General features: G+C 40.6%; 3 protein-coding genes, 1 long non-coding RNA gene and 1 pseudogene across 5 annotated transcripts; 3 read left to right on the top strand and 2 right to left on the bottom strand.

Moving 5' to 3' along the window:
* Nucleotides 1–48,175: 48,175 nt before the first annotated feature.
* On the bottom strand, nucleotides 48,176–49,231 carry LOC143892250 (putative ubiquitin-like-specific protease 1B). The gene is made up of 5 exons (XM_077396731.1): nucleotides 49,143–49,231; nucleotides 48,963–49,061; nucleotides 48,638–48,864; nucleotides 48,449–48,543; nucleotides 48,176–48,369 (listed from the first exon to the last, which is right to left on the bottom strand). The coding sequence occupies exons 3-5, from the start codon at nucleotides 48,761–48,763 to the stop codon at nucleotides 48,204–48,206; spliced, it is 387 nt and encodes a 128-aa protein (XP_077252846.1). The 5' UTR covers nucleotides 48,764–48,864; nucleotides 48,963–49,061; nucleotides 49,143–49,231; the 3' UTR covers nucleotides 48,176–48,203.
* Nucleotides 49,232–64,036: 14,805 nt separating this feature from the next.
* LOC143846526 (uncharacterized) lies at nucleotides 64,037–69,994 on the top strand. Its single transcript, XM_077354978.1, has 2 exons — nucleotides 64,037–64,474; nucleotides 69,953–69,994. Exons 1-2 carry the CDS (start codon nucleotides 64,037–64,039, stop codon nucleotides 69,992–69,994), a joined length of 480 nt encoding a protein of 159 aa, XP_077211093.1.
* An 8,704-nt stretch (nucleotides 69,995–78,698) lies between these two features.
* LOC143846673 (uncharacterized) lies at nucleotides 78,699–84,723 on the top strand. The gene is made up of 2 exons (XR_013234810.1): nucleotides 78,699–78,916; nucleotides 84,248–84,723. It is a non-coding gene; the product is annotated as an uncharacterized LOC143846673 (long non-coding RNA).
* A 3,969-nt stretch (nucleotides 84,724–88,692) lies between these two features.
* LOC143846517 (sulfite exporter TauE/SafE family protein 3-like) lies at nucleotides 88,693–122,781 on the top strand (annotated as a pseudogene).
* LOC143847123 (uncharacterized) lies at nucleotides 116,415–134,208 on the bottom strand. 2 transcript variants are annotated; one of them, XM_077355813.1, is made up of 4 exons: nucleotides 133,970–134,208; nucleotides 117,219–122,522; nucleotides 116,924–117,128; nucleotides 116,415–116,824 (listed from the first exon to the last, which is right to left on the bottom strand). In XM_077355813.1, exon 2 carries the CDS (start codon nucleotides 119,023–119,025, stop codon nucleotides 117,424–117,426), a length of 1,602 nt encoding a protein of 533 aa, XP_077211928.1. In that variant the 5' UTR covers nucleotides 119,026–122,522; nucleotides 133,970–134,208; the 3' UTR covers nucleotides 116,415–116,824; nucleotides 116,924–117,128; nucleotides 117,219–117,423. The 2 variants fall into 2 exon arrangements, 1 of the variants encoding a protein (XP_077211928.1); XR_013234945.1 differs by lacking the exons at nucleotides 116,415–116,824; nucleotides 116,924–117,128; nucleotides 117,219–122,522 and adding an exon at nucleotides 131,387–131,756.
* Between the last annotated feature and the right edge of the window lie 9,971 nt (nucleotides 134,209–144,179).

The raw sequence follows: 144,179 nt of genomic DNA, 5'->3' as shown, positions 1-144,179 counted from the left end.
TCCATCACCGGCAAGCCCGAATTGATGGAAGCAAAGGCTTTTTCAACCGGTGCATTGCTCCCTAAACCTTCTACACCACCAATTAAACGGCTTACCCAAGCTGAGATAAAAGATCGACGTGATCGGGGACTTTGCTATAATTGTGATGAGAAATACTCATCGGGACATCGATGTAAAACTCAAAAACTTTTTCTACTTGATGGTGCTGATTCCGAGGAACCTTTAGTAGAGGAACTGGAAGGAGATGCCAATCTGGAAGCCATTGATGCGGATGTTGAAGGAGATCCCACCCCCGAAATTTCAGTACATGCCATTGTGGGTGCACCAACGCCTCAAACTATGAGACTGAAGGGTGATATGGGTCAACATCAAATGGTGGCTTTGATTGACTCTGGCAGTACACATAACTTTCTAGATCCGAGTATTGCTCGTAAGGTGGGACTACCAATTAGTTCAAGTGGCAAATTCAGGGTGATCGTGGCGAATGGAGAAAAGCTTGCAAGTGAAGGCCGTTGTATAGGAGTTACTATAATCATACAAGGTTTTCCCATAACCACTGATTTTTATTTATTACAATTAGGAGGTTGTGATGTGGTTCTTGGAGCCCATTGGTTGAGGACCCTTGGCCCAATCTTGTGGGATTTTACTAATCTCTCTATGCAATTTACAATTGATGGGAAGACTCACCAATTTAAGGGTGAGGTGGCGAAAGAGGTAACTATCACTAGTGAGGATGGCATCAAGAAGGCATCTAAAACTAAAAGAAGAGGAGTACTTCTCCAATTATTTAGCTTGGAAGGGAGTCAGCCACAAGTAAATCCCAACTCACATCTCAAGACACTGCTAGCTGAATTTGAAGATGTCTTTGGTGAACCAGAAGGACTGCCTCCTCAACGTCCAAATGACCACGGAATTCCTTTGCTTAATGGAACTCAGCCGATCAGTGTTAGGCCATATCCTCATTATCAGAAATCAGAAATTGAGACGTTAGTAAAAGAGATGATACAGAATGGTATAGTTCGACCAACCCAAAGCCCCTTTTCCTCACCCGTCTTGCTAGTGAGAAAGAGTGATGGTATTTGGGGCACCCCTTGTTTTGTTAGCTCTCCTAATTTTATGTAGTAGGATTATAAGGCGTAGAAGCATCATTTTAGGACCTATTGCCTATGACGGAAGTGTGCCTCTTTCTTTCTTTTCTTTTCTTAAAAGATTTGCTCTCCTCTATATGGAAGTGATATTTCCACCCTCTTTTGTTTCTCTTTTTCTCAAAATGGCCTTATTGTCGATCCATTTTAAGGTGACGATCAATTTTAAGGTTCCACATGGGCATGTATGTCCAATCACGACCACTAATCTAGTAAAAATCATGAGATGACTCACATATTCTTGAACAGACATTCCATAGGTAAGATAATTGAACTACAAAAATCGACAGTTTAGATTTTCTTAGCGGAACCCTAAAAGAGGCTTGATAGACCAAGAACCTAAATCAATAGTTTAGCTTTTATTAGGGGAACCCTAAAAGAAGGGTGAATGATTAATTAAGAACCTAGGAAGGTATTCCCAATGACATTTGGCCGGAATTGTGGTCCCCAGTCCGACCAACAAATTCTATCACATAAATGCACTTTTTACACTAGAAGTGGGTGGCCTGAAGAAGAAAATGGGTATATCACATCCCTTTCAAGAAATGACAACCAAAAAGCGAGTGGAAATGCTAAGGAATGTGGTGTAAATATCATTTCTTGTCTCAATATAGAAGAGGACGACCGTTTTCCATTTCCATGTTCTTGTGGCCCCACCATGAATGTGCCATTGATCACATGTACATCGAAAGAAATGATGGTGGGCCCGTCCTTGATACGTAGGCTATTTATGAATGGTCCTATTCCAATAAGTACCCAGCAGTACATAGTATAGCATATTGAAATGAGCCTTTGTGGGCCTGGTTAAGATTGGCATTTCTCACAAATTCAAACCTGTCCAAACCATAATAACTAGAAGATTGTGAGTTGTGACCATGGTTTAAAATTTCGGTTTCGATACCGGTTTTGGACCCCACCGAAATCCAGCAAAACAAGGAAAACAATATTTTATTGGATAAAAAATTTCGGTCGATATTTCTGTAAAATATTAAATTAATTAAAAAAACAGTTTTATGGGTGAAATTTCAGAAAAAAAATGAAATTTCGAATGAAATAAAATACCGTTTCAGGTATATGTGATTTCGGTGTCAGTCTCCACCGAAATTTTGAATTTCGGTCGAAATTTAAAACCATTGTTATGACTAAATACAAATGAAACATTTCCTTTCCATTTTTTTAAAGTAATTTTTCCTTGATTGGATGAAGAAACCACAAACATATTATTGGAGCCCACCAAGCATAACCTAGTGACGCCAAATTTAAAGCACAATTAAACAACACCAGATTTAATATCGAAAGCTCTTCAAGATAAAGGAAAAACTATGAGACAATTCTAAGAGAAATCCACTAAAAAGATATGAGGGTTACAATGTCTTTCTTCTCAAGTTCTGCCCAAAACTCAGGTTTACATCAATAATGAAAGAAACAACGATACCTTAGAGGAAATACAGAATTTCAATACAAAACCCTTACCTCTAAAAGCCTTGCAAACCTCATCATCTCTTCTTCTCTTCTTTTTATTTAACCCGGAATTTATCTAGAAATTCAAGGCAGCACCTTAAATGTTGGTAATAAGAAATATGAAGTACAAGTGTGACAACCCAAGAGGGGGTGAATTGGCAAATTAAAAATTATTTGGCTTAATTAGGTGGATTATTAAAATTAATTTACTAATTAAGCACTAATTAATCTAACCCTTGTCCAAATAAGCAAGACATTGAAAGCTAGGCTTTAGATATTACTTTATCCTTTATATGCTCTAACCCTAGTTTAATAAAACATAAACATAAGAAAGGTTAGAGATTACCAATCGCCAAGTGAGAAGAAGAAGAAAGGAGAATCACACCACAAGGAACACACAATTTTATAGAGGTTTGGTCTATCAACAAGACCTACTCCACTCTTCCAAATTTTCCTCCTTGGGTACTCCACTAAAAATGAGATCTCACAATCTCCAAGATGTACAAACACCTTCTTCAACTCCAAGGGAACAAACCCTTTTTCTGCATGAAGCCTTGACGAGGTCACACCCTCTTACGCCAGATTCACCTTTGTTACCGGGCCGAATCGGAGACCCTCAAGAACAAATGAAGAACTACAAAGAACTCTCTTAGCCTCTTGATTAGACTTGATACAAAAGTTAAAGCTCACAAACTCTCCAAAGAAAAGATAAAATGCAGAAGCCCTATGGAGATCCTCTTGATATAATGTAAAATACAAGTTCAAGGCATAGAAGAGGAGAAACCTTTTGATATGAAAGTTTAGGTTCAAGTAGATGTGAAAAATATTGCAAAAACGTTGCTTAGAAAGGTTTGGATAGTGTATATATAGCCCATCTTAAAATATGACCGTTTTGGGGTAAAACATAAAAAATTGGGTTGAAAACGTTAAGCCCCGCAAGCCCCAACGACTAGTTTTTCAGGCCGCGGCGGTCGACCGAGGTACGGCGGTCGCCCGCCCTTATTGGGCTCTTTTTTATTTTTAAATTTTAAGCCGCCGCGGTCGACCAAGCCATGGCAGTCGCCTGGGGAGGGCTATCTGTTTGATTGGAAATTTACGCTCAAAACTATCCGCGGTCGACAGGCCTATGGCGGTCGCCCGCCCAAACCATGCTGGATTTGTTTCTATGAAACAAAAACATATCCGCGGTCGCTCTGGACCTCTTGGTCGACCGGCCCGCGTTGTTCTTGCAACTGCTGGATTTCTAGCTACCTTGCCGAGGTCGCCCGGGACACTTCGGTCGACCGGCCCTATATAAAATATGTTTTTAACAATTAAAAATTCAGGGTTTTGGGCCATGGTCTTTAGGCTTTAGTCCAAAGTTTTCAAACACATTTTTCGGTGTGTTGATGGTTTCCAAAGAAATAAAAATTAATTATGAAAACCATTTGAAAAACCTTTTGAAAGTGCAATTTACATAAAATCAAGAGGACTCCAAATACAATATAAAAGTGAGAAACCTTGAGTCTTCTTGGATTGTCTTGGCTCCTTGGCACTTTCTTGGACTTCTTCAACTTGCGAGTGAACTCTTGAACTTGATTTGGTTCTTGTGACTTCCTCCAATCTTCAAAACATGTTGAGAGGTACATGAGGTGTCACCAAGGCTGGTTCAACTCCAAGCTTCTACTTGACACTTGCTAGGCCAACCTGTGGGATCTTCATCTTGAGCTTCTTGACTTGAACATCTTCAAATGACGATGTCTTCACAGTGTGTTCAAGCTCTTTGATCATTGTGTGTGGATCTGCAAGCCATGTGTTGAGAAGAGTTGTGCCATGGCAATATGACATGTGAAATTTCTGTATAAGGCACAACACTTCAAAGCAACACATTAATCTATAAATACTAATCAATTTGGGTTTGCTAGCATCAAAACAACAAGGAAAAGGTGAATGATTGAACACATGGGAACCCTTAGGCTTACAAAATAAAAGACACAAGAGGAGGACATTTAACCTTACCTCTAACCCACAATACAAGAGAGATATAAAATCCCTTTTCTCCAAAAAAAAGAAAAAACAAAACATTATTTCTTTCATATATAAGGACTACACAATTGGTCATATCCAGCGGCTCCTCTGGTATCCTTAGGTAGGTAATAACTTTGGTTACGTAAAAGACTTCTTTTCATTTATGAAAGAGAGTTACAGTACAGGTATTTATAGACGTCAGGGAGTAGTCTCCTTGGATGGTTGGGACTCTAACCCTATTGGTTTAGATACAAATAATATCTTCTAATGTATGTATGTTCAGTTACAACAATAAAATTAAATCAAATTTGAATGTGAGATAAGGTGATACGCTGGAAACCGAGATAAGGGGTATGATAATCTGCAAACGTCGTCTTTTCTGCAAACATCATCTCTAACACTCCCCCTCAAGTTGGTGTGTGAATATCTCGAACACCCAACTTGCCGATTAGGAATTTGAAGGAGTCTTTGCCAAGAGCTTTGGTGAACACGTCAGCAACTTGATGCTTGGTGGCAACATACGATGTCTGAAGAACACGTTGTTGTATTTTCTCGCGAACAAGATGGCAATAAGTCTCAATATGCTTCATTCGTTCATGGAAGACATGATTTGCTGCTAGGTGAAGAGCAGCCTGACTGTCACAGAATAACTTGGCTGGTTGAGGGTGAGGAATATGTAAGTCTTGTAATAAATATCGTAACCATGTCAATTCACAAGTTGTATTAGCCATGGACTGATATTCAGCCTCCGCTGAAGAAAGAGAAACAATATTTTACTTCTTGGATTTCCAAGAAATGGGACTGCTCCTGAGGTAGATGCAGTAACCAGAAAGAGATCATCTAGTATCAGGGCAAGAGCCCCAATCAGAATCACAGTAAGCCTTGAGTTGAAGGTCACTGGTGGAAGGTGTTGACCCCGATCCTGAGGGAGGTGAGGGAACATGCCCCTTAGCAGCCTCTAAGATCTCCACATGTGAATGAGAGCTCTAACAAGGAACTCTCGAAAGAGTGCCCCCCACAGCATGAGTGGAGATGTAAAATGAGATACCTCTTGATCCGAAGACAGAAGCCTCAAAACCAAGACATACCTAAAATAACTCAGAGTCACCATCCAAGGAAGGAGGCCCTGGAACCCAAAAGATACTCTGTGCAATGGATAAATCTAGAGATACATATAGGGTTCGTGCCTGTTGACGAATGAGGAAGGTCCGAAGAGCACCCCATCCACCCGAGTGCAAGCACTCGGTCTCTTATGCCATTTATTATTAAGCTTGAAGAGTTTTGGGCGAAAATCATGTGAAATGGGAATAGATATCCCCGAGTAAACGTCTACCTTAGCATGCATGTCCCAAGGATGAATAAAAGAAAATAAACATCCTGGTCCTAACTCATCACATCTAATCCTAACTCATAACATCTAGGAAAGCGATAAACAATCACATGCACAGCTACAGCTAAGCAGGCAATAGCAGTGATAATGATCAGATATGATAAACTAGAATAAGAAAGAAAGCAGTATAATAGCTACGGCTAAGCAGTATAATCAAAAGATAATAAATTGGAAAGCAGTAAAGTACTACAGCTAAGCATATGATCAGGAGATAAGTAGATAAGTGTTATGGCTAAGCATGCGAGTAAGCTAATAAGATAATAAAGAAATGGAAATGCTACAGCTTAAACATGTAAAAGTTGCAGCTAATCATATGAGTGAACAGGTAAAGAAATGATCACTGCCTGAAAGAAAACATACTATCATGATCCTATGTAAGAAACAATGATAACCCCAAATATAAACCCTAAAACACTAGCAACAAACCCTAAGATGTGAAGTTTGACTCGGACCAGGATGGCTATCCCGGCTGCTCTAGGTATCCCGGCCTCGGGAAGAATCAGAGTCAACATAGTTCGGTGGCCTATTCTAAACTACAATGCCTAAATGTGCCTAAACTACACTAGACTCGACACGACACGACTCGATTCATGTTTAAATTATTTAAGTGTTTTAGATACGCCTATATGCCCTAAATTAATGCAAATCAACCTAGTCTAATGCAGGTGGGTCCTACATCCTATGTGCAACTAGGCTGAGACCCTAGAAAATGGGCTAACTAAGTGCATCATAATCTAGCTATCGGCTTGACTAAGTGTCTAACCGACCATGACTCGAGGCCTCTTAACTCTAGGGACACTCACACGACAAGACACAGCAAACAAAATCAAACAAGACTCTAGACAATCTAAACCCCCTCTCACACTATCCTAAAATCTAAGGGGAAGAGCTTTTCGAAAACATTTGGTTTTTTTAAGAGTTTTTCACTTTTTTGAAAGGATTTAAATGATTTGTTTTTGAAGGTTTGACTGGACTTGGGATAAAGATCACAAACTGCCTACGTATCTCGTGGAAGAGGATCAAGCCAACGTAGTTCGAAAACAGCTTTCTTACTACTTTCTTAATGACTCAAGACTTTCCAAATGTTTTTTATGTTTAAAGTTTTTCAAGTGTTTTTAGATTTTTAAAGTGTTTTCGTATTTTTAAAGTTTTTTCACCCTTTCAGCTAAAGGGAACTTATATGACCACACCCCGTGATCCACAGCATGGCGGAGTGTCAACACTAATGATAGAATCCCTATAGCTAAAAGGTATACTCCTATTTATAGTACAGACTCCTAAAAAGGAAATGACAGACTCATAAATATTTATAAGGGCAGGACAGACTCCTAAGATTTGCAAATGTTGGACAGAATCCCATGACTTGGTGAAAGGTAGGATAAAATCCTAACTCCTTCTGATAATAGGACAGACTCTTAAAAGACAGACTCTCTAACTAAGGACAGTCTCTTATGCTGATGAACTGACTCCTAATGTAAAACCCTAAGGGGAGTGCTAATTAGACTAAAGTAAGTCTCTTGGAAGAAGGGGAGATAAACAGGGATGTTTATGAGACTGGACAAGTCTCCTAAAAGAGAGGACAACTATGACCAATGAGACAAAGCATGTCTTCTATAGGGGGAAACAACTAACTCTAATGAGACACTGAATGTCTCCTATGGAGAGCTCCAAGTAACATTATCATTGCCTTTGCAATTATAGAAAAAGGAGGGTAACTATAAGACTAAATTAGTCTTTAACTTAGTAGGGGGGATATTCTGGCATGAGACTTGGATAGTCTTCTATGTGTGACTCACTAATGAAACAAAGCTTGTCTCTAAAAGGTTTGACTTTCTGCTGAGACATAGCTTGTCTCCCTAAAAGGGGCTCTAGATTATTCTTTCATATCCCTTACAATGATAAGGGTTCTAATGTCTATAAGTATGCATATATAAAAGACTAGGCAAGTCTTATAAATGAGGGGAGTGCTACTCGGACTAAAAAAGTTCCCTAAGGATGGGCTTGGGCTATCGCCTTCATCGCCCTTTTATTGAACTAACAAAACAAGACTAAAATCCCAACTAAATCAGATTCGAATACGAAGCTCCAACACTGTATTGATCAAATATATGCACCCAGAGTTGGAAATCTTGAAAGAAACACAACCGAAGGACCAAACCTTAAGCTCACATTATTCAAATACCTACACTAAAGACTACAGAAATCTGGATGACAACCTCAGCTAGGCATCAAGGACCAACTATATGTCATTCAAATTCAAACACCAAAGTCCAATGCTATGAAATAAATGAGATCAAGAAGAATCAGACTCTACTCTTATACAACTCAAATGCACAATACGATCTCCAAGGTCAAAAGAAATTCAAGCCTGAAAATGTGAGCTCAACCTTATCTATTCCTTTACTTTTCACACCAAAGCTATGAACTGTATAAGAATTAAATCCATGGCACTCTTCTATACCTAACAGAAGTTTAAAAGGGATATCCCAAGAAGCAAAAGAAGATTGTATTCATCAGTAACAATTTCAAAAGGAACATCTAAGAGATTAGGAGAAGAAAGTTAAATTCAAGCTAATTGTATTCACAGCTAGGAATCAATGGGAAATCAAAATTCTTGACTAGTAACCACGAGTTTAAAGTGCCAAAATGGAGAAGAACTCAAGATGAAATAGACTATGCTCATATAAAGTATTCAAGCCTTAACCATTTGAACAAAAGAGTGTAACAGCCATGAAAATAGAGAATGAAATTACACAGGGCATGAAAGATAAATCTCCAAGTTATATATAGAAGGAGGTAACCACAATCTCTTTGCAAATGACCCACTAGCTCGAACCCAAATATACCATAAAAGAAATGATCTTTGGGACATTACCCGAACACATCGAAAAGAAAGTCTTAGTTAGTTTTGCAATTACCCCAATGACTTGAATTCATGTAATAGGTTAAACTTTCCCTACTTCCTTTTTATCATAGCTCTATGTGAAACTCCCAGGAACAAATTTCCATAAACAAATATTTAACTAGTATATAATATAAAATATGCAAGGGGCATACTCATACAAATCTCAAGAAAGTGCAGCTAATATCAGAGTTAAAAGAGAGACATAAACATCAAAGAAGAAATGGCTGCAAATATCAAAATGAAGTGGTAGCTACAAAAATCAAAGTGAAATAAAAGGGCTGCAAATATCAAAAGAGTGTAGGCTGCCATTATCAAATGGGTGAGGGCTGTCATTATCAAATGAGTGGGGGCTTTCATTATCAAGTGGGTGAGGGCTGCCATTATCAAGGGTATAAAATATAAGTAAAGTTAAGACCAATGGCTGAAACGATTTTAAATACTATTTTCCTTAAACAACCCTACCCAGTTAAGAGATTAAGGGTACTCTAACCATTTCCAAAGGATGATGTCATTATTTGACAATCACAATTCAACAAGACCACATTATTTAACCATCCAGGTTATTCATCCTTTAGTTATACCTAAACATAAACCTGAAAAACACTCCCTATAAAATGATCTTAACTATTCATCTTATAATCACTCCATCATAGTCATAATCATGAGATTTGTGAGCACTTCTTTATATGGTTGTACAATTTTAGACTCCAGAAAATCATAATGACAAAATTATCTTTAGAGAAAACTTATCTGAGCATATTCTTTCTTGCCCTGTGGCTAGGAAATGAACGGCTTAGATCACTCAGACAACATATGCCCTATTAGATGTTAGAGTGAATTTATGCAATAACATTCTACACTAATTCTTGAATGACCTCAACTCAGTGAGCTGATTGTAAACTTACTCGAGACAATCTTAGCATATTAAATTAAAGTAGCAAGCCTCTAGCTTATAATATGGGAAACCACAGCATCATTTTACTAAAAAAAAGATTATAAGAAATACTTACCTGGAAAAAGTGGTTGCATCTTTGTGAGCCAGCTTTTCAGTAAAAACCACCAGATTCTTCTCTAATTAAGAAATGTGAAGACCGCAGCTTGGAAACGATCTGTCATCTTCACTTATCTAAGTAACTGAATTTAATCAAAGATGCTAAACGCCTTGCTCCTGATGATTCTAACGTACTCTGAAGAATTCCATTTCGCCTCAAATTGTTTCAAACAAGCAACAGGTTCATGTTCAAAAATCAAAATCGAAGATTTTCTTTTCAAAAGAACTTCAACAAACCGAATGCTTTAGAGAATTTTGGATCCTGATCACAAGGCTCTGTGGATTTCTTCTTCTCATTTTTTCTTAGTTTCCTTTAGATATCTCTGCTCTTAGCTCTCTTTGTTCTCAACTTCATAGAGATCTGTCTCTCTCTCACTTTTACTTGAGACTTAAGGATCGAGACAAAGGGGATTTGAGTGAATAACAGGTAAGAAGATGAAATCGTGATAATTGATGACGAAGTCATGGAGCAATCGACCGGAAATAATGGAGATCCATCAGATTTCATGGATAATCGCCGGATTCCGGCGAGGTAACCGGAAAAGATGAAAAGTTCGGGTTTTGGATTTAAGGTTTAAGATGTAGATCAAGGATCCTAGGGCATAGATCTATGGTTTTGATGTGTATAGGAGTGAAGAGGATATAATGGTGGAGGTTTTGGAAGAACTCCGGCGGTCAAACCTCCGGCGGAATGGCCGGATTCCGGCGAGATCTCGCAGGAGAAGATGAAGTTAGGGTTTGCAATTGGGGAGAATCCTCTCCAAAATGGCTCCGCTAGGGTTTTCTAGAAAACCTTAGATTAGCTTCCAAATGAAGCTAAGATCCTCTTTTATAGATTTTTGCATTAATTTTCTTCCCCCTAAAGTTTCCAATGGACACCTCCTTTAGTATATTTTCATTTGGTTTTGGATGGGTTGGGTGGTTCCCAAGAAAAATACTTAATGAAAAATTAGGGAATAAATTCGTGCCCCTTTCCATTGTCCAGGGACACCCCTCACTGCAAATTACACACATTTTATTTCTCCCAGGTAACCCCCTGGCTGGGATAATACACTCCCCTGCTGCTACACTATGTATACACTGTACTACAAACTACACTCGTTTATTGGACAAACCTCAACGGATTTTGACGAAAATTTGCAGAGACCTACAAGGGACCCTAAACTACGTTATGACCAAATTTGGGGCTTTAAAACACTGGCTTGAAAGAGTTTTGCTCAAACAAGGCTATCTAGGGTTCGGTCAAAATGGGGTGTCTACAGAAGGTAAAAAAAATCCCTTGTCCGGGTGATTTTTTGAGATACCGAAGAACTCTAAAAGCGGCATCAAGATGAGGTTTTCTTGGTGAACTCATGAATCGACTTAAAATATGAACTGGATATACTATATCTGGCCTGGCAATAGTTAAATAAATAAGCCGACCAATGAGGCAACAATATACTGTGGGATCAGGTAATAATTCCCTATCAGTAGAATTGAGCTTAAGATTTTGTTCCATAGGAAAATCGGATGTACGACCTCCTAAAATACTAGAATCTTGTAAAATGTCTAGCATATATTTACGCAGAGGTAAAGAGATCCCAGTATTATTGCGAGCAACTTCAATTCCTAAAACATATTTAAGGGTACCAAGATCCTTAATATGAAATTTATTATTGAGAAAATTTTTGAAGCCATGATGGCATGTTCATCATGACCGGTGACAATAATAGCATCCACGTAAACTAAGACGGCTGTGAATGACATAGAAGATTTTTTGGTAAAAAGAGAATAATCTGCCCGAGATTGAACAAAACCATGTGAAAGAGGGCACTTGATAATTTACCAAACTATTGATGGGATGCTTGTTTTAAACCATAAAGGGATTTGTTAAGTACGCAAACTCTCGTCTCCCCCTTACTAGAAAATCCGGGAGGAATGGCCATGTACACTTCTTCATGAAGATCGCCATACAGAAATGCATTGTTTACATCAAGTTGGTGGAGTGGCCATTTCTTGATGGAAGCAATTGCAAGCAAACAACGTACTGTAACAAGTTTAGATACAGGGGCAAAGGTTTCATGATAATCAAGGCCTTCTCTTTGGGTAAAGCCTTTAGCTACCAAACGAGCCTTGTATCTTTCTATAGAGCCATCCGAGTTGTATTTTATTTTATAAACCCACTAACATCCTATTGCTTTAGCATGAGGAGGTAAAGGAGTTAATGTCCATGTATTATTTTGCTCTAAAGCGACAATTTCTTTAGCCATTGCTTCACGCCATGGGGCATGTGGCATGGCTTCTTTGAAGGTAGATGGTTTAATATTTGAAGAAATAGAAGTAAGAAAAGCTTTGTGAGCAGTGGATAATTTATCATATGAGACATAGTTTGACATAGGATATTTACCATTATTGTAGTTTGCCGATGAGCAAATGTAATCTTGCATTTTCGAAGGGGGTTGTCTAACTCGAGAGGACCTTCGAAGAGGTAAATCAATGGAGTGAAGGTTAGGAACGAGGATTGGAGATCCATTAGGAATAACATCATCAGATGCTTGGGATTCAAGATTCTCGATAGAACGAAGAGGTAAATCAATGGAGTGAAGGTTAGGAACGAGGATTGGAGATCCATTAGGAATAACATCATCAGATGCTTGGGATTCAAGATTCTCGATAGAAATTGGTATAATGTCCTGGAATGAGGATTGTGGTTGGGAAAATTCGGAATGGAAAGTGGTAATACAACATGTTGTGTATTGCCAGTAGAATTCATATTTTGAAATGGAAATATATTTTCATGGAAAATAACATCACGTGAAATTTGAAATTTATTAGTTTCAAGATTATATAGTTTATAACCTTTTTGCCCATATGGGTATCCGACGAAAACACATTTGTGTGCCCGTGGATCAAACTTGTTTTTATGGGATGCTAGATTAGTAGCATAACATAAACATCCAAAAACCTTTAAATGACTATAATTAGGGGTTTTGGAAAATAGCATTTCAAAAGGAGATTTATTGTTGAGTAATGATGTGGGTTGTTTATTGATCAAGTAAACATCAGTTAAAACACATTCAGGCCAAAACTCTATGGGTAAATTAGATTGATATTTCAATGATCTTGCAACTTCAAGAATATGGCGGTGCTTTCGATCTACAACTCCATTTTGTTGTGGAGTTGAGACACAACTAAATTGTTATATCACACCATTTTCTTGAAGGAACAACTTAAGATCATAATTGATAAATTCATATCCATTATCCGACCGCATGCATCTAATATTTCAATTGAATTGATTTTTAACTAAAGCAAAAAAATATCGAATGAATGAAGAAGTGTCGGCCTTTGACTGCATAAGAAAAACCCAAGTACATCTAGTATAATCATCTGCAATAGTAAGGAAAAATTTAGCATGCAAAGAAGAAGATGTGGACAGGGTTCCCAAACATCAACATGAATTAATTCAAAAGGATAAACTAAAGAAATACTTCTACTAGAGAAAGGCAAACAAGTCTGTTTAGCTTTAGGACATATATCACAAGAATATGAACTTAAATAAGAAATCTTTGGAATAGACATAGCAAAAAAATTGGATGTCACTTTCAACAGCTGTTGAGAATTAAAAAAAAATCAAGTGCAAGATCTGTAGCAAGGAAGTATTGCTGGTATCAAGTCTAAAATAGGCTGTAGCAATGATGTATTGCTATAAAAAAAATCAACAATTGTTGTAGCTAAATGCTAGAATAAGATACGTTAATAGGTTAATGTAGCAAAACTGAATATTACAGGATGTACTGACTAAAGAACTGAATATTACATGATGTACTGACTAAAGGACTGAATATTGCAGGGATTAGAAATGAGGAAAAATGAGAGACTACACAATAAACATAGATGTAACCTGAAGCTCTGATACCATAATAACTTTGGTTACGTAAAAGACTTCTTTTCATATATGAAAGAGAGTTACAGTACATGTATTTATAGACATTAGGGAGTAATCTCCTTGGATGGTTGGGACTCTAACCCTATTGGTTTAGATACAAATAATATCTTCTAATGTATATATGTTCAGTTACAACAATAAAATTAAATCAAATTTGAATGTGAGATAAGGGATATGCTGGAAACCAAGATAACGGGTATGATAATCTGCAAACGTCATCTTTTCTGCAAACATCATCTCTAACAGTAGGTTAGTCCAATCCTAGAAAATTGAGTTTATGCTGGTGTTACAAGCATAATTCGCCGCCAAGTTGTCTTCTTCAATAATAACCTCAAAAGCCCTCATTCTTAGCTTCCCTTCAACTCCTTTTTTTCTCTTTCCTGCCTTGCAACATATGCGTCTTAGGCTACCCGACTAAGAACATCATTTTTTACGTAAAACTTTCGTTTCCTTTTTTCTGTTCATTTCCCCTTTTCTCCTCTTTTCATTCCCTCTTACATTTTTCGGCACTAACCTTTATGCGTTAATCTTCCTGTCTCCATTGCCTCTTGCACACATTGATCCTCTTGTAAATGCATCCAAGTTTAGTGAAATCTCTAGAATTTATCATTCACGCTTTGCACATTTTTTATTTTTGACGCAAAGGGAGATATTCACTCATGGGGGCTAGACCCCATGGAACTCCCAACAATTTGCAAGCCATAATCAAATGACAAGGTGTAGAAAGATTCTTATCATTTTGAACCAAGCCCATAAACCTAGAGGCCCACAAAATTAGATGCCTCCAATCACCGTACATGTTGTGTTACCCGTATATTGGGACTTAGGTTCAAGAATCTCTAAAGTCTTATCTATGGGGCCGTTTGACATCGGGAATCGGAAACACCATCCTTTTCCGATTCCCCTGTAAATGAAATTGAAAAAATCTAACTACTATATATAAAGGCAAAATCTTGGGTTATTTCCTTCCACCCTTTGCCAAAAATTACATCTATATACCATTTGTATTCTGCCTATCCTGTTTAATAAGACTTTATGATATTACCTACTTCCTTTAGGGTAATTTTGCCATTTTCCATGGCACTCTCTCTCCTCTTTATCAAATACTGCATCTCTTCAATCTCCTATAAATCTCCTCCAATTCCTTCGCTCTAATGCTTCCACTTCCTATAATTAAGGGATTTACCACTTCGTATAAATCTTCTTCCATTCCTTTATGTAACGTTTCCACTTTGAAATACTCGTAGGCCCTAGATGGCAACCCAAAGTGGGGGGTGTATAGGGTTTTAAAAACTTTTGCCAAATACCAAATGCAGAAGCTTAAAAAAAATCTTAATGGCAACTAAAACTTAAGCGCAACGGAAGATAAAAATCACAAGTGCAATGAAATGTAAAGGAGACAAGAAAGGAGTGCACCAGAGATTTTTTAAGTGCTTCGGTCCAATCCAAGGACCTACTCCACTCCACCAAGAACTCTTTATGGCTTCACTAGTCTGATTCCCTTAATGGAGGGGAATCAACCCAAATACAACAAAGGATAAGTTTGCGTCATCGGCACTCGCTCTGTGGAGATGGCTACGCGTTTCCACCAACACTCGCCCTGGAGAGAAAGCTCTGTGTCTCTACAACCATTCGTTGTTTACAAAGATTGAAAGAAAATAAGAAAATACAACTTCCCTCTTCAAGGGTAGATAGCTCTCAAGCTCACACAAATTTCACTCTTTGAAATGATGTACAAATTTTAAGCCTGGGTCTAATCCCTTTAGATATTCCCAAATTGAGGCACAAGGGTATATTCCACTCTCTAATATGTTTAGAACATGTTTTGGAATAAGAGATGTGAGTTTAAAGGCATAGGGAACTCATATATATATAGAGAAAACCCAAATATGACCTTTACAGGGGCATAGTCGTAATTCTGCGAAATTCCCAACGGCTATTTTTTTTTTTTGCATTAATACCATTCTCGGAGTTCCGAGAGAATTTCTCGGAGTTCCAGAATTTCAAGCAGAGAATGATTTTTTAATCTCTGGACCATTTCTCGGAGCTCCGAGGACTCTCTCGGAGCTCCGAGAATATTCTCAGAGTTCCGAGAAGCCTATTTCAACAGATTTTTCATATTTTTATGCTAATAATTTTTGGGCTTTTTGGACTTCCAAATTATCACATAGATGGGATTGTTATTACCAATTAGGGTCAGTTGTTTAGTGACTCCATTATGCCTCAAGGTGAGGTACCTAAGTGGGATTAGATGTACAATCTAACACAAGACTTAAGCCTTCAAAACTTCAACTTCGAAGCACATCTTCAAGTCTTGAACTTTTGCATGGATCAACTCCATTTCTTTGTCTCTTCAAGCTCTCTCCTTGAATGCTCCAAGCAATCAACATCTTTTGGCTTCCAATGATGTTAAAGGATGCACAAGCCTCAATCAATGCCATTTTTCTTGACCTAAGTGTTTGAAATACTTGAATCTCCAATACATGCACTCAAACATCAAACACGTTTGAAGTACAACACAAATCAACTTGTGTTTGGAATCATCAAAACATAGAAGATTGCCAAGGTGGGTACCATTGGGCTTACAATCTCCCCCTTTTTTATGATGACAACACACAAGGTGATTGTCACATTTAAGCGCAATAAACATAAAACTTATCCCCCTCTGTCATCACAAAAAGAAGGGATGAAAGACATAAATATAAGGGAACAAACATATGCAAGGATTAGCAAATCAAAACTCCCCCTTAATAAAAGCAAAATTCAAAACAAGGAGGGATTTGAAAACTCATATGGGGTTTTGAAAGATAACTCATTTTCAAGCTCCCCCTAAATCAAATGTCCCCTTAAATGAAATACAACATCAATAAATGGGGATCATCCAAAACAAATTCCCAAGATAAAGATATAACAATCTAAGTAATAGTCTTAGGCACAAACAACCAAAAATCATAGAGATATTCAAATTAAGCACATGCCCCTAATATAATGCAAATGCATAGAAACTAAATTGGGGCCTTTGGAACCCAAACTAATTTGGTTCCATTGGGTTTGGTCTTGCCTAAAAGACTCTTTTTAATCCAAATCAACTTAGTTTTAGGCAAAGTCTTAAACACACATTCATCTTTAAAATGTCCAATCCTACCACAAAAAATGACATTTATAACAACATGGGGATGGACACACAAACTTACAAGAAGACTTAGAATTTTCAAAAATTTTCTTCACTTCTTGCAAAATTTGGTTTTCTAAAACCAAATTTTCATTTTCTTCATCCAAAAATTGGCACTTTTGAATCAAGACATCATTTCTTTTAATCAAATTAACATTTACCTGATTCAAAGACGAGTGACTCTCAACTTCAAACTTTAAAGATTCAATTTGATTTTTCATTTTTGAAATTGAGAGATTGAGCTTCGTATTTTTCTTTAAAAGTTTTGTACAAGCACTTCTTAGTTCATTATAAGACAACTCATCATCAACATGTGAATGAGATAAATCTTTATTTTCTAACAATGCAAAGTTACAAATATGATTTAAAAAAAAACTATCAAGTTTAAACCAAATCTCATGTGTACTTTTGTACTTGGAAACTTTCTCAAACACATGTGGAGGCAAAGCACAACAAATTGCAATCAGAGCTCTAACATTTAACTCATGCAATTTGAGATCATATTTCCCCTTATAAGATAATGGAAAGCCATTGCGAATAGCATCCCACATCTCCTTATCCATGGATCCAAGAAAGAGTCTCATATGGGACTTCCATTCCCCATACTTGATCCCATCAAAGGATGGTGGAGAAGAATATGAAACATAAAAATCCATGGGATGCCAAAAAAAATCTTTAAAACTCAAACCGGTTAAGGCTATAAAAATCAAGAGCCCTAGGCTCTGATACCAATTGAAATACTCGATGGCAACCCAAAGTGGGGGGTGTATAGGGTTTTAAAAACTTTTTCCAAATACAAAATGGGGAAGCTTAAAAAAAATAATGGCAACTAAAACTCAAGCACAACGGAAGATAAAAATCACAAGTACAATGAAATATAAAGGAGACAAGAAATGAGTGCACTGGAGGTTTTTTAAGTGGTTCGGTCCAATCCAAGGACCTACTCCACTCCAACAAGAACTCTTGATGACTTCACTAGTCCGATTCCCTTAACGGAGGGGAATCAACCCAAATACAACAAATGATACCTCTGCATCCTTGGCACTCGCTCTGTGCAGATGGCTACGCGTCTCCACCAACACTCGCCTTGGAGAGAAAGCTCTGCGTCTCTACCACAACTCGCCGTTTATAAAGATTGAAAGAAAATAAGAAAATACAACTTCCCTCTTCAAGGGTAGATAGCTCTCAAGCTCACACAAATTTCACTCTTTGAAATGATTTACAAATTTCAAGCCTAGGTCTAATCCCTTTAGCTATTCCCAAATTAAGGCACGAGGGTGTATTCCACTCTTTAATATGCTTAGAACGTGTTTTAGAATAAGAGAGGTGAGTTCAAAAGCATAGGGAACTCATATATATATATATATAGAGAGAGAAAACCCAAATATGACCGTTACAGGGGCATAGTCGTAATTTTGCGAAATTCCCAACTGCTTTTTTTTTTGCATTAATACCATTCTCAAAGTTCTGAAAAATTTCTCGGAGTTCCGAGAGCATTCTCAGAGTTCCGAGAGAATTTCTCAGAGTTCTGAGATTTCAAGCAGAGAATGATTTTTTGATCCCTGGACCATTTCTCAGAGCTCCGAGGACTCTCTCGGAGTTCAGAGCTCAGAGCTCCGAGAATATTCTCAGAGTTCCGAGAAGCCTATTTCAGCAGATTTTTCAGATTTTTATACTGATAATTTTTGGGCTTTTTGGACTTCCAAATTAACACATAGATGGGATTGTTATTACCAATTAGGGTCAGTTGTTTAGTGACTCCGTTATGCCTCAAGGCGGGGTATCTAAGTGGGATTAGATGTATAATCTAACACAAGACTTAAGCCTTCAAATCTTCAACTTTGAAGCACATCTTCAAGTCTTGAACTCTTGCATGGATCAACTCCATTTCTTTGGCTCTTCAAGCTCTCTCCTTGAATGCTCCAAGCAGTCAATATGTTTTGGCTTCCAATGATGTTCAAGGATGCACAAGCCTCGATCCATGCCATTTTCCTTGACCTAAGTGTTTGAAATGCTTGAATCTCCAATCCATGCACTAAAACATCAAACACATTTGAAGTACAACACAAATCAACTTGTGTTTGGAATCATCAAAACATAGAAGATTGCCAAGGTGGGAACCATTGGGCTTACACACTTCCTATATTTAAGGGATTTACCCCTTCTTTTACTGTTAGCGTAACGTGGTTTATTTTTGTTCGTATTTATCCTTTCCAAAAAGGCAACCAAAATCGTTTTGATTCCCATAATTGATAAAGATTTCCCTTCTAAAAACCAACAGTAACAAAACATTTCCACAGTAAATCAATGCCAATAGGCTGAAATAAGCAATAAATCTGTAGTATTCCGTTTTAATTACAAGAAATGTGCTGCGTTAATTCCTATTCTATTCCAATCGAGAGAGAATTGATAGACTTTTTCGTGTAGTCGGGTAGCATACGGAGATACAAAATCTCGCTAGATTGAGAGAAATTCGAATAAAAATAATTTTCTAGGGAAGAGAAGATGTTCTGCCTCTATCTTCCTTTCTCTGTTTTCATTTTTTCGTACTTTGCATACTGCATCTCATGGCCTTTGGGCTTCTCTTCATCTATTTATTGAAGGTTACACGAGACTGACTTCGAGTTAAGCAGTGACAACCATTTTGAAGCTTTTTTGGTGGCTTGTGTAAATTAGATTTATATCACTTATTTATTTTTATTTTTTGTATTGTTTTAATGCATTTTTGTTGTTCATTTAAATTTCCTATAATTTCATCATTTACTCTTGACGAGGACTACTGTTTTCTAAACAAGTTTCATGGCCTGTCTTCTCTACATTTCTTTTTTCATTCTTTAACCATGTTTCGCAATCTTGGGTTATTTCTAGAGAAGTGATATATCCCCCCTTTTGATACCAGAACACCCCCTGTCAGTGTATCAATGACTATAGAGCGTTGTTGTACTTGATGTCAGAAAAACTCAATGCCCGTGATTGCCATGTACACTGATAGAGGGTATTCCTGGTAATCAAAAGGGGCGGATATATCACTTCCCTATTTCTATTGCTAAAACTCTATCCTCTACAACGGGGCTGTTGTGGTGTTCTCGAAAGTCAGGGTCCATCTTCTCCTAAGAGAAGCTCATAGAAATCGCCACCGCCGGAACTCATATAGAGCCTCTGTCTCTCTCCCTCCTCCCCCCTCCCCCCTCTCTCTCCATGTGATGAAAAGGGGGGCATTTATCATTTCCCAATGTCAAAACATGTCATAGTTAGCTACTAAAAAGTACCAACAATGCTTCCATATGTCATTGGATCAGGATAAGCCACAATAGTTGTCCAGATTGGTTTACAACTTTCCATTTGGGATTTGATAAGAACTTCATGAGCATATTTTGATCAATTGTCTGAGAAATATTTCATGAAATGTTTTGCGAATCTCAATTCCAAGAAATAAAATAGATAAAGGCTATGAGCTACTTGCAAAAAATTGTGGCATTGTGGGGACAATTTGGTTTTAATGAGGGAAGTGATACATTTGCCCCTTTTCTAAATACGTATGATTGAATAAATTTCCCCTCAAATGAGTGAAGTAGTGTTCCAAAATCAACCCTAGGGTAGTTTAGTGTCCCAAGTAGGTCTCATTAAAATTTAGAAAAAATCCAATGAAAATTGCCTAATAGGACTAGTGTAGTCTGTAGTGTAGTGTAGTGTAGTGTAGTATAGAAGAGGGGTGTGCTTTATCAAGGTAGGGTGTGCCAATACCAACTCACATTGCATCAAAGAAGAGAATAAAACACATATGTCATGGTCTATCCAGGCCACCCCCTGAAGGGTAAAAATAGTGGTTATAATGCATTAAAGAGAGGTTGTCTAAGGTGCTAGGGGGGTGAACCAATTGTATAAGGGTGTCCCGAGTTAGCAAAGAAAGGCCATATATATCATTTTTTTTTTTTGAAAATTTGACAGAGGGGGGGCAAATAAAAGAAATAATATCAGAGGGGTCAAGTGTATGCTGAAAATGACAGAAGGGGGTCAAAATTTGGTTTTCAAAATTTTCAATGACGAGAATGCCCTTGTGGCAGAAATAGGTGATATGACTTTTAAGAATTAAAAAGCATTTCAGTTTCCCTCTCTTTCTCTTCCCTCTTCTCTCTTCCCTCTTCTCTCCTCCCGTCTGTGTTTTTTTTTTTTCCGTCCTCTTCTCCGGCGATCTCTACGGGTCTGTTTGGTTCGTGAATCTCGGCAGGAAGGGGAAGTGAAAGGGGATTTGTGCAGAATGGCAATGAAAGGACCTTATGGGGGTGAGGTTTTGAAGTAACGTTTGGTTGTAGGGATGCTTACTAGGATTTTGTTGGAACTAAATTCCCAAATGCCATTTGGTTACAAGAATTTAACGGAAGATATGCGACGAAGCAGTGCGTGGAGCCTCATCCGTCGTTTGAGAAGGCCATTCCTGTTGAAATTCTAATACAGAAACTCGGTTTTGGGGGTTTGCCATTCGGTTCTCATTGGAGAGCCACGTAGGCCGACCGTATCCCGACATTGTTGTGGGTGTTTTGACCATCGGGTTTGAAAAACACAACCAAACGACGTGCCGGCATCTAAAATTCCCACGAAATTCTAATGAGATGCCTGATTTTTGACAACCAAACAGAGCCGTAGGCAATCTCTCCGGCGATCTCGACGAAGGTGAAGCACGTATGAAACCTGGAAAACAGTAAACCCTACCTGGTCTCAGTTTATTTTTCATGATTTGTCTTCGGTGTGAGTACGAAGTAGAGATGTAGTTTGTAGTCAGTTGACAAATTTGTATTCTCACCTGTCATAGTAGAGATGTAGATGTAGTTTGTAATCTCACCTCTCATACTAAAAGCTTTTGAACTACATTTATGCTTTTGAACTTTCCATGAATAAAAGCTTTCTTAACATCCATTTATTTTGAGCAACAAATTCTTGAAACTAACAAATAAAGATTAACATTAAAGAAATTGATGCTTTAACAATAGGAGTTGAGTGTATATTTAGAGAAAAAATAAACCATTTGTGGCAAACACACCGTTCTTACAGTTGGGGTACATGTTTCCAGATGGCATTCTTATACAATCACATATCTTTCTCCGTTGCCTTCACCCCCTTGTTATCTTTCATATTATTTTCTTTACTATCTGAAAGAAATAATTTGCAAAGATTTTATTTAAGAGAAATGTGGCAGTGTGATATGATAATGCGCAAAGGGTGGTTGTGCTCCATAAGATATTGCTATTATTAGTATTTCAAAACTCATGCTATCCCATTTAGCTTTGGTGTTAAAGGTGAAAGTGCTTGCGAAAAGAAGACAGACATGAGTTTGAAGAGTGTAGGGATTGAATTTTTGAGGGCCCATAATCCCTTCTCTAATACCATGCATAGGTCCCCTCGGTTGCCCTTGAGAAGCCCCCCTTAGGTACTAATAACCCCTTTTTTGTAGCTGAAAACCCATGACTTTCAACTTCACGACCATCTTCTGGATTTGATGAACCCTCCAAGGGTACTTCTTCTACCCCATTTGAGGGCCCATAATCCCTTCTCTAATACCACGCATAGCTCCCCTCTATTGCCCTTGAGAAGCCCCCCTTAGGTACTAATAACCCCTTTTTTGTAGCTGAAAACCCATGACTTTCAACTTCAGGACTTTCTTCTAGATTTGATGGACCCTCCAAGGGTACTTCTTTTACCCCATTTGAGTGCCCATAATCCCTTCTCTAATACCATGCATAGCTCCCCTCGGTTGCCCTTGAGAAGCCCCCCTTAGGTACTAATAACCCTTTCTTTGTAGGTGAAAACCCATGCCTTTGAACTTGAGAACCTTCTTCTGGATTTGATGGACCCTCCGAGGGTACTTCTTCTACCCCATTTGAGGGCCCATAATCCCTTCTCTAATACCATCCATAGGTCCCCTCTATTGCCCTTAAGAAGCCCCCCTTACGTACTAATAACCCTTTTTTTGTAGCTGAAAACACATGCCTTTGAACTTCAGGACCTTCTTCTGGATTTGATGGACCCTCCGAGGGTACTTCTTCTACCCCATTTGAGGGCCCATAATCCCTTCTCTAATACCATGCATAGGTCCCCTCTATTGCCCTTGAGAAGCCTCCCTTATGTACTAATAACCCCTTTTTTGTAGCTGAAAACCCATGCCTTTGAACTTCAGGACCTTCTTCTGTGTTTGATGGACCCTCCAAGGGTACTTCTCCTACCCCATTTGAGGGCCCATAATCCCTTCTCTAATACCTGTAGACACCCCATTTTGACCTGACCCAATTTTCGAAATCGAATAAATTTCCGAAAGCTGAGTCCAGAAATTTTTGAAGAACCGAGCCCTGAATGCGAAGAAACCCCAAAATTTTACTGACCCACAGTGTTCACTAATTGATACAAATTTTCCCAAGATGGTTAACCTCTCCGAGAGCGTCCCTACAAATTTTAGAAGAATTGGACGAGCAATGGACATAGGCCATAAGATCAAAAGGAGAATGGATGGCTGAGATTAGGAGGAGGGTTTTAACCCTGACTATAAAATAAATAAATAAATAAAAACAGAGGGGGGCGGGGCAGCCAAAACGCTCTTCCTTGTCTGGTACCACCACGATCCTCAACCTTCTCCACCAACACCAACAGCAACCACAATCTCCTCCACCCCACCTCCAACTTCTTCTTCTGCATTCATTTTTAAAAGAAAGGAAAAGAGACAGAACAAAAAAAAATCCAGAGAGAGAGAGAGAGAGAGGGAGAGGGAGGTTTGGGGTCGTCTTCTCCGACCTCGTTCTTGCCGACCATTTGCTCTGGCCACCGCCCCTACCACCATTTTCTGTTACCCATCCAACCCATTTGGGTTTTCTTCTATTTGTAGCCATTCCTCCCTTCATCTACCAAAACCCAAAACCCATCCCCATTTATAACACTACTGATTCCGGCAATCTTGCAGGAATCCGGCTGTGTCGCGCCACCGTTTCAGGCCATCACCTCTATCCCACTAATTCCCCTCTTCAATTCCAATTTCTTAATCCCAATTGGTCCCATTTTGGCCTCGTTAATACACACGTCAAATACCCCATCAAAACCCATTTCAATTCCTATTATTTCAGCTTTCATCTCCGGCCTCTTAATTCAAGCTTCACCATCAGCTTCTATTCCGGCATTTCCGGTACCGGCACCGATACTCCAATGAGCGTTTGGTGACACCGATACTCCAATGGGCCTTTGGTGACTGCGATTTCGTCCAGCACAGGTATGTAGAATTGCTATGTGTTAAGGGGTTTCATGGTTAGGGATACCCTTTATTATTTTCCATCATTCTCTTGAGAATATTGTCAATATAACTATGTTGGGTTAGTGTATAATCTCAGCTGGTCTTCAATATTTAGTTGCATGTCTTGGGCTTGCAAATCTGCAACCTCTTTGTTTCCTTGGGATACTCTTTGTGCTTCGGGATCCCCCTCGATTTTGGGAACGCTTTGTCGGGTTTAGGCGATGACGGACGGCAACCTCTTGAGCCAAAACCCCCTTTCGATCAAAAGGGATAAAAATACATAAAAATCAAATAACAAAAATCCAAAAAACATCAAAAAATATTCAAAACACTCGAAGCGTATTTCGAAAAGCATTCGAACTACGTTGGCTTGATCCCTTTCTACAGGGTACGTAGGCAGCTTGGGATCGTCATCCCAAGTTCAGTCAAAACTTTTCAATAAAATCATTCAAACCCTTCAAAAAAAAACAAAAATCATTTCAGCATCAAAAAATATCTTTCAAGCTTTTTCCAAAAACACAAAAACCAAAATGGGCAAGGATGGTGATTGCTAGGTCACTCGGAGCCTTCATTTCATTTCATTTCCGATTTCGATCGTGGTTTTCCGGTTTTATCGGTTTTCCGAAGTTTTATCAGGTTTTGGGATGGGCGACGACGTAGCGTGGCCCCTTTACAGGGATTGTCCTCGCTGAGCCCAACGATAGGCTATGACGATCGCGAGACTTGTCCGATCTTTAGCGGATCAGGATTGTAGACACCCCATTTTGACAAGGCCCTAAAGTCCCCAAAATTGAATATCCAATAGAATTCCCGAATTTCGAGTCCCCAGATGTCCCGAAATTAATCTCGAAATTCCTGAGGGGTGGCCCCAAAATGAGAAGAAGGCTCGTGCTCTGGGCATCGGGTTGTGCACATTTATTGCTACAAATCCCCCAAGAGGTTGTTAGTATTCTCGAGAATCCCCCTGCAAAATTTCAGGGCAATCGGGCGAAAAATGGAGAACAAGACGGGCGAGTGTGTGCCATCATCAAAACTGGCTGTGCTCATATCATTCCCCTCGTTCGCTGCAAAATGAGGGTGCGCCCATGTCGGCCCATTGGTCAATCGGTGTAAAAATTCGGAACAGGTTAGCGCAGCTATCGAAGCAGGGTAGTATTGGTGCTATCTCTCTTTATTACGAAAGAGGGGGTTGAAAACAACCAAGTGAGGGTGCTCATTGATGGAAATAAAAGCAAGTAGGGCATAATGGCAATAGGGTAAAATCACCTTGTCCTAGGGGTATTTTAATAAAATGAGTGTTGCTTCCTTTACAAGCCACAAGCATAGCCATTGGATCAAGGAGATGAGGTGTAGGGTCTAGATTAGTTAGAACACTTTAGGGTTTTAGGGTTTCTAAAAAGGAATGCTTGTGGATGAAGTAGATCAAGGGTGGAGATCACCCAAGGGAAGGAAGATGCCACATAGATGGTTAGGATTAGAGCTAAGGATTCAACCCTAAGTATAAAACAAAGGAATTTCTTGCATGAAGGAGGAGGGAGATTCCAAAAAAAAAAGAAAAAAAAAGGAGAGAGGGAGAAGAACCCACAGCCACCATCTTCTTCTCCGGCAAGCCCGCCGGAATCCGGCAAGCCTACAACCCCTCCATCTTCCTCCTCCATTCCTTTCTACCACCACCTCCACAGCCACAACCTCCACCTCTGTGAACCCGAACCCTAGCCTCCATCAGCAAAACCCATTTAAAAACAAAAAAAAACAAAAACAAAAACAACACAGAGAGATAGAGGGAGGAAGAGCCGCCGGCCACCACCATCCCTCCGGCCAGCCTCTCCTCCCCCCACCTTCCTCTTCTTCCCCCATTTTCTCCACCACCTCCCCCATCTTCACCCTCTTCACCACCGCGGCCAGCCGGAATCCGGCGAGGCCAAACCCATCTCCGGCCGGCAACCCACCGGAATTCAAGCCACCATCTCCCTCGTTCTACCCCCTCCATCTTCCACCTTCAAACCCCTCTCCACACCTCCCAAACCCAAAACCCATTCCCGTCGAAAAACCCCTTTTTTTCTGCAACCACAGCCATCATTCTCTTCCCACCGAAACCACCCTCCTCCTCCATAGCCGCAACCTCCACCCTCGGCCACCACCTACCAAACCCACCTCCCCCGACACAGCCGCCCTCTTCTTCTTCTTCTTCTACCCTCCTCCACCATCCTAACATCCAAACCCATCTCTACCCAAAACCCATTCGGTTTCCACCAAACCCTCACCACAACCCACCTCATTAAACCCTCCACCAAAACCCCATCAAAAACCTATCCCTTCACCCATCATTTTCTCCGGCCGAACCACCGGAATCCGGCAAAAAAAGATAAAAACACCATCGTCGGCCACCCTCTGCCATCCCCCCAAACTCGTTTTCAACCTCCACCACCATCTTCCCCTTTTACCCACAATCCCCACCTCCATTTCCCTTCCTACAGAACCCTCTGCCAAAACCCATTTCATTCCACTATTTTTATTTTTTTATTTTTCTCCACCAGCCACCACCACCTCCTTCACAGCCGCCCACCTCCAAGCCGCGACCGCACCCAAACCCCTCTCCACTGCCAGCCACCACCACCTCCTCCGATCACCTCTCCAAACCCTTTTATTTTTCTCCATCAGCCACCACCACCTCCTTCACAGCCGCCCACCTCCAAGCCGCGACCGCACCCAAACCTCTCTCCACTGCCGGCCACCACCACCTCCTCCGATCACCTCTCCCAAACCCTTTTATTTTCTCCACCAGCCACCGCACCTCCCTCTCTGTCTTTTTTGCGATATTTGTCGCAAAAGAAAAAGAAAAAAGAGAGGGAGAAAGAGAGAGAAAGAGAGAGAGAGAGAGAGAGAGAGAGAGAGAGTGAGGAGGGGGAGCTCGACCCCCAACTTCGTCTCCTCCAGCCGGCCTCTGCCCGTCCGCCAATCGCACCCATTTCCACCGATCATCCCGTTTTGGCATCCCGCCATCAGACCTGGGTTCGTAGCGATCTTCAGGTATGTCATTCCTCCTCCTCTAACAGCTCGGGTAACATTTCCATTTATTGCTAATATTGATCGCACTAGATGTTTATCCTTGCTTCGTTTCTTTCGATTGAATGGTGTCTATTGCATCTATTTTGGCCCTGAGCATCGGGTAATGATTGTGATCGTCGGTCCTCTTTAGTTGTGGCTTTGATATATGTATTTGAATGCCCTGAAATTGCAGATGGAATGGGCTATGATTGGGGTTTGCAAATAAACTTCAGTTGTATTATACTTTGATTACAAACTAATTTGGGACTGCTCGGTCCTCGCAAGTTGGTCTTGGTTTTTTAATGCACTCTGCAATTCTAACTTGTTTTTTTTGGATACCTCTGTGCTTACAAATCGAATTTAGTTGTATTACTCTTTGATTATCCTTGCCACCTGTTAATGATAATCAGGCTTGTGATTCCCAATAGATTCGGCCATCCAGTTGGCCTATGGGGTATTCTTCCCTTCAGATGCTCTTGGCCAATATTGATATATTCACTCAGGGCATCGGTAATTCTTGGTCATTTTGTCTGACTAGCCGGTTGTGTGGTGAGGCCCTAAGACCATTTTTCTTCTCCCTGCTAATTGGGCTTTCTTTGTGTACTTCTAATTGAATCGTAGGAATCTCAGAGCCTGCCCTTCCCTTTTCACTCATTCTTTTGGGGTTTGTGTTGATGCTTGGGTTTCGTCTTCTAGAGTTTCCTTTCGTTTTTAGAGTCTTCGCAGGTTAAGGGATTCCTTTCTCTATAGAGTCAGTCGTAGAGAGTTTAGGGGTCTGTCCTACCGTCCTAGGGTTTGGGAGCCTGTCCTACCCTTGTAGAGTTTAGGATTCTGTCCTATCCCTTCATAAAGTTTGGGATCCCGTCCTTTCATCTTTCAGAGTCAGTCTTCAGCATAGGAGTCAGTCCTTCAGTCTTTCAGGAGTCTGTCCTATCATCGTTGGGGTTAGGATTCTGTCCATCCCCTCATCAAGTCATGTGATTTTTTATCCGCTCTTGCAAGGTATAGGATGCTGTCCAACCCTTGCAGAGTCGTGATTCTGTTCATTCCTCCCGCAAAGCATAGGATGCTGTCCAACCTTTGCGGGACATCAGGAGTCTATCCTACCCTTATGATGATAGGATTCTGTCCTGTTGAGTCAAAAAAAAACATCAAAAACATCTGAAAAATCAAAAATCTCAAAAATCTCGAGTCATTAGAGTGTAGTTAGGAAAATCTAGTCCGAACTACGGATGGCTTGATCCCTAGCTGAGGGGTACGTAGGCAGATCAGGCGTGCTGCTGGCATCCTGAGTCCAGTCACCCTTTCTTTTTACACCTTTTTTACACCATTTTTACATCACCTTCTTTTTATCACCATTTTACAAATATTTCTCACCTTTTCGTCCGAACTACGGATGGCTTGATCCCTAGCTGAGGGGTACGTAGGCAGCTCAGGCGTGCTGCTGGCATCCTGAGTGCAGTCACCATCTTTGTAAATATTTCTCACAACTTTCACAATTTTCGCAACTTCAAAACCTTCCAAAACTACAAAATTTCTTTAAAATGACCTTGCAAATCGGTTTCAAAAGATCTTCCCATAGAGTTAGGAGTCAGTCCTAGACTTTTGGGGTGTCTTAGAGTTAGGAGTCTGTCCTGATCTTGTGGATTTGTCATGTCTGGTCGTGTGAGTGTCCCTAGAGTTAGGAGGCCTCAGGTCGTGGTCGGTTAGACACTTAGTTGAGCCGATGGCTAGACTAGAACGCGCTTAGAGAGCCCATGGTTTTCCTTAGGACGCACAACCTAGTCACACATAGGGTGTAGGGTCCACTTGCATTAGTTAGGGCATATAGGGAGTCCTAAAAATTACCATTCACTCGAACTTAAGTAATGGCGCAAGAAGCTTTAAAAACTAGTCAGGTCTAGTTGATCGAGTCTAGGATAGCAGTCCTAGAAGGTTAGGCATTGTAGTTTAGCATAGGTCGCCGAACTACGTTGGCTCTTATTCTTCCCGAGGCCGGGATATGTAGTGCAGCTAAGATGGATGGCCATCTTGGTCCGAGTCAATTATCGCATTAGAGTTTAGAGTTTGTCGTGTGGAGTCGTGTTGTGTTGTGTGTTTTGCTGTGTTTTCTTACTTTCATGTGCAGATCCTATACTCTTAGCTGTAGCATGCATGTGTTTGTCCACCAGAACTTAGACACCAATCAGGCATGACACTCATAACCTAGCTATTCTTAGGTGGCATGCCATTCATCTTTTTTTTTTGTGCTTCTTATTCATCTCCGAGACATGCATGATTAGCTAGACGTTATCTCGGGGATATTCGTTCCCATTTCACATGATTTTTACCCAAAACTCTTCAAAGTTAATAATAAATGGCATAAGAGACCAGGTGCTCGCACTTGGGCGAATCGGGGGCGCCTAATCCCTTCCCCATTCGTCATCAGGCACGGACCCTTTGTATCTCTGGTTATCTGTTGCGACAGAGCACAGCATGGGATCCAGGGCCCACTTCCTTGGATGGCGACTCTTTCTTTGTTTAAGGTGCGTCTCGAATCCGGGCTGGTCCCCGAATCGAGAGGTATCTCACTTCACATCGCCGCTCATGCTGTGAGGGGCACTCTTTCGAGAGTTCCTTGGTGGAGCTCTCCTTCACGTGGATGATCCTGAGACTTGCGTGGGGGCACGTCCCCCCGCCTCTCTCGGATCGGGGTCCACAAGGATCATTGAGCTCGATTCCTTTAGAATCGCTTCCTAAGTCTATCGTATGTCCCATTTTATTTTCCCTGGCATTTTGGGTTTGCGCACACCGCCTATTTTTTGATCCCTTTCTTTCCTTGCATCTTTTAGTTTATCGTGTGTTTGTATTTGGTTCCTTGTGTGTTTATTTTCAGCTTGCTTATTCCTTGTGCGTTTAGTTTCACATGCTTAGCCGTAGATATTTACTGCGTTTCTGCTTATGATATCTGCCATTACTTGCTTAGCTGTAGCTGTGCATGCGAATGTTATTGCTTTCCTAGATGTGATGGGTTAGGAGTAGATGCAGTGAGTTAGGATTTGGATGTTTATTTTCTTTTGCCCATCCCCGGGTCATGTATGCTTAGATAGACGTTTCTTCGGGGATACTCGTTCCCATTTCACATGATTTTAGCCCAAAACTCTTCAAAATTAATTAAAAATGGCATAAGAGACCAGGTGCTTGCACTTGGGCGAATTGGGGGCGCTTAACACCTTCCCCATTCGTCATCAGGCACGAACTCTTGTATCTCTGGTTATCCGTTGCAACAGAGTATTTCATGGGATCCAGGGCCTACTTCCTTAGATGGCGACTCTTCTTTGTTATAGGTACATCTTGGTTCCGGGCTGATCCTTGAATCGAGAGGTATCTCATTCATATCGCCACCCATGCTGTGAGTGGCACCATTTCGAGAGTTCCTTGGTAGAGCTCTCCTTCACATTGTGGAGATCTTAGAGGACCGACGGGGGACCTCGTGTCCCTCGCCCAGCCGTCCTCGGGATCGGGGTCTACAGGCTGGCGACTCTGCTGGGGAAATCTTGGACATTGCCTAACTCTGTAAAAATGCGATTTTTACTAATTTTGAAGAAATTTGGACTAAAATCATTTTAAATGGGAACATTTTCCGTTAGAATGCCAGGGGCACCAAATAGATACAAAATAAAACAAGGGCTCACACACTCACTTTCATCCCTTGCATATATTATCTGTTTTGTGGTTACTTTTCTGCTGTGGATATACTATCAGGTTACTCTCGGAGAGATACTGTAAGTAGGAGCCGTGAGGGCTATACCCGCCTTCTAGTGCCACCGCACCAGTAGTATCTCAACACTTGGACACCTTGTATGTAAAACGGGCATAGTTCGTATGCTGGGCGATAGTCACAGCATACAAGTAACTATGCACCCGGCCAGGTGGACCTCGCGACATTACTCTCTCTATATATTGCATGGTCCTTTTGTTTGCATTTAGGGACGAACATATGTGTTGCTTACACATGTGGAGCCTAGAGTTAGGGACCTTATCCTATTTTTTTAGACTAAGGTAGCTCACTTTATGTGGCTACAGACGCGGTCCTAGTACACTCACATGTCTGTCTTGAGTCAAGTGTCTTGACTCTGCAAGATTATATTTAGAGCTGGTGCCCCTAGTTAGGATGTATATATATGTATATATATATATATATATATATATATATATATATTTATTACTAGACTAGGGCTTGCTTCATGGTTAGGCTTTCTTTCCTAATCTAATCCTTTTTCCCATCCACCCATCTTTTGGATTATGATCAGATCATTGGTTTCACATCATTATCTTTATAGCCATGATCTATCTTCCCCTGAGCTTGATCCTTTGATCGATCTTGATCAGATCGCTCCGCATGCCAATTATGAGTCTACTTTGCCATTATCACTACCAGAGTGTGTATTCTTGCTGAGATGCCCTTTTTCATCCTTGTCGGCCTACTCTCTATACTTGGCTATTTAGCCCTTTCGTATAGCCGTTGTGCTGTCGGATTTTCTCTAAAAAACTTGAGTGTAATCATTAGCCTCATAGGCTTGTTGACAAACCATGTGTCTATCTTGCCCCATACAGTTGTTATGCTGTCTGATTTTATCCCACAAAAGGATGTGTTGGTGCTACCTTTTATCTCAACTTGCGCATTACATTGCCATGCGATTTCTTCTCATTGAACCTAGTGTTTGTGATGTCCATGATAGGAATCTTGCCCGGTTGGTTAATCATAGCTCTCGAAAGATTCACCTTTTCAAAACCCATTTGGCCTCGCCCAGCTTCAAGGCTTAACCGCAATTCTGCTTCACCCATTTCACCCCTCCCCTCACTCTTCTCGAACTCAAATGCTTCCGAGAACCCTGGACCTAACTACGTTGCACCTCTTTCACCCACCATGGGAACCACTCTACCCTTTCAACCTTTCATAGATCTCACCACCTTTACCTGTACCACCTCTGGGCTGGAAAATGAATGGGAAGGAAAAGGAAAGATGTTAGAGCTTGAGCTCCTTGAAAACATCATGCCAGAGAAAGCCTTGCCATTATCAGGTGTTGAAAATCAGTTTGAGCCAGGTCTACACAAACCAAAGAGGCCGCCCCTTCCGAGATTCATATTCCAAGGTCGAACTCCATAGTCATCACCATCATGGAGGAAGGCATGATGTCCATGAACTTTCAGCGCTAGTCCATTGCCTCCAAAAAGTGTCATTTCTTTGAAATTTGTCCTTGTCGTGTGTGTAATCACTCTCTTGTCCAAGTTGGTAGGTCAAATAATCACGTTAGTGTCAAGTCCAAGTATTTTGTGTTTGCTCGCCTTTCCTATGGTGAGTCAGCATTCAACCCATTGTTATGTCTGATGTAAAGCCTAATGTTGCGGTCAAGTATCATCCATGTACATAAACTTCTCAATGAAATGAACATGTGTTTTCAATGTCCAATTTTCTTCTGTGTTTCATCTTGGATCTAATGTTAAACAAACTAAGACACCCTTCTCGGAAGAGGATGCAGACGAAATTTCCCTCGAGATCTGAAAGATGGTCAAACGAGAGGAAGAGCGTCGAGCAAAGCCACTTGAAGATGAAATCGAAACTGTGGATAGTAATATTGAAATCCAAGACTCGGAAAATACGGATTGGCAAAACTTTATCTCTCGAAGAGCGCGAAGAATCGATAAGCCTACTAAGAGCATTCAAAGTAGTTCTGCTTCGCCATATGAGGATAAACCGGGAGCATGCCCTAGTGCTGTTCAATGTAAGTCTCCCTCAACTTTAGACATCAGGTCGGAGAAGCGAAAATTTCGAAGGAAGAGCATTAGACATCAAGTGAAGATAATGAAAAGATTGAGAGAAAACTCTCGGACAACAAAGTCACAATCATAGAACATGAGCCTCAAAAGAACACTTGGGCAATACATTGCGATGTAATTTCAAGTTAAAGCATTCAAGGTGTAGGAGCATTCCCCGCATCCAAGCAAAAAAAAAAAAAGATAAAAAATCAGAAGAAAAAGAACATCCAAAAGAAGGAGAATCTAGAATAAAAAAAATATATGAAGGGAACCTGCCCCTACGTCAAATCCTTACAACTGTCAGAATCCCAAAAATTGGAGTTGATAAAATTAAAAGAGATTTCAAAATCGTTTTCAGCATACCGAGAGGACCTAGAGTCACAGAATCTCGAGTACCAGTTCAAGATCCCAAAGACAAAGTGGGAATTCAACCAGTCAAGCTTGCGAAGTGCAGATGAAGTCTTGCCAGGAAATGCCGCCAGACTCCTCGAAAAAAAAAAAATTCAAAAGTTGTTGAACCTCAATTATTTGAGAAAATTTCATGCCAGAACACCAGAAGGCCATCCTTGGCCATTTGAACCTTCAAAATCAAAAATCCCAAGTTCGGAAAATCCTTTTGCAAACACCTTTGAGCCCCAACAAAATCAAATATTCTTTCAACCGCCCGACAAACCAGGGGCATTTTTTTTTCTGAACTACGCAGACCTGATCCCCAGTTCTTCGGGGGTACGTAGGCAGCCTGGTCTTCCAGGTTCGGTCAACCTTTGAGCTAAAAGCTAAATCATTCCTTTCCAAACCCTCAAGCAAACTACGCGGACCTGATCCTCCATTTTTGGGGGTATGTAAGCAATCTGGTTAGACCAAATTCGGTCGAAATCGTTTAAACCAAAGAAATATCCAACCCTTTTGAACCCACGCCCACCTAGAAAGTCCTTCTGGTGAACAAGGAAAGGTTCGAGGCAAAAGCAGAAAGAAAAGAGAAAAACGATGGAGTCTGAAGACCCGCTAGGCTGAAAACCCGAGAGGGCGGCCCAGGCAAAAGTTAGGGTCATTCACCCGCTAAGTTGACAACTAAAAAGTCGGCTTAGGCAAAAGTCAGGGTACTCAAGCCCGCTGGACCGAAAACCCGAAAGGGCGATCCAAGCAAAAGATAGGGCGAGCGGTCCGCCAGATTGAAAACCTGGAAAGGCAATCTGGTCAATGGCAGTGACTTCTCACAAGAAGCGAATCAATGAGGTGAAGAGAGAACCTTCAACCGGAGCAAAATCTCAGTCTAAGGAGTGCCAGCAAGCTTATTTTGACGCTCCTCTAAACTAGGGCATCGAAAGCGAGCAATCCAAAAGGAGATATTAACCATGATGGAAATACCGAAAGAGAAAATTAATGCCTCTTGACACGGTATTCAAAATACTCTAAGAGTGGCTAGGCCATACCCTTAATAAATAACACATTAGATCCAAAAGTCAGCCCTCAGTGAGTTGATTCCTTGGAGTTATAGTCGTCTTTGGATGAGTCCATTCAAATCCATTCCTACTTTTCCATTCATTTTCTCTTCCCTTTGAAGTCAAGGTCACTGGCGTTGAAAGAACTGCAGCACGCCTCCAAATGATGAAAAAAAAAATTCAGAATAAATCCTGGTTTAGGCATCAGAAGGGGCAAGAGTCATCCTATTCCAACCTACCAGAGACCTTAAGCCTCCAAGAGTGAGCAATGCAAGAAAGAGATCCTCAGACTCAGCCATCATGGTGATAGTCCTGCTCTCTCCATCCGAAAAAAAGGAGAAAAGAAAACCCATGCAACCTTAAGCCTTCATGAAGCAAAGCATCTTTTCTTCGACCATCATTGTTCCGCCTCCTTAAAACCCTTGTCATGGAAGTACAATACACTAGGGGCATCTTTTATGACTTGCGTCATAAAAGATGTCAAGAACAATCAGAATAAACCAATGTCTCCAGCAAGTTGAGATGAGAGAAGCTCGAGCACATCTCGAGTCAAACCTCCAAATTCCTCAGCTAAGCCTACTCCATAGTCAGTTCATCAGCAAAGCTAATCCCCAATGGAGTCTGACATCTATTTCCCAGAGATTCCGCTGGCAATCGCTCAAAGCGTTCAATTCCTAGCAAAAATCTAATTCATTCAAACATGGGTCAGTACCCAAAATCCCAGCAGATCATGTGAGTCTGGTCCTCAGCAAAGAACTCGCACTCCCATTTTCTCGGCAAGAGACAAAGCAATTTTCAAAGGAATCAATCTGAATCAATAAATCAATCAATCAAAATCAAAAGATTATCAATCTCTTCAAAAAAAATTCACTCAATCAAGTTTCCTGTTAGTTAGCGTGTGAAGGTTCCACCTTGCTAATTTTCCCCTTTAATTAGCGCGTGAAGGTTTCGCCTAATTAAAATCCAAGCCCGTTCCTACATGGCATCAAAGCCCATTTCTACACAGCATCCACGTCAGTTTCTACACAGCTTCCGCCTTCCACAGCACCTCGCCTTCTGCAGCATTCTGCCATTCTCAGTATCCCTTCTTTCTAAAGACCCCTGAGGCATCCAATCCGAGTGAGACCCCTGAGGCATCCAATCCGAGTGAGACCCCTGAGGCATCCCATCTGTGTAAGACCCCTGAGGCATCCCTTCTGTGTAAGACCCCTGAGGCATCCCATCCGTGTAAGACCCCTGAGGCATCCCATCTGTGTAAGACCCCTGAGGCATCCCATCCGTGTAAGACCCCTGAGGCATCCCATCCATGTAAATCCCCTGAGGAATCCTTTCTAAAGACCCCCGAGGCATCCCTTCTTTCTAAAGACCCCCGAGGCATCCATCCTTTCCAAAGTCCCCCGAGGCATCCCTTCTTTCTAAAGACCCCCGAGGCATCCATCCTTTCCAAAGTCCCCCGAGGCATCCCATTTGTGTAAGACCCCATAGGCATCTTATCCTTCCCAGAGTTCAATCTTCACAAAATCATTTTCTTTACGTTTTCCTTTAACCAAGTTTTCGGGCCAGGTCAAAATGCTTCGTCCTTTTGGCTTTGGCATTCGTGCGACGAGCACCCTCAGCCAAAGAGGGGCATCTGTAGACACCCCATTTTGACCTGACCCAATTTTCGAAATCGAATAAATTTCCGAAAGCTGAGTCCAGAAATTTTTGAAGAACCGAGCCCTGAATGCGAAGAAACCCCAAAATTTTATTGACCCACAGTGTTCACTAATTGATACAAATTTTCCCAAGATGGTTAACCTCTCCGAGAGCGTCCCTACAAATTTTAGAAGAATTGGACGAGCAATGGACATAGGCCATAAGATCAAAAGGAGAATGGATGGCTGAGATTAGGAGGAGGGTTTTAACCCTGGCTATAAAATAAATAAATAAATAAAAACAGAGGGGGGCTGGGCAGCCAAAACGCTCTTCCTTGTCTAGTACCACCACGATCCTCAACCTTCTCCACCAACACCAACAGCAACCACAATCTCCTCCACCCCACCTCCAACTTCTTCTTCTGCATTCATTTTTAAAAGAAAGGAAAAGAGACAGAACAAAAAAAAATCCAGAGAGAGAGAGAGAGAGAGAGGGAGAGGGAGGTTTGGGGTCGTCTTCTCCGACCTCGTTCTTGCCGACCATTTGCTCCGGCCACCGCCCCTACCACCATTTTCTGTTACCCATCCAACCCATTTCGGTTTTCTTCTATTTGTAGCCATTCCTCCCTTCATCTACCAAAACCCAAAACCCATCCCCATTTATAACACTACTGATTCCGGCAATCTTGCAGGAATCCGGCTGTGTCGCGCCACCGTTTCAGGCCATCACCTCTATCCCACTAATTCCCCTCTTCAATTCCAATTTCTTAATCCCAATTGGTCCCATTTTGGCCTCGTTAATACACACGTCAAATACCCCATCAAAACCCATTTCAATTCCTATTATTTCAGCTTTCATCTCCGGCCTCTTAATTCAAGCTTCACCATCAGCTTCTCTTCCGGCATTTCCGGTACCGGCACCGATACTCCAATGAGCGTTTGGTGACACCGATACTCCAATGGGCCTTTGGTGACTGCGATTTCGTCCAGCACAGGTATGTAGAATTGCTATGTGTTAAGGGGTTTCATGGTTAGGGATACCCTTTATTATTTTCCATCATTCTCTTGAGAATATTGTCAATATAACTATGTTGGGTTAGTGTATAATCTCAGCTGGTCTTCAATATTTAGTTGCATGTCTTGGGCTTGCAAATCTGCAACCTCTTTGTTTCCTTGGGATACTCTTTGTGCTTCGGGATCCCCCTCGATTTTGGGAACGCTTTGTAGGGTTTAGGCGATGACGGACGGCAACCTCTTGAGCCAAAACCCCCTTTCGATCAAAAGGGATAAAAATACATAAAAATCAAATAACAAAAATCCAAAAAACATCAAAAAATATTCAAAACACTCGAAGCGTATTTCGAAAAGCATTCGAACTACGTTGGCTTGATCCCTTTCTACAGGGTACGTAGGCAGCTTGGGATCGTCATCCCAAGTTCAGTCAAAACTTTTCAATAAAAACATTCAAACCCTTCAAAAAAATACAAAAATCATTTCAGCATCAAAAAATATCTTTCAAGCTTTTTCAAAAAACACAAAAACCAAAATGGGCAAGGATGGTGATTGCCAGGTCACTCGGAGCCTTCATTTCATTTCATTTCCGATTTCGATTGTGGTTTTCCGGTTTTATCGGTTTTCCGACGTTTTATCAGGTTTTGGGATGGGCGACGACGTAGCGTGGCCCCTTTACAGGGATTGTCCTCGCTGAGCCCAACGATAGGCTATGACGATCGCGAGACTTGTCCGATCTTTAGCGGATCAGGATCATTGAGCTCGATTCCTTTAGAATCGCTTCATGAGTCTATCGTATGTCCCATTTTATTTTCCCTGGTATTTTGGGTTTGCGCACACCGCCTATTTTCTGATCCCTTTCTTTCCTTGCATCTTTTAGTTTATCGTGTGTTTGTATTTGGTTCCTTGTGTGTTTATTTTCAGCTTGCTTATTCCTTGTGCGTTTAGTTTCACATGCTTAGCCGTAGATATTTACTGCTTTTCTGCTTATGATATCTGCCATTACTTGCTTAGCTGTAGCTGTGCATGCGAATGTTATTGCTTTCCTAGATGTGATGGGTTAGGAGTAGATGCAGTGAGTTAGGATTTGGATGTTTATTTTCTTTTGCCCATCCCCGGGTCATGTATGCTTAGATAGACGTTTCTTCGGGGATACTCGTTCCCATTTCACATGATTTTAGCCCAAAACTCTTCAAAATTAATTAAAAATTGCATAAGAGACCAGGTGCTTGCACTTGGGCGAATTGGGGGCGCTTAACACCTTCCCCATTCGTCACCAGGCACGAACTCTTGTATCTCTGGTTATCCGTTGCAACAGAGTATTTCATGGGATCCAGGGCCTACTTCCTTGGATGGCGACTCTTCTTTGTTATAGGTACATCTTAGTTCCGGGCTGATCCTTGAATCGAGAGGTATCTCATTCATATCGCCACCCATGCTGTGAGTGGCACCATTTCGAGAGTTCCTTGGTAGAGCTCTCCTTCACATTGTGGAGATCTTAGAGGACCGACGGGGGACCTCGTGTCCCTCGCCCAGCCGTCCTCGGGATCGGGGTCCACAATACCATGCATAGCTCCCCTCTATTGCCCTTGAGAAGCCCCCCTTAGGTACTAATAACCCCTTTTTGTAGCTGAAAACCCATGACTTTCAACTTCAGGACTTTCTTCTGGATTTGATAGACCCTCCAAGGGTACTTCTTCTACTCCATTTGAGTGGCCATAATCCCTTCTCTAATACCATGCATAGGTCCCCTCGGTTGCCCTTGAGAAGCCCCCCTTAGGTACTAATAACCCCTTTTTTAGCTGAAAACCCATGACTTTGAACTTCAGGACCTTCTTCTGGATTTGATGGACCCTCCAAGGGTACTTCTCCTACCCCATTTGAGGGCCCATAATCCCTTCTCTAATACCATGCAGAGCTCCCCTCTATTGCCCTTGAGAAGCCCCCCTTAGGTACTAATAACCCCTTTTTTGTAGCTGAAAACCCATGACTTTCAACTTCAGGACTTTCTTCTGGATTTGATGGACCCTCCAAGGGTACTTCTTCTACCCCATTTGAGTGGCCATAATACCTTCTCTAATACCATGCATAGGTCCCCTCGGTTGCCCTTGAGAAGCCCCCCTTAGGTACTAATAACCCCTTTTTTGTAGCTGAAAACCCATGACTTTCAACTTCACGACCATCTTCTGGATTTGATGGACCCTCCGAGGGTACTTCTTCTACCACATTTGAGGGCCCATAATCCCTTCTCTAATACCATGCATAGCTCCCCTCTATTGCCCTTGAGAAGCCCCCTTTAGGTACTAATAACCCCTTTTTTGTAGCTGAAAACCCATGACTTTCAACTTCAGGACTTTCTTCTGGATTTGATGGACCCTCCAAGGGTACTTCTTCTATCCCATTTGAGTGCCCATAATCCCTTCTCTAATACCATGCATAGCTCCCCTCGGTTGCCCTTGAGAAGCCCCCCTTAGGTACTAATAACCCCTTCTTTGTAGCTGAAAACCCATGCCTTTGAACTTGAGGACCTTCTTCTGGATTTGATGGGCCCTCCGAGGGTACTTCTTCTACCCCATTTGAGGGCTCATAATCCCTTCTCTAATACCATCCATAGGTCCCCTCTATTGCCCTTGAGAAGCCCCCCTTACGTATTAATAACCCCTTTTTGTAGCTGAAAACCCATGCCTTTGATCTTCAGGGCCTTCTTCTGGATTTGATGGACCCTCCGAGGGTACTTCTTCTACCCCATTTGAGGGCCCATAATCCCTTCTCTAATACCATGCATAGCTCCCCTCTATTGCCCTTGAGAAGCCTCCCTTAGGTACTAATAACCTCTTTTTTGTAGCTGAAAACCCATGCCTTTGAACTTCAGGACCTTCTTCTGGATTTGATGGACCCTCCAAGGGTACTTCTCCTACCCCATTTGAGGGCCCATAATCCCTTCTCTAATACCATGCATTGATCCCCTCTATTGCCCTTGAGAAGCCCCCCTTAGGTACTAATAACCCCTTTTTTGTAGCTGAAAACCCATGACTTTCAACTTCAGGACTTTCTTCTGGATTTGATGGACCCTCCAAGGGTACTTCTTCTACCCCATTTGAGTGGCCATAATCCCTTCTCTAATACCATGCATAGGTCCCCTCGGTTGCCCTTGAGAAGCCCCCCTTAGGTAGTAATAACCCCTTTTTTGTAGCTGAAAACCCATGACTTTCAACTTCACGACCATCTTCTGGATTTGATGGACCCTCCAAGGGTACTTCTTCTACCCCATTTGAGGGCCCATAATCCCTTCTCTAATACCATGCATAGCTCCCCTCTATTGCCCTTGAGAAGCCTCCCTTAGGTACTAATAACCCCTTTTTTGTAGCTGAAAACCCATGCCTTTGAACTTCAGGACCTTCTTCTGGATTTGATGGACCCTCCAAGGGTACTTCTCCTACCCCATTTGAGGGCCCATAATCCTTTCTGCTGTAATTTAATTAAGAAAATATTATATCCTTGCCAGATGTAACATGTTAAACTAATTTCTCGTACATTTCGTCTTTAAACTAGATTTCGTACTGTGACCTGTGTACTTGAAATGCAATGTTCACTTATGTTAAATTATTTCCATGCTTCAGTCTGGTATTAAATGTACTGAGAAAAAATATGTTATCATCTTCTTCTCATGTTTAAGTCTTAACCATATCATATACTCCTTTTGCAGACAAGTTTTCAATCAGGAAGGTCATATTTTCTTCTTTCAACGTGTGCCTCCGAAGGTTTTGCTTATGTCGGCCTCTAATTATTCGCCTTGAGAAGCCCCCTTTACGTACTGGTTCTTATCATATCTTGTCTGCCCTTTGCAGGTCTTCGTAAACTGGCACGCACAATGCTTTCTCTGCTGTTACACTATGATGGCATACTAAAGGATGAAGTTAATTGGGAATATGTTGGTGGGAGTAAGAAATTGTTATTGGTAATTCCCCGAATGAATCTTAAAGAATTGGAGGCTCTAATCCACAGTCGAATTGGGAGTATTGGGGGAGGGGTGTCACTATCCATCAAATGTCGATATGTTGTTGATCCATATATAAGCACTCTAATCGACGTCGATAGCGATGAAATCTTCCAATTGTTGGTTAAGGTGCTTGAGAAAGATAATTTCAACTCTGTGATGCTATACATAACAAAAATTGACAATGGCCTAAATTCATCTTATTCTTCAATTCTGCCCACAAACAATGTCATACCTTCTACTTCCTTTTCACCTCGAAATCCCTCTCATAACCTGCCCATACGTTTGACTTCTGTACCACCGATTCCCTCTCAAAATCCCTCTCATAATGCATGCATACCTCCTACTTCCGTTCCACCGATTCCACACCTAAGATATCCATCGGAACGAGTAACTGTCACTCCCGACTCTCGTTTTGAAGTAGACTTAGAAAGAGAATATGAAACAGAATTGGGTAATACAAGCACAGGAGGTGACTCGGCACAATTTAGTTCAAGGTATGTCTTGTACAATTTTATTTATATTGAAGTACTCAATCTACTATCCTAATTTTATATTGTTGAACTGTGTAGGGTACGAGTTGGCCTAAATGAAAACTTCTCGGACGATATGTATGAGAACCCTACCTCCGAAGATATCATTGTCCCCGGGAATGATGCAGATGTGCCGTTGGAGCATATTAACGTTTTGGAGGATGATTTTCATGTCTTCGGTTGTGATTTCGAAGAATTTAGAACTGAAGATGACAATGATGATGATCCTGCAGAGGATGATGATGAGGATGATGACGAGGCTGAGGCTGAGGCTGAGGTTCAGGATGAGGAGGGTGATGAGGCCGCCCATGATCCTGAAAATTATAATGGAAATGAAAATCAAAACGAAGATTCTGGTGAAAATCTTAGGCCAACAGAAGTGGCTCCCCCTACCGCCAATGGTTGGCCATTTCTACCTGCTGGCACAAGTCGGCCACTGGAAGTAGACGACATGTATGTTAGGGCTGATGAGGTAGATGCAGATAATCTTCAGTTCGATGAGTTAACTGTTGGGGCTATGTATCCAAATATGAAGCAGTTCAAGAAGGCCATTAAGGAGTATGCAATTCGGCAGCGATTCATGTTCAAGAAGTCACGGTCAACTCCCAAGAAGTATGCCGTTGTATGCAAGGAACCAGGTTGTAAGTGGCGTATATCAGGCATTAGCCGTATGACTTATGTGTTAGTGAAGAAGTTTGTGAGCGACCATACGTGTACATCTCACTTAAAGGGCAATGATAATCATCTAGCTACATCCCCATGGGTTGCTGAGACATGCTTACCCCTATTTGACCGTCCAGAAGATGTGGGGACAAGGATCATAAGACAGTACATCAAGTCGCACTGGGGTATAACCATGACCTACCGTAGAGCACACCTTGCGATGAACATCATCCTTGAAATAAAGTGTGAAAATGTGGAGGACTCGTACCGCTTGCTCCCTGCACTGATAGTTGAGATGATGAGAACAAACCCGGGCACCTACATGCGTGTTTTTCGAGCGAGAGATCTACGTCCAGGGGGAGATGATAAATTTGCTCGCTTATTCTGGGCATTTGGTCCCAGCATACGTTCTTTCCAACGAACACTCAGATCGATAGTTTTGGTCGATGGGACGCATCTACGTGGAAAGTATCTTGGAATCTTACTGATCGCAGTTGGGGTAGACGGGAACAACGGCTTAGTTCCATTAGCTTTTGGTGTTGTCGAGACTGAGAACGAAGATAGCTGGTGCTGGTTCCTCTATTTGGTGAAGCGGCACGTATTGCCTGAGGGGATAGGCGCATTGACCCTGTGCTCCGATCGACAAAAGGGGTTGATGCAAGCAGTGCCTAAAGTAATGCCTATTGCAAACCATAGCTACTGCATGCGTCACCTCGCCGCCAATCTGTACACCGACTTCAAAGACCCTTTACTTAAGAAATTGTTCTGGAGAGCTGCTAGGGCTTTGAGAGAGAGTGTTTTCATAGACACAATGGAAAAAATTAAGGCGAGGAATGAAAATGCACACAACTGGATAGCCGCTATTCCGAAGGAAAACTGGGCTAGTTTCTACTTCAAGGGGGAAAGATATGATGTGTTGACCACCAATAGATCGGAGTGTTACAATGCAGTGCTAAAGGATGCCAGAAAATTGCCGATTGCAGCTGCGGTGGAGCTGACTCGTTTTAAGAGCTCCGAATACATACAGAAACGTCAAGCGATGGGCCTTCAATGGGAAACAAAGTGCACGCATTATGCAGAAAAACATTTGGGACTGGCCAGGGAACAGGGTCGTGGATATACTGCTTATCGAGTAGGTGTGCACGAATTTGAAGTAAGGTCCCGTGATCATCATGATGTCGTAAACTTGCTGCAACAAACCTGTACATGTCGTGAGTTCCAAACGCTTGGGCTTCCGTGCGGACATGCCATGGCAGCCATTGCCATCACAGATTTTGATGAGTACGATTATTGCGATAAATGGTTTCGTATAGAGATGTATCGGGAAACGTACTGTGAGGTGCTTCACCCTACAGTAGATCGCACTCAATGGGAACTGCCTCCAGAACCTCTGCAGACTGTATTACCTCCAATAGCGAAAAGACCACCTGGACGGCCGCGAACGAGAAGATCTGACCGCGAATTGCAGAGTGGAGTGCATCCCAAATGTACGATCTGTGGAAAACTATGCCACAACAAAAGGACTTGCAGAGAACCTCCCATGGAGAGACAACTCCCTGATGAATCTTCCATTGGACCCTCTGCCCCCGTTTTCAATAGGTACATGATACGTAATATATTGAGGTCAATAAGTAGTATAGAACATCCCCGATTCCATACTTATTCGGTGTGGTGGTGGTGTTGTAGGTCGGGTGTACCTTGTGCAGCTCCTTTTTTCACGTAATTATTCTGCGGAGAATGCATTGGAGGCTCCAGTTGGATGAAGGAGGAGAAGTGGATTAATTGAAAGTGTGCACAGTAATTAGTTGCTGTATATAATAATTTTTTGAGGGAAACCCTTTTTTGGTATACTGTAATTAGTGGTGTGCATAGTTGAAGGCTGGCAAGTTTTCTGAGGAAAACCCAATTTTCTGAAGGTGGAATACTCTATTTTTTGTTATACTGTAATTAATGGTATACTGTAATTAGTGGTGTGCATAGTTGAAGGCAGCCCAGTTTTATGAGGGAAACCCAATTTTTTGAAGGTGGAATACTGTATTCTTTGTTATACTGTAATTAATGGTATACTGTAATTACTGGTATACAGTAATTTTTTTAGGGAAACCCTGTTTTCTTAAGGTGGAATGGGTTGTCATAGTTGAAGGCTGCCCAGTTTTCTGAAGCTCGAATGAGTTCTACCTTGCAAGCATTGTTAAAATAAGCTTTTCCCTGCTGGTAAGAAAATTCAAGAACTGGAAAATTAAATTGGTTGCATATATATATATATATATATGCATATTATTGACCTTTTTGTTCATTTTGCAAAAAGTTTGTCATTTTGCAAAAAAGTTTGCAAAAAGCTTTTCCCTGCTGGTAAGAAAGGGCGAAATAAAGTTTGTCATTTTGCAACCTATATTTATTGACCTTTTTGTTCGTTTGAAGGGCATTGATGTCCCAAAAAAATGGAGCATAGAGCTTTACTCCCCCTTAATATATGCATATTATTATGACTTGGGAGCTCAAATATTCTCCCCCTTTTGTCATCACCAAAAAAGGTGGAACAAAAGGAAAGAGAGTAGGTGTGAGCCAATGAAAGTGCATACAACCACTCAAAGGACATAGCATCCACGACACATCATAACAGTGACAGAATTATATAAAACGGAATACATCCCAAAAAGATCCAACTGACTATCCAAGCAACTACCTAAATATGATCCATACAACCAACTGATAATCCAAACACTATAGAAACATATAGATAAGGCTAATATAAAAAGAAATCTGAACAAGACATGATCCATCATCAGAGAACTAGAGCCATCTACTGCTCCGAAGGAGGCGGTGGGTGATGAGAAGAACTGCCCGGCGCCTGGCCCCACTGACCACTGGAGATGTAGCGATAATAGACGGCCCACTGGTCATCAAAGTGGGAAGTCATGGTGTGGAAGCGAGTCGAAATCGCAGAGTCGACATGGGTAGACAACTGCTGAAACTGAGAGGCCATGGATCGCTCAATGGCCTCCTGCATGTCAGCCAAATCCTGGCGAGTGCAGAACTGAGATGTATCTTCTGAAGGCTGAGGTGCCGGTGCAGGCTAGTCCTCGGCTTCGTAGCCTCCTCCATCGTGAACATCGATGTCAATCGCTGCTTCATTAAGAGCCATGTGGTTAAAGGTCGGAACATCAAACGGGGCAGTAGGAGTCATGGTCATCTCTCCATCCAAGGTGATGCCGAAGTGCCGGAAGACACGGGTGAGAATCATGCCATATGGCAAGGAAGATCGGTAGCGTTCAGGGGTCTGAAACATGAAGCGAAACATGATATATGGCAGACAAAGCTGGCGGCCCTCTAGGATCCTGTAGATAATATATGCCTCTAAGGGTCTTACGGCTTCACGCATCCCACCACGAGGTATGAAGATGTGGTACATGAAGTTATGAAGCACGCGCGCAACCGGAATGAGGTCGGCAGATTGTACGGGCATATTAGGGTGGTAGCGCCGTGTTATCCGACCATAGACAGTGTCATGATCAATATCATCAAGTTCATGCGTCCCATCGTCCGGCCAAAAATAGTGTAAGAGGCCCTCATGGCTAATCCCAAATACTGTGGCAAAAGTCTGATAGGTGAGTTTGATGACAGTTTTCTTGACCTTAGATTCGATTTTGAAGAAGGAAGGGGAAATGGTGAGATTGGCATAAAAGAGACGCACCAATCGAGGGTAAACGGGTTCGTTAATGTGAAGGATGGGTGTCCAATGAAGAGCATCAAATTTGGCCTTTAAATCAAAATTTTCAAGGACAGGGGGATCAATGTACCTACCGGTCAGGACGCGCCTAGTGCCGACGTCGTCCCAGAGTTTCTTCGCCTTATCCCCAGTGAAATAGGACTTGGCCACAACCTCGGCAGCCATAGCCTTGGCCTTGGACTTCTTCCGTGAAGGCCCTTCTTCGTCGGGAACTTCTTCACGAACGTATTCGGGGTCTTCAACTTGGGAGGAGCCTCCGATGTTGAGATTTTTGGTTTTAGGAGGCATGGTGAGAGGAAATATGGGTGGAGAGAAAAGTGATATGTAAAGAAGAAGAGAAATAGCCCTAAAATGGAGGCCAAAAAGAGAAATAGAGAAGGGAAGAAAGAAAAAATGAAAAAGGGGTGAAATGCTAGGGTTTTAGGAAGAAGAGAGGGATTTGGAAGGGAGAAGAGGATTTTGGAGGAAGATGTAGGGAGAAAATGACGGAACGAAAGAAAAAGTGGAGTTAGGGTTTGAAGAGAAGTGGACGGAACAGGGAAAGAAGAGAAGAAAAGTAAAAAAAAGGAACCGGGTCCAGGGTTATGAAGCTCCTGGGCCGATTCTCGGAGTTCCGAGACACTGTCTCGGAGTTCCGAGAACAAAAGGAAAAAAAAAATTTCCATTGCCCGAATCTCGGAGTTCCGAGAAATTATCTCGGAGCTCCGAGGCTAATCTGGACGAAAGCTCGGAGTTTCGAGAATTACTCTCGGACCTCCGAGAATATACGGGTTTTTGGATTTGCTACTGGAACGAATCTCGGAGCTCCGAGAATATACAGGTTTTTTGGAATTTCTACTGGAACAAATCTCGGAGTTCCGAGAATTTTTCTCGGACCTCCGAGAATAGAAGGATTTTTTCAAATTATACTGGACAGAATCTCGGAGTTCCGAGAAAATTTCTCGGAGCTCCGAGAATATACAGGTTTTTTGGAATTTCTACTGGAACGAATCTCGGAGTTCCGAGAATTTTTCTCGGACCTCCGAGAATAGAAGGATTTTTTCAAATTATACTGGACCGAATCTCGGAGTTCCGAGAAAATTTCTCGGAGCTCCGAGAATAGACTGGTTTTTTCATATTATACTGGACCGAATCTCGGAGTTCCGAGAAAATATCTCGGAGCTCCGAGGATAACGTGGCGGAAATCTCGGAGTTCCGAGACATTGTCTCGGAATTCCGAGAATCGTTGGAGGTTCCATCTGCCCATATAGTCAGAGTTCCAAGACAAAATCTCGGACCTCTGAGAATTTTTTTTTTCTTCTTTTTATTTTATATTTTTATTTTGTATGTAAGGCGTACATAGCGATTTCAAACCATGAACTAAATGCATGAATTGTCTTTTGCTACACAAACTATTGAAATTGTGGCCCATCAAATGGATGTTATGGATCATCCTATGGTGTGGGGTGGACAGTCCATTTGGAAAGAAGGGGGTGGCTGTTGTAAGAAATTAAGTGTGCAATTTATCAACAACTTTGAGGAAGAATTTTTTTCTTCCCAACAGTTCAAGCAACCAAACAAAACCGGAAAAGCACAAAAAACAGGGGTCCCATTGCCAACTATGACGATGAAAATATAAAGTAGAGAGAATAACCACAATTACAAATAAATCATATTTCCATCCAATAGAAATATAAATTCCCCCAAAACTTTATGAACAAATATTTGATGATTTTCAAAGACCTTTACCATATTTCGCAATGAACCCAATGCCACAACCACCATCACTTCACAGAACTTGATTTTTCATTACAAATACATAGTTGTCAGTATGCTGAGATACAAACAAACCCTCCCTCTGTGTCTCTACACCCTGCTTTCTGTCCTACACATATGTGCCCAACAATTACAAATAAATTTAGCCCATTTTATCCCATTTTGCTTATAAATAGACAGAAAACTTCACTGGAAAGACCATCAATGTCCACCATGTTTACAACATCCATCAGAACTTGAAGAGAGGTTCTTCATTTTTCAGTCATATATCCCCCTTAAGGAAATCACCACAGTCCCCAAACTCTCCGCGCAAGAATCTTTCGCACAGCTGCAGCCGATAAGCGGGAATGTCAGACTTGCTGAAAGTAAATGGATCATTTGCATACAGATGGTCGATCGCTTTAAGCACGAACAAACCACAGTCGAACCTGCATAACAACGGTTGTATTGAGCGAATCAAAATCATAGCCTAGAAAAATAAACATTTAAATATACTAATATACTGACCCATTGGCCTGTTGTGGGAAATTTTCCATCTGCGCATATTGAAAGTGGTCTATATCACAGCCCCTTTCCTTTAAGTACTCCTTCAACAACGCAACCTGCAAGTGGTTAACATTGACAGGTTTAGGAAACATAAGTGTTATACGTATAGATTTATAAGTAGGAAAACATTAAAGATGCTAACCCACTTACGGTCAATCCTGCTCTTTCCTGGAACTCCATTCCTTTACAGGAATTGCATTCGTGGAAGATTTTGTTGACCATATCGACAATGAGGAGAACCCAATGGTTGTCTTCACATAATGGTAATAGTACCATTTTTACTGCTTCGAGGTGGTGGTTTATAAGTCTACTGTGCACAGCGTCCTTCGCTGTCTTCCACTTTTCTACCCTCAGCTCCTCAGTGACTTCGGTCCCCACTGCAGTGAGAGTTCCCTATAAAAAAAGGAATTCAATGGGATACTACAGATAAAATCTTATGTAAACCTCAATGTGGGATGATAGAAATTACACTTACATGTACCACCGATGGAACGAAGACAATTCCCCCCATTGTAGGATCTGCTAACCCATCGTCGTTGGAGGACTGCACGTGCTTCCCATATATATCGACAATCTTCAAGGAAGAGAAGTAAATGTCAGATGTACATTATTACCTAAAGTAATGTAGAAATTAATGATAAAAAATGACACTTACAGTGCCAGTCAGGTATTGTCTGACATTCCAAAGCTGTTGTAGGTCTTCAGCTATTAGGTGTACATCATCCGTTTCCATGGGGATATCACTGCAAAATTGTATTAAATTGTCAGTTAATAATTTTCAATTCTGATCAACTTAAATCATGGTACAATATAATTCACATCTACTTGCCTTTTTTCATGCTTTAGAAGTCTCTCTATCAGAGCTGTTCTCCTTCCCTTACGCATCTTCCCGTCATCCCCTTTCTTCTTGGGCAGTGGTTTAGGTATGTTGGGGTCCTCCCCCTGTTTCTTCCCTTCCTTATGCCTCCTCTTTCGGGTCTTCCCTGAATAGTAGGGGCTTTTTCTGGCTCTCCCAGGTTTCCTACTCCTTCCATCCATCTTCACACCCCTCACAATGCTCCCTAATTCGGAATCCACCATCTCATCCCTTAGACCACTCACTTTCATCTCAACTTCAGTAGATGGTGCCTCTTCCTTGGTCACCTCCATTTCGAACAATCGTTGAAAAGGGTTAAGGATCACCCCGTCTGTGGTGCCGAATATTTCTTCATGTGACTTGGGGTTCTGAGCCGATACATCTATTAGGGTGGCGGCTGCATCCATGTCACATCCAAGGTCAGCTAAATCCGTCCAATCCTCGCACAGCTGCGAAAATAATCGTGCACCTTGAGATGCATTTTCGCCCTTCCTCTCCTCCTCAACCCCCTCCATCTCAACCCCCTCCATTCTTCCCCCAGTCCCTTCATTTGTTCTCCGCATACGCTCCCATCCTTTTTTCAAATCCTCCTCTTTCTTTCTGACATCTTCCTCTCTTTTTCCAACATCTTCCTCTCTTTTTCTTATTTCTTCCCATGCTGCTGTAATCATCTGCCACTGTCTATCAACTACATCTCTCTCTCTCGCCAAAAATTTTATATGCTTCGACTCATCTTCACTACTTCCTTTCTCCATTTCACTTTCTACTCCCAAAACTATCCCCTCGGATTCCAACTGTTCCTTATCGGCTTCCATTGTCTCATCAACATCCTAATGTTTAAACATGACAGTCAATGATCAAATTTAAAAAATCAATAAGTAAAATAAAATAACGTACGCAACATAGTCCTGCTCTACTGCATTACCTCATCCTGTAGGTACTGTGACTTCTCTAACAAAGATACTTTCAATGTCACCACCACCTGAATTTTTGGAAAACATAGTCAGTTATCAAGATACTAGTATTGATATATACGTTAACAAATTTTTCATATCTCACCTCCGATTTCTTTATCTGCTTCTGCTCCACTAATCGATATGTCTTTGATTCGTTTGCTTTCCAGTCCCATTTAAGGACACGTGGACGAGCAGTTGGATTGGTGGGAATCCAAAATGTGGTATGCTCGTATAACCATACCTGCATACATACGAAACACCATGTTAATCAAACTATAAACAGCACGGTGTAGACACCCCATTTTGACTAAGCCCTAAACCTTCCCGGTTCGTGCCAAATCCATCCGAATCTCAGCATTAGGGTTCTAAACTTCACTCTAAGCTTGATTAAGGCTTTATTTTCCCCCCTGCAAAATTTCATCAAGATCGGAGCTCATTTGCCTAGCAAAAAGGCTGAGAGAATGTGTATAGTGCAATGAAGGGTGGCCCGCTAAATTTTCATTTTCCCCTAAAATCCTTGTATTTTAGAAAAAATCCAAGTCAAATCAAGCCCCTAAATACCCTTGAATACATTTTTAAAAGCCTTAAAACCTCGGAAAAGCCCCTGCAAAATTTCAGAAAAATCCGATAAAAAAATTCGGAAAAGACAAATGGAGTTAGTGCAGTTATCAAGCGTGGGGAGGGTGCATTAGCCAGCTGGGGTCGCGCATGTGTGCGCTTATCAAATGGAGTGCCGATATCAAATGCCTAAATTTCTATAAATATCATGTTTTTCCTCATTTAAAAAAAAAGAGGAAAAAGAGAATATTTTCGCAAAGAGAGAGGGAGAAAAACAGATCTCACCCGAACCCATATTTTCCGATCGCCTTCTCCGGCTGACCTCCGGCCAAGTCCAGTTGTATTCCGATCGTATTCCGGTCAAGTTTTCTACCTTGTTCTATCTTCATCTTCTTCTTTCTCAGCCATACCTTTTAGAAACCTAGATCTGTTTTTTTCTGCATATAGAACCCTAACATTTCTTTTCTTTTCTTCTCCGATCCTCTTCCTCGGTGAAAATCCGGTGAAGCTCCGGTCGATATCCTCTCGGTCTTCATCTTCCTTATTCTTCTGTAGAGCCTTAGGCTTTTGTCTATACCTTTGTGTCAAACCCTAATGAAAGAGAAACCGAGATTTCCCTAAATCTACTAACCCTAACCTTTCTCCTCCGATCTCCTTCTCCGGTGAGCTTGCCGGAGCTCCGGTCAGATTATTCTTCATTCATTTATCTGTTTTCTTCCTTTCGATTAGCTCTAGTTATTACCAATTTTTGTTTCTGCCATTCTTAAACCCTACCTGAACTTCGGCCAATTCCTTTGATATTAGAGAGGGGAATTTGAGAGAAATCAAAGGAGCTTGAGAAAAATTAAAACTTAAAAGAAGAAATTCGGATCTGAGAAAGAGGGAGGAGGGAGTCGATTTCCAGATCTGAGAAAGGAGAAAAAGAAAGAAAAATCCGTTCAAACCCTAACTTCGTCCTCTATTTTTTTTAAAAATTCTTAGATCTGTGCGGTTTAGCTCATCTTCTCCGAGATCTGATCTTCAATCGGAGAGCCGCAATCCAAAGCTCTAATGGCGGCAACGCTAAGCACGATAATTTGAAGAATTGCAAAAAGAGATCTGTGATCTGAGAGCAAAGAAAAAGAAGGAAAAAGGGCTCAGATCCGAGCAGAGGTGAAAGAAATCCAGAGCAAGAGGCAAGATCAGGGCTAGAATTCAAGAGAAAAGGTAACAATTCGTTTCATGTTTCATTTTCTTCAATTTTTGCATTGTTCTCTTGTCTACCATGAGTTTAGCTATGATCTCCTTCTTCAAGCCTTAGATCTACTTGTTTAAAAAAAATGAACCCTGTTATATTGCTCAGAATACTTCGGATCTGTATTTTCTTCACCATTTTCCATCCTTTGCAGTTTTTGATATGATTTGGCAAGTGATTTCCTCTATTAAGCCTTGTCATATCACGACAGTTGCCTTGCTATATCATGATTTTTCCATTCAGTCTGTGTGAATTGCTATATGTCCCTATTTGTTGCATGATTCTGTGTTCATACTTTTTCAAGATGTTATTTACTCATGCCTGTTTTTACTATCATTGGCTATGTATACTCTTATATTGTAGGTAGAGTATCTTGATATGAGAATATATTTCTATGGAGAATAATAAAGAGCAGGGTGGATTAGTATTTATGCTATATGGTTAAAATCATTTTCTTTAGTGGATTAGTATTTATGCTATATGGTTAAAATCATTTTCTTTAGATTAGAAGTAAGCTGGTGGTCACACTATTCTAATTGATTCTTTTATTCTTGTTAAGTCAGTTTGTACAACTATATAGATTTTAAGTTCATCATTTTTACTTAATATAATGTCCCACTATATAGGGTAAGGTCAGTGTTAATTCATTTTAATTCAGTGGATAGTGTTGTGTCAAGATAACCATATTCTCAGACCAGGCTGTACAATTCAAAACTTTCACTCTCACAAATCTACTTATATTTCATTCTCACAGTTTTTACATTTGAATCTGCACAAGTTGATGCCCTGTTATGTATTAAAATTTGTACAAATCGAAAATATCATTTAATGTGTTTCTATAATCTGTTGGAAATTTACTATTTCTCTTTCATACTAAACTTTGAGTTAGGGTTCGAAGACGGTAATAAATGGACTGTTCAGGTGAGATTATCTCAAAGCTTATTATATTCATTCCTTATTATTTAAATGAATTGTTAATAGGAAGGAGGAGATCAGATGACTACTCTATTCGATATCATCGACATGAGTACTGTCTGATCTCAAGGCGGGATTAGAAATATTATCATGTGTATTTGATATCAGATGATTACTTTGGCATCATCTGATTTCATTGGAGTCCCCGTATTGGGGTTTGTGGTTGGTTTAGAAGTGTTTGATATTGTTTGTTTTTTACTTTATTAGGCTATCCAGCGGCTGGTCTGGACTAATTAATGATGTTTATCATTTTATGATTGCTTTAGATTGTGTATTGTTTTTTTATTGAAAATTCTTCTTTGCTTAGCACTTGATTTATTTTTATAAAAATAGAGTGAAATTTGCAATTATCTGGTAGCTTTTTCTTCTCTCTTTGATAGACTAACACAGTCTTATAGATTGCTGTTAATTTTCTTTAGATATTAGAATCCCCTTTTCTTGTAGGGCGATGAAGGCGCTAGCCCAAGCCCATCTCTAGGGGACTTGCGCAGTCCGAATAGCATTCTATTTTCTCAAAAGACTTGCCTAGTCTTTTAGATCCAAATCTTTGGAGACAGGCATTGTCTCATTAATGAATCAACCTGAGTTAACCTCTAGAAGACTACCTCTAGTCTCATAGGTCTTAAACCCTCCTTTTTGTGCGTCGTTTGGTTTTGGGAGAACACCCTACCCGGCTTGGCAACATACCCCTTACCCTTATGGGTATTGGGTTGCACATTTGTTGCACCCTAGGGCTAGGTAGCTGTCCGGCCCGGCTGGGTGTTTTACCTTTGCCAAATATGCACAAGGTTTCTTTTTCCTTGTTAGTATTTTTCTCTATCCTACCTCTGTGTCTAAGAGACTTGCCCAGTCTCATTCTATTAGCATCCTCCTCTTTGTGCATCATTTGGTTTTGGGAGAACATCTTACTCGGCTTGGCATCATACCCCTTACCCTATGGGTATTGGGTTGCACATTTGTTGCACCCTAGGGCTAGGTAGCTGTCCGGCCCGGCTGGATGTTTTACCTTTGCTAAATATGCACAAGGTCTCTTTTTCCCTGGTACTTGTGAGTTTTATCTTAGCTTGATAGTCTCACTAGCACCCTTCTTTATTTCTTTTTCTTTTAGGAGACAGGCTTTGTCTCATTAGCACCTCCTTCTTAGAATCCTATTTTCAGAGTCAGTCCTTAGCCTAGGAGTCTGTCCTTAGCTAAAGGGTATGTTTTTCTTTCAGGAGTCAGTCCTATCATCATAGGGGTTAGGATTCTATTCTACCTCTCATCGTATCATGTTTTTTTCTATCCGCTCCTGCAAGGTATAGGATGCTGTCCAACCCTTGCAGAGCTGTGTTTCTGTTCTTTTCCCCCGTAAAGCATAGGATGCTGTCCAACCTTTGCGGGATATCAAGAGTCTGTCCTCCCCTTATGATGATAGGATTTGTCCCCTTTGAGTCAAAAATACTTAAAAACAACAAAAACATCTAAAAAACCAAAAATCTTAAAAATCTTGAGTCATTAGGAGTAGTTAGGAAATCTGTTTCGAACTACGTTGGCTTGATCCTCTTCCACGAGGTACGTAGTGCAGCTTGAGATTCTTATCTCAGGTCCAGCCAAACCTTTGTAAATAAATCATTTACCCATTTTAAGAAAAAATACCAAAAATCTTCAAAACCTTGTTTTCAACAAGATCTTCCTCTAGAGTTAGGAGTTTGTCCTAGTTAAAGAGTTTTAGAGTTTTGAGTTTGTCTTTGATGTGTTGTGTGGTTTGTTTGTGTTTGTGTTAGAGTTAGGAGTTTGTCCTAGAGTTATAGGAGCGCCTCCGTCCAGTCAGTTGGCGATTCATATCGCCGAGTGATGATTAAGTCTTGGATACGCTAGTGATCCCATTGTTTCCCTTAGGGCGTACAGCCTAGCTACACATAGATTATAGGAACCACCTGCATTAGCTGAGGGCTAACCTGCATTTAGTTAAGGCATATAGGGTGTCCTAAAATCTACAATCCATTGGAATTTAAATAATCACACAAGAAGCTTTAAGAACTAGTCTGGTCTTTTAGATCGAGTCTAGGATAGAGGTCTAGATATCTTAGGCATCATAGCTTAGAATAGGTGCGAAGAACTACGTTGCCTTGATTCTCGTGGAGGCGGGGATACGTAGGCTTCTTTGGATGAACATCAGATCATCTAAAGACTCGGGCCTAGGTATAGATTAGAGTCTTAGGGTTGTATGGTATCGAGTCATTTTCTATGTTTTGCAGTGTTTTCTTACTTTATTGCGCAGACCTTATACTTTTTTGGTATGTCATGCATGTGTTTGTTCATCAGAACTTAGACACCAATTTAGGTTTGACATTCATAACCCAGTTATTCTCAGGTGACACTTTTATTTCTTTTATGTGTGTTTATTATTCCTCCGAGACATGCATGATTAGATAGACGTCTTCTCGGAGATTTGTGTTCCCATTTCATATGATTCTCGTCCAAAACTCTTCAAAATTATTAAGTAAATGGCATAAGAGACCAGGTGTTTGCACTTGGGCGGATGAGGTGCTCTTTAGACCTTCCGAATTCGTAACCAGGCACGAACCTTATTTTATATCTCTGGTTATCCGTTGCAACAGAGCATAGTATGGGATCCAGGGCCCATTTGCCTTTTTCCTTGGATGGCGACTCTTCTTTGTTTAAGGTACGCCTCGAATCTGGGCTAGTCCCCGAATCGAGAGGTATCTCACCTTTTATATCGCCACTCATGCTGTGAGAGGCATTTCTTCTTTCGAGAGTTCCTTGGTAGAGCTCTCCATTCACGTGGATGATCCAGTGAGACTGTTAGCGCGTGGGGGCACGTCCCTCACCGCTCCTCTCTCTCGGATCGGGGTCCATAGGCTGGCGACTCTGCTGTGGAGTTCTTGGAACATTGCCTAACTCTGTTAAAATGCCATTTGTTGCTAATTTTGAAGAATTTTGAGCTAAAATCATTATAAATGGGAATTTAATCGCTTAGAATCCAGGGGCACCAGATAGGTGTTTAAAATAAGGGATTCACACACTGCACAGCATACATCATTTTGTTCTTTATTTTCTTTTATTGATTTTCTTATTATTGGCTCCACGGGATAGATATAATGCGTGCCTCATGGGATATCACTATCCAGATGGTGCTGTTGTATCTATTACCAAGCTATGCGCCAGTGCTGCAGTCGTAAACACTCGGTGTACTTGTGTTTACAGCAGCCAGTGAGCAATGAAGCATACTGTATATAACACTCGGTGTACTTGTGTTATATACTTAAAGTATGGATCATATGCATAGTACCTGATAGAGTCCGGAGCTCTACTTTCATTTTACATATATTATGTACATGGATATATTTGTTGATTTAGTAAAACCCAATTAGGATCTGCATGTGCTTATATATATATTGCATTCATATAAGGACGAACATGTGTTACTTACACATGTTGGAGCTTAGATTTAGGAGCCATGTCCTATCCATAGATTATTGCAGTTCACCTTATGTGGCTACAGACGCAGTCCTAACACACTCACATGTCTGTCTTGAGTCAAACTTCTTGACTCTATGGGATCATATTTAGGGCTGGTGCCCTGGTTAGGATATATATGTATATATCTATATTTTGATTATCAGATTAGAGCCTACTCATTAGTGAGGCTTCCTTATCTAATCAAATTAGTCATATCAGTCCGTTCTTCGGATCTAGACCCGACCAGTGGCTTTTACTTGCCCTCTCATGGTCGTGGCCTATCTTTTGCTCTATTCATTGAGATTTTTGTCCATATATCTTTTGATTATAAGATCAGGACCTACTTTCTAGTAGAGATTCCTGGGCTTGAATCAATCAATCGTGTATATTCATTTTTCAGATCTAAACCTAGCTAATGGCTTCTACCTGTCACACTCATAGCTATGGTTTATTCCTTGACCCAGTGATGATAAATATTACCTGTTTTCATCCTTCAAATGCAAACCTCATTTATCCATTCTTTTGTTGTATTACTCAAATTATTGTTCGTCCTGTCTTAGATATGGTCGATAGCTTGTCTGCTGTCTCTATGACCATAGTCTATCATTATTGATCTTCTTGATCGTACATTTTTGTCGTCCACCTTTCAGATTTAGATCCGGTCTATGATCTACTTTTGTCATTTTATGACCGTGGTCTCTTCCCTGAGTTTCTGATCATCTTTGATCATCAATGGAACATTTGATGTCGCCAATTATATCCTTCTTGTGATTATTGGTTAAGTCCATCTTTATTCTTTGTTTATTCCAAGTTATTCTCCATTCCCTAATTATCCCATCCTATTCTTTGTGTTTAGGTTAAATCATGGCGAATAATTTGTTGAAAGGCTGGATAAGCGAGACTATTGGGGCTCTTCCGCTAGAATCCTCGGATAGGAGTATGGCTGATCGGTTCATCTGTGCCTTCAGTCATTTGAGTGTTTCCGATATAAATTGGAAGTTTCTCCAAGCAGCCGCTAGATTCTGGGATCCTAATCTTCATGTTTTTCGATTTGGATCATTCGAGCTTTGTCCTATATTCGAAGATTGGTGTGCTTTATTAGAGCTCCCAACAGATGGACTTTGGATACAATCTTCGAACATAGATTCCTCTCATTCCATTTTTTGCAAGCTATTCAAAAATCAAACCGTTGATGCACTTTCATGCTTAACGGATACGTGTGTGCAAGTTCAAAACCTCATCACCCTTTTTTCTGAAAACGTCGATCCTACTAACTCTCGTTTTCAGAGTTGTCGACGCAATGCTTTGATTTTTAGTGTCTTTGCGCGATGTCATTCGGAAAAACCCTCGTGTTGCTCCGTTAACCTTGTTAACTGTGGTAGACCAAATTAACAAAGGGAGGAATCCCATTCCTACCATGTTAGCAGAGACCTTTTTGGGACTAGATCTTATTGCTTCCCAAAATATCAAAGACAATTTCTGTGGGTGTGTGAAGTTGTTGTATGTCTGGCTTGGTGAAAAATTTCAAATTCTTCAGCGACAAAAACAAAATCCGTATACCCTGAAGAATTTCCATACATGGAAACCAATAGCCAACCAACCTCAGTCCATTGATGAATGGCACAATTGGTTACAACATGTAGAGGAGAGCCAGTTTCGCTGGGTAAGTCATTCATGTTTTCATGTTTTTACTAGCACTTACCCACATTCATTTGTTTACCTCATGGGTATCGAGAAATCTTCTTTTTATGCACCCATACGAATTCTCCATCAGATTACGGGAATTCCATGTCCTCCCGGAATCATAGTCCCTCCTCTTTGTGAAGATCTTACTCCTGATCTCGTCCGATCCATTGTGGCTGCTTGGGGAAACAAAAATATAGAAAGGAGGTTAGGTCTATCTCGCAAATTCCGACGTGGAGAAATATCGGAAGAGCCCGCAAGCCGGAGAGCTCGGATTGAGGAACCTTGAAGATCCATATCATGTTTTGTTATTCCGATTTCTGCATTTCCCATTCTTGTCAGTCTGTTTATCCAGCTGTGATCAGAGATTAATTTTTTTCATCCGTTGTAATCACAATTTGGATTTTATTAATGAAAGTGTGTTTTTGTTTCTTTTGTCATTGTTTGATCAAGATAGTTTATCTCGATTATCAAAATTTTAATCTAGTGATTATACTTCCATTTCAGGATTCTTGATTGAGCAGCCATTGCTCCTAAGAAAATCCTCGTTTCAAAACCAACCTGGTCCCGTCAGACATCTGATTCCAGGCTGAGCCGGCAATCCTTGTCACCTTTTTCTTTTACTTCTCCTTTATCGCCTTCCTTGAATTCTCAAGAAATACTTTCACCAGTCCAACCAACACCTAAAACGATGGCAGAGAATGGGCAAAATAGTATGGACACCAATGAGATGATGAAAGCTATAATGTTGCAATTGAGTACCATTAATGAAGAAATAGCCCGATTAAAGAATGACAGAGAATCTACTTCCAAAAATCCTGCACCTCAGCAAACCCCAATCATGCCTCGCCCACCTCCTATGATGGCTCAGCCTCCTGTGTTGCCAGTCTTTGACAATTCTGATGACGAGCAGTATGAAGAAGAGAACTGTCTCCCCCATCTGGATAAAGGCAAGGGGATAGTCGATAGGTTGGATAAGATGGCCCAGGAGATGGAGAGCATGAAAATGCAGGGTCCGAAAAAATTAAACATGGCCAAGTATATGATAATACCGGGAGTTGTGCTACCTCCTAATTTCAAGATGCCGGATCATGATAAGTATGATGGGACAGGATGTCCCAAGAGTCATCTGAAAGCCCTTATTCCTCTCTTACAGCAGCATGGGCTTACTCCAGAGCAGATTGCTCTTCTTTTCCCTAGATCTCTTACTGGAACAGCAAAGAAATGGTTTTTAAGCTTGAAAACCGAAGAGATCAGAACTCTGGAGGATATTGCCAATAGATTTGTTGAGCAATTCTCCATGGAGGAGGGAATAGATGTGACAAAAAGAGATCTGAAGGCGCTGAAACAAGGGCACAATGAAACCTTCACTTCTTTCATTCGCCGATGGAGGCGAAAGGCAGCGCAGATGACTCACCGTTTGCCTAACTCAGAGCAGATCAAGATTGTTGTGAAAAACTTATCATCTCAATACTATCACCACATGGCAATCCAGTACTTCATTGATTTTGATTTTCTAATCAAAACCGGAACTCAAATCGAAGATGCTTTGTCCAAGGGGCTGAGATCAAGACCTTCGTCTGATGTGAGAGAGGGAAAAAGACCTATTGTGGCATCGAAGGAGGTGCACAGTGTTAACTATACCGGGCCTCCCAGCTATGCCAGACCACCAGGTTATGACCGACCACCATCCAGAACGGTGACCGAGGTCAGGAGGCCGATGGAAAAGAAGGTCTTTCGTCAGTTCGACCCTCTCCCTTACTCCTTATCAGTGGCTTTGAAGAAGTTACTGAGAGATAAAAAAAATCACTTTGTTGGAACCTAGAGAGCTTCCTAACCCTTTGCCCAAGTATTGGAGGAAGGACCAATACTGTGATTATCATCAGAATTCAGGGCATTTGACTGACAAATGCATGGCTTTAAGACACAAGATCCAAGACATGATAGAAGCAAAGGATCTTGCCGTTGAAGCACCGAACGTCACTCGAAACCCATTGCCTACACATGCAATGCCTCCCCCGAACGTGTATGCCATTTTCACTGAAGAAATCCTCTTAGATCACTCCCGTATTTGTGCGGTTATTTCTGATAGACCGTATGTTCTGAGATGGGATGATGAAGATGAAGCGATCGAAAACAAGAAACCTTATATACTATCCCCTCTAGATGAAGGATTAACAGGATCCTCTGAGTGTTCTTGTTCTTATGTCCTCAAGAGTGAGGAGGAGGAAGAGATGAAAGAAAAGATCCCTTATGTTTTAAGATTGGAAGAAGAAGACTTGTTGCTTCTGGAAGATCAGTGTGACGAGCTCCGCCATGTCACACGAGGTGGTCGTGTCTTCAAACCTGCAGAACTCAGAGCAGAAAATCCTGCTGAAGTTGTAAGAGCTGCAGAGAATCTGAAACAGAAGCAGACTATGGATGAAGAGGAAGAAAATTTGTTGAAACAACTGAAGAAGACACAAGCTAACGTGTCCATCTGGGGTTTACTAATGGCATCACCGAAACACAGACAGGTTGTGCTTCGAGAATTAAATGCCTCTCAAGTATCAGTTGAAATTACCCCCGATGAGTTGGTCAATCTCGTGGCAATGGCCAGGGTTTCTAGAACATTGTCATTTACTGATGAGGATCTGCCTCAAGAAGGAAGAGATCACACAAGACCTCTCCGTATCACCATACTGTGCAACAAGAAGAGGGTCCCCGAGGTATTAGTGGATAATGGGTCAGCTTTAAATGTATGTCCTTTAAGCACCGCCACTACCCTGGGATTCGGGCCAGCCGATTTTATCCCGTCGGAACAGGGGATATTGGCATATGACGGAACCAGAAGAGATGTCATCGGGACACTCGCCACAGAAGTCGAAATAGGAGGTGAAACTTTCGAGATAGAGTTTCAGGTTCTTGACATCAAAACATCTTTCTTTCTCCTTCTTGGCCGGCCGTGGCTTCATAAAGTTGGAGTCGTTCCTTCCACACTTCACCAAAAATTGAAATTCGTCCGAAACAATCGGGTGATCACAGTGCGAGGAGACCCTGAGCCGGAAGTTGGTCAAATAACATCTGAATTGATCACTGAAAAATCAAGAGATGTTAGTTTAACCGGCTTTTCTTTAGAAGTCTCTACTATTTCCTTTGGGGAAGCAATGAGTGAAGAAATAATGTTTCTCTCAAGCACGAACACTCAAGTAGTAAAGATAATGAGAAAATATGGTTATGTCCCAGGAGCTGGCCTGGGAAGAAATCTACAGGGCCCAACTGAGTGGCCAGAGTTGAAAGCAGTAGAAGGTTTGTTCGGGATAGGATATCAGCCAACTCCGAAAGAGGTTCAAGAAATGAGAAAGTATATGTTGAAAAAGGCTGAATGCCGTCGTCGGGGTATAGAATTTCCGACAGGACCGTACAGCATGATTATGAACGGCCGATTCAGAAGAGAAGGGGCAGACTGTCCGTTCTATGGTTTTCCTGAGACCTGGTGCGATAAGACTGGGAAAAGGCTTCCAGGGTTAGAGATCTTCTTCACAGATGAGTTACCAGAAGACTTTTACAGTGAGCAGTTTGCCTTGGCATCGATAGCAGAAAAACCAACTACAGATTGGGCGGAAAATATTGAGCCGCATCTCCTAGACTCCCTATATCAGGTTGAGACCCCAATCGTCGCTATGATTGGAGGAGATGTGCCCTTCACGAGCCCAAGGGATTGCATTACTCCAGCTACTGGACCCTTAGACAATTGGACCGCACAGGTTATACCCCAAGTAGTCCTCCAGTATAGTCCAGTCCTTTTAAAAGAGTCAGTCATTTCAAAAAACGTGTCAGTTTCTGAGTTCAACCCAAAGTCTGTCATTTCTAACTTTTCTTTTAATGCAGGTACCATAGGGGTTGGAGTGGTTCTCGAAGATGGTGAAGAGTCAGTCCCTGTCAAGTCTCAGTCAGAGGATGTTTTCGCTGATTCTTCATTTGTACATAGTCCTGTCTATGTTGATACTGATGTCAACATGTCATTTCATTTGAATTCAGAGTCTGTAACGCCCGATGTGGGTGAATCATTCGATGTAATCACCAATTCTGCAAAAGAAATAAAAGACTCATTTGTGTACGATCCTGTCTTTATTTCTAATTCTGTTTCTGATTCTGCTTCAAAGCCTGATCAAATAACTAATAATAATAATAATCAAGACTCCCCCTCAAACGAGGAAGCCGACGAAACTCCTTTTGAAATCAAATACATGATTCAACAAGAGGAGATTCGCCGAGCAAAACCACTCGAAGAAGAAATTGAAACTGTAAATATAGGTGATGAAACTTTAATTCGGGAGATTCGGATTGGCAAAACTTTATCTCCTGAGGAGCGCAAAGAATTAATCACCTTGCTAAAAGAGTTTAAGGAGGTCTTTGCTTGGTCTTACGATGACATGCCGGGATTGAGTGAAGACATTGTCCAACACAGATTACCTCTAATCCCTGGCATCAAGCCTAAGAAGCAAAAACTCCGAAAACTCAAGACAGAATGGGAGTTAAAGGTTCATGATGAGGTGAAGAAACTACTCGAAGTAAAATTCATTGAAGTAGTGGAATATCCCGAATGGCTTGCCAATATAGTTCCTGTGCCCAAGAAAGATGGAAAAGTCAGGATGTGCGTTGATTTCAGAGATCTGAATAAGGCGAGCCCAAAAGATGACTTTCCTCTTCCGAACATCGATATCCTAGTAGACAACACTGCTGGACATGCTCTGTTATCTTTCATGGATGGGTTTTCAGGCTACAATCAGATCAAGATGGCGCCTGAGGATATGATGAAGACGGCATTTATTACTCAATGGGGTACATACTGTTACCGAGTAATGCCGTTTGGTCTCAAAAATGCTGGAGCTACCTATCAGAGGGCTGCGACAACTCTTCTTCATGACATGATTCATAAGGAGGTCGAGGTCTATGTCGATGACATGATTGTCAAAGGCAGGACTCGGCCAGAGCATACAGTCGCTTTGAGAAAGTTCTTTGAGCGAATCCGAAAGTTTCAACTTCGTTTGAACCCAAATAAATGTGTATTTGGGGTCACATCAGGGAAGTTGCTAGGATTCATGGTCAGTGAAAGAGGAATCGAAGTGGACCCTCAGAAGATCAAGGCTATCCAAGAAATGCAACCACCAAAGACAGAAAAACAAATTCGTGGATTCCTTGGCAAAGTGCAATACTTGAGGAGATTCATATCTCATTTAACTATGACATGTGAACCCATCTTCAAATTATTGAAAAAGAATTCCTCCAAGAAATGGAATGAAGAATGTCATGAAGCATTTGAAAAAGTCAAGCAATGTTTGTCTTTACCTCCTGTCTTATCCCCAGTGATTCCTGGTCAACCATTGTTGATGTATTTGTCCATCACAGATACGGCAATGGGTTGTATGCTTGCTCAGCAAGATGTAGGATCTAAGAAGGAGAAGCCTATCTACTACATCAGTAAGAAAATGCTAGAGTACGAGATAAAGTACACTCTCTTGGAAAAGACTTGTCTAGCATTAGTCTGGGCGACTCAAAGACTTAGACATTATCTCTTATCGAATAAGGTATTTTTGCTTTCACGGATGGATCCGTTGAAGTACTTATTCGAGAAGCCCGCCCTTACAGGAAGAACTGCAAGGTGGTTGCTATTGTTATCTGAGTTTGACATCACATACGTCACTCAGAAATCTGTCAAAGGACGGGTTATTGCTGAGCAGTTAGCTGATGCTCCTGTTGAGGAGAATGCTTTTCTGAAAGTTGAGTTTCCTGATGAAGAAATCATGGAACTTGAAGAAGAAATTCCAAATACCAGATGGACAATGTACTTTGATGGAGCCGTTAACAATCGAGGACAAGGAATAGGAGCAGTGCTTGTATCTCCCAAGAAAGAATACATCCCGATATCCATCAAGTTACAATTCGAATGTACAAATAACATGGCAGAGTACGAAGCTTGTATCGCAGGACTTGAGGCAGCTTTAATTTTGAAAGTCCAAGAGATTGATGTATTTGGAGATTCAATTCTGATAATTTGTCAAACCAATGGTAATTGGAAGACAAGAGAATCAAAATTGATCCCGTATAATTTCTATCTCGAATCTCTGGCCAAGAAATTCAAGAGTATTTCATTTACCCATCTGTCGAGAACCAAGAATCATTTTGCAGACGCCTTGGCTACCTTAGCCTCGATGTTGGATATTTCTGAGACAATGGAGGTCCAGCCTTTAGCTGTGAGGTCGCAATGGGCTCCAGCGCATGTAAATGCCATTGAAATATCAGCGCAATGTCCAGATGGAAAACCGTGGTATACTGATATCCGAAATCTCATTTCAGGCAAGGGGCATCCCCCTGAAGCTTCCAGCAAAGAAAGAAAAACTCTTCAGAGATTCGCCGCTAACTTCATCATTTGTGGTGAAGAATTGTACAGAAGATCCTTTGATGGGATTCAGCTTCTATGTGTTGATGAAGATCAGGCTGCAGAGCTCATAGAACAAACACATGAAGGTGTTTGTGGTCCTCACATGAATGGTAAAATGCTATCAAGGAAGATCCTTAGACTCGGTTTCTATTGGCCCTCAATGGAAACAGATTGTTTCGCATTTGTGAAGAAATGTCATAAATGCCAAGTCTATGCGAATCTTATTCATGTGCCTCCGTCAGAGCTGCATTCTATGACCTCGCCATGGCCATTTTCAGTATGGGGGATTGATATCATTGGCAAAGTCTATCCTAAGTCGTCAAGTGGGCACGAGTACATCTTGGTGGCCATTGACTATTTCCCGAAGTGGATAGAAGCTGCTTCATATGCTTCCATAACTTCCAATACAGTTGCGAAGTTCATCCGTGCAAACATCATTTGCAGATATGGAGTACCTCATGAGTTGATTTCTGACAATGGATCTCACTTCAAGAAAGAGGTAGTGCACCTGTGCGAAGAATTTAAAATCAAGCATCACAAGTCATCTCCTTACAGACCGCAGACAAATGGTGCTGTAGAGGCGGCAAATAAGAATATCAAGGTCATAATCAGCAAAATGACTGAAACTTATAAAGATTGGTCGAATAAACTCCCGTATGCTTTGTGGGCTTACAGGACGTCGATCAGATCCTCTACAGGTGTGACTCCGTACTCTCTAGTTTACGGAATGGAAGCAGTCCTCCCTATTGAAGTGAGAATCCCGTCTTTAAGAGTTATGATGGAAGCGAATCTGCCAGAGTCTGAGTGGGCCAAAGCCAGACATGATGAATTGCAGATGATTGATGAAAAGAGGCTCAGAGCCTTATACCACATCCAAGGGTATCAGAGAAGAATCGAAAGGGCATTCAATAAGAAAGTCAAGGTTCGAGACCTGAAACCAGGAGATCTCGTCTTGAAATCTTATCGAGCACCGGTGTTCGATCCCAGAGGAAAATTCAGGCCAAACTGGTCTGGTCCTTACATTGTTGATGAAGTCCTGCCTGGAAAAGCCGTAAGACTCCTCAATGAAAATGGTGAAAAATTAACAGAACCTACAAACCTGGATCAACTAAAGAAGTACTATGCTTAAATACACCAGGAGGCCATCCTTGATCGATCAGAGCCAAAAGCTAACAACCCAAAAGTCAAAATACCGTTTGCAAACCCTTTGGGCCTATATAAAAAAAAAAAAAAAAATCCCTTTTTCTTGACAAACACAAACCAGGGGCATCTTTTATGACTTGCGTCATAAAAGATAGTAAGCTTGAACTACGTTCTGACCTGATTCCTTTCTACAGGATACGTAGGCCACCTGATTAATTCGGGTTCGGTCAAATTTTTCAAATCCTTCAAATCTTTCAAATCCTTGAAAATATGAAAAAAAAAAAAAAAAAAAAACAAAAAATCCTTGAAATCCCAAAAATGGGCGAACTACGCGGACCTGATTCCCATTTTCTTTGGGGATACGTAGGCAGTCTGGAGGGCCAGATTCGGTTAAATACATAAACAAACCAAAAGTTTAACCTGTTTGAACCCAAACCTACCTAAAAGTCCTTCTGGTGTATTTTAGGTCCAGGTTTGTAGAGAAACAGAAAGAAAGAAAAAATGATGGAGTCTTAGACCCGCTAGACTGAAAACCCGAAAGGGCAGTCTAGGCAAAAATTAGGGTCATTCACCTGCTAAGTTGAAAACCCGAAAGGGCGGCTTAGGCAAAAATCAAGGAGCAGAGCCTGCTGGATGGAAAATCTGCAAGGGCAGACAGTCCAGGCAAAATATAATGCAGGCGGTCCGCCAAATCAAAAACCTGAAAAGGTGATTTGGTCATGGCAGTGACTTCAAAAAGATAAAACCTCTGAATGCCAGCAAGACTTTTATTTCTTCTGAGGCATTACTCTGAAGTCTGAGTAAGCGCCAGTAGAGATTCTTCTGACACTCTATAAGCTAAGGAGTTAAGACTAAGCAAACCAAAGGGATAATAACCATGACGGAAAACCTGAAAAAAGGAATGAAACACCTTTAAATACGGTTTTTAAAAGATTCTAAGAAGTGGTAGACTATACCATTTTAAAATACTTATCAGGCTGAAAAGCAGATTCAGTTTCTCTTAGAATCCAAGTCATGGTCGAAGTCCTCCTTTGTTGTTAGCCACAGTTCAGTCCTTGTCAAAGTCAAGGTTAAACTCCAAGGTATTGTGTGGGGAGTCCTGTGTGGTCAATGTCTCTCCAAGGTTGGAGTGATAGAAAAATGATGAGGTTGTAGATTCTCGAAAGTAATACAGAGCAGAGCAGAGTTCAGAAGGATAGTACTCAGACCATTCGAAGTATTGGCAGCGGACAGAAAGAGAAGAAGATTATCCGATTCAGTCTGTTGTATTTGAAAAGATTTGTAACTTCAAAAATTCAGGAAATGAAAACCTTTTCTACAATGTTCCCTATGTTTGTTCTCCTATGAATTTGTCATGGAAGTAAATTTGTACTAGGGGCATCTTTTATAACCTGTTCAGGTTATAAAAGATATCAAGTGAACTCTGATAATTGAGATAATTACTTTCATTAAATAAAGATAAGAAGAGATTCAGTAGAGTTTTAGTCAAATTCCTCTGAGAGTCTTTCTTATCCTCTTATTGAAAAATCTATCTCATAATCCCCAGTGGAGTTTCTATCCATAAAATATAAATAAACCAAGCATTCAAATTAAATCATCTGCATCTGTGCATAAACCATCATTGCCTCCGAGCATAAATCCTTGCCTCCGAGCATAAAACCCTGCCTCCGAGCATAAATCATTGCCTCCGAGCATAAATTCCCAGCCTCCTAGCATAAATTCCTTGCCTCCGAGCATAAAACCCTGCCTCCGAGCATAAATCCCTGCCTCCGAGCATAATTCCCTGCCTCCGAGCATAATTCCCTGCCTCCGAGCATAAATCATTGCCTCCGAGCATAAATCCTTGCCTCCGAGCATAAAACCCTGCCTCCGAGCATAAATCCTTGCTTCTATGCATAAATCCTTGCCTCTGAGCATAAAACTTTGTTTCCAAGTATAAATTTTGGCCTCCGAGCATAAATCCTTGCTTCCAAGCATAAATCCTCGCCTCTGAGCATAAAACCATGATTTTGAACATAGAAACAAGCCTCTGTGCAAAAACTCAGGCCTCCGAGCTAAAATTCACTAGCATCTAAGCTAAAACCTTTCAACCTCCGTGCGTAAACCACTCGCCTCTGAGCATAAAACCATCTGCCTCTGAACAAAAAAAAACAACATTCCTAACAAACCAAACCTCTAATAATCCAACCTTCACCAAGTCATTTTCTCCATCCTGTTCTCTAAATCAATTTTGGGGCTAGTCAAAATGTGACGTCTGTTCAACTTTGACATTCGCGCGACAAGCACGCTCTGCCAAAGAGGGGCATCTGTAGACACCCCATTTTGACTAAGCCCTAAACCTTCCCGGTTCGTGCCAAATCCATCCGAATCTCAGCATTAGGGTTCTAAACTTCACTCTAAGCTTGATTAAGGCTTTATTTTCCCCCCTGCAAAATTTCATCAAGATCGGAGCTCATTTGCCTAGCAAAAAGGCTGAGAGAATGTGTATAGTGCAATGAAGGGTGGCCCGCTAAATTTTCATTTTCCCCTAAAATCCTTGTATTTTAGAAAAAATCCAAGTCAAATCAAGCCCCTAAATACCCTTGAATACATTTTTAAAAGCCTTAAAACCTCGGAAAAGCCCCTGCAAAATTTCAGAAAAATCCGATAAAAAAATTCGGAAAAGACAAATGGAGTTAGTGCAGTTATCAAGCGTGGGGAGGGTGCATTAGCCAGCTGGGGTCGCGCATGTGTGCGCTTATCAAATGGAGTGCCGATATCAAATGCCTAAATTTCTATAAATATCATGTTTTTCCTCATTTAAAAAAAAAGAGGAAAAAGAGAATATTTTCGCAGAGAGAGAGGGAGAAAAACAGATCTCACCCGAACCCATATTTTCCGATCGCCTTCTCCGGCTGACCTCCGGCCAAGTCCAGTTGTATTCCGATCGTATTCCGGTCAAGTTTTCTACCTTGTTCTATCTTCATCTTCTTCTTTCTCAGCCATACCTTTTAGAAACCTAGATCTGTTTTTTTCTGCATATAGAACCCTAACATTTCTTTTCTTTTCTTCTCCGATCCTCTTCCTCGGTGAAAATCCGGTGAAGCTCCGGTCGATATCCTCTCGGTCTTCATCTTCCTTATTCTTCTGTAGAGCCTTAGGCTTTTGTCTATACCTTTGTGTCAAACCCTAATGAAAGAGAAACCGAGATTTCCCTAAATCTACTAACCCTAACCTTTCTCCTCCGATCTCCTTCTCCGGTGAGCTTGCCGGAGCTCCGGTCAGATTATTCTTCATTCATTTATCTGTTTTCTTCCTTTCGATTAGCTCTAGTTATTACCAATTTTTGTTTCTGCCATTCTTAAACCCTACCTGAACTTCGGCCAATTCCTTTGATATTAGAGAGGGGAATTTGAGAGAAATCAAAGGAGCTTGAGAAAAATTAAAACTTAAAAGAAGAAATTCGGATCTGAGAAAGAGGGAGGAGGGAGTCGATTTCCAGATCTGAGAAAGGAGAAAAAGAAAGAAAAATCCGTTCAAACCCTAACTTCGTCCTCTATTTTTTTTAAAAATTCTTAGATCTGTGCGGTTTAGCTCATCTTCTCCGAGATCTGATCTTCAATCGGAGAGCCGCAATCCAAAGCTCTAATGGCGGCAACGCTAAGCACGATAATTTGAAGAATTGCAAAAAGAGATCTGTGATCTGAGAGCAAAGAAAAAGAAGGAAAAAGGGCTCAGATCCGAGCAGAGGTGAAAGAAATCCAGAGCAAGAGGCAAGATCAGGGCTAGAATTCAAGAGAAAAGGTAACAATTCGTTTCATGTTTCATTTTCTTCAATTTTTGCATTGTTCTCTTGTCTACCATGAGTTTAGCTATGATCTCCTTCTTCAAGCCTTAGATCTACTTGTTTAAAAAAAATGAACCCTGTTATATTGCTCAGAATACTTCGGATCTGTATTTTCTTCACCATTTTCCATCCTTTGCAGTTTTTGATATGATTTGGCAAGTGATTTCCTCTATTAAGCCTTGTCATATCACGACAGTTGCCTTGCTATATCATGATTTTTCCATTCAGTCTGTGTGAATTGCTATATGTCCCTATTTGTTGCATGATTCTGTGTTCATACTTTTTCAAGATGTTATTTACTCATGCCTGTTTTTACTATCATTGGCTATGTATACTCTTATATTGTAGGTAGAGTATCTTGATATGAGAATATATTTCTATGGAGAATAATAAAGAGCAGGGTGGATTAGTATTTATGCTATATGGTTAAAATCATTTTCTTTAGTGGATTAGTATTTATGCTATATGGTTAAAATCATTTTCTTTAGATTAGAAGTAAGCTGGTGGTCACACTATTCTAATTGATTCTTTTATTCTTGTTAAGTCAGTTTGTACAACTATATAGATTTTAAGTTCATCATTTTTACTTAATATAATGTCCCACTATATAGGGTAAGGTCAGTGTTAATTCATTTTAATTCAGTGGATAGTGTTGTGTCAAGATAACCATATTCTCAGACCAGGCTGTACAATTCAAAACTTTCACTCTCACAAATCTACTTATATTTCATTCTCACAGTTTTTACATTTGAATCTGCACAAGTTGATGCCCTGTTATGTATTAAAATTTGTACAAATCGAAAATATCATTTAATGTGTTTCTATAATCTGTTGGAAATTTACTATTTCTCTTTCATACTAAACTTTGAGTTAGGGTTCGAAGACGGTAATAAATGGACTGTTCAGGTGAGATTATCTCAAAGCTTATTATATTCATTCCTTATTATTTAAATGAATTGTTAATAGGAAGGAGGAGATCAGATGACTACTCTATTCGATATCATCGACATGAGTACTGTCTGATCTCAAGGCGGGATTAGAAATATTATCATGTGTATTTGATATCAGATGATTACTTTGGCATCATCTGATTTCATTGGAGTCCCCGTATTGGGGTTTGTGGTTGGTTTAGAAGTGTTTGATATTGTTTGTTTTTTACTTTATTAGGCTATCCAGCGGCTGGTCTGGACTAATTAATGATGTTTATCATTTTATGATTGCTTTAGATTGTGTATTGTTTTTTTATTGAAAATTCTTCTTTGCTTAGCACTTGATTTATTTTTATAAAAATAGAGTGAAATTTGCAATTATCTGGTAGCTTTTTCTTCTCTCTTTGATAGACTAACACAGTCTTATAGATTGCTGTTAATTTTCTTTAGATATTAGAATCCCCTTTTCTTGTAGGGCGATGAAGGCGCTAGCCCAAGCCCATCTCTAGGGGACTTGCGCAGTCCGAATAGCATTCTATTTTCTCAAAAGACTTGCCTAGTCTTTTAGATCCAAATCTTTGGAGACAGGCATTGTCTCATTAATGAATCAACCTGAGTTAACCTCTAGAAGACTACCTCTAGTCTCATAGGTCTTAAACCCTCCTTTTTGTGCGTCGTTTGGTTTTGGGAGAACACCCTACCCGGCTTGGCAACATACCCCTTACCCTTATGGGTATTGGGTTGCACATTTGTTGCACCCTAGGGCTAGGTAGCTGTCCGGCCCGGCTGGGTGTTTTACCTTTGCCAAATATGCACAAGGTTTCTTTTTCCTTGTTAGTATTTTTCTCTATCCTACCTCTGTGTCTAAGAGACTTGCCCAGTCTCATTCTATTAGCATCCTCCTCTTTGTGCATCATTTGGTTTTGGGAGAACATCTTACTCGGCTTGGCATCATACCCCTTACCCTATGGGTATTGGGTTGCACATTTGTTGCACCCTAGGGCTAGGTAGCTGTCCGGCCCGGCTGGATGTTTTACCTTTGCTAAATATGCACAAGGTCTCTTTTTCCCTGGTACTTGTGAGTTTTATCTTAGCTTGATAGTCTCACTAGCACCCTTCTTTATTTCTTTTTCTTTTAGGAGACAGGCTTTGTCTCATTAGCACCTCCTTCTTAGAATCCTATTTTCAGAGTCAGTCCTTAGCCTAGGAGTCTGTCCTTAGCTAAAGGGTATGTTTTTCTTTCAGGAGTCAGTCCTATCATCATAGGGGTTAGGATTCTATTCTACCTCTCATCGTATCATGTTTTTTTCTATCCGCTCCTGCAAGGTATAGGATGCTGTCCAACCCTTGCAGAGCTGTGTTTCTGTTCTTTTCCCCCGTAAAGCATAGGATGCTGTCCAACCTTTGCGGGATATCAAGAGTCTGTCCTCCCCTTATGATGATAGGATTTGTCCCCTTTGAGTCAAAAATACTTAAAAACAACAAAAACATCTAAAAAACCAAAAATCTCAAAAATCTTGAGTCATTAGGAGTAGTTAGGAAATCTGTTTCGAACTACGTTGGCTTGATCCTCTTCCACGAGGTACGTAGTGCAGCTTGAGATTCTTATCTCAGGTCCAGCCAAACCTTTGTAAATAAATCATTTACCCATTTTAAGAAAAAATACCAAAAATCTTCAAAACCTTGTTTTCAACAAGATCTTCCTCTAGAGTTAGGAGTTTGTCCTAGTTAAAGAGTTTTAGAGTTTTGAGTTTGTCTTTGATGTGTTGTGTGGTTTGTTTGTGTTTGTGTTAGAGTTAGGAGTTTGTCCTAGAGTTATAGGAGCGCCTCCGTCCAGTCAGTTGGCGATTCATATCGCCGAGTGATGATTAAGTCTTGGATACGCTAGTGATCCCATTGTTTCCCTTAGGGCGTACAGCCTAGCTACACATAGATTATAGGAACCACCTGCATTAGCTGAGGGCTAACCTGCATTTAGTTAAGGCATATAGGGTGTCCTAAAATCTACAATCCATTGGAATTTAAATAATCACACAAGAAGCTTTAAGAACTAGTCTGGTCTTTTAGATCGAGTCTAGGATAGAGGTCTAGATATCTTAGGCATCATAGCTTAGAATAGGTGCGAAGAACTACGTTGCCTTGATTCTCGTGGAGGCGGGGATACGTAGGCTTCTTTGGATGAACATCAGATCATCTAAAGACTCGGGCCTAGGTATAGATTAGAGTCTTAGGGTTGTATGGTATCGAGTCATTTTCTATGTTTTGCAGTGTTTTCTTACTTTATTGCGCAGACCTTATACTTTTTTGGTATGTCATGCATGTGTTTGTTCATCAGAACTTAGACACCAATTTAGGTTTGACATTCATAACCCAGTTATTCTCAGGTGACACTTTTATTTCTTTTATGTGTGTTTATTATTCCTCCGAGACATGCATGATTAGATAGACGTCTTCTCGGAGATTTGTGTTCCCATTTCATATGATTCTCGTCCAAAACTCTTCAAAATTATTAAGTAAATGGCATAAGAGACCAGGTGTTTGCACTTGGGCGGATGAGGTGCTCTTTAGACCTTCCGAATTCGTAACCAGGCACGAACCTTATTTTATATCTCTGGTTATCCGTTGCAACAGAGCATAGTATGGGATCCAGGGCCCATTTGCCTTTTTCCTTGGATGGCGACTCTTCTTTGTTTAAGGTACGCCTCGAATCTGGGCTAGTCCCCGAATCGAGAGGTATCTCACCTTTTATATCGCCACTCATGCTGTGAGAGGCATTTCTTCTTTCGAGAGTTCCTTGGTAGAGCTCTCCATTCACGTGGATGATCCAGTGAGACTGTTAGCGCGTGGGGGCACGTCCCTCACCGCTCCTCTCTCTCGGATCGGGGTCCACACACGGTTAGAATATTAAATGTCATGAGTCCAAATTACCTGAATTACCAACGAGCAACCACCAAGGTACCTGCCACCCTTGCTGACTCTGTCTAGGTAATCTACGAGCCAGTCATACACTGCCATCGCCCAGTTATAGTTGCCAATGTTTCCTATGTCGTCGATGTAGGGCCAGAAGAGCTCGTCAGCTCGATGTGCACTTTTTGTGAAAAGGACAGAGGCAAAAAGATGCAGGAGAACATATTTCACTGTCTTCTCTATCGAAACTTTATTGCGTTCTCTAACTAATGCTGTAATTTCATTCTCAATAACCAATGCCTTGACGTTGGCCTCTGGAAATGGCCAGCCAGGCACTTTAGGTTGCGGTTTTGTCCTGTCGAATGACAGAACCCTCACCACGTCCATTCGCTCTCCACTAAGTGGCAGTCCTAATGCCAATGCCACATCTCTTGGAAGGAAGGGGACATTTATACTCCCTAACGTGAACGTGTTAGTGCCGGGAGTCCACTTATCGTGGATAGCTCTTATGAGAGGCTTGTGCATGATAATGTCCTCCATGCCAAACAGATGTCGGAAAGGAGTCTTTTCTATGGCATGAAAATGGACTGGCTTGAACTTTATCCTGTCCATTGCCGATTTGAAAGAAGCTGGAGAACATCGTGCTGGGACGTATGGAGCCTGCAAAACAAATTACATCGCCAAAATATATGTGGTAAATGAATTAACTTACTATGATTGATACAATTAACAACATACACACTTACATCTGTTCCTCTCTTCTTCACAGCTGCAGTTTTCGTCTCCTCCCCTTCTAAACTCCTTTCTGTCCTTGTTGGAGGCTTTGTTACTTTCACTCTATCACTTTTTCGCATCACCATCTTTCAAGGCTTTGAATGGCTCCTGACCGGATAAAAACTGTATAACAATGAACAACCAAATCAAAATCACCGAGATCAATTCATAACCCAAAAACTCAGTTATATTGACAATCATTAAAATTCTCGTCCTCATCATCTCTAAAATAAATTACCAAGAAAATCAATAAAATCCAACCCATAGCATAAACTCATATTCACAATCAGTACTATTATGAAGAAAAGCTAGCAAGCAAACCAACAATTATTACAATTCTCATACTTACCTGAAAATATGTATCATGTCTCTAACCTCTAAGGTCTGGCTTCTTAGATATGAAGCAAAGCAAACAAGAAACAAAAGAGCTAACCAATAAGTGCAACGATCAGTGTTCTATATGAATTTTCTGAAAGCACAACAACAAGGACAAACCCCCAAAACAGATTAGGAGGTCTGTTAAAATTCTCATCCACATGGGCATCAGGCGAGTATTAGCTCACATTTCATTTAAAAAAAAAACTTATAGCATCAGACCTTTTGAGAAACAAAGCAGATAAGCACTAGCTATTGGAATTCAATGACCACCATTGGACCAATAATTTAATAAATGAAATCGAAGATAAAACAAGTGAACCATGACTGCTTCAACAATGAACATGGGTCTCCACATGGTATTAAAGAAGGCCCATCAACTATAAACTGTGCCCTCTACATGGTATTGAAGAAGGTGTTTTTGAAAACTCATTTCTCCACTCCACAAATTGTAAAAAATAAAAGCCTAGCATAAACAAATAGCAGACGACCATTTGCATTTATTTTACTCCGTAGGTGGAAATGCGGTAACTGATATGTACATGAAATGAAATCACATTTCTCCATTCCAAAAATTAACGTAAAAAAAAAACCTAGCATAAATGCAGAAGAAGGTCCTGAAGTTGAAAGTCAACTCTATTTCAGCTACAAAAAAGGGGTTATTAGTACGTAAGGGGGGCTTCTCAAGGGCAATAGAGGGGACCTATGGATGGTATTAGAGAAGGGATTATGGGCCCTCAAATGGGGTAGAAGAAGTACCCTCGGAGGGTCCATCAAATCCAGAAGAAGGTCCTCAAGTTCAAAGGCATGGATTTTCACCTACAAAGGAGGGGTTATTAGTACCTAAGGGGGGCTTCTCAAGGGCAACCGAGGGGAGCTATGCATGGTATTAGAGAAGGGATTATGGGCACTCAAATGGGGTAGAAGAAGTACCCTTGGAGGGTACATCAAATCCAGAAGAAAGTCCTGAAGTTGAAAGTCATGGGTTTTCAGCTACAAAAAAGGGGTTATTAGTACGTAAGGGGGGCTTCTCAAGGGCAACAGAGGGGACCTATGGATGGTATTAGAGAAGGGATTATGGGCCCTCAAATGGGGTAGGAGAAGTACCCTTGGAGGGTGCAGCAAATCCAAAGATGGTGCTCAACTTCAAAGGCATGGGTTTTCAGCTACAAAGAATGGGTTATTAGTACCTAAGGGGGGCTTCTCAAGGGCAACAGAGGGGACCTATGGATGGTATTAGAGAAGGGATTATGGGCCCTCAAATGGGGTAGAAGAAGTACCCTCGGAGGGCCCATCAAATCCAGAAGAAGGTCCTCAAGTTCAAAGGCATGGGTTTTCAGCTACAAAGAAGGGGTTACTAGTACCTAAGGGGGGCTTCTCAAGGGCAACCGAGGGGAGCTATGCATGGTATTAGAGAAGGGATTATGTGCCCTCAAATGGGGTAGAAGAAGTACCCTTGGAGGGTCCATCAAATCCAGAAGAAAGTCGTGAAGTTGAAAGTCATGGGTTTTCAGCTATAAAAAAGGGGTTATTAGTACCTAAGGGGGGCTTCTCAAGGGCAACAGAGGGGAGCTATGCATGGTATTAGAGAAGGGATTATGGGCACTGAAATGGGGTAGAAGAAATATCCTTGGAGGGTCCATCAAATCCAGAAAAAAGTTCTGAAGTTGAAAGTCATGGGTTTTCAGCTACAAAAAGAGGGTTATTAGTACGTAAGGGGGGCTTCTCAAGGGCAACAGAGGGGACCTATGGATGGTATTAGAGAAGGGATTATGGGCCCTCAAATGGGGTAGGAGAAGTACCCTTGGAGGGTCCATCAGGTTATTAGTACGTAAGGGGGGCTTCTCAAGGGCAACAGAGGGGACCTATGGATGGTATTAGAGAAGGGATTATGGGCCCTCAAATGGGGTAGGAGAAGTACCCTTGGAGGGTGCAGCAAATCCAAAGATGGTGCTCAACTTCAAAGGCATGGGTTTTCAGCTACAAAGAAGGAGTTATTAGTACCTAAGGGGGGCTTCTCAAGGGCAACAGAGGGGACCTATGGATGGTATTAGAGAAGGGATTATGGGGCTTCAAATGGGGTACGAGAAGTACCCTTGGAGGGTGCAGCAAATCCAAAGATGGTGCTCAAGTTGAAAGGCATGGGTTTTCAGCTACAAAGAAGGGGTTACTAGTACCTAAGGGGGGCTTCTCAAGGGCAACCGAGGGGAGCTATGCATGGTATTAGAGAAGGGATTATGGGCCCTCAAATGGGGTAGAAGAAGTACCCTTGGAGGGTCCATCAAATCCAGAAGAAAGTCCTGAAGTTGAAAGTCATGGGTTTTCAGCTACAAAAAAGGGGTTATTAGTACCTAAGGGGGGCTTCTCAAGGGCAACAGAGGGGAGCTATGCATGGTATTAGAGAAGGGATTATGGGCACTCAAATGGGGTAGAAGAAGTACCCTTGGAGGGTCCATCAAATCCAGAAGAAAGTCCTGAAGTTGAAAGTCATGGGTTTTCAGCTACAAAAAAGGGGTTATTAGTACGTAAGGGGGGCTTCTCAAGGGCAACAGAGGGGACCTATGGATGGTATTAGAGAAGGGATTATGGGCCCTCAAATGGGGTAGGAGAATTACCCTTGGAGGGTCCATCAGGTTATTAGTACGTAAGGGGGGCTTCTCAAGGGCAACAGAGGGGACCTATGGATGGTATTAGAGAAGGGATTATGGGCCCTCAAATGGGGTAGGAGAAGTACCCTTGGAGGGTGCAGCAAATCCAAAGATGGTGCTCAACTTCAAAGGCATGGGTTTTCAGCTACAAAGAAGGGGTTATTAGTACCTAAGGGGGGCTTATCAAGGGCAACAGAGGGGACCTATGGATGGTATTAGAGAAGGGATTATGAGCCCTCAAATGGGGTACGAGAAGTACCCTTGGAGGGTGCAGCAAATCCAAAGATGGTGCTCAAGTTGAAAGGCATGGGTTTTCAGCTACAAAGAAGGGGTTACTAGTACCTAAGGGGGGCTTCTCAAGGGCAACCGAGGGGAGCTATGCATGGTATTAGAGAAGGGATTATGGGCCCTCAAATGGGGTAGGAGAAGTACCCTTGGAGGGTCCATCAAATCCTAGAAGATGTCGCGATAGAGGGGCCATCAACTGCCCAACATGATCCCCAAGTTCACAGAAAAGGGTTTCCAACTACCTAGGTGGGGTTACTAGTACCAAAAGAGGGTTTTCAAGGCCAATATAGGGGAGCTCTACATGGTTTTCAAGTAGGTGTTTTTGAAATCCCATTTCTCCACTCCACAAATTGTAAAATTAAAAGCCTAGCATTAACATATGTACATGAAACGAAATCGCATTTCTCCATTCCACAAATTAACGTCAAAAATTAAACCCTAGCATCAACAAATACCGTAGCATGCAACTCTATTTTACTCTGTAGTGGATACGCATATATGAAATGAAATCCCATCTCTCCATTTCACAAATTAATGTACATAATAAAACCCTAGAATAAATAAACAGCAGAACGTTTCTCCATTTCACAAATTAATGTCAAACATAAAACCCTAGCAGCAATAAACAACATTTACAAGCATTTACAACTATTTTACTCTGTAGGAGGAAATGCAATAACTGACATGTATATGAACTGAAAAAAATTCAAAACATATTGCATGATTCCCCCCCCCTTTTGCATCTCTCTCAACCGAATTTTCCTTTTACTAAGTAAATAAAAATGAGATTGAATAAAGTAAGGGAAGAAAACGACGTACCAGATAGGGTTTCCTTCAAATGCGAGGTTTGATACGTGCTTTCCCTTGGTCGAGATCGCCGTCGAGATCGCCGGAGTGATTGCCGTAGAGATCGCCGGAGGAGAGGTCGAAAAACAGATGAGATCGCCGACGAGTGGAGAGAAGAGGGAAGAGAGAAGAGGGAAAACTTAAAAACTTTTTTTATTTCATTTCACTCGGTTTCTGCCAGAGGGGCATTCTCGTCATCCGAAATTTTCAAAACCAAATTTTGACCCCCTTCGGTCATTTTCAACAAACACTTGACCCTTATGTCTAATTTCCTTTTTTTTTTTTTTTGGGGGGGGGGGGGGGGGAGGGGGGAGAGATAAAGGGGTGTGAATTTTTTCATCCGATTATATATTGATTATATTCCCATTCGACTAAGGCGTCAAGAAAATAAGAGCTCATTTTCAGATCTCATTTTTTTTTACTTCAAAAACCCTATCAGAGGAAAGAAAAGGGAGAGAAAGATGGAGAAGTTAGGGTTCCTCTTCTGCTCGTTTTCTCTGGTCACATCTATGCCGGATTCCAATCATTTTTCCAAATTCCGGCCGGTTAGTGATCTCCTTTAGATCTTGTTTTCCCCTTTATCAGCTACTGAATCTGTTGGTTCTTCTATTTCTCACTATCATCATGCCAAAACCCTTATTTTCCTCTTCAAATCATAGATTTGCTCTTTTTTGCTTCCTAGAATCTTTTCGATCTAAGCCATTGAATCTTGGATGTGTACCTTTATTGTTTGGATTTGGCTTTCATCGATTCAATCTTCAAGCTTTCGAACAGTAGCTCAGATCTGAGCTATTGGAGGAATTGTTAGTATCTGCGAAGAGGAGTAAAAAAGAAGAAAAATGAAAGACCTCGAGAGGTCGGCATTCTGAATTAATCCGAAAGAAAAGTCGGTATTTAACTTTTCGATCTTTTATATTTTTCATGAAATTTGTTACTGTGAGAACTTATAATTCAATACTTCTTCTAAAAGGACTTTTGATTGTAATTCAATCTCTTAAAATTTCTATATCTGATCATGATCTTGAGGTTATAAAAAAAATAGATCTGAAAGTTTGTAGCTCTAATTCTTCCTTTGATAATCTGGACCTTAATTCAACCTAAATGTTGTGTAATATTGTAAGGCATGATTTTAAGCATTCAAATTAGAAGAGGAAAGAGTGTAAATACTTTAGATCTATGAAAAATGAGACGAATTTGTCATTTAGTGGATCATTGTCTTAAATCATCCTGATCTAAGCTCACATATCAACATTTGACCTGAATGCTTTAGGAAAGGATTATAATCATTTCTTCTTCTTCAGCATTTTTGACATCAGTTGATTCTCTCTGGTAATTCTTTCCCAGCAATTACATTGTTTAGGTAATATTTGCGCTAAGATTGATTTCAAAATTAGAAAGACTATCTTTATTTAGATGATTTTTGTGGTTCAGCAAGGATTTAGTTAAGGATTTGATCATTGTTTGCCTGTTTTGATGAAGAAATTTCAGCTTCTGAGTGATAGTTTATGAGTGGATTTGATTTTCTAAATTTTTTTTAGTGAGTTAAATGAACCTGTTATTGTTTATAGACCTGCTCCCTAGATTGTTTGCATTCATGAGATAATACTCTGTCTTTATATTCATAAAGGGATTGTTTATTGTATATAAATGGTGATTCAACATCAGTAGGTTAATATGAGAATACAAAGTTGTGTATAGAAAGCTGGTCACAGAAGTATTTTATGTACATGCATAGAGAGAATTTAGTGTTAAGTCATTTTGACCTCGGAATGACTGTATCTATGGAAGCTTGATCTAAGGTTGTACTTCGGTTTGTAGCATAACCTTGTAGTGTTTTGTTGATATGAACTTGAATGAGTCCATGATAGGGTGAAGATTACTTTAATACTCCAACCTGCAAAACACTAACCTGTGAAGTTTTCTTTATGTCTAACTTGTTATTTGTTTTGTGAATATTTGATAAAATGATAAGGGGTGCTATTATTTAAATCTTATCATGGCATTGAATATTTGAGGTGTATGACCAAGTGGCTATAAGCAGTTCATTGTTGAATTTTGGTTTACATTGGTTTTACAAGGAAATAAATCGCAAGATACAATGAAATGATTTGCAATGGCATAATAAAATCATTTGTTTATTAAATTTAATTACTTGTGAGCCCTGAGTGGTATAGGATGGGAATCTAATAGTATTATGATCATGTTACTCGTTGTTTTGTTGATAATGGTGTGCGCATAAAAAAAAAAAGAAATCTGTTTGACCATGTTAGGCAAGTACTTTCTGTTAAGCCTCATTTTGACATTCAGATTAGCAAGACCTTGACAAAGTCAATTGGATCATCTCACTGTTGTAATAACACATCCTTCCTTTATGAGAATTATGAGGTATTTTTTGCAATTTATAAGAAGATCATGTATATTTCAGTTTTTTTTATTTTGGATTTGTGTAGCTTAGCCCCTATATACAGCCGATATATAATCAAATAGCCCTTAGTGTTAGCATATAGAGCATTGGTATATCTTACAGCCTTAAAGTTTAACTCATTTGATTCATTGTATGATTGAAAAATCTTCTTTACCGTGGCATGTATGACCTTAAAATAGTTGGGGTATTGGTAAAGCTATTCTGAGATTTTTTTTAGAAAATGATTAGTCAATTTGGAGTAATATACTTTGTCTCCAAACGTTTTAACCTTTAGGAGCTTGAATTCAAAAGGTGTGGAATCATAAAATAAGTTTTATTTATATCAGTATTGTTTTGTGTTGAATCTCTATATCTATTTCTGTAAATCTGAGTTAAAAGTCCTTATTTGAATATTCTGATCTTATGCTCTGATACATATTTCATTTTTTTTAGTTTAAACTTCAGGGCCTTAATGTGTATTTTACTAGCCTTGCTTTTATTCCGCTATTTAGTTCAAATATTACTTTTACAGGTTGTAACTCGTTAATGACATTGGTCATAGTAGTAGTTGTTTTGTGTGAAATAGAAAATATAATCAAGGATTAAAGTTCATGTTCAAAATCAAGATATCGCAACTATCAGCTGTAATAATTTTTTTTTATCAGATATCAGATTTTAGAAAATGTTTTGAAAATTTGTTGTTAGAACATACTTTTGGAAAACTCAATCACTCGGTAATCAGAACAGGGATCAACATGAATGAATTTCTTTTTAAAGTATAAAGCAAAACATCTATATATTCAGTATATAGTATTTTCTATCTACATATTATTTACTCATGCCATCGATTTAAAGATAAAGAAATCAATGTTTATTTTATAGTTTTGTCATGTCTTAGAAATTACAGGTCATTGGTTTTATTTCTTTTTGATATATTTGTCTCATGATAAAAAGAAAGGTAGGTTAACCCTTATTTTAGAGATCTCATGAATTTAAGTAGTCTAGGTCTTTCATTCATTGCATGGGTGATGAAGGAGTCATCCTAAGCCCATCCTTAGGGGACTTGCTTAGTCCACGTAGCACTCCCCTCTTTATTTAGTAGACTAGCCCAGTCTTTTGGACACCTTCAGATATTAGAACCCTTTTTCATTGCAAAGGCAACGAAAGAGTCATCTAGAGCCCCCATTTTTAGGAGATTACTTTAGTCTCATAGCGGTTTTCCCCCCCTTTAGGAGACAGACTTTGTCTCATTTATAGAGTTTGTCTATAGGAGACTACCTCAAGTCTCACAAGTTACACCCCTATTAGTGGAAGACTAACTTAGTCTCTTAGTTGCCCTGAATTTTATTTATCATTGCCGGGATACTTGGAGCACACCTTTGTGTCTAGGAGACTTGTTCAGTCTCACAAGCACCCTTGTTTATTTTCTTCTAGTAGAGAGTCTTTGACTTATTTGCCCCTCATTTTTTAGTAGCGTTATTAGCAAGTCTTTGACTTGTTTATCCCTTATTTTTTGGTAGTGTTATTAAAGAGCCTTTGACTTATTTGCACCCCTCCTTAGTGTTGTCAGTTAGGAGTTCGTTCTTTAATGTTGTTACTCCCCTTAGTTAGAGACTACCTTAGTCTTATTAGAGCTTTGCTTACTTGGGATCTTATCCTTTTCCTGTGCTCGGGACACTAGTTTGGTTATTCGGGGTTTCCCCTTTAGCCTTAGGATTTTGCCCTGGTTTGTTGTTGTGTTTGCTCTCTTTAAGGGTGAAATCATTTGAAAAATATAAAAACATTAGAATTTAAAACATCAAAAACATTGAAATCATCTTTAAATTCAAAAGCATTAGAAATTTGAAACTCAAAAATATTTGAAAAACAGAAAACATTGAAACATTTGAAAAGTTAAATTTTTTAGAAGTAGTTAGGAAAGTTTGTTTCCGAACTACGTTGGCTTGATCCTCTTCCACAAGGTACGTAGGCAACTTGGGGTCTTTATCCCAAGTCCAGTCAAACCTTTCAAATAAACATTTCAAACCTTCAAAAAGAAACCATTTAAACCTTTTTTCTTTCAAACTAAGCTTTGCAAACTGTTTTCGAAAAGCTCTTCCTTTAGAGTTAGGAGTTTGTCCTAGATGTGTCAAGTGTTTTAGGTGTTTTGTGTTTGTGTTAGAGTTAGGAGTTTGTCCTAGCTAGGAGTATGTCCTCGCCTCTGTCCGGTCAGTTGGACATCCACATCGCCGACTGATGACTAGAATATGGTGCGTTAGTGATCCCATTATTTTTCTTAAGACACACAGCCTAGTTGCACAGAGGATGTAGGAACCACCTGCATTAGTTTAGGGCTAAAAACTTGCATTTAGTTAGGGCATATAGGGAGTCCTAAAAGTTACAGTCCACTTGAACTTTAATAATCGCTTAAGAACCTTTAATAACTAGTTGGGTCTAGTGGATCGAGTTTAGGATAGCGGACCTAGATGTGTTAGGCATTATAGTTTAGAATAGGAGCGCAAGAACTACGTGGCCTTAATTCTTATAGAGGCAGGGATACGTAGGCGACTTGGATGAACATCAGACCATCCAAGATTCGAGCGAAAATATTTAGAGTTTTAGGGTTTGTTGTTAGCATTTTGGGATTTGAGTCTGTTATTCGGTATTGTTCCTTGCATAAGATCATGTAAGTGTGTTTTCTTTCTTTGATTAGATTGTTATGATTTGTTATTCATCTATTTAGTTACAGTTTTCATTTGTTAGCTGTAGCTTCATATGTTTAGCTGTAGTTTTTACTGTTCTTTACTATTTGTAGCTTCACATGTTCAGCTGTAGCCCTTTACTGTTCTCTATTACTTGTTCATTCCCATGTTTAGCTGTAATCCTTTACTATTCTTTACTACTTGTTCTTTCACATGCGTAGCTGTCCCTCTTTACTGCTTTACTGTTCATCCATATTTGCTATAACCTGCTTAGCTTTAGTTATGCATGTGTATGTTTACTGCTTTCTTAGATGAGGTAGACGTTTTCACGGGGATGATTGTTCCCATTTCACATATTTTACCCAAAATTCTTCAGAAATAATAATAAATGGCACAAGAGACTGAGTGCGCTCAGGCGCCTAATACCTTCCCAACTCGTAATCAGGCACGGACCATCTTTTCTCTGGTTATCCGTTGCAAACAAAGCATTTGTTTTTGGGTTCCTTAGCCTATCCATGGATGACGACTCTTTATTATTTTTAGGTACGTCTTGGTTTCGAGCGTTGGCTCTAGATCAAGAGGTATCTCATATATCGTCATAGGGCGTTTCGTTTCAAGAGTTCCTTGGTATAGCTCTCCTTCATGTGGAGATCCAAAGGACCGACGGGGGACTAGTTCCTCGCCGCCTCCTCGGATCGGGGTCCACACCACCCCCTCTAATGTGTTATGTTGATTGCTCTTTTTACACTAAAGGGGGAGTCAATGATTCAGCTCCTCTCTCTTTCGAGAAGGCTAAGCAGCAGATGGACTCTCCAAAAGATCCTCTAAAAGGCAGCTCCAGTTCAGATTTATCCCCATCCTCAATTCCCAAAGCCGCAACTGAAGATTCTTGGCAATTAGTCAACAAGAAGAAAGGGAAAATCATTCCTCTCATGAACACCTTCCCTGGAGCTAGAACCCCTTTTAAAGGGCTCATCCCCAGAAACTCTTGATTGGTTCCAGGTGCTTGGTGCTAGAGTGGGTTTGGTATTTAGTTCCTCTGGTTAGGCTTTTGCTTGGTTTGGTACTTTGATCCTCTCTTGTGAGGATCTCTTTTGCCTTTTCTTTTGTTTTTGTTGGCTCTTTTCTTCCCCCTCTCCATGGAGCTGTGGGTTGTTCTCTTTGTTTCTTGTCTTTGTAGCCTCTATGGCCTCTTATGGATGTATCTGTTCTTCACTATCAATATATCCGTAGGGGTCCCGCCTAACCCCAACTTACGCATCAAAAAGAGGGGGGGTGGCCAGGGGAAAAGAAGGGGGTGAATGTATCATTCGCACTAATCCCATCCATTCACGGGAAAGTGAAAGGGTTGATTTGGAACTACGAACTCAGTCACAACAGAGCTGAAACTCGGTCAGGACTACATAGCCATCCAAATTACAAATTCAAAGGCATTAAGGGCCCGTTTGGATACCTCCTACATTTGTATTTTGATTTGGATTTGAGTTTTGGATACAAAATACATCAATCATCTTCATGATCATGTTCTACGAGAGAGAGAAAGCAAGAGAGGGAGGGAGGGATGTCTCGCTGCTGCCGGAGCAACGTCGAAGAGCAGCGACTGTCAAGGAATTTGACACAAATATTGATTTCCAAATAACGTCTCGCAGAATAGATTTGAAAAAAAAAAAAATTTTGCACTGTTGTAGCTGATTAATTTAAGGATCTGATCCAGTTCAAAATAATAACTAAATCCAAATCTAAATCTTGTGGGTATCCAAACGTGGCCTAACTGCACTTTGGCAACTTTGAACCAATGGGTGTGCCCTTTTAGACTTCCTCTTCAAAGAAATGATTGACCCGAGAAAAAGTATTGACGAGCCACAAGATGGAAGCTTTGACTCTCCCTTGGCAACACATTTTTGGCCTTGTGGGCACCATTTGCATTTACTGAGGGAAGTGATATATTTATGATGAGAAATTATATCATGCCCGATCAGGCATGATCTGGGGAAAGAGTACCGCCCTTGATATTTGATCCAACAGCAGCCCCTTAAAAAGTTGAAAAAAGGGGCTGCTGTTGGATCAAATATCAAGGGTGGCGCCCTTTTCAAGGGCAAGCCCAAATCGGGCATCATATAAAAACTCATTTCTGATAACTCTTTTTACACTACTAGCATATTTATGTACTCTCTTTACACTACCGGATGTAACCAGGAGAAGAAAAGTGGGTAAGTACTTCATTCCCACTAATCTCAGCCATTCAGGGGAAAGTGAATGGGATTTCGGGCGATGCACTTAGTCCTGAAAGTGGGCAATAAAAATGAATAACATTCCACATTCACGTTATATGATCGAATGGTTAGCATTTTCAGAGAAAAAAGGAAAAAAAAAAACTAGAAATGTTAATAGCACTGTGATTTTCATTTGAGAGCTGCTAGGAAGACATGCCTGCGTCAGGAATGTTCTTCACATCCCTTCTTTTTTGTGCCACGTATTTAATTATACATAATGTTATGCTTCTCATGACAAGAAAGGCCTTATTTTTTCCTCAAATGTTAACTACCCCTATCTTTTTACATGTGACAACATTATGAGCGATGATGTTGAACCCCCTCGACACAATCATCTTTTTGTTTAGTTTTCATTTCTATTTTATGCAATCTAAAAGTCAAGGGCTCTCACATGGAGAATCTGGTTCATGGTGACAACATGTGAGTGGGCCTGCTTATGTTAAATCTTATACATGATTATATGTTATCTTTCTTGCTGATTTTATTGTTATGTTCTTTGATGGTTATTTTTTAAACCAATGTTCTAGGATCAACTATTCTGATGTCTGTAATGGCCTGCCTATGTTAAATGTTCTACATGATTTTCATTTTTTACATTCCTTATTGAAATTGCAATATTATTCTGTAATTGTGACCAAAAAAGTTGTGTCTATAATGGATTGTCTATGGTTAAACTCCATTTGACAAACATTAATACTATTTTCTTCTCTTTAATATTGTTGTTACTTATTTATTATGTGCACATAATTTAGGTGACCCGCGCGGCCCGCGGGTGGGCCGGATCAACCCGCGGGTCACCCGCAAATTCAAACTGTTGTTTATTTTGGGAAATGTTATCACTGGATTTTGATGAGTGCGGTATGGCCGGCACCGTGGAATGATCCAAACCGTCCATTAGATGGCCCACAGGCTAAATAGGTGTTGCCCCAAAAATCATTTCAATAGGTTGATCCTAACCCTCCGATCTATAGAGGGTTGTTAGGATCAAGTGATCAACCCTCTAACATTCAAATCGGAGGGTTGGGATCAACCTATGGTGCTAGCCATAACCTATTCAGGCATCAAACCCTTAAAAAATAGATTAGCATGACAAAATCACCATCCTTTGCATTAGAAAAAAAAAGCCATCTAACTAGAGTAGCATAACAAAATCACCACCCTTAAAAAAGCCAAGTGACCCGCGAGTTGACCCGACCCGACCCATGTTTTTGCGGGTTGGGTCACCTACGGGTTAGTTTTGACGGGTCACTAAAACTCAGACCCGTGCCCGCAAATTTGCGCATGGGTCGGGTCGACCCGTGGGCATGGGTCGGGTCGACCCGTGGGCACGGGTCGCGTTTGCCAGGTCTAAAGGGGAGTGAAAATCATCTCCCTTTAGTTTTCAAAATTTTTCCAAACATTTCCCAATTTCTGAAAAATATTTTCGTCCCAGATTGGTTGCCAAATTCAAAGTTTGTAACTACGGTCTTAATTATTAGATTAATGGCTTGCAAATAGATGATTAACACCTGTTTATATTAAAATTTTCAAGATTGAACGGCTAGAAATATTCGAATGAGTTGAGAGCCTTTGGATGAAGGATCTAGATCATGTCATCATCATGTGGGCGGGCCTTGGTCAAGCTTTTCATGGTTAGAGCTTCCCACATTATGATATGATTCCCCTATCAATCCATCAACAGCTAGTAAAATGGAGTGTTTAATACTTTAGTCAAGTAAGGGCTGTCATTATCAAAACAGTATGGTGGTGTGAATTTATTGATTTCCTTAGGGCCCGGTTGGATATCTCATGCATTTGTATTTTGATTTGGATTTGAGTTTTGGATACAAAATACATTAATAATCTTCATGATCCTGTTTTAAGAGAGAGAGAGAGAGAGAGAGAGGGAGGGAGGGAGGGATGTCTCCTGCTGCCGAAGCAACGTCAAAGAGCAGTGAAGGTGAAGGAAGTTGCCACAAATATTGATTTCCAAATAATGTCTCCCAGAACAGATTTGAAAATCGGAATTTTTTGCACTATTGTAGCTGATTTGGAAATCTAATGACCTGATCCAGTTCAAAATATCAACTAAATCCAAATCTAAATTTTGTGGGTATCCAAACGTGGCCTAATTTATTCACAGCCATACCAAACACGCAGAAGTAAATGGAAAAGGTAGAAACCACGTTGTAATGAAAGCAAGCAACCCATGTGTGTGCAAGAAGAAAATAAATAAGCAATACAAATCCAAACATTCCTCTCCCTCTTTCTTTTCTGTGTTCCCTTCTAAGAAAGAGAGTTGACTATATTTTTTGCCAAGTGGCTTGTATACACACGAAATTTTGATGCCCAAAGTACCCTTACTTAAATTTTCATCCACCCTTAAGAGGGGAGGATGTTTTTGTCTTTATAAAACCCATTAAGGTTAGGACACTGATAGAAAACTATAAATATACTCTTTAAGGTTCTGCAGAACATAATTCAACCCTAATATCTTTTGTAGCCCTAAAAGAGAGAGAAAACCGAATTGAAGGAGAAGAAGATCAAGACCAAAAAATCGGAAGAGCGATTGCAAAGCCTTCGACCGCAAATCTGGGTAAGAACTTTGAGTATTCATCGTTTGAAAAGAACTAAAAACAAGATTGATAGAATTTGATAAAGATTAAATAGGTTAGAACTTGGTGTATAATTGATCTAAGGGATGAATTCATGGATCCCTAAAAGAACTTGATTTTAGAACTATAATTGAGATTTAGATCGATCCCTAAAAAGATTTGATTAATTTTTGGTAATTAGATCTGAGGATTTTCGAGCGTGAAATTGGATTAGATGGATTCCTATCGTCGATACGAGTCCAACAGATCCAGCCACCCGCGATTTGGATGTCATACGAATGAGTTATGACCCTTTTAGTGTAAAAAACGGTGAAAAAATTCTGTTTTGGGAAAAAACTGGGTCCGCACGGGGGTGGATGACCGTAAAAAATGGTGGACGTCCGACTAAAAGTAATCGAGCAAACTGAAAGTTTTTCGGACGTCCGGCGAGGTTCCCGAATGTCTGGCAGGTCAGTTTTTCCCCGGACAGCTTAAACTTCGAAAATTCATAACTTCTTCGTTTCTCGTCCATTTTTTACGCTCTTATACTCTACAGACATGCCGGAAACGTGTTCTTTCTGTTAAAAATAGTTTCAAAAAATTTTGGAAACTTTATAACAATGATAATTCCAAAATACTAAAAAGAACCATATGACGGTTTACCGATTCTTTTCCGATCGAGCACCAAAGGGTATCTTGTGTCAGTGGAAGGATATATATGCTTTATAGGACTGATATTAATAATAGAACTTATGGGGAATATTGATAATATTGATTGCAGGTGTCACGCCCCAAACCCCACCCTGGGCGTAAGACATGATAGCGTCGTACACCTGCAAGACAAGTCCCACAAATGTACAAGGCTACAAGAAATAACAGAAATAACCTGGCATTCATAACTAAATATATCAGACTCTCAATTAGTGCGGACCCATCAGAGTCAAATCAAAATCTCATCTCTCCCCAATAGTCAAAACAAAATAAATATTAAGGTCTTTACATCTTATTCAAAAACTCACTTCCTAAAGAATCTGAAATAACTAAACTAATTTCCAAGCCAAAGTCCAGTTCAAAGGCCAAATGTCATGTTCCTCTTTTTTTCACGAGGGCCAAGACCTAAAAAATATTAAATAACCACAGTCAGCTGAAAAGCTCAGTACATAATAAAGCACTACTCTAAGTACAGTCTAAGCATGCCAAGGTTCAATAGGGTCCGATAGTCAAAATCAAAGTTGAGTTATGAGGTCTTAGCTAAATCAATAGGCACAAAGTAGTTATAAGTGCATGTCAAATATGGTTTGAAATTCAAAGTCTGAGTTCTGACCATGTTCAAAGGTTTTTAGAGTTCATATTCAAAGGTTTTCAAAGTTCATATACACTTCAGAGTCATCGGCATGGTTCAGAAGACATGTTATTGCTTATACACCGACAGTCCACGGTGTTGGAACTAGTTCCTCAAAGTACAGATACAAGTCGACAGGGCCAGCGTTTTATCCCATTGACGGGCCAGAAGTTCTAGTGTACTACCCCCACGGTGGGTCCAGAATTGCCAATTGTTTTACCCCCATATGGCAGGGTCCAGAAATAGTCCAAGCCTTCACAGAAGTGTTCAAAAGGTATCCAAGGTTCATATTCAGATAGTTCAAAGTATTCAAATGGTTCCAATAGTTCAAAGTATTCTAACTGCTAGTGTCAAAGGTTCAAAGTTCAGAACATGTATTCACAACAATTATTTCCAAGGTTCGGAGTTCATAACAGTTATTTCAACGGTTCGGAGTTCAGAACAGTTATTTCAAAGGTTCGGAGTTCAGAACAGTTATTTCCAAGGTTCAGAATTCAAAACAGTTATTCTAAAGGTTCAGAGTTCAGAGCAGTTATTCTAAGGATTCAGAGTTCAGAGTAGTTACTTCAAAGGTTCAGGGTTCAGATACTTCTAAATATTCGAATAGTACTAAAGATTCAAAATTCAAAAGATGGTCCCAAAGGTCTAAAGTCCAGACAGATATTCATACAGTTGTTTCAAAGGTTCTAAAGTAGCAGTAGGTGAAACAAAATGGCATGTTAGACTTCAAAGCTAATTCAAAAGTTCAAGGGTGTCAATATAGTTTTTCAAAGTCAATACTGATTCAAAGGGAAAAGGGTTTACAATTACCCGAAGTAGTACGTTATTACGTACCTCTCAATGTCGTTCGTTCTTTCCTTAAATCTGATTATGTTTCAATATCCCGATTTGACCAGGGCATAGACAACAAATAAGGGTGTTTTTAGAATTACCATTATCATGAAGTTTTCAAACATTTCTAAATCTATTTTTATCACAAAGTACGTCTTCTGCCGAGTCCATAGGGTACAAAAGCATCGAAAACGGATAAGAGATGAAGAAGTTATGATTTTTCAAAGTTTTACACATTTTCAGGGTTCGGAAGTCCAAAGGTTTCTTCGGAAGTCCGAAGGCCTCGGACCGATTCTACTGGCCTCTCTTCGGAAGTCCGAAGGTCGTACACTGGGTTTTTTTTTCAGAAAAAATCTAGATTCGTCCTGAAAACTTCAAAAGGCCATAACTTCTTCGTTTTAGCTCCGATTCGCGCGTGGTTGGACTCGTATCGACGAAAGGAATCCATCTAATCCAATTTCATGCTCCAGAAATCTTAGATTTATTTATCATAATTTAATCTAAGATTTTAGGGCATGAATCAACCCTCAATTCTTAAAGTTCCAAAACTCAATTCTTAGTTTATTAAGGATCTTTAAATTCATCCATAAATTCTTATACAATTTTTATGCGAAACCAACATAAATCTCACCTTGATTCATGGCTTCGACTCTGAAGTCACGATCTCCTGTGTCTTCTTTTCTTCTTTCTCTGATTTCTTTTTCTAAGGCTGAACAAAACGTTTAGGGTTTGTTTTAGCCTCAAAACGATATATTTATAGGCTTTATTAAGAAGTCCTAATCTGAGTCAAATTCAAACGGACAAAAATGCCCCTTTTTAATAAAGGGGGATGAAATTTTAATTGAGGGTATTTTTGGGTATTTACAGTAGGTGACCAAGGTGTACTATGAAAAGGATTTTGAACTTCAATCGGGGTGAGTAATAAGGGACTATACTGATGGGTTGTCCCAAACCCTTTTTTACAATATTATTTTGTTCACATGCTTTATTGTTTGAAAACCAATTCAAATTATTGATTATTGCACCCTATTGAATATTGAAAACCATCATTCCTTATAGATTGAGACTCTACACCCATTATAAACCTTTTTTAACCACATGCTATTGAATACCTAACCTTCTGAATATCGAATCAGTTTTTCTTAGGATGGTAGTTTATTTCTGAACCCTTAGTCAATGGGGAAATGCCTAATACCTTTGGCACTTAGATACCACTGGCCAGTGTAATTACTGTCATATAGTAGACAGATATCGAATCAATAAACATATCACTATCGATGTCTCAAGAAACTCCGACCTATCGAATTTGACACCCATATCGAATATTGAAATTGAATGATGCCTTATTTCTAAATTGATGCCATTTGAACTACCGATTACTGTTACCATTGAATGCCTTACCATATTTTTTATTACTTTTGCTTTTGATGCCATATCTGTTAGTGTAGTTTCTTATTACATCATATGAGCGCGTTTAGCTCACCCTTATTTAACAATTTCATATCCTGAGGCATGATTCCAGCTTGACGTTGGAGCAGCGAGGGAAGATTATCTGGACATTTCTTTATTTGCTTTCTTAGGTTATTAATGAGTATTAGAGACTTTAGACTCATTTACTTTATTTTCTTTAGCATGGTGATAAGAGAAATTGAATATGGATTGTAATTGATTTATTTATTTTGAGGTTGAATGGTTATTTGAATTTAGTTTGTTGAGCATGGTTTTGTTTATTGCTAGTTTTGCATGCTTGTGAAGGCAACTTTATAGGTATGTGGCACTGTCGCACCCCTAAGCCGTGTGATTGTAAATTAATATGTTTGTGAGTGGCTTCGGGCGTGACATGACTATCACTGAATCCATGGGGGGAATTCATGCAAGCAAGTGGTCAATGCAAATTGCAGCTTTTGGGCTCTTGTGTGGGACTCTAATTCTTCTATTGATAGAGTTGGTTATGACAGAAAGGCCCTTGGATCCAATGAATATTGAAACAACTGTTAAAAAAGAGATTGCCCACAAAGATTTCTTGGCTCAACTCCTTAATTTCTTTCACCAGAGTAGCGACCCTTCTCACCAACATGTTTATGTTTGCCCTCTCTCTCTCTCTCTCTCTCTCTCTCTCTCTCTCTCTCTCTCTCTCTCTCTCTCTCTCTCTCTCTCTCTCTCTTGTTGGGAAAGTTTCCTTATTTACCACCACCGTTGTGTGGTGTGGTGGGAAAGGCAGAGGCAAAAATAAGAAAGCCTCTAAATTGGGTTTTTAGGTTTTCTAAAAACCTAAGGCAAAAAGGCAATATAGAAAGAATGCTTTTTTAGATTTTATGGGAAAACCTAAGTCTAAGAGATAGAGTCAATTTTTTTTATCTTGTGTGTGGCAAGAGTGTTGGGGTGTGGCAGCTGCCTTAAGGGGGGAGAGAAAAAGAGAGAGAAAGAGAAGTAGAGGAAAATAGAGAAGGAAAAGAAGAGAAGGGTTTATTCTTTGGGTTTCTTCTTGGGCTCTTCTTGGGCTTTCTTCTCGGGTTGTCTCTTGGGATTTTCTCTTGTGAGTTTCTCTTGGGTTACTCTTTTACGGTCTTGGGTTTGAGAGTGCAAGGAAAGGGTTGCGGATTTGTGGGTTTGAGATTAATCCATTGTAATCCTTGTATATTGTTTTTTCTCATAGTGGAAGATCGTGTTTCTCGCCCGTGGAGTAGGCTTGGCCGAACCACGTAAAATCTCGGTGTTCATCTTGTGGCTTGTTTATTTTATCTTTTCCGTTTAATTTGTGCATGATCGGATCGGATTGCCCGAGGAATTTTTCTCAACAAGTGGTATCAGAGCTCAGGTGGAGCGATCGTCGAGGCCGGGTGGAGTGATCGTGGGTGTTGTGGTTGCATCGTGGTTTGAGTGATCTTTGAGAGTAGAAAGATTGTCCAGGAAAGATTCTCGTTCGAAGTGGAACGCTACACCGTGAAGTGTGGAATAATCTCAGATGGCGGTAAAATCAAGTTCTACTCAGTTCAACATCGACAGATTTGACAGAAATGAGAGTTTCACCCTATGGCAGATGAGGGTGAAGGACATCCTAGTTCAACAGGGCTTGGCTAAGGCGTTGGAAGGAAAGTATGGGAAGCCGGAGAAGATGACGGGTGCCGAGTGGGAAGACATCGAGTCGAAGGCGGTCAGCAGGATTCGACTATGTCTGGCAGATAGCATTATGTTTAACGTTATGGAAGAGGAAGACACGCCTAAATTATGGGAGAAGTTGGAAAGCTTTATATGTCAAAAAGCTTGGCCAACCGGTTGTATCTGAAGCGGCAACTTCTGGAACACATCACGGTGTTCAACGGGCTTGTGGATCAACTCCACAAGGTTGACGAAAAGTTGAAGAAAGAAGACAAGGCTCTTTTACTTCCTACTTCTCTTCCTGATTCGTATGACAACTTGGTGACGACTTTATTGTACGGTATGGATACAATAAAGTTAGAAGAAGTCACGGCGTCGCTCTTATCGAATGAGATGCAGAAGAAACCTGTTCTTGGTGGAAATGAAGAGCAAGGGTTGGTTGTTCATGGCGGGAATCAAAGAGGAAGGTCGTCTGACAGGGGATCAGGAAAAGGCAGGTCAAGATCCAGGGTCGGCGGAAAGGGTGTGCAGTGTTACCGTTGTAAGGAATATGGCCACATCAAGCAAGATTGTCCAAAGCGAGCTGATCAGGTGAACAATGGTGCTATGAATGCTGTGGCAACGGTAACGAATGAACAAAGCGAAGAGGTTGGAGACGTTCTCACAGTCTCTATAGGTAATCACACTTCTCCTCATGATGAGTGGATTTTAGATTCAGGGTGCTCTGTTCATATATGCTCCAGGAGGGAATATTTTGATACGTTCCAGGAAACAAGGGCAGGTGTAGTGTCCTTGGGTGACGGGTCTACTTGTGACGTCATGAGAGTTGGAACTGTGAAGATCAAAATGTTTGATGGAGTGGTTCGTACTTTGGGTGGTATGGTGTATGTCCCAAAGATGCGAAGGAATCTAGTGTCTCTTGGCCGGTTGGACTCCAGGGGTTGCAGGATTTCCGCTGCAAGTAGAGCCATGAAAATCACAAGCAGCTGTATGGTTCTGATGAAAGGAGAGAAGTGTGAGGAGTTATATCGTCTGGTCGGGGACACGGTGACTAGTGTTCCTAAGATCTCGATGGTTAGTTGGAAACGGAGTGGTAGTGCGTGCACGCGTAGAGTCTCTTTTGCAGTTGGTGCAGAGACAGGTTTCTAGGTTGCAGACGATGGTGAGAGGATGACAGTACCTGCGTTGGGGAGGATGCCCTCTCCAGAGTTGACTAGGTGAGTAAACGGGTTGGCAGCTACACATGTGCATTGGCCTTGTTGATCGAATCGGGAGGAGTCGAACCAAGGTGATTCGAGGGTGTGTAGCTGGCACTTCAAAAGGCCAATGGTGGTTTACGGCGATAGCGGACCGGTGGCAACATCAATGGAAAATCTTATTTCCCACCACCGTTGTGTGGTGTGGTGGGGTGGGAAAGACAGAGGCAAAAATAAGAAAGCCTCTAAATTGGGTTTTTAGGTTTTCTAAAAACCTAAGGCAAAAAGGCAATATAGAAAGAATGTTTTTTTAGGTTTTATGGGAAAACCTAAGTATAAGAGATAGAGTCAATTATTTTCTCTTGTGTGTGGCAAGAGAGTGTTGGGGTGTGTCGGCTGCCTCAAGGGGGCAGAGAGAAAGAGAAGTAGAGGAAAATAGAGAAGGAGAAGAAGAAAAGGGTTTATTCTTTGGGTTTCTTCTTGGGGTCTTCTTGGGATTTCTTTTCGGGTTGTCTCTTGGGAATTTCTCTTGTGAGTTTCTCTTGGGTTACTCTTGTACGGTCTTGGGTTTGAGAGTGAAAGGAATGGGTTGTGGGTTTGTGGGTTTGAGATTAATCCATTGTAATCCTTGTATATTGCTTTTTCTCGTAGTGGAAGATCGTGTTTCTCGCCTGTGGAGTAGGCTTGGCCGAACCACGTAAAATCTCGGTGTTCATCTTGTGGCTTGTTTATTTTATCTTTTCCGTTTAATTTGTGCACAATCCGATCGGATTGCCCGGCGGATTTTTCTCAACATCTCTCTCTCTCTCTCTCTCTCTCTCTCTCTGAAGTTGTTTGGATTTCAGAAATCGATGCATACTCTGAAGTTGATTATCATTTGTGTGACCAATTTCAGTTACATGTGTTTTAAATTTTTCTATGGGTTTATTGAATTTGATAGGAAATGAAGTTTGGATGGAAGGTGGTGATGGGTTCAATCATTGGTTTCTTTGGGCCAGCTCTGGGAAGCATTGGAGGTGTCGGCGGTGGCGGAATTTTCATCCCTATGCTTACTCTCATCATAGGCTTTGATGCAAAGTCTTCAACGGCCATATCCTGATATCCAAATGTAACAGTAACTTCTCTCACTCTCTCTCCATATGAAAATGCGACAATTCATCCAAGTAATTGAGCTCAATGGAGAAAAAGCTTCATTTGATAAATTTTAGGAGAATTTCTATGATTCTTGGATAAATTACAATGAACCTATAGAACACTCAAAAAGATAAACATAGAAAGATAATATTGATTGTGGAAAGAGATAAAGATACGAACATACTAATCTAACCTAATTGCTTATCTAATCAAGTTGCCTAATTTATTTAGGTTGCTTCATCTAACCAACTTCATTGAGGTCATATTGTGGTGCTTTAGAATTCGAGTTCGAATGAATCCTTTTTTATTTTTTCAGACTAGATAGTTCCATAAGTTATTGAGGTCTTATGGTGGTGTTTTAGAGTTCGAGGACGAATTATTCCTTTTTATTATTATTTTTCAGAACAGATAGTTACATGAGTTATTGAGGTCTTATGTTTTAGAATTCGAATTCGAATTAATCCTTTCAATTTTGTAAAATTTCTGCAGGTATGATCATGGGTGCGGCAGGATCAACAGTATACTACAATTTGATGCTTCGACACTCAACGTTGGATTTGCCAATACTCTATTACGACCTTGCTTTGTTCTTCCAACCCATGCTCATGCTGGGCATCAGCATTGGAGTTGCCTGTAATGTCATGTTTGCGGATTGGATGCTCAGTGTTCTGCTCATCATTCTCTTTCGGGGTATTACTATTAAGATTTCCATGAATGTTTAGTACCCTTAGCTCTAATAAAATCCTGATGTCGCCCCGGTTTCGTTGCTAAATTCCAGGTTTTAAAAAAAAATGATTTCCATGAGTGTCTTTTTTACCATCTCTGTAGATAGTATCAACGTTTGTTTATAGGTGTTCAAATGTCAAGGAGCATTGGTGATCCTCCCACTACCAAAAAGCTCAACTCTACTAATTTCGCTCAATTTAATATTGTCTCCCATCCGGAGATCAGTTTTTTCCTTGGGTGCTTGACCAAAGCTACCAAACTATCTTGGGATTATTTCTTTATCAGAAGCTCATATAGCACCATTTCCATCAACCTCTCTGTTTTGATCATCTTCTCTGTTGGAAGTTGCATTTTCTTAATTGGGGGTTGAGATTTTCTGCTTCTTTGCTCCTCCCTCACCAACCTTTCAGTCTTTCCATTTGAGGAATTATAGGTTGTTCAATGGAAATTTTGTGTCAGAAAAATATTACTATTTAATATTTTCTCTCAAATGCTCATTTTTCTTTCTTGGGAACTAGAAATAGCACAGTTTGACCATATTTTACATCAAGATCCAATTTTCTTTCATCTTCTCTGTTAGAACCCTGTTCACTTTCTTGGGCAATGGCAGTTTCATCCCCTTGTCATGATGTTTCTTTATCAGACTGATATCTACCTAAAGCTTATAATTCGTCTTCAATATTCGGATATCATTTGCTCTGTTGGATATTAGAATTTCCATCAATCTTATCTAACCAGAAGCTAATCTACTAACCTGTAGTACTTAATGATTGTAGGTACATCAACCAAGGCGTTTATTAAAGGCATAGAGACATGAAGAAAGAGACTATAATGAAGAAGGCAAGGTTCTTCACTTACTGTAATTGACTTCCTCCTACCATGTTCATACATCTTATTAATAGAGACCAACCATCTTTTCTTGAATTCCAGGAAGCAGCCAAGCTCTTAGAGCCAAGCTCTTGGAGCCATCCTCAGAGCTAAACGGTGTGTATAATATGAAAATCACTCACCCACATCTACACTTTCTTGTGAATACTGAAAGTAATCCAGACATGGTTTTAAATTTAGACCGAAATCCGAAATTTCGGATTTCGGTGGAGACCGACACCGAAATAACTGAAACCTGAAACGGTACTTTATTTCGGTCGAAATTTCGATTTTCCGAAATTTCACCCAAAAAACCTTTTTTTTTTTAATTAATTTAATATTTTACCAAAATTTCGGCCGAAATAACAGTAATTTCAGCTGAAATTTTATATTGAATAAAATAATCTTTTCATTGTTTCGAGGATTTCGGTTGAAATTTCAATTTTCATGGGGTCCGAAACTAGTACCGAAACCGAAATTTAAAACCTTGAATCCAGCATAGTCCAGAAATATGATTTTTTATACTTCTCTGAGAAAGATGGAATGAAATATGGCAAAAGTAGTGGACAGTGCCTTATGTTATTTTGAAATCCAAACACCTAACATTCCAAACTGGAAGAAACAGCCCAACAATTTACTTTCCCAAAATGGGCAGAATAAATGCTTTCGAATCTAAGAATTTTGGATTTTAGAGGAAAATGAAACAACCCTTTGCAGAATGATCCCCACATACACATGATATAAATTTTTTTTGCACGTGGGCGTTTTCTTTCGAGAGACTTCAAAGTTAACACTAGTGTAGGAAGAATGCCCACTAGACTTATCAAATTGACAATGCCCCCCTCAGGACAGTTCTTCACTAACTGCTTTAGGAATTATGGCAAATACACACTATCAATCTATTTGTTTATGATGTTTGGCATCTGCGGAGAAACCAATAGTATTTCATAGTTACCTATTGTAATTACCTTTTACATAATGGAGCACCACATGTCCTGCCAAAATAGTTGCTGGTTTATCATCCACAAAAAGTAAGTTGCATAAATTCCTATACTTAATAAAATTATGATGCAAGATGTAAACTCAAATCATCTAGCCTTGTTACGGATTACAGATAGTCCACAAATGGGGTACAAAAAGCTACCAAATGTTCCAAATGCTTACGCAGCAGCCAAATTCTCATCAGATGAAGAGGTAAACTAAGCATTCTGTCATTTCCACGGCTATTATCACCATCTCCACTACCACCGCTGCCATAACCATTCTCATAAAACACAATCATCATCATTATTATCATTCAGGTTTCACTCATGGAAAACATTTATTGGAAAGAGCTTACACTGCTTCTACTTGTGTGGGTGTTGTTCCTTGGAGTGCAGAGAGTTAAGGTGGGCTCTTATTCTCATTAAGATAGGCATTTATGCTCAATTTATTTCTTACTACTTGCTTATTTATATTTTTTCATGTTTTTATAATGAACATGTTGAGAAAATCCGCCGGGCAATCAGATCCGATCATGCACAAATTAACGGAAAAGATAAAAGTAATAAACAAACATGCCACAAGATGAACACTAAGATTTTCGTGGTTCGGCCAAGCCTACTCCACGGGCGAGAAACACGATCTTCCACTATGAGAAACACAGTATACAAGGATTACAATGGATTTAAACAAAAACCCAAAACCTGCAACCCTTTCCTTGCTTCTCAAACCCTAGACCGTACTCAAGAGTAACAAGAGAAACCCACAAGAGAAAACCCAAAAGAAAAAGAACCCCAAGAGAAAGCTCCAAAGGAATCCAAGAAAAAACCCACTATTCTCTCTCTCTCTCTCTCTCTCTCTCTCTCTCTCTCTCTCTCTCTCTCTCTCTCTCTCTCTCTCTCTCTTCTACTTTGTTTTAAAAGGAAGAAGAGGATCTCATATATTTTAGGGTTTGAGAGTTAATTTTGAAAAGAGAAGGTAGTGGTCTGGTTTTAGGGTTTGGAAAATTCATTCGAGGAGTAAGAAGGAGAAGAAAGATAAAGTAATGCAGTAAAATGTTCGAATTTACCAGACGGATACGGATAATATCCGAATTCGAATAAGATCTGTCGGAATCGAATTCGATAATAGATATTAAATATCCGTCGAATTCAAATCCGAGTCTGAATTCGAATAGTGTATACTGTAATCGAATTCGGATATAGTCAAATCTGCTTCGAATTCGATCCGTTTACACCCCTAACTGCAACCCCTTGAGTCCAACCGGCCAAGAGATATTAGATTCTTCCGTATCTTTGGGACATACGCCACACCACCCAAAGTACGAACCACTCCATCAAACATCTTGACCTTCACCGTCCCAACTCCCGTGACGTCACAAGTAGACCCCACCCAAGGACACTACACCAGCCCTTGTCTCCTGGAACGTATCAAAATATTCCCTCCTGGAGCATACATGAACAGAGCACCATGAATCTAAAATCCACACATCATGAGGATAAATGTGATTATCTGTGGAGACTGTTAGAACGTCTCCAAACTCTTTGCTCTGTTCATCCGTTATCACCGCCACAGTATTCGTAGAACCATTGTCCACCTGGTCAGCTCGCTTTGGACAATCCCGCTTGATATGACATTTTCTTCTTTCTTCAACTTTTCGTCAACCTTGTGGAGTTGATCCACAAGCCCGTTGAACACCGTGATGTGTTCCAGAAGATCTCCACCTTCCTGCATCTTTAGCTCGTATAATTGTTGCTTCAGATACAACCGGATGGCCAAGCTTTTTGATATATAAAGCTTTTCCAACTTCTCCCATAATTTAGGCGTGTCTTCCTCTTCCATAATGTTAAACATAACGCTATCTGCCAGACATAGTCGAATCGTGCTTACCACCTTCGACTCGATGTCTTCCCACTCGGCACCTGTCATCTTCTCCAGCTTCCCATCATTTCCCTTCAACGCCTTAGCCAAGCCCTGTTGAACTAGGATGTTCTTCACCCTCATCTGCCATAGGGTGAAACTCCCCTTTCCGTCAAATCTGTCGATGTTGAACTGAGTAGAACTTGATTTTACTGCCATCTCAGATTACTCCGCACTTCACGGTGTAGCGCTCCACCTCGAACGGGAATCTTTCCTGGACAATCTTTCTACTCCCAAAGATCACTCAAACCGCGATCCAACCACAACACCCACAATCACTCCACCCGGCCTTGACGATCGCTCCACCTGAGCTCTGATACCACTTATTGAGAAAATCCACCGGGCAATCCAATCCGATCATGCATAAATTAACGAAAAAGCTAAAAGTAATAAACAAACATGCCACAAGATGAACACCAAGATTTTACATGGTTCGGCCAAGCCTACTCCACGGGCGAGAAACACGATCTTCCACTATGAGAAACGCAATACACAAGGATTACAATTGATTTAAACCAAAACCCAAAACCCTTTAGTTTCTTTTCAAACCCAAGACCGTACCCAAGACATGGTTCAAACACGATCTTCCACTATGAGAAACGCAATACACAAGGATTACAATGGATTTAAACCAAAACCCAAAACCCTTTAGTTTCTTTTCAAACCCAAGACCGTACCCAAGAGTAACCCAAGAGAAACCCACATGAGAAAACCCAAAAAGAAAAAGAACCCCAAGAGAAAGCTCCAAAGGAATCCAAGAAAAAACCCACTTTTTTTCTTCTCCTTCTCTCCCTCTCTCTTTCTTTCTCTCTCTCTCTCTCTCACTCTTGCACGTTCTCACTTTTCAAGAGAGAATGCCAACTCTGTTTTTATATTTAGGCTTTTTCCAAAACCTAAATAGAAAGACTTTTTATTTTGCCTTTTGCCTTTCCCACCACACCACACAACGGTGGTGGGAAATAAGGCAACTTTCCTAACAGAACATAATAATCTCTTTGTTCCAATACATATGCAGACATATGCTAGAACCTGCTCTGTTGAATACTGGGTTCTGAACTCACTACAGGTGAAGTCCCCAACTGAAGTATCATTATTTATTTTAGAAATTTACCAAAATTCCCACACTTACCCTTTAGTTTGACCCAAGCTTTGACAAAGTTAAGTCAATCCAATGAGTTTCGAAGTTATTCAATTGGACTTTTGAACACTATTATACTCCCTTCCAACTTCCAACCATCAGTAGTAAACTAAACAAAAAGTCAGTCACAACTAATCTTCATCAGTAGAAGAAGTGTATGAGCACAGTATTGTCTTTACTTGCAATAGCATGTAAGAGACAACATAGTCCTTTTTGAGACAGGGGGAGGTTGATTATTATTTTGATATTACTAACATGAAATAATTTGCGATCAGTATCTGCTTCATTTTCCAAAAAATTGTGGTCTTAACAGTTTACATCTTCTTCAGGTACCTATTGCTGTTTCCGGGACACTCTATGAAACAATCAGCTTATACACAGGAAAGAGGGTGATTGCATCCAAAGGAGGACAAGAAATGACGAAGGAAATGCACCATATTTTTCTCTACTGTTTTTGTGGGATATTGGCTGGTATGGTTGGTGGTCAGCTCGGGCTTGGAGGAGGCTTCATCTTGGAACCCCTCTTCCTGTAACTAGGAGTTCCTCCACACGTATCCCCCCCCCCCCTCCCGATGATGCCAAAACCCGGATCTGGGCCTCGGACGAGCGCTATCGGCAAAACCAGCAGCTTAGGTTGGTAGAGCTCCTATTCATGGGTGCCTGCACTCATAGAAAACAATGTTAGAAGGGCCCCGGAGTGAGGACTCGGGGCCACCCTCCGACGGTCAAGTCAGGTATCGGTATCACAGATATCTAAGCAAGACTAATATAGATAAACATGCTTACGGGGGGAAGAAGAGTGTCCACTTACCATTGAGCAAGGGGGTGCCTTTTATAGGCTTAGAGTTCTTACACCATGTTTTGGTGTATAAGCCATGTGTCCTAGTGCATGGCAAGTTTTTAGCATGTTTGCCACTTGTCGTAGTGCTTGCCATGCATTAGCATGTATGCCATGTGTCTAAAGTAAAAGGGGAATTTATTTAGTTTTCCCCCAACACTTGTCTTCATACTTTTCTTGATTATAATTAGATTCCTTTGGTATAAGGGTGACACATGGCGGGCTATAACGGTCCTACCGTATTTTCACCCTATCATAAATGGACCAAGGGAGTAAGTTCCTTTGTCCGGTCAAAGAATTTAGTGACGAGGGTATTAATGGGAATCTGGGAAGGCGAAGGGGTGTGCTGTTACATTCGGCAGTTCTTTCTCGAGGGGCCTTTTCTCCATCTAAGTGGAATAACCGTAGGGTGACAAGACCCTTGTCCTGAGGTCCGAGCCTTTTTTGCTCGACCGGGCTCTTTTTCCATCTAAGTGGAATGGTAGTAGTAAGGCCGGACCCTTTTGCTCGGTTCCGAGCCTTTTCCCACTGTACTTGGCATTTTCCATCTGGTGGAATTGTAGTGGCCCTGCCGGACCCTTTGTGCTGGGTTCTGAGCCTTTCCCACCGTACTTGGTATTTTCCATCTGGTGGAATTGTAGTGGTAATGCCGGGCCCTTGTGCTTGGTTCCGAGCCTTTCCCACCGTACTTGGTATTTTCCATCTGGTGGAATTGTAGTAGTGATGCCGGACCCTTGTGCTGGGTTTGTAATAACTCTTCGCACTCTTTCTTTTTCCTCCTCTCTTTTTTTTTGTTGTGAGGACCTGGAAAGGAAGGCTCGCTTGCTTCCTGCATATTTTATGTGACACTGTATAGGGTGGTTGAGCCCTTTTGCAGGTTTCTTCTTGATGGAATGTTGTTGATTTCTAATTTCGTCGCCAAGAATACCTCTATTGCGCCCTCGCGGGGCGTCACTTCAGGGTATCTTGTTTGTGGAAGGGTCATCTTCCTCTCGAGTGATCAGCTCGGAGTTGATGGGCCCTGCCTGCCCTTTTAAAAATGACAGGTCTTTTTTCATGGGGAGCGTTTTAGGGTATTCTCGGGGGGATCAACCCAGATGTTACCTCTGTCCCACTCCCTGTTTTCTTTCGGTCCCTTCCTTTTTACTGATAAAACTTTCGGCGGCTGTCCATGTTCCAGCTTCGAGGGACTGGGGTTCCGTTGATGTCGTGCCTCGGTATCTCCAACCATATAAGGTGGGATCCGGGTTCAGTTGATGTTGTACCTCGGTATCTCCGACCGCATAAGGTGGGATCCGGGTTCCGTTAATGTCGTGCCTCGATATCTCCAACCATATAAGGTGGGATTCGGGTTCAATTGATGTCGTGCCTAGGTATCTCCGACCGCATAAGGTGGGATCCGGGTTCCGTTGATGTCGTGCATCGGTATCTCCAACCGCATAAGGTGGGATCCGGGTTCCGTTGACGTCGTGCCTCGGTATCTCCAACCATATAAGGTGGGATCCGGGCTCCGTTGATGTCGTGCCTTGGTATCTCCGACCGCATAACATGAGATCCGGGCTCCGTTGATGTCATTCCCTGGTATCTCCGACCGTATAAGGTAGGATCCGGGTTCTGTTGATGTCGTGCCTCGGTATCTCCAACCGCATAAGGTGGGATCCGGGTTCCATCGATGTCGTGCCTCGGTATCTCCGACTGCATATGGTGAGATCCGGGCTCCGTTGATGTCATGCCTCAATATCTCTAACCATATAAGGTGGGATCCGGGTTCAGTTGATGTTGTGCCTCGGTATCTCCGACCGCATAAGGTGGGATCCGGGTTCCGTTGATGTCGTGCCTCGATATCTCCAACCATATAAGGTGGGATTCGAGTTCAATTGATGTCGTGCTAGGTATCTCCGACCGCATAAGGTGGGATCCGGGTTCCGTTGATGTCGTGCCTCGGTATCTCCAACCGCATAAGGTGGGATCCGGATTCTGTTGAAGTCATGCCTCGGTATCTCCAACCATATAAGGTGGGATCCGGGCTCCGTTGGTGTCGTGCCTCGGTATCTCCGACCGCATAAGGTGAGATCCGGGCTCCGTTGATGTCGTGCCCTGGTATCTCTGACCGTATAAGGTGGGATCCGGGTTCTGTTGATGCCATGCCTCGCTATCTCCAACCGCATAAGATGGGATCCGGGTTCTGTCGATGTCGTGCCTCGGTATCTCTGACCGCATAAGGTGAGATCCGGGCTCCGTTGATGTCGTGCCCTGGTATTTCCGACCGTATAAGGTGGGATCCGGGTTCTGTTGATGTCGTGCCTCGGTATCTCCAACCGCATAAGGTGAGATCCGGGCTCCGTTGATGTCATGCCCTGGTATCTCCGACCGTATAAGGTGGGATCTGGGTTCTGTTGATGTCGTGCCTCGGTATCTCCAACCGCATAAGGTAGGATCCGGGTTCCGTCGATGTCGTGCCTTGGAGGGGTCTTTTTGGCGATGCTTAGCCTCGGAGAGGGCTTTTGATCTCGGCCTCGGACCCTGCAGGAACTTTTAGGCTTGGCCTAGAGGAAGAACTTCAACACAAATATTAATCGTGCAAATGGCATTTCAAAAGCAAACATAGAATTTCAACAAGATAAAACTACAACCAAGATATTTTGAGGAGAACACAGCTCTACGCATGGTTTAGAAACCTGAATAGTGATTATTTACTTGACGACTAGAAATACTTTGTTGTTTACCATGACTTTAACCGCCGATGGTTAGTATGTAGCATTTCCGTATAAGCGCCCATTAAATGAATGGCCCGGATTTTTCAAGTCATTCAAATAACTCATAAGAATTTGAGTATTAATTATTATTTTGAGTGGTGAGTCTTGGAACTTGTTCCAAGGTTTTAAAGCTTTCAGGGGACGCATCATTTTCTTATGGAGCTAGCCGCGAACATATCATGGCTGGAGTTTTGGGAATGTCAGCCAATGAGAGTTCTTCAAAATCTTAATTTAAAGGAGCCTTTCAGTTTGGCCTTAGAAGGGCTCTTTAGCTCGGACCGTGGCAGAGCTTCGACTCAGAAGGGAGGCCGAGCCTAAATAGATGGAGGTGAAATGGGTAATCTTGGCCCCCACTATTCTTCTCTTGTTTTTATTCTTTACTTTTAAATATTGTTACCTGTCTTCCCATACTGATGCAGCTGATGGCTGACAAAGTAAGTCCCTAATAATCTGGAACTTCGGCTTTAGCTTGGAGTAGGGCCCAAGCTATGGAATTCTGGAGTCTGTCCGGCGACTTCGCTAATGATGAAGATAGCCGAATGGAGGTCCGGAAGATTTAATAGGGCATTGGTGCCGATCTTGCCGGCAAAACCAAGGTCTCTCAACTGGAGACTGGTGCCGCTATTGCTGAAGCAGAGGACCCCACCCTCATGGTGTTTCCGACGCAAGATGCAAAATTTGTGATGGGGATGAATGAATCCTACAAGATCATGCCTTGGTGACATTCACAAGTACGAGGAGGATTCGGTCTTAGGACCGAGCTTGAGGGTCGGGCCTGATTATTGCGGTGATGGTCGAACTTGGAGGTGACACCACGCTCGGCCGGAGTTGGGAAAATCTTCTCTGCTTAGGCTCGGTGGAGCTTTCTAGCTTGGCCAAGGAGGGGCTTCTTTGCTTGGCGGGGCTTTGTGTACTCCTCTGGTTGGATGTCTGACCTCAAACGATAATGAGATCAATCAGATGACTCGAGGATAACGGCTCTAGATACCATGAACATGGTCCACTTATGCAGCAGCTTCCTCTGATGTAGGATTGGAAAAGACCGGGTAGAAGAAGCGGCTCTCTGTCAAATTTTATTTCTCAAGGACCCAATAGATCCTCCATTCCACGTATCTTAGTTTCCTTTTCATATGCAATAACAAGTTCCTTTCTCTCTGGTGACAAGTCTTTATAAAGGATCGTTATTTGTTATGTGGGTGTCTCTACTGAAATCACAAGGTGCTGCTATCAAAAATAGAAGTTGTGATATGCCCTGATCTTTGAGCACTTCCCAAGGCAGAATAGCCACCTTTCTTACCTTCAAGACTGCATTGGGTGGGGCCCACCATCTCCGGCCATGTGCCGGTGCTATTTTTAAAATCCAAAAGATCCAAAACACTGGCCCATTTAAGGAATGGTTTGGATCAATTTAAGATGCTGCCCACTTTTTGTAGCATGCTTGCCATGGATAGAAAGAGAGATTAAATATAATAAACAATTCAACTTTGGGTTCCAAGTGTAATCCTTCATAGTAGGGGCCTTCATGAGTTCACGTCTTTCTTTCTCGAGAGAAGAAATTCGTGGCGCTCTTTTTGATCATTTGTATGTGCAGTCAAAGATCTTATACGGTGGTGTAAGAATAATAACTAAGACCATCGGTTTTGCTTTTACCTTTCTTAGTCTATTTGTAAAAAATCTCAGACAATGGCTTCAGAGTTTTAAGACCTACCTTTTCTAATAAATGGTATTATATTAGACACTTTCCCACTCCTGCTTCTTTTCCAAAAGAATAAATAAAAGGTGCTTCGGCCCTCCCTCATCCCAATGTATGATAAGACAAGGGTCCTTGTTTTTCCTCCTTTAACACGCAAAAGCAAAGAGACACAAACAAACGGAGAGAGTTTTAGAGATGACCTTTGGCGAAGTCTATCGGCCGATGGTTTTGGGTTGCCAGTGGAGACAAATATCTCCGACGCATTGATTGTAGCTCCGTTCATGTTCGGGTCAAACCCTCCGGGCTTGTGTACAACTCACCTAATCTTCATGCCCACTATGTTGTCCTACGCCTCGGTATCTTTGAGAAGTCCAACATCTACATCCGACTCAGTGTGGAGCGGAGCACATAGATGGTGCAGGACGAGTCCGTACGCTTCAGGATCTCTACTTGGCGGAAGATATGACAGCGGGCAGAGTTTTTGCCATCGCCATGAATGATTTTGATATCGGAGGTGGAGGTGGCCGGTGGCTATGAAGGTGGAAGGATGAGAGTGAAGGCCGGATTTGCGTGGGGCGGCCGTAGTAGATCCTTCCCCAAACCCTCTTCTCCCTTTTTCTACCTCAACAAAAATCTCCCGCTTCCATTATGGGTTCTGTTACTCAACAAAACCATTCACACAACAGGGGAGGTCGTCGATCTGACTTGTCGGTTGAGTAAGGCGACGTGATCCTCGGATTTAGCTTCTTTGCTCGGATGATCCTCGGATTTTGGGTTGAACCTTGCTTCTTGCCCCCCTCAGGTGCGCTCTAATGTCATGCTCAGATTTTTTTCTTTCGGGTCCCACGGATGGCGCCAATCTGATGATGCCAAAATCCGGATCTGGGCGTCGGACGAGCGCTATCGGCAAAACCAGCAGCTTAGGTTGGTAGAGCACCTATTCATGGGTGCCTGCGCTCATAGAAAACAACGTTAGAAGGGCCCCGGAGTGGGGACTCGGAGCCACCCTCCGACACTAGAGTCAGGTATCGGTATCACAGATATCTAAGCAAGCCTAATAGAAAAAAACATGCTTATGGGGGGAAGAAGAGTGTCCCGTTACCATTGAGCAAGGGGGTGCCTTTTATAGGCTTAGAGTTCTTACACCATGTTTTGGTGTATAAGCCATGTGTCCTTGTGCATGGCAAGTTTTTAGCATGTTTGCCACTTGTCGTAGTGCTTGCCATGCATTAGCATCTATGCCATGTGTCTAAATTAAAAGGGAAATTTATTTAGTTTTCCCCCAACACTTGTCTTTATACTTTTCTTGATCATAATTAGATTCCTTTGGTATAAGGGTGACACGTGGCGGGCTCTAACGGTCCTACCGTATTTTCTCCCTGTCATAATACCCCCTACTCCTTTGGTCCATTACGGGAGGAAGTTCCTTTGTCCGGTCAAAGAATTTAGTGACGAGGGTATTAATGGGAATCTGGGAAGGCGAAGGGGTGTGCTGCTACATTTGGCAGTTCTTTCTCAAGGGGCCTTTTATCCATCTAAGTGGAATAACCGTAGGGTGACCAGACCCTTGTCCTGAGGTCCGAGCTTTTTGTGCTCGACCGGGCTCTTTTTCCATCTAAGTGGAATGGTAGTAGTAAGGCCGGACCCTTTTGCTGGGTTCCGAGCCTTTTCCCACTGTACTTGGCATTTTCCATCTGGTGGAATTGTAGTGGCCCTGCCGGACCCTTTTGCTGGGTTCTGAGCCTTTCCCACCGTACTTGGTATTTTCCATCTGGTCGAATTGTAGTGGTAATGCCGGGCCCTTGTGCTAGGTTCCAAGCCTTTCCCACCGTACTTGGTATTTTCCATCTGGTGGAATTGTAGTAGTGATGCGGGACCCTTGTGCTGGGTTTGTAATAACTCTTCGAACTCTCTTTCTTGTTCCTCCTCTCTTCTTCTTTTTTGTTGTGAGGACCTGGAAAGGAAGGCTCGCTTGGTTCCTGCATATTTTATGTGACACTGAATAGGGTGGTTGAGCCCTTTTGCAGGTTTCTTCTTGATGGAATGTTGTTGATTTCTAATTTCGTCGGCAAGAATACCTCCATTGCGCCCTCGTGGGGCGTCACTTCAGGGTATCTTGTTTGTGGAAGGGTCATCTCCTCTCGAGTAATCAGCTCAGAGTTGATGGGCCCTGCCTGCCCTTTTAAAAATGATAGGTCTTTTTTCATGGGGAGCGTTTTAGGGTATTCTCGGGGGGATCAACCCAGATGTTACCTCTGTCCCACTCCCTGTTTTCTCTCTGTCCCTTCCTTTTTACTGATAAAACTTTCGGCGGCTGTCCATGTTTCAGCTTCGAGGGAGTTAGGTTCCGTTGATGTCGTGCCTCGGTATCTCCAACCATATAAGGTGGGATCCGGGTTCAGTTGATGTTGTGCCTTGGTATCTCCGACCGCATAAGGTGGGATTCGGGTTCCGTTGAAGTCGTGCCTCGATATCTCCAACCATATAAGGTGGGATTCGGGTTGAATTGATGTCGTGCCTAGGTATCTCCGACCGCATAAGGTGGGATCCGGGTTCCGTTGACGTCGTGCCTCGGTATCTCCTACCATATAAGGTGGGATCTAGGCTCCGTTGATGTCGTGCCTTAGTATCTCTGACCGCATAAGGTGAGATGCGGGCTCCGTTGATGTCGTGCCCTGGTATCTCCGACCGTATAAGGTGGGATCCGGGTTCTTTTGATGTCGTGCCTCGGTATCTCCAACCGCATAAGGTGGGATCCGGGTTCCGTCGATGTCGTGCCTCGGTATCTCCGACCGCATAAGGTGAGATCCGGGCTCCGTTGATGTCGTGGCTCGGTATCTCCAACCATATAAGGTGAGATCCGAGTTCAGTTGATGTTGTGTCTCGGTATCTCCGACCGCATAAGGTGGGATCCGGGTTCCATTGATGTCGTGCCTCGATATCTCCAATCATATAAGGTGGGATTCGGGTTCAATTGATGTCGTGCCTAGGTATCTCCGACCGCATAAGATGGGATCCGGGTTCCGTTGATGTCGTGCCTCAGTATCTCCCACCGCATAAGGTGGGATCCGGGTTCTGTTGACATCGTGCCTCGGTATGTCCAACCATATAAGGTGGGATCCGAGCTCTGTTGATGTCGTCCCTCGGTATCTCTGACCGCATAAGGTGAGATCCGGGCTCCGTTGATGTCGTGCCCTGGTATCTCCCACCGTATAAGGTGGGATCCGGGTTCGGTTGATGTCATGCCTTGGTATCTCCAACCGGGATCCCACCTTATATGGTGGGAGATACCGAGGAACGACGTCAACAGAACCCGGATCCTACCTTATGCGGTTGGAGATACCGAGGCACGACATCAACGGAAAAGGAGCCCGGATCCCACCTTATATGGTTGGACATACCGAGGCACGACGTCAACAGAACCCAGATCCCACCTTATGCGGTTGGAGATACCGATGCACGACATCAACGGAACCTGGATCCCACCTTATGTGGTCGGAGATACCAAGGCACGACATCAATTGAACCCGAATCCCACCTTATATGGTTGGAGATATCGAGGCACGACATCAACAGAACCCGAATCCCACCTTATACGGTCGGGGATACCGAGGCACAACATCAACTGAACCCGGATCCCACCTTATATGGTTGGAGATATCGAGGCACGACATCAACGGAGCCCGGATCTCACCTTAAGCGATCGGAGATACCGAGGCAAGACATCGGTGGAACCCGGATCCCACCTTATACAGTCGGAGATACCAGGGCACGACATCAACGGAGCCCGGATCTCACCTTATGCGGTCGGAGATACTAAGGCACGACATCAACGGAGCCCGGATCCCACCTTATATGCTTGGAGATACCGAGGAACGACGTCATTGGAACCCGGATCCCACCTTATGTGGTTGGAGATACCGAGGCACGACATCAACGGAATCCGGATCCCACCTTATGCGGTCGGAGATACCTAAGCACGACATCAATTGAACCCAAATCCCACCTTATATGGTAGGAGATATCGAGGCACGACATCAACGGAACCCGGATCCCACCTTATGCGGCCGGAGATACCGAGGCACAACCTCAACTGAACCCGGATCCCACCTTATATGGTTGAAGATATCGAGGCACGACATCAACTGAACCCGGATCCCACCTTATATGGTTGGAGATATCGAGGCACGACATCAACGGGACCCCAGTCCCTCGAAGCTGGAACATGGACAACCGCCGAAAGTTTTATCTGTAAAAAGGAGGGGACCGAAAGAAAACAGGGAGTGGGACAGAGGTAACATCTGGGTTGATCTCCCCGAGAATACCCTAAAACGCTCCCCATGAAAAAAGACCTGTCCTTTTTAAAAGGGCAGGCAGGGCCCATCAAGTCCAAGCTGATCACTCGAGAGGAAGATGACCCTTCCACAAACAAGATACCCTGAAGTGACGCCCCGCGAGGGCGCAATAGAGGTATTCCTGCCGACGAAATTAGAAATCAACATTCCATCAAGAAGAAACCTGCAAAATGGCTCAACCACCCTATACAGTGTCACATAAAATATGCAGGAAGCAAGCGAACCTTCCTTTCCAGGTCCTCACAACAACAACAAAAAAGAGAGGAGGAAAAAGAAAGAGAGTTCGAAGAGTTATTACAAACCCAGCACAAGGGTCCGGCATCACTACTACAATTCCACCAGATGGAAAATATCAAGTACGGTGGGAAAGGCTCGGAACCAAGCACAAGGGCCCGGCATTACCACTACAATTCCACCAGATGAAAAATACCAAGTACGTTAGGAAAGGCTCAGAACCTAGCACAAGGGTCCGGCAGGGCAACTACAATTCCACCAGATGGAAAATGCCAAGTACGGTGAGAAAAGGTTCAGAACCCAGCAAAAGGGTCCGGCCTTACTACTACCATTCCACTTAGATGGAAAAAGAGCCTGGTCGAGCAAAAAAGGCTCGGACCTCAGGACAAGGGTCTGGTCACCCTACGGTTATTCCACTTAGATGGAGAAAAGGCCCCTCGAGAAAGAACTGCCGAATGTAGCAGCACGCCCCTTCGCCTTCCCAGATTTCCATTAATACCGTCGTCACTAAATGCTTTGACCGGACAAAGGAACTTACTCCCTTGGTCCATTTAATGGACCAAGGGAGTAGGGGGTATTATGATAGGGAGAAAATACGGTAGGACCCTTAGAGCCCGCCACGTGTCACCCTTATACCAAAGGAATCTAATTATGATCAAGAAAAGTATAAAGACAAGTGTTGGGGGAAAACTAAATAGATTCCCCTTTTACTTTAGACACATGGCATAGATGCTAATGCATGGCAAGCACTACGACAAGTGGCAAATATGTTAAAAACTTGCCATGCACAAGGACACATGGCTTATACACCAAAACATGGTGTAAGAACTCTAAGCCTATAAAAGGCACCCCCTTGCTCAATGGTAAGGGGACACTCTTCTTCCCCCCATAAGCATGTTTTTCTCTATTAGTCTTGCTTAGATATTTGTGATACCGATACCTGACTTGAGCGTCGGAGGGTGCCCCCGAGTCCCCACTCTGGGGCCCTTCTAACGTTGTTTTCTATGAGCGCAGGCTCCCATGAATAGGAGCTCTACCAACCTAAGCTGCAGGTTTTGCCGATAGCGCTCGTCCGACGCCCAGATCCGGATTTTGGCATCATCACCTCCCTCTTATACCATGTTGCTAAAGACATTCCATGTGAAGGTGTGGTCAAAACAAACTTAAAATTGATGTAGAACAGTGTTGGTTTTTTGTATTCTCAACAAAAAGCTCAAGAAACACAATGTTTCCAAGGGTACTCTTGAGACTAAAATCTGGACAGCACTATAAGAAAACTTAGGTGAACTCCAGCCATCTTTTTGAAAATACAAAGAGATATTTTTTTGAAAAGCGACAAAGATATATTTATATTCATACGAAAATTACATAACAGAGGGACCAAGGGTCCCCATATAACTACATCGTATAATAGCCTGGGAGATAGCTCCAGGCCCTGAACAAAACAGGGTTCAGAAAAATTGTTCTCTCTTTCCCATACCCTTTAGATTTGTAACATTAAAGCTGTAGTTCCCATCTTTACGGTCTTCCTAAGAAATCCTTCCTAAATAAAATTACTTTACCAAAATTATGTGCGATCTTCCCTGAAGATCTTGAAAACAGAATGGAGCTTTCCCCCACCGCGATAGGTTTTTCTCGATGACCTTGATGATAATCTGCCAAAAGCATAATTGTATAGTTTTGCCGTCCATAGAGGCACAGAGATAGCCATAATGGTGAGAAAAGGCCTGAAATGATCTGAAAGTAGCATTTGAGGTTTTTTTTAAGATAACAGTTTCATTAAAGCTATAAGCATATTACAACACTGGGGACGAGGCATCCCACTGAGTGCAAGACTCATACAGCGAAGACCCAAACACCCTCCAACCTTCACCCCTTTTCACTTACAAGAAATAATTATCTCATCTACCAACCTCCTCTCTTCAAATACAGCTCAATCTGTTCTGAATACATTTCGATAGGCTAGAACCACACTAATAAAACCAGAAGACTCACTCCCTATAGGCTGTTCCAAATTCAGAGGCAGCCAAGATTGTTAGAATATGTGAGGTCCAACGGTTGGATTGGGTTAAGATCTCACCGCAGGATCATCTTGGAAGTAGATTGGGCAAGTAGGTTAGATGGGGTAACCTAGTTAGATTAGGCAACGAGATTGGATTAGAATAGTCTCTTTCCATAGTTATCAAGATTTGATTCTATGTATATCACCTAAGTGCTCTATATAAGCACTGTTATTCTCTATCATTGCATCTAAGAATTGTTAGTATTTTAAGACTAAAATTAAAAAGTCTTTTGCTTTTGGAAAGATTCCCTTTAATTTTGAAACTTCCCACCCAAAATTTGAAGTTTTCAAATTGATTTTCACCTTTGTACTTTTCCCACTTAAAATTTTGAAACCCTTGTAGTGTGCTCTCTTTTCTACTTGAAAAGATAGTCCAAGGTGGGAAAGTAAGAAAGATTTCTACATGCATATAAGAGGGATTGTTGAGCAAAGGCTTGAGCCTTCCAAGGGCATTCAATTTGGTTGCCTTGGGAATTTTACCAAAAGAACCAAGAACAAATTAAAAAAACACACATGCACGCGCGCGCCGAGCCCGACCTAGCCGGGGTGGGTGTGGGTTGGGTTGGGTTTGGGTTTGGGTTTTTCCCTAAACGAGATTATTTTTTTTAATCACCAAGAGTTGTGTTTATTTTAAACACCAAGAGTCATGTTTATTTTAAACCCAATCATGTGTTTTCTGTCTTAATCCCAAAGGTCACGTCCATTTAATTCTCCCTAAATCTGACCGTTAGATACATCCTTAATAACGTTTAAAAACGTACTTTGATGTGTCCATACATTTTAAAAACAGATACTCTCCAACATTTTCAAAGACAGCTTTTTCTGTTTTGTTGCACTCTTCTGTCTGTGATAAAACAGTGCTTTACTTTCTCTCTGTTGACAGAACTGAGTTTCTCTCTATATTTCATAGTGTTCTGTTGTTTTATTTCTTCTCTGTTTTATTCCATTTTCTGGGCATTCGGAGTATTCGTTGTTTGGTTAAGATATGTCTGATCGTGCACTTCAGATAGATAGTGATGGTGCGTCGGGCTGTTGTACCTGGGGGTGATTGCGTTTGGATCTGTTGCACCGGAGGTTTTTCCGCAGAGGCGCAAAATCACCTTAAAGAGAGTGACCTAGTCCGTGCCTCATCTCGCCGCATTGAAGAGGTTTCATCTAATCATTTATTTCTGTTTTTTTAGAAAATTCAGAAATCAAGTACGCCATAATTTTATATTTAGAAAAAAATTTCACAACAAGAATTAGTAGAAAATCCTAATTTTATTATAGACTGCCTGAACCTTGATTCGCACCTTGGTTTTGCTCTATGAGATCTGGAATAACAGTCCAACCGAATGGTGGCTCTAGCTGAAGCGACAATAGCATTTGAGAAATGAATGATCGGAAAAATGAATCTATTGAATTTCTTCTTACAAATCTGCCATTGTTCCAGTAACCTTTGAATTTGGTTTGAGAAACTAAGGCCATGTTCGTTTGAGATTGTGACAACCAATTGTAAGCCCCAAACTTATTATCGGAGTTAAATTTCAATGTAATTTTGAGTCCAATAATAGGTTTTTGGCTCACAATCGGTTGTCACAATCTGAAATGAACAGGCCTTAAAATGTATTAGTTAATCCACCAAAAACCAAGAAGAAATAAATCTTTTTTTCCATGACCTGAAAGATTTAGCGTTTCAAAAGCTGAAGTGGTAGCGTGTTACGATCCTGAGTGGGGGCCAGCCTAGGTATGGGACTGGGTGGGACCCAACCTGATATGGGATAAGTTTAAAGGGCCTTGCCTAACGCATTCCATCAGCTCTTGAGCTTTTGGCATATTGGTAAGGTACCTAACATTTGGTATTAGAGCAACCACCAGTCCTGTGTTTGAGTCACGGAATGGGCGACCTTTGGAGATGACTACTTGGAAAGGGCTACTTGGTAAAACACTAGATTGAAAGCCGCCAGAGTGAAGTTGCCACAAACTGGGCCACCGCGGAAGGAGCGACCTGTGGAAAGGGCTACCTAGAAGAAAGGCCAAAGTGAAAGCCGTCACAGAGTAGGCCGCCGAGGACGGCGGATGTGAAAGCATGGTGGTATATTACGGTCCTGAGTGGGGGCCAACCAAGGTATGGGACTAGGTGGGACCCAACCTAGTATGGGACAGGTTTAAAGGGCCTTGCCTAACGCATTCCATCAGCTCCGGAGCTTTTGGCGCATTGGTAAGGTTCCTAACATTGATGTAACAACCTCAATGGACAATGCCATATTTGAGTCTTACTTTTCTTGGGGTCTTGGTCTTTTATTTTGCTTGGAGTCTTATTCAGTTCGGTTGTGATATTTGAATAAGGGATAAGCTATGTTTTCTTATCCTTATTGGTAGAGATGCAATGTAGCAGTAGGAGTGTTTATCTTTTCCTTGTTTGTAGGGATGCCAGTGAGCATTGTTATTTTATCCTTGTTGTAGTTCTTTTGGAAGCCAAGCAATAGAAATTACTTCAGAACATTGCGTGGTTTTCACATTGGAGATTAATCCTCTCTAAAGGATTATCTGATATAGAGGTGAATCCTCACATCTGGTATCAGAGCCAACCTATTGGCATGCCAAGGCAGCCTACAGAATTGAAGAAGATGGAAGAAAAGGCCGTCCGTTTGGATTCAAACATCAAGGAGATCAAGGATCTTCTACGCACCGTGATCACACGCCAAGATGCCCTATCCCAGTCCGTCGAACACTTGGAACCATAGTTGTAAATTCCGTTTCGGTCGCCATTTCGTTTTGGCCACCGAAACGGAATTTCGGTGGGATTTCGGTCATTTCGGTGCATTTCGGTCGAAACTTTTCGTTCACACAAAAAATATATTAAAAAATATGAGAAAAATCCAAAAAAATAAAAAATCAATAGAAAAAGATGAAAAACTAATAAATAGTCCAAAATATGTGTCCCAAAAGGCATATTCATTACTTAAACACATAAAGTCTTGCACAAGTGCAACTGATAGTCTGATACATAGAAAAACATTAAAAAAAAGATACATGAAAATGAAACATAGACAATAGCTAGTAGCAACAACTCTCAGTCATCATAACCCGGATGATCATACTCAATGTCTTCTTCGTCGTCGTCGTCGTCGCCGCCGCCGTCATCACCACCTGGACCACCAGTATGGACATCTTCTTCAAGAGGCATGAGAAAGTCGTCGTTGTCGTCCCCGGCCCCAACCACAACAGTAGGTGCTTCAAGATTTTCCCACCCAATGTCTTCCGGCGTGAATATGACATCTTCTTCTTCTGCAACCCAATCCATCATGACATCCAGATGGTCTATGCTCAAAGGGTCACTAGTGGTAGATGATTTCCTCAACAAGTCCCTGAAAAGGAAAACATTAAGTTTAATCAATGTCAAAGGTTAAACTTAAAAGCTTAAAGTGATGAGGTGAGAGTTGAAAACATTATATTACGTTGTATACCTTTCTCGAAACTTAAGATTGTAATGGACAAACACCAAGTCATCTAATCTCTGGTGCTCCAACCTATTTCTCTTTGCAGAGTGAATGTGTTCGAAGGTGCTCCAATTCCCTTCACACCCAGTCGCACTGCAGGTCTGACTGAGAATTCTGATCGCAAATGTCTGTAATTCTTCCACGTCACCTCCGAATTGATTCCACCATGCAACTGTAAAGTAACAAATAGTAAATCATTATTTGTTGAGAAACTGAAAGTTAAAATGAATTATACTTAATTAAACAAAAAACTCAAATATACCTGGTCCCAACTTCGTTCAGTTGCGGATTGCAAGCTTCATTCCAAACATACCCTTAGCCTCTCGATAATCCTCAATCTGATTGGTGATGAGGTCTTGTGTACCTTCATCAGGTACCAGTCGAGTGATGCATGCCAACAAGCCTTTGGTTACTTCACTGTGCCTAGAGAAGGTATGAGTGAAAAAGAGAGCAGGGTTAAGAAAATATCATGCTGCATGGAGGGGACTGTGGAGTTGCCTATCCCATCTTTGGTCGATGATCCTCCAGATGGGATTGTAATCTGATTTTCTCTTCAACCTCTCCTTGATGTTCTCTTTGGCCTTATCCATAGCCTCATATAGGTAACCCATCGCCGGTTTGTCCTGCCGATCTACCAAGCGCAGCACTCTCACTAAAGGCTCGCTGATGTTTAGAATGTACTTGCATTGGTCCCAAAAAGATTTATCCAACACAGTACTAACTACCCCTTCACTCAGTGGGTGTTGGACAAACCTACTAGTACTATACTCATCAGACACAAACATCTGCTGAAGTGCTTTCCGATTCAACACCAGACTTTGTATGCTAATGAAATTTGTAGCAAATCTGGTTGCAGCAGGGCGGCACAACTCCTTCCCTCCTGTGAACTTCTTCCTCATCAAATTCAAGAGGCTTCCATGGTTGTAGATGAACTTTGTAATCGTTCGAGCCCTCTCAATTGTGGTTGCTATGTGAGGAAATACAGTCGGTTTGCACAGATGCTCCAAGATGAGATCTAAGCAATGAGCTGCGCACGGAGTCCAGAAGAATGTACCAAACGCGGCTTCTAGTCTTTTCCCAGCAGCTTTGTAACTTGGCTCACTGTCAGTTACAAATTGCACCACATATTCCGGATTCACCTCTCCGACAATCTTTGCAAAGATATTGTATAATTCATCGGCATTCTTCACTATGCCAGATGCATCAACGGATTTGAGGAATATGACTCCTTTAGGGCAGTACACCAAAAAGTTGATTAGGGAACGTTGTTTGGTGTCTGTCCATCCATCTGCCATAATGCTACAACCAGTGTATCTCCACGACATCTTAATTTCCTCCAAGTAGTTGTTTACCTCATCCACTGTATTCTTCAAAATGGGACCCCTTAAAGCATGATAAGTAGGTGCCTTATAACCCGAACCCACGGCATTCACAGCGTCAAACATAGGTTGCCAGAAAGGTGAATTGGCAACGTTGAAAGGGAGATTGGCATCGTAGCAAAGCATGCCAACCGCCATGTCTGCTCTATCCATTGTTTCTTTAGTAGCCAAAGCACTTTTAATGCTTGGCTGGGCTCCAGGGGTTGTTCGTGCTGCAAAGAAATTCCTGATCCCTCCTGTGATTCCCTTCTTCTTCCTTTTTGTACCACTCGGTTCTACAAGAACTTCCTTACCTCTTCGTTGAGGGACTTGAGGCAATTGTGTGCCAAGGTCTTCTTCATCCTGCTCTTCTTCTTCGTCTGGTGTGCCATAAAAACCTCCAACCTCTGCTCTGGATATGCTCATCCTAGCCCTTTCTTTTCTCTTTGCATCTAAAAGGTGCTTCATTCGATATTTTACATCTTCAGTCACTTTTTTGCATGATGCTACTTCACCAGGAACAGCCGCTAAATGTTCTTTCAAGCGGGTTATACCTCCACCCGATATGACTTTGCCACAGAATATGCAAGTTATTTTATTTCTTTGACCCGGAACCAATGTACCGTAAGACCATGCCGGGTCATCCGATCTAGGAGGTGCCGAACCAATAGAGGATGCTCCTGCAGAAGGTCCCGAACCCGACCCACTCATTCTGAAATGAAGTAGAAGAAGGGGAAAATGAATTAGAAGAAAGAAAATTGAAACAAATTACAAAAAAATGAAGTAGAAGGGGACAAATGAAGTAAGAAATAAAAGAAAGGAAATGGAAAGAAATAAAGAGAACCTTGGGGTTGAACTTGAGTTGAAGAGAAGAAGAAAAAATTAGCCTTCACTCACTTGAAATAAGCCTTTGGAAATAGTTCTTGACTTCTTGTAGTGGTAAGTTGAATGTATGCCTTCCCTTTGCTCCAAAATAGACTTGGATTGAGTTGAAGAAGAGGGTAGACTTGTAGGAAATTTAGTAGAATAGATAGTGTAAGTGAAAGTAGAGAAGAGAAGGAGAATCACTTATGTGAAGGTGGAGGAAAAGAAGGTAGGGAAAATGTTATTTATAGAGTTTTTTATTGATTGTGCATTTAAAAATGACTAAAATACCCTTCCCAACAGCTATAAACGGTCACATTTTGAGGTTAAAATGGTCAAAAACCAAAAAGAGCCGTTGCAGGGGCATTGTCGTAAATTCTGCAAGTCAAACTAGCCGTTATGGACGATTTCGGCCGGAATGGAGAATTTCGTCCATTCCGGACGAAATTCCGGATTTCGGAAAATTTCGTAAGGAATGGACGAAATGGAATGAAATTTCGTCCGAAATGAAATTTTGTCAATTTCATTCCGGAATTTGAACGAAACGGTATTTACAACTATGCTTGGAACAGAACTCAAGTGTTCTTGATGGAGCATTACCAGCTCGTCCTTCACAACCTCTATCCCTTCAAAGAGATCATAACAGAGGAAGCACGGGAGAAGGAAGGATCATAGCTTGGATCGCCAGAATTGATTTTCCATGTTATGATGGAGGTGAACCATCCGAATGGATTTATAAGGTGGACCAATTTTTTCAATATCAAAAAAATGTTGTAGGATCAACGAGTTCTCCTGGCTTCTTTTCATATGGATGGATATGTGTACGTTTCGGACCTACCACATACCAAAACTTTCACAAAGCTCTCTCCAAACTTTGCCAAATAGGGACTATCCGCAAGTACCAGTGTGAGGTCAAGCGGTTAGCCAACAGGGTAGTTGGTGTTGCGGAATTGGGGTGCTAAATAGCCCTCCGCGGTGACACGTAAACAATCTGAACATGAAAGTGTGTTACCGGTATTGTGTACAAATTCTACGCAGTGTTTCTGAAGTAAATTTGCAAGAACAAAATAATAAAGCGCAAGCCAAACCACAAGAAAGCACACAAGATTTGTGTGGTTCACCCCACGATGTGTGTGGCTACTTCCATGGGAGAAGACTTCAAAAGATTTCACTATGCGGATAATAATTGGGTTACAAGAAGCACTCATCGGATAACAAAATCCCAACACTTTCTTCAGGTTACACGAGAATTAAACTCTACGCCGTCTAGGGTCCAAGCAACCACGCTCCCTATTGGCCCACGCTTCTTCACCTTCTTCAACCCTTCTTCACCGCTTCAGAAGAGTACCAAAAAGCACTAGCTTTTCCTCTTATTTTTCCTTTTCAAAGAATGCAAAAAATGCGCTTTTTTTCCAAAGCCGTGAAGCACTGCTACCCAACAAATAGTTTTTTTACGTTTTTCTTTGTTGAAGACTTAGACCACAAAATCCAAGAATCCTTTTCGTTAAAGGATAAGTCTTGAGAACCTTTTCCCATATCAAATAGGATATTGCCCGTTGTAAACCGTGGAACATCTTTTAATAAGAGTCCTAGTGGACTCAACTACTTGATCTCCCAAGGTGTTAAAGCACCTTACGTAAGCAAGGCATACTAAATTCAAGTAAAAAAACAACAGTCGGATGGGTCAAAAGAGGCATTTCTTAGTTGTTTTATACAAGAACTTCGGGAAGACCTCGCACCGGACGTATTGGTTCACAAACCCAAGACGCTCGCAACACCATTGCCCTTGCCCGAGCTCAAGAAGATAAGGCACAACACCATCTTCGTCTCCAAAATAACAATCCAACACCTAGCTCAGCGACAATGGCTTCCTCGTTGACTCCTCGGCCAAAAATATTTGTTCCAACGACAACGGTATCCAATCCACCTATAAAGCGACTCAGTTTTACATAGTGGAAAGAACATCACGACCGTGGGCTTTGCTACAATTATGACGAAAAGTTTGTTCCCAGTCACAAATGCAAGTCCATTCAAATCTATATGCTGGAAGGACATGCAGATAATGTTGTAATCGAAGAAGATCGGGAGAAAGTTGTCAATTGTGGGCTTTTCAGCCTTGAGGACAAGGCTTTTTTGAAGCAGGGAGGGATGTAACAACCTCAATGGACAATGCCACGTTTGAGTCTTACTTGTCTTGGAGTCTTGGTCTTTTATTTTGCCTGGAGTCTTATTTAATTCGGTTGTGATATTTGACTAAGGGATAAGCTATGTTTTCTTATCCTTATTGGTAGAGATGCCTTGTAGCAGTTGGAGTGCTATCTTTTCCTTGTTTGTACGGATGCCAGTGAGCATCATTATTTTATCCTTGTTGTAGTTCTTTTGGAAGCCAAGCAATAGAAATTACTTCATAACTCTGCTTGGCTTTCACGTAGGAGATTAATCCTCTCTAAAGGATTCTCTGATAAAGAGGTGAGTCCTCACATAGAGAAATGGAATACTCCTCCTCCAAACGTCATTAAACTCAATGTCGATAGTTGCTCCCTTGGCAACCCAGGCATGGGAAGTATTGGTGGCTTTTTACGAACTATTTGGGTGACATCATCTACGCTTTTGCAGGACCTATCGGAATAGTTGAATCCACCAAAGCCGAGGTCCATGCCCTCTATTGACTATTTTCTTCAACCAAATGGAGGGATGGTTGGAAGTGGAAAGTGACTCTTCCAGTACTAAGTTGTGGGTGAAAGGAAATAGCGCCGGTCCGTGGAGACTCTCCAACCTACTCAATGAGATAAAAGATCTATGTCTATAGGGCAATTGTTCTTTTTCTCTTATTCCTAGAACTGCAAACGATTTGGATGATCGCCTTGCCAAATCGGGAGCTTCTAGACATCAATTGTATATGGGGCATTCTCCCTCCCCCCAGAAGTGCATTTGTAATCTTCTTTGATTTAATTAATGAATTAATGTTATCTTTATCAAAAAAAAAAAAAAAAATAGCATATGTAACTCATCAGAACTCATGCAATCATTTCATGCACTCTTTCACTTTACAGGTGGCAAGTGCAACATCAACCTTTGTAATGGTCTTCCCATCATCCATGTCTGTCGTACAAAATTACCTTCTAAATTGTTTCCCCATCCCATATGGTAAGTAATGCCATCCTCTCTGCTAAAATAACTTCCTATAACTGCTCAAAAGAAAACTAAACAATCTACTGCCTGTTGCAGCTTCTTATTTTATTTTAATTGCCACCATTGCCGCAAATGTTGGACAGCACATGGTGAGGAAATTAGTATCACTGCTTGGCAGGGCATCATTGATCATCTATCCTGGCTCTGACAATCTTCAACAGTGCAATCAGTTTAGGTGAATAGTCACAAAACTCTTTTGTTAAAATGGAAGGAGCAATTTAGAATTTTTAGGTGAGTAGTCACAAAACTCTTTTGTTAAAATGGAAGGAGCAGCTTAGAATTTTACAAGGGAAGACCCTCATCAAGTTAAAAAAAAAAATTACCACAGGAGGTGTAGGCATATCAAACTTGGTTGAGAAGCTGGAGAACAAAGAATATATGGGATTTGAAAACTTGTGTTATCAACCATAATCATTTTTCATATATTTTCTTCTCTTTTTTTTTTGCAGTTTTCATCTTGTAATAGTCATCTAAGAAACTCTCAAGTACGGTTCTAAGGGAAGGATCTTGGGTTGGTATGGAAATGGGATCCCCAGTTAGTCAGTTGGGTAATGTCCACTATTTTCAAAGCAAGGGTCTAGATTATTGTATGCTTCTAGGGGCTTTCTATTTCTGTAGAGATGACAACTGAGAACAAGAGCTCCTTAGTTCCTACCACTCAGCAGATGTTCTTTCTTCATGTACAAAATTTACAGATGAAATGTGATATAGAATTAAAGAAGGCAGTTTAGGTCCAATGATATTGTATAATGGTGGCGTATAAAATTAGGATAGCACTATAATTCTGTTACGTGGAGATTTTTTGTAAGCCCAAGGGTTCCCATGGGTTAATCATTCACCTTACCTCTTGTTTTGATGCTAGCAAACACAAATTGATTAGCATTTATGGACTAATGTGTTGCTTTGAGATGTTGTGTTGTATACAGAAATTTCATGTCATAATCGCCATTGCACAACTCTTCACAACACATGGCTTGTGGATCAAGGAGAAAAGGAACCAAGAGCTTGCACTCACAGTGAACACATCCTCATTTGAAGATGTTCAAGTCAAGAAGCATTTGAAGATGTTCAAGTCAAGAAGCTCAACATGAAGATCCCACAAGTTCCCTAAGCAAGTGTCAAGAAGGAGCTTGGAGTTGAACATACCATTGGTGACACCTCATGTACCATTCAACATGTATTGAAGATTGGAGGACAAGTCACAAGAGACAAGACAAGGTCAAGATGTTCATCCAAGCAGAAGAAGTCCAAGGAAGTGTAAAGAAGCCGACACATTCTAAGAAGACTCATGGTATTCATTTTTATAATGTATTTAGGGTCCTCTTGATATTTTGTAAAATGCACTTTCAATAGGTTTTCAAATGGTTTTCATACTTAACTTTTTACATCTTTGAAAACCACACACACACCCAAAAATGTGTTTGAAAACCTAGGACTTAAGCCCAAAGACCATGGCCCAAAAGCCCCTGGATTTTAGTTAAAATGGAATTTTACACAAGGCCGGTCGACCTGGGTATACCGGGGGACCACGGCAAGCTTACTGGAATTCTAACACTTGCGGAAAAATAGCGGGCCGGTCGACCGGGTTGGGCCGGGCAACCGCGGAGGTGTCCCTGGAAAGCCAGGAACAAATCCGTCATGGGTTTGGGTGGGAGACCGCTGTGGGTCGGTCGACCGAGATAGGTTTTTTAGCTGAATTTTTGAGCGAGCAGGTAGCCGTCGCCGGTCGACCGGGACGGTAGAGCAAACTAGCCGTTTGGGCTTTTGCAGGTTGACTTTTTCAACCCAGTTATTTACAGTTTTACCCCCAAACGGTCATATTTTCAAATACACTATATATACATGATTAAAACCTATCTAAACAAGCTTTTGAACATTTCGATAAAGATCAAAACCCATTTTTCTTGAGATAAACCTTCTATCAAAAGCTAAACCTCTTTAATCTTGCATTTGCACATTTTATCAAGAGAAACTCCATAGGCTTTACATTTTATCTTTTCTTGGAGTGTTGGTGAGCTATCAAAGTTTGTAATCCTCCTATCTAAGAGGGAAGATAGTTTTTCTTTTATTTTCTTCATTTGTATTTGAGGGTCTTCTCATCGGCCCGGTAAAGAAGGTGAAGACATTGTGAGGGTCTACTCTTCGGCTCGTTAAGAAAGGAGAAAACATTGTAAGAGGGTGTGTCCCCTCTCAAGGCTTCGTGCAGAACGGGTTTGTTCCCTATGGAGTTGGAGGAGTTGGGTGTACGGCTTGGAGATTCGCCCTATTGAAGAATCTCACTATTTTAGTGGAGCGCCCAAGGAGGTAAACATGGAAGAGTGGAGTATGTCTTATGATAGACCGAACCACTATAAATCTTGTGCCTTGTGGATGCTTTCTCTCCTCCTTTCCTTTGCAGTTTGTGGTGATTGGTAAACTCTACCCTTTCTTGTATTTATGTTTTATTAAAACAAGGGTTAGACCAATTAGACTTCAAGTAATATCTAAATCCTAAATTTTATTATCTTGAATACTTGAACAAGGGTTAGATTAATAAGTGCTTAATTAGTAAATTAATTTTAATAATCCATTTAATTAAGCACAAAATTATTAATTGACCAATTCACCCCCCACTCTCTTGGGTTGTCACACCCATATTTCATTTGGAATCAGAGCTTAGGCTCTTAAAGAGATTTTTAATTTCAAAATCTACAAGAGAAAGATCCGTGACAATCCAAATGGATTTTGAGAGAGGTTGATCCTCCCTAATTCCTCCATTTCTTGATGGAATGAATTATGGAGCTTGGAAAGTGCAAATGCTTGCCTAGATCAAATTTATAGTTTATGACATCTTAGATGTCATTGAAAGGGGATTTTCTATTTCAAGAAAAAGTACTAAAAATGATTTAAAATTATATTCCTTGAATTCAAAGGCAATGATTACTTTGTGTTGTGGTATAAATCCAAATATTTTTGAGAAAATTTCAACATGCATCAATCCAAAAGATATTTGGACTTTATTAGAAAATATTTTTGAGAAAAATGTTTATCTCTTTTCAAATGATAAAATTATTGGATAAAAAGAGACTTTACAAAAACCTTTTGCAAATGAAAATTCTTTCAAACATTCAATCTCCGATTTAGAAAGTCAAATTGACAATTTGAAATCGGAAGTAAATGAAAGTTTGAAAAGAAATGAAAAATTAAGTCATTTGAGCAAAATTTTGATAAATAAAAATGATGACTTAATTAAAAGATGCAATGCCTTTGAAATAGAAAATAAAAGCCTTGAAAACACAAACAATGATTTAAATGAAAAATATATACTTGTTTGTGAAAATGAAGAAAACCTAAAAGCTCATTTATCTCAACAAATAAATTGTCTTGAAAATCAAGTAAATGCGATAAAATTAGTAAATGAAGAACTCTTTATAAAGAACTAAAGAATGCAAGAAGAAAATGACAAACATGTTTGTCATCATATGCATTCTTGTTGTTCTTCGTATTCCTCATCTACCAATCATTACTCATGTATTTATTGTAGTAGATTAGGACATCACAAATCTAGGTGTAAGCTTAGATTTGTGAAGTCAAACAAGTTTGTTTGGGTAAGAAAAGATACACTCCTGCAAACAAACTTGGTCGGAACCAAAGTAATTTGGGTTCCATAATCCCCCACTCAAATCATCATTTGAATATATTAATATATGGGGTTGTGCTTAATTGCTATATCATATGATTTCTCTCTAGATGTTTTACTTCAATATTACATTCTTTGCATCTAGTTTACATTTGCTTTAATGATCACATCATATCCATGCTGTAGCCTATAAGCAAAACAATGATATACATGTTGTAGACTATATCTTTGTACTTTATTGAATATCATTCTAGAATTTTTAGTCTAAGTGAACACACTTTGTCTCATATCTTCTTACACTTAGTATTCATCCACAAGAAAATCCACAGTAAAAAATTCAATATGAAAACCATGTGTGTGCTTCTATGAAAATCAACCACTCCATTGCTCATGAGTTCAACTTGATATATCAAGTCTATTTCCTCCATATTTGAACTCTATTTTGGACAAATTTGGCATTTGCTAGATCTTGATGTATTCAACTTAGGTAGAATATCATTTCTAGCAAGATTGTATGTTAAAAGCCTTGTCTAAGAAAATTCTTCTTAGACATCTCTTATGCCCTAGGTGAGTAAATGTGTCTAGTACTTTGCACCAAGTTGTCCTTCAAACCCATGATTATCATTAATTGCATAAGAAATCTTGATGGGTTAAAGTCGATATGTTCCAAAAAGGAGTCTAAAATGAATATCCTCTCATGACTAAGATGAAACTATCTAGTCATAGTAGTTCATTTTGGAATACATGTGTCCAATGTGTTTATCATTTGATATACTCTAAAGAGTCCTTGGATCTTTCCCTAAATTCATATAAGAATATATTATATAGGAAAGTTGAAAATGAGTCTAGATTCAATATATGAAACTCATTTGAGTAAAGTTGAAAATGTTATAGGAATCTAGTATCATTGTTGGGCATTTACCCATGTTGGTAGTTGGTATACAATGCATTGTGATGGGAACACTTGTCTCCCATATATTTTGATTTTCTATGGGATTATGCACTTTATGCTTAATACCCTACTTTTATATGGTGGTTTGTGGATGTAAGCATAGTTGTTTGGACCATGAACCCTATGAGTCATGTCACTTGGGTCCAAACTTTGTAGACTATCCATAGAGGCTTAAAATATCATATCTTGCTCATGTTTACCTATAAGTGATATATTAACATTTGCAAGCCATGAATTTCTCTCTCAAGCATAATCCTCATTAGTCTATATTTCCTGTGTCTGAGTTCTGATTTGAGCTATATTGGCATATCTATATAATCTATAGTTTTATCCCCTTGTAAGGCATTAGCTTCATGGTAAAGATGGCAAATCTAAAGTTAAAAGCTACTCAAATGGTACTCTTAGTCCTCTTACCTAGTAAGTTGGAAAGTGTACACTCACCTTTAATTAAAACATCTAATCTCTTTGGCTTCTAGCCAACATCTTCACCATAATAAGCCATATGTGCATTAAAGTGTCACTTATACATATTATATATGCACATATTTAGGGGGAGCATGGATTGCCAGGTTGTCATCTCTTTAAGTATCATATTACTACCTATAGCAATCATATATTTGTAGCCCAAGGGTTGATTGTAAATTATTTATCTATAAATTCCTCTGTGACTATGTGGTTGGACAGCCATTTGAATTCATAATTTGTATAAGTCACTTATAAAGGGGGAGCTATACATGTGTATTGTTTGTCCATCCATCTTATCATATGTTTGATGTGTATACTACATCACAAATGATAAGTACACTGATATGGAGTTCTATTGCTCCATATGTGTAGTTCAGGTCTTGATTTATGCCTTTATGTTGAGATTATCTCTCATGTATGCCAAGTTCCCTTGGCCTGAGCCTTAATGCCATATTCTTGTAGGCTTTATACTTATCTTGGATGAACTTATATGGTTTCATCATTTCCAATGATAAGTTTCTTATTCTAGAGTTTTAAAAATCTCTAGAACTCTTCTTCATAGGATAGGTGCTTGAGTTGATATTGTTATTACCTATGAAGTTGTCTCTTATCATGTGCTTTTGAAGGAAAAGATATATTTCTTCATGATAAGATCCTATGGCTATGCTTTCACATGATTATATCTATAGCCATTATATATTGGCATGCCTTGCCTCATAGGTTTTATCAAAGGCCACTGACAATCTCTTGGGAGAGAGAATTGATTCTTTGAGCTTGTCATAACCCATCATCTCTTTCAAGATTTTAGCTTCGGAAGACTCAAGTTGATTGATTTCAAATAATCAGTCATTCACAGCTTGTCTATGGTACTTGTCTCCTTCCATCATGCCAGATGTGATAAGATGGTCATGACTAAAGGCTGGCATGTGCACTTCATGCTCATCCTCTCAAGGATGATCTTTTGTTGAAGAAGATGTAAAACAAGTACCCATTCTCTCAATCCGGGAAGAACTTTTAAAGATGCTACCCTTATATGGAAGAAATGGTCAAGCATTAGTCTAAGCTCTTCTAAACATTCATCAGTAGAAGAGTTCCGGATAGAAGAATGCAAAGTTCAATTTTACTTTCTTCGAAAGATTTTCAAATACCACTTTTATCATTTCAAGATGTATTAAATTGAAATGTGGTATCAATCTTCCATCATTTGATCATGTATACATGATCTTTGGTTGCCATGGATATTTACCTTATTGGTCTGATTCTTTTATCCATGTGTTTATTAGACTATACTCTTTTCATTACCATATCTCATGTCTAATAATTATCCATTCCAATTCAATCTGTGACTATCATTTGAATGGAGCAAAATCTTGAATGGTTAAGGTGATTTCAAATCAAGGGCCTATGTCCTTGATATTCAAATTTATATTTGGATGCACATAGTCAGGGAGAGCTTACATTTTCATATGTGAAAATCTCTAAGGGCAAGCAACAAGTGATCTCTAAAATTTATATCACAGTTCAAAGCATATGCTCTGGAAGAGACTTGTCTGCTTACTGTCCAGAAAACTCCTATATGGAGCAACTTGTGAACCTGAAAGTTATGTCTAAGACTTGTGCATATCCTTGCTGAGGTAGAGACTAATCGGCATCAAAGGTTGCTAATGAAGCCCAAGTCTTTAAATCATTCACATTTTCAAACCATTCTGCTTTGTCATGCCCTATATCATAGGTTTCACCAAGGGCCTCTGACAAATACATAGGGGGAGAGCTTAATGGTATCATATTCATGTTTATATAGATCATTATGATATGCTTACATGATCTATTACCCCCATAGTTGTGCTTAACTTACAAATCTTTTAGATAAAAAAAAATGAGGCTTTCTTCTTTGTTTTCTATTTTGATAAGCATCATATGAGCTTCAATGGTATATCATATACTCATACATAGCTTAGATAAGCTATCATTCATCTTGACACCCCACTTGCACTTTCACTTGCATATCCCTACCTTTTTTGTGCTGCCAAAAGGGGGAGAGTTTTGGGAATTGATTAGGTGGTCATTAGGCTGCATATAATGGCAAGATCACTCAAGAAGTAAAAATAGAAATTTTGATTAAATGTGATTTAGAATTAAAGAAGGCAGTTTGAGTCCAATAGTTTTGTATGGTGGTGGCGTATAAAATTAGGACAGGACTATAATTCATCTTTTTCTTTTTACGTAAAGCGCAGAATCTGTAATTTTTTATTTTATTTTTTGAAAGGTGATTTTATTAATACCCGATGACCGAGGAGGTCATTAGACTCATTACACAGCATACAACAGCAAGATCACTCAAAGAGCAAAAATATAAACATACAAGGATTAAACCCACAAAATATCCCCTTGAAGTACACACCCAGATACCCCTCATGGTGACAAAAAGTCAAATAACTGGAACCCCTCTCTACCGAGCCCCGCTCATGCTAACGAATTTGCCTCCTAGTTTGCTGAGCGTGATACGCGTCTAATCTCTATGTTCATCCCCTCCAGAACAACCCAAATCTTCTCAAAGGCATCTACAAATTGCCACTGGTAGCTTGATCCCTTTCTCTCCCACTTGACCCCATTGAAGGAGTCTCACTCAATGATCAAATGATGTAATGGGTCCCTCGATCTGTAAAACAACCAATTACTCCAAAAGCTTAAGCCGTTAATCTTTTATACTTTAACATTCCCCTTCAAGTGTGGCCCCTCTTTTTAGGGCTGGCCTACACATGGCACATGTGGCCCCTCTTTTGGGTTGGCCATCAGATGTGGATTTTTTAATATCAAGGAGTTTTGAACCCAGAACATGTAGCTCTGATACCATGTGAAACAACCAATTACTCCAAAAGCTTAAGCCCCTCTGCCAGAATCTGAAATTTCCGGCAAATAACAAGAAATGCATTTTTTTAGGACCTTTTTTGCTATTATCTTAGTGACATGGACAGAAAATAGAGTATTAAATGGGGATGCAACTGGGATCAGTTTGGGTTGACTTCTATTAAAATAATGATTTGCATTCAACCCTGCTCTATCTGATTTCTAAGTAAAAGCTGAACATGGATTCCAAAAAAATCAAGGGGTGGAGAAGCAACCGTTAACTCCAAAAAGCAAAAAGTTAACAAAAACTGTTAAAGGGAAGGGGGGGGGGGGGGGGGGGGGGGGGGGAATAACCATCAGGGGGGGAATATCACTCGGGGGGAGATATCACTCCCCTTTAATTATCTGACTTTGTGAAGTTATGCACTTTAGTAATAATAAATCCACAAATAAAGTATTATATTTGTGGAGTGAGTATTCTACAGAGACATATGGATTATAGAATTAAGGCTTCTCATTTGTCATTTTATGTCTGTATTCATTTTTCGCATGTAAAGATTTAGTCTTTCCCAACTTCTGTGTTTTCTTCTCAATTGGCTCGTTTATTGTCACGGTGCTTCCAATTATGTGAAGGCAAAGGTACAGAGGACTAAAAGGAACTTCCCTTCAAATGGGGCAAATGAGAAGGCGGGGACACACGGGGCAGAGCCAAGAATTTACACTTGAGAGGCTGCTTTGTAACGACCCGGCTTCCATTGCCTAAGGTCGCTACCAAAACCACGGAATTTTATTTTTTTTTGGATTAAAATGACAGATAACAAATAGCAGAAGCGATTAATTAAAACTAAATAATTAAAACCTTTCCATTTAATTAAAACTAACTATGCTCCAAAAATTAAAACCTAACAACTCCAAATAAAGTTTATTACAACCCAACATTAAATAACTTAATGAAGTTTATAAAAAAAAATTTAAAACGACAGGTGACCCAACCGTCCCTCTTTATTCCTCATTCCCAGAAAAGGTAACAACGTAAGAGCAAGGAAAAAGGGCTAACGACATAAAAGCAACACGATATAATAACTATAACAATTATCAATGAACAGTATTAGAATCCATTTTAAACTATACAATTTTCTTAATTACTACATAAATAGGATATATCTACATTGCCATTTTAAATTGTTCAAAACTCATGAAGAGATATGAGTGGAAGTAAATCAAACAATATGCACTCTCATCCCCAATAGTCGTACGACATTCCCCAATGAGATCTTGTTCGGTGGCCTTTCAGCCTGGCCGTCAACTATTGACCATAAAGGAGTCCTCCGTCTCCTAGTGGGACGTGCTCCTTTCTAGGGTTCCCATTGGGTCACCATATGGTTCCACCCGAAATGCATTGCCAGCCAGGTGTCGTACGCTCTCGGCCTGGGTGACTTTAGGCTTTTGCCCAAGGACGGATCTAAGGGTCTGCCTTAGTCCTCCCTCCCTTATTCCCAAATCCTAGAATGGCATAAAAATTCTACTAATTATATTCGTGAATATGCTGGTCATTTATTTTTATTTAACAACTTTTCTCTTATTCTGACATTTAACAGATTTTAGCAATTTATATGAGAGAGAGAGAGAGAGAAAACGGTTCCAACACATATGTGTAGAGAATTCTCTACACACTAGCTTAAAATAGAGTGGGGGCCCACATTGTTTGGGTGATCCAAGCCATCCATTTTAAAGGCCCTCACATAGATAGGGTGTCTACAAAAAATCAGATCCATAGGATCATCCCAACCCTACGATTTGTGGAGGTAAAATGGATGTCTTTAAACCTTCACAAATTAGTCCATTTTTTGCCTCCACATTTCGAATGGTTAGGATGATCCTATGGATCTGATTTTTTGTGGACACCTATATAGATATATATAGGATCATCCCAAACAATGTGGACCCCCACTGTATTTTAAGCTAGTGTATAGAGAACTCTCTACACATATGTGTAGAAACCGTTTTCTCATATATATATAGGATCATCCTAACCATTCGAACTGTGGAGGCAAAAAATGGACTAATTTGTGAAGGTTTAAAGACATCCATTTTACCTCCACAAATCGTAGGGTTGGGATGATCCTATGGATCTGATTTTTAGTAGACAGCCTATCTATGTGAGGGCCTTTAAAATGAATGGCTTGGATCACCCAAACAATGTGGGCCCCCACTGTATTTTAAGCTAGTGTGTAGAGAACTCCCTACACACATGTGTAGATAGGTTATCTACAAACTAGCTTAAAATACAGTGGGGGCCACATTATTTGGGTGATCCAAACCATTCCTTTTTAAGGCCCTCACATAGATAGGGTGTCCACAAAAAATCAGATCCATAGGATCATCCTAACCATTCGAACTGTGGAGGCAAAAAATGGACTAATTTGTGAAGGTTTAAAGACATCCATTTTACCTCCACAAATCGTAGGGTTGGGATGATCCTATGGATCTGATTTTTAGTAGACAGCCTATCTATGTGAGGGCCTTTAAAATGGATGGCTTGGATCACCCAAACAATGTGGGCCCCCACTGTATTTTAAGCTAGTGTGTAGAGAACTCCCTACACATATGTGTAGGAACCGTTTTCTCTATATATAAATGAAAGTCTAGGAAAAATATGTTATTGACACATGTGTAATTTCTTTACCTTCTAACACAGTTACATATCAAAATAAATCATAGAATTATACTGAGTTACCGTTATGTTGCGAGTCCACATTCACTTGCCTGGATGTTGCGTGGAATGAGTGAGATAATGCTGATGGGAATTTCACGAAAACAACTTGAGAAGTACCTTGAACAATTATCTAGTATTTGCGTCAAAATTCCCCTTCAATTAACATTTCTTTCTTCTAAATCTTTATTTCTTATTGCAGGTTGCATAAAGGTGGAAGTGAACGAGGCACAGGTCTAGGTAACTAAGATGGATCGATTCTCTGATGGTCATGCTCAAGGGCTTAAAGGATAGGGTGGTGGCATAATTATGAAATTTTACTATGTTGCCTATATATTATAAGAACTATAGTACAGGTTACAACATCTGACGATTATGTTTTACTCACACCCTTTCTTACCTGGACCACCCTGTTGTAGTGTTTGTAAGTAGAAACCATGATACTAAAAAGGGTGGCCTAAGGTAGAAAAAGGGTCAATATTTTATTCTTTAAATCCCATTACTATTTCTGTTTCCATATCTAACACATATCTTCTTCTCCGCTAATTGCAGGTCCTATTCAAAAGGGTTTGGACTTTTGGAGCCATAAATTTCATGAATAAAAATAAGGGTACAGGAGAGTGTACTGATTGTGAGTCAAATAAGGCCGTGGATTAAATGGACGAGAGGTGAGGGTGAAGACGTCTTGGCTGCCCAACAGATTTGGGTGGCTTGGCTTTGATGGTGCACCCAACAAAAATTCTGCCGAGCAAGAAGTGTCGAAAGTTTTTGGATTTCAAAAAGTTGTATTTGGGTTTTATCAATTTGGTTTTTAAGGTGGCTGAAATAAATATTTTCTTTTTAAGTTTGCTAAGGTTTCATAGTTACAAATTAGGGGTTTTATGGTTGAATTTCAATCAAGTAGATTGGGTATTGGGGTTTTGTAAATTTTAGGGTTATAAATAAAATTTCAACAAGAAAATTTAGTGAATTTTGAAGAAAAACAACATCAAGGGTAACTTACTTGGAAATGAGTTTGAATAGGTGATTCCTTAGCCTTTCTTCTCTTCTTGATCTTCTTCTTCTTCTTCTTCTTAATCTCCCCCCCTCTCTCTCTCTGCTATTACGCTAGGGATAGGAGAAACCCACGATTTTGGGTTTCTTATAAACCCCAAAATCGTGAGGTAATTTGAGAAAGGGAGAATGGGATTCCTAAAATATCCCCACTGCCAATAGAAGGTCCATCTATAATAGGGAGAGAAGAAACCCCTTATAAAACCCCAAAATCGTGAGGTAATTTGAGAAAGGGAGAAAGGGATTCCTAAAATATCCCCACTGCCAATAGAAAGTCCATCTATAATAGAATTCTAGGGGGAGTGTCATTACCAACCATTAGGCCTAATTTAAAGTGAATAACCACAATAATTATAAAGCAAGTGGGCCCACTAATTAATCGATTTGGGTGCATTTATCCAAAATAATTTTATCCTTTTAAGAGTGCCATTATCAATATGCTTTAATGATTTACTTAGGGTGCCGTTATCATTTAATAAAAGAAACAAAAAAAAATAGTGGTCGTTACACGCTTACTATTACCGGGTAAATGTAATTTTCCTTTTAGCGGCGTTCTTGAACGCGCCGGTGAAACCCTTTTTGTGTTCTAGTGTATAAAGGGGCTATATGTGGCTCTGCCCTTGGGGACACACCTCTATCTCATTTAAGCATTTCATCGAACATATTAATTCGAAAAATAGATTGAATAATTAAGGCAACAAATAATGACAGATAAGAAAAAAAAATATTTTTGAATGCCAAATTCAAGAACTGGTAAGTATCTGTTAGGTACCTTACCAATAGGCCAGAGGCTCCAGAGCTAATGGAACACATTAAGCAAGGCCCTTTAAACCTGTCATGTACCATGCCAGGCTGGGTTCCACCTATCCCCATACCTAGGCGGGCCCCCACTCAAGATCGTAACAGGATCTTCGTCACTGGAACGAGAACTTTCCTCTCCTACAAATGTAAATGCCTCGGAATGATCCATTATCCCCAAACTGAAGGCAAAGTTCATCACCAAGTACTCAAACTTCGGCCTCATATTATACTCCATGTTGTAGCCGAAAATCCACGGCAGAGAGCGGTTGGTTTTATAAATTATATCGGTTCGCCTATAATTATTTGTTTTTATCAATTATATCAACTGTCAAAAGTTCAATTTCATACGATTCTATCTCAATTTATCAACCCACATTTTAAGGGATTTGATAGGGTCCATTGCCTAAGGCATTTCGCGGAAAGTCTGTTCATGAGAGCAGCCACCTCATGAATCATGACAAAATCTGTTGAAACTCACAAAAATTGACAAAATATATTGAAAAGTGAGCCTATGTGGCTGCTCTCTCATGTAACAGACGTTCCATGAAATGCCTTATGCGATGGACCCTAGCAAATCCCACATTTTAATATGTAATAATTCTGATTTTAATATGTAACAATTCTGATAGTAATATCAGATTTATCTCTGAAAATTTTCTTTTTACATAGAATAAAAAATTAAAATAGCAATGTATTATTTCCTAACTAAAATCTTCTTTCGTCTTCCATATTGGTCGAAGAGAGTTATGAGAACTACAAAGTGCTCACCAAGTTTCACCTGGTCCCACCCCAACTTTTAACTGTAGGGGTGGCAACCGGACAGGGTGGGGCTGGATGTTGCCTTCCCCATCCTCGTCCCCGTGCCGTCCCCACTTTGGGGATGGTGGAGAATCCCCGTTCCAACCCGCGGGGAAAATCTAATCCTTGTCCCCACCTCGCAAACTACAGGAAAAAATTCCCTACCCCCATCTCAGCCCTACAATAATAACAATTTCTACTTTTTTTTTTACACACAACAAATAGGGGTTTACATTTCAATAAGCTTTCTTCTTCTCAGACAAAGGAACAAAGGAAAACAGAGGGAACAAAAAAAGAATGACACTGTAGAAAAAAAAAACAAGCTTAGAAACTGGGAGTAGAAGGAGAAAATGATAAGAACACAAAATAGAAAAAAAGATAAAGAAAAAAGAGTACCGAAAAAAGATTTGCCTCCAAAATTCAAATCTATGCTTGTTCCTCGGAAAATCCAACATTTCATATGTACTGGAAATCTCTGTATTAAAGTACGCATCCTTCACAACTATGCTAATGTTTTTAGTTTCTAGCTATTATCTTTGACATTTTATCTTATGCTTTGATTGGTTATCATCATTCTACCCTTCTTCAAGTGATTGTATCCTTGAATATGGCTGATTGAGTGACCAAATCTTTGTCATATGTTCTTGTTTTTATTATATCTGTTTCTGTCATGGTTTAATACTGCCGGAGAATCAAAAACCGGTTTTTATAGAATATTAGAATCTAATGGCATTTTCCTAGTGATCATTGGTCTGTCTGAAAAATGGGAAATGCAATAGTGTCATATCATAAGAAAGAGATGTTGATGTGAATCAATATAGTCTCCCTTTTCTTTACAGGAACTTTGCTTGCATCCTCTAATTGAAACCCCCTTTGGTCCACATTCTTCAAAGAACACGGATTTTATCTACCTAATATTGAAAGCAAATTTCCGTAATCTATGTTTCAGCTTCAAGTCCTATTTTGGGGGTTATGACGGAAATGAACCCATTAGCCCAATGTTGTGCACTTTGGTTATTAACAAGGCCAAAGGCTAACCTTATTAGAGTTTTGACTACCTAAGCTTATTTAGCTAGCTTGATATGTTCCTTGAATTTAGAAAAAAATTTATTGTTGAGTTTCTTTTTGTAGAAGATTTTCTTATTTGGAAATAGGTAGGCCTGATTTTCTTCAAAGACCTTTCTCCTTTATTGAGATTCCTTACACATCGTTGTCTATAATGTCCACTCCCTAGGGCTTTATTCTCTCTTAGGCTCTGTTCACTTGTTTTTCCGGGAAAGGAAAAGAAAATGTTTCTCGGGAATCTGGCGGGGCATTAGGAAAAGAAATCCAGGGAATCTGTGCAGAAAAAGGTTTCCTTGGACTGTTTCTGGACTGTTCACCTGCGCAGGAAAAGGTTTCCAGGAAAACTGCTTGCCCTTCTTTTTGCACTAGTTTCCCAGGGAAACGAAATCCGTGTGTTTTTTGTCAAAATGAAATCCCTAAAGGGAGAGAAAATGGGATTTTTCATGTCATGTTTTGACTTATTGCAGAAATTCCACATGTGTAATTCTATTTTCACTGGAAAGCAAGTGAACACCAGAATTCTGTCTTGTCAAGGAAAAAAGAGGCTGTTTTCCAGAGATATATCACTTCCCTAATATAATACTTCATAACATTGAGGTTTTTAATGACTGTGTGATTGGTTCATCCAAGACCATTCCTATGCTATGATTATTGGATACTTTTATCGGCTCAGTGTATTGTTTCTGACACAATCACTCAATGCAGCAATAATGTCGTTATCCGATACCATTTGGTTGTCGAATCAACTATCACACGTAAATGTGTAGGTATCTCGTTGAATTAGCTGTCATGCTTATTGTTTGAATATTTGAGTCTTATTGATGTTATAATCAATATATTAATAATTCCTTTTTCTAAGTTAATTATAGTTGAATTTTTTAATCTCTCACTTGTATATGTTTTGCACGTTATCAAATGAGTTGCGATACGCTTACCCATATCCATGTATTAGACTTCCGAAAATGCTGAGTTGTATCTTGGCTCCTCGTATTCCAATAAGAACTTGTAAATTGCTACCATCCAATCATTCAAAATAAATATATAAATACATTCAAAATAAATATATAAATAATTTCCATTATTGAAATTATTGCAACTTTCACCACTTGTGATTTCTTCTTAACCAAGTTTACCTAGTTTCATGAATCTAACTTGAATGTGCTCATCTGATTGAGACTGTGTTGAGTTTAATCCTTCTAAGGTGATATCCTGTTTGCTCAACTCCACATGGTTTCTTCTACTGTCATGCTTATTGTTTGAATATTTGAGTCTTAATGATGCGATAATCAATATATTAATAATTCTTTTTTCAGTTAAATATAGTTGAATTTTTTAATCTTTCACTTGTATATGTTTTGCACGTTATCAAATTAGTTTTGGAGCATTGGATAGTTAGAGGGAGTTTGAAAGTGGGCAATACATGGGATTCATACTTCCCTTAATGAAATTTTTAGAGAATCCCACTCACACAGTCGCACTAGAGCATTGTTAGAGGTATCCTATCTTCCATGATAGAGAGAAGAAGTAAGGAAGAGAAGAGAAGATGTGGAGAAGAGAATCGTGTGTTCCTCTCCCAACTCAACTCAACAAAGCCTTAGTCCCAAACTAGTTGGGGTCGACCAAATGAATCCTTTAGAAAAATTTCATGAAAAAGGCGAAAAGAATCTACCTGGCTCTAATCCTGGCTCTAGTTGGGTTCTTCTACATTGATCATTTTCTTCGATTCTATCCAATCCAAGGTCATGTTCTCTGTTATGTTCCTAGCTATCAAGTCTTTCCTCACTTTTTCTACCCAAGTTGTTTCCGGTCTGCCCTTACCTCTTTTTGCTCTCTTATCTTCTCCTCAATTGGTACCACCCCCACCTTTTTATGAATGTCTTCATTTTTAATTCTATCTAACCTTGTGTGGCCACACATCCATCTAAGCATTTCCATCTCCGCTACACTCATCGTATGTACATGCTGCTTCTTGGTGGCCTAACATTCTGAGCCGTACAACAAGGCTGGCCTCACAGCTATCTTATAAAACTTTCCCTTCAACTTGGTAGGGATTTTACGGTGGCACAAAACTCCTGAGACAAGCTTCCACTTCAACCAACCTACTCTTATTCTATGGTTAACATCCTCTTTAATCTCTCATTCCTTATGTAGAATTGAACCAAGATAGCGAAAGATATCCCTCTTAGGTACCTCCTGCCCAGTCATACTTACTAGATCCTCTTCCCGCCTCCTTACATTACTAAAGTTGCACTCCATATGCTCTGTCTTAGTCCTACTCAGTTTAAAACCCTTTGGATTCCAAAATAGTTCTCCATAACTCTAACTTAGCATTTACTCCTTCTTTGGTTTCGTCAATTAATATTATGTCATCTGCAAATAACATACATCACGGTATCTAATCCTGGATACCCTCCGTAAACTCATCCATAACTAGCGTAAAAAGATAAGGGCTTAGAGTTGATCATTAGTGCAGTCCTATTGTAATTGGAAACTCACTAAATGCGCCATCCGTGGTTCTGACACTAGTTATTACTCCATCGTACATATCCTTATTCACATCAACGTATTTAGTAGGAACTTGTTTTCCTTTTAAGGACCCACCACATAACACTCCTGAGAACCCTATCGTACGCTTTCTCCAAATCAATATAAATCATATGAAGGTCCTTTTTATATTCTCTAAATCTCTCCGTTAACTGCCTAATAAAAAAGATAGCTTCCATAGTCGATCATCCAAGCATGAAGCCAAACTGATTGTCTGACATCTTAGTCTCTTTTCGTAGTCTATGCTCAATTACCCTCTCCCAAAGCTTCATGATGTGACTCATTAGCTTAATTTTCCTGTAATTGGTGCAACTCTGAATATCCCCTTTATTCTTATAAATAGGTACTAATGTACTCTTCGTCCACTCATCTGGCATCTTCTTAGTCTTCAAACTATTGTTTAATAATCTAGTTAACCAAACCAAACCCACATCACCCAAGCATCTCCAAGTCTCAATAGGGATATCGTCAGGCCCCCTAGCCTTACCTAATTTCATATTTTCATAGCTACAATTACCTCTGATGTTCGGATCCTACAAACAAACCTCCAGTTTGTATCGTCAAAAGCGTCATCAAGTTCACCCAAATTCGCTACAGTTTCACCATCAAACAACTTTGTAAGCCCAAAGGTTCCCATGGGTTCAATCATTCACCTTACCTTCTTGTTTTGATGATAGCAGACTCAAATTGATTAGCAGTGATGGACTAATGTGTTGCATTCAGATGTTGTGCTCTATACAAGAATTTGATATGTCATAGCGCCATTTCACAACACATAGCTTGTGAATCAAGAAGCAAAGAATGAACCAAGAGCATACACATACATTGAAAGCATCCTCATTTGGAGATGATCAAGTCAAGAAGCTCAAGATAAAGATCCCTCTAGCTACCTAGCAAGTGTCAAGAAGAAGCTTGGAGTTGAACAAGCCATTGGTGACACTTCATGCACCTTCCAACATGCATTGAAGATTGGAGGAGTCACAAGAGTTAAACAAAGTTCAAGAAGTTCACTCTCAAGATGAAGAAATCCGAGGAAGTGCAAAGGAGCCAAGACATTCCAACAAGACTCAATGGTATACACTATTAGAATGTATTTGGAGTCCTCTTGATTTTATGTTTAAATGCACTTTCAAAAGGTTTTCAAAATGGTTTTCATACTTAAATTTTGATATCGTTGGAAAACATACATACACCCAAAAATGTGTTTGAAAACCTAGGACTTAAGCCCAAAGACCAAAGCCCAAAGCCCCTAGATCTTAAAGTTAAAGATGGAATTTTACTCACGGCCGGTCGACCGGGCTATGCCGAGCGACCGCGGGATGTCACCTGGAATTCCAGAGCATCTCGAAAATTATCGGGCCGGTCGACCGGGATAATCTGGGCGACCGCGGATTTGTTTTCTGGAAATCCAGGAAACATCCAGGTTGGTCTTAGAGGGCAACCGCCATGGGTTCGGTCGACCGCGATAGTGTTTTTTAGCCAAATTTTTATTCAAAGAGATTTTCCTCGCCGAGCGACCTTCCTAGGGTCGGTCGACCGCGCCGGTATGAAATTTGAAATTAAAAAATAGAGCCCGCCGTGCTTCGGTCGACTGTCGCGGCCTAGAAATAGAGCCGTTGAAATTAAAAAATAGAGCCCGCCGTGCTTCGGTCGACTGTCGCGGCCTAGAAATAGAGCCGTTGGGGCTTGCACAGGTTGACTTTTTCAACCCTGTATTTTACAGTTTTACCCCCAAACGATCATATTTTCTTGTGAGCTATATATACACTATCAAAACCTTTCTAAATAACCTTTTTGCAAGATCAAATCCTATCTTCTTAAACCCAAACTTTTATATGAAAAGTTAAACCTCTTTGAACTTGAATTTTTACATTCTATCAAGAGGAACTCTATAGGCTTTACATTTGTATCTATTTCTTGGAGAGTTTGTGAGCTTTGAAAGTTCGTAATCAGCCTATTCTAAGAGGCATCGAGAGTTCTTTCATTTTATTTCTTCATTTGTATTTAAGGGTCTCTGATTCAGCCCGTTAATAAAGGAGAATCGATTGTAAGAGGGAGTGTCCCCTCGCAAAGCTTCGAGCAGAAATGGTTTGTTCCTTTTGGAGATTGGAGAAGGTGGTGTATGGTTTGGAGATTCACCATTGAAGAGTCGCATCTTTTAATGGAGTTCCCAAGGAGGCAAAACTTGGAAGAGTGGAGTAGGTCTTGTGATAGACCGAACCACTATAAAATCTCGTGCTCCTTGTGGATGCTTTCTCTTCTCCTCTCCTTGCACTTGTGGTGATTGGTAATCTCTTCCTTTTATGTTTATTGATTAATGAACAAGGGTTAGAGCATAAGAACAAAAGTAATATCTAAATCTTAGTTTTCACCATCTTGCTTATTTGAACAAGGGTTAGATTAATTAGTGCTTAATTAGTAAATTAATTTTTGAATAATCCCTCTAATTAAGCCAAGAATTTTTAAACAGCCAATTCACCCCCCTCTTGCGTTGTCACACCTGTATTTCAAACTTATCGAAGTAACTTCTCCACCACTCTTTAACCTCGTTTTCTTTTACTAACAATCTTTGATTCTCGTCTTTGATGCATTTTATATGAGTCAGGTCCCTTCTCTTCCTTTCTCTCATCTTAGAAAGCTTGTAGACATCTTTTTCACCCTCAATCGAGTGTTCCTCTCCCACACGACAATAATATATATAAGCTTATCTGCACTCGAGGGGAGAAACAGGGTGGGCCCACATTTCTTAGGGGATCCAAATCATTCATTTGATGGGTGTGTGTGTGTCTGTGTGTCAGTGTGATGTGTAGATAAGTTATCTACACACTAGCTTAAAATACAGTGGGGGCCACATTATTTGGGTGATCCAAACCATTCATTTTTAAGGCCCTCTCATAGATAGGGTGTCCACAAAAAATCAGATCCATAGGATCATCCTAACCATTCGAACTGTGGACGCAAAAAATGGACTGATTTGTGAAGGTTTAAAGACATCCATTTTACCTCCACAAATCGTAGGGTTGGGATGATCCTATGGATCTGATTTTTTGTAGACACCCTATCTATGTGAGGGCCTTTAAAATGGATGGCTTGGATCACCCAAACAATGTGGGCTCCCACTGTATTTTAAGCTAGTGTGTAGAGAACTCTCTACACATATGTGTAGGAACCGTTTTCTCATATATATATATATATATATATATATATATATATATATATATATATATATATATATATATATTGAAATGTAGGTGTGACAATCCAAGAGGGGGGGTGAATTGGTCAATTAAAAATTTTGGCTTAATTAAGATAGATTATTAAAGTTAATTTACTAATTGAGCACTAGTTAATCTATCTCTTGTTAAAATAATCGAGATGATGAAAGCTAGGGTTTAGATTAAACTTTATGCTTATATCCTCTAACCCTTGTTCAATAAAACATAAATGCAATTAAAGGGTAGAGATTACTAATCACCAAAATGTGCAAAGAAAATGAGAAGAGCAAGCATCCACAAGGCACAAGATTTATAGTGGTTCGGTCTATCACAAGACCTACTCCACTCTTCCAAGTTTACCTCCTTGGGCGCTCCACTAAAAAATGATGAGATTCTTCAACGGGTGAATCTCCAAGCCGTACACCCAACTCCTCCAACTCCAAAGGGAACAAACCCTTTCTGCACGAAGCCTTGGCGAGGGCACACTCCCTCTTTCAACAGTTCACCTTTGTTAACGGGCCGAATCGGAGACCCTCAAATACAAATGAAGAAATAGAAAAGGAAAAGAACTCTCTTGCCTTTTGGTAGGCGGATTACAAATAATAAAGCTCTCAAACTCCCCAAGGAATAGATACAAGTGTGAAGCCTATGGAGATCATCTTGATAAAATGTGAAAAAACAAGTTCAAAGAGGAACAACCTTTGATTCAAAAGTTTAAGCTCACAAAGATAAGATTTAATCTTGCAAAAATGTTGTTTAGAAAGGTTTTTATGATGTATATATAGCCCATTTGAAAATATGACCGTTTGGGGGTAAAACTGTAATAAACTGGGTTGAAAAAGTCAACCTGCAAAAGCCTCAACGGCTCTTTTGCCAAACCGGGCCACGGCGGTCGCCCGCCCCTATCGAGCAAACCTTTTTAATTTCAAAATTCAAATTGTCGCAGTCGACCGGTCCGATTGCGGTCGACAGGCGAGGGCTACGTCTTTCTTAAAAATTTAAGCGCAAAACCTTTCTGCGGTCGACCGGACCTGGCGGTCGTCCACCCGACACCAATGACGGAATGGTTCTGCTTAAACAGAACCATTTTCGCGGTCTCCCGGCTTACCCCGATCGACCGCCCGCTCTTTTCTCGCAAGTGCTAGATTTCCAGCCTTGCTTTCGCGGTCGCTCGGGAGACCCCCGGTCGACCCACCCTGGTTAAAATTCCATTTTAACTTATAAGTTTCAAGAATTTTGGGCCATGGTCTTTGGGCTTAAGTCCTAGATTTTCAAACACATCTTTGGGTGTGTTAATGGTTTCCAAAGACATAAAAAGTTAGGTATGAAAACCTTTTGAAAGTACATTTTACATCTAAACAAAAGGACTCCAAAATACATTCTAAAAGTAAAATGACCTTGAGTCTTCTTGAAATGGTTGGCTCATTTGCACTTTCTTGGACTTCTTCGGCTTGTGAGTGAACTTCTTGAACTCATTCTAGCTCTTGTGACCTCCTCCAATCTTTAATACATGTTGAATGGTACATGAGGTGTCACCATAGCATGTTCAACTCCAGGCTCCTTCTTGACACTTGCTAGGAACTTGTAGAATCTTCATCTTCGAGCTTCTTCGACTTGATCGTCTCCAGATGAAGATGTCTTCACTGTATGTGCAAGCCCTTGGTTCCTTTGCTTCTTGATCCATAAGTCATGTGTTGAGAAGAGTTGTGTAATGGTGATTATGACATAAAAATCCTG

The sequence above is a fragment of the Tasmannia lanceolata genome, unplaced genomic scaffold (assembly GCF_043159265.1).
Source record: "Tasmannia lanceolata isolate RefF3 unplaced genomic scaffold, GAP_Taslan_0.1 ptg000015l, whole genome shotgun sequence".
In the NCBI taxonomy this organism is placed as follows: domain Eukaryota; kingdom Viridiplantae; phylum Streptophyta; class Magnoliopsida; order Canellales; family Winteraceae; genus Tasmannia; species Tasmannia lanceolata.
The sequence above is the reverse complement of the archived record's forward strand: the minus strand, read 5'-3'. Positions and strand labels throughout refer to the sequence as shown.

Excerpts from the sequence above, each read along its gene's own strand:
- LOC143892250 (XM_077396731.1), bottom strand. The coding sequence starts at position 48,763 with ATGGTACTATTACCATTATGTGAAGACAACCATTGGGTTCTCCTCATT. Across the intron at positions 48,544-48,637 it reads AGGAAAGAGCAGGATTGACC|GTTGCGTTGTTGAAGGAGTA; the intron begins GTAAGTGGGTTA and ends AACCACTTGCAG. Across the intron at positions 48,370-48,448 it reads TTCCCACAACAGGCCAATGG|GTTCGACTGTGGTTTGTTCG; the intron begins GTCAGTATATTA and ends GTTGTTATGCAG.
- LOC143846526 (XM_077354978.1), top strand. The coding sequence starts at position 64,037 with ATGTACTTTGATGGAGCCGTTAACAATCGAGGACAAGGAATAGGAGCA. Across the intron at positions 64,475-69,952 it reads CGCAATGGGCTCCAGCGCAT|GTAGAGTATCTTGATATGAG; the intron begins GTAAATGCCATT and ends CTTATATTGTAG.
- LOC143847123 (XM_077355813.1), bottom strand. The coding sequence starts at position 119,025 with ATGAGTGGGTCGGGTTCGGGACCTTCTGCAGGAGCATCCTCTATTGGT.